Source organism: Tenrec ecaudatus, chromosome X (genome assembly GCF_050624435.1).
Source record: "Tenrec ecaudatus isolate mTenEca1 chromosome X, mTenEca1.hap1, whole genome shotgun sequence".
Taxonomy (NCBI): Eukaryota; Metazoa; Chordata; class Mammalia; order Afrosoricida; family Tenrecidae; genus Tenrec; species Tenrec ecaudatus.
Window position 1 is genome coordinate 95,251,891 of NC_134548.1, and position 144,179 is coordinate 95,396,069.

The 144,179-nt window shown below is 37.5% G+C and overlaps 1 non-coding gene and 3 pseudogenes across 1 annotated transcript; 3 read left to right on the forward strand and 1 right to left on the reverse strand.

Annotated features, from left to right (window-relative positions):
• The first annotated feature begins 22,879 nt into the window (after positions 1-22,879).
• Positions 22,880-23,293, forward strand: LOC142433540 (adenosine 5'-monophosphoramidase HINT1 pseudogene; annotated as a pseudogene).
• Positions 23,294-40,871: 17,578 nt separating this feature from the next.
• Positions 40,872-114,297, forward strand: LOC142433541 (transcription factor Spi-C-like; annotated as a pseudogene).
• On the forward strand, positions 81,390-81,531 carry LOC142435367 (small nucleolar RNA SNORA4). Its single transcript, XR_012781435.1, has one exon. It is a non-coding gene; the product is annotated as a small nucleolar RNA SNORA4 (small nucleolar RNA).
• Positions 114,298-133,020: 18,723 nt separating the features above from the next.
• LOC142433927 (electrogenic aspartate/glutamate antiporter SLC25A13, mitochondrial-like) lies at positions 133,021-135,430 on the reverse strand (annotated as a pseudogene).
• Positions 135,431-144,179: the final 8,749 nt, after the last annotated feature.

The following is a 144,179-nucleotide window of genomic DNA, read 5'->3' on the forward strand; positions in this document are numbered from 1 at the left end:
CATAGATCAATTGCTTGTACCTCTTGGACATGTGTGAACACACTAAGGCAAATGGTTTGCTTCAGTTCTTTAGGCAGCTTCTATCCAGGTTTGAGCAGAAAAGCAAAATAAAATCTGCTCTGTTTTATCATTGTATTTGGGGCTCATACAGCTCTTATCACAATCCATACATACATCCAATGTGTCAAGTACATTTATACATATGTTGCTATCATCATTTTCTTTAAAAAATTTTTTTTACTTTCTTTTTTTTAAATAAATCATTTTACTGGGGCTCATACAACTCTTAGCACAATCCATACGTACATCAATTGAGTAAAGCAACCTTATACCTTCGTTGCCCTCATCATTCTCAAAATTCGCCTTCCACTTGGTTTCCTGGAATCAGCTCATTTTCCTTTTTTTTCCCTCCTCTTCCCTCCCAGGTCCCCCCTCATCATGAACCATTAATAATTTATAAATTAGTATTCTATCTTATCTTACACTGCCTGGCATCTCCCTTCACCCACTTTCCTGTTGTCCATCCCCCAGAGAGGAGGTTATATGTAGATCCCCGAGATCAGTTCCCCCTTTCTACACCCCCTTTCCTCCGGGTATCACCACTCCCACTGCTGGTCCTGAGGGGACCATCTGTCCTAGATTCCCTGTGTTTCCAGATCCCATCTGCACTGCTGTGCATCCTCCAGTCTAACCAGGTTTGCAAGGTAAAATTGGGATCATGATAATTGGGTAGGAGGAAGCCATCATAATTTTCAAAACATTTTTTTTCTACTTGAGCCCTTGGTATCAGCTCCTTATGTTTATTCACTCCCTACTCCAGCGTCCATCCCTCATGAACCCATGATAACTTATACTTTTTTTTTCATGACTTACACTGACCAATATCTCCCTTCACCTAGTTTTCTGTTGTCTGTCCCCTTGGGAGGGGTTATATGTAAATCAGTGTGATGGGGTCTCCCTTTCTCTCCCCAACTTCCCCTTCCCCTCCTAGTATTGCTACTCTCTTTATTGGTCCTGAGGAGTTCTTATCTGTACCAGTGCACATACTCTGGTCTATCCAAATTTGTAAAGGTAGAATTGGGTTCATGATAGTGGGAGGAGAGGAAGTATTAAAGAACTAGAGGAAAGTTGTGTGTTTCATCAGTGCTACACTGCACCCTGACTGGCTCATCTCTTTTTTGAGACTCTTCTGTAAGGGAGCTTCCAATTGTCTACAGATGGGCTTTAGGTCTCCACTCCACACCTGCCCTCCCTCATTCACATTGATATGATTTTTTTTCTGGGTCTTTGATGCCTGATACCTGATTCCAGCGACACCTCATGATCACACAAGCTGGTGTGCTTCCTCCATGTGGATTTTGTTACCTCTCAGTTAGATAGCTGCTTGTTCATCTTCAAGCCTTTAAAACCCCGATCTCCGGTGGGGGAGTTAGAATGACTGAAAATGCTTTCAGGGACTATAGGTGGGATGTGTCTTTGGTGGTATGTCCCAAAGGAACTACATTCTGGGTGGATCCTGGGGATCGAGGATGGGAGCTGTGGAACTCTGCTGCATTGGATCTTGTATATTCAAGGACAGGGTATTCTCCAGAGGCTGCATCAGTGGGATCTGATGTGAAAGATTTACTGGGTGAACTGGGCTCTACCTCAGACACACTTGTAACATGAGGACTTAAGATAGATAATGCATGGTATCTGAGGAAGCTGAATAGAGCTGTACCATGATTGTGGAACAGTTGACAGGCAGACAAACATAGTCTTGCTACATCAGTGCCCTAGATTCCATATTAAGATATGTATTACTCTGAAAAACCTATGACTAACATTCTCAGTGAATATTAGTGTAAATAGCTAGGGATATACCTGACTAAAAAAAAAAACAATAGATTTGCACGAGGAAAACTACACAACACTATTACAAGAAACCAAAAGTGACCTCATCAAATGGAAGAATATCCCATGCTTGTGAATTGGAAGACTCAATATAGTAAAGATGCCAGTTCTGCCCAAGCACTATATAAATTTGATGCTATCCAGATATAAATACCATCATCCTTCTTCAATGAATTGGGAAAACTGATTTGCAACTTCATGTGGAGAAGGAAGATGCCCCGAATTGGCAGAGAACTCCCCAAGAAGAAGGAAAAAGTGGGAGGGCTTGCCCTACCTGACTTTAGCACCTATTATACAACTACAGTGTTCATAACAGTGTGGTACTTGTATAATGACGGATATTCAGACCAGGGGGAAAGAGCTGAAAACCCAGAAATAAAAACATCAACATACAGACAACGGATTTTTGATAAGGACCCCCAATATATCATTTGGGAAGTGGATGCCCTCTTCAATAAGTGAACCTGGAAAAATGGATATCTACCTGGAGAAAAATGAAGAAAGATCTCTACTTCAGTCTATGCACAGGAATAAACTCAAGGTGGATCACAGACCTCGAGGTTAAACCCCAAACTATTAGGGTCATAAATGAGGTCATGGGACACAGTTGAGAACCTTGGCACAGGGAATACATAGGCTATTGGAAATAGGGAAGAACACAAATACAGAGGAGTCACAAATTGACAAGTGGGATATACTGAAGATAAAACACCTGTGTACATCGAAAAAATTCACCAAGAGAGTAATAAGAGAGGTCACAGACTGGGAAAACATATTTAGCAGTGACAAAACGGGCAAGGCCTTATTAATAAAATCTATAATACTTTGCAAGCTTTAATAAGAAAAAAAAACTAATTGCCCCGTAAGGAGGTGGCCAAAAACCTGAAAATAATTTTCCCGAAGGCAGAAATCTGAATTGCCAATAAACATATGAGAAAATGTTCCTGATCTTTATCCATAAGAGAAATACAAATTAAAACAACTATGCGATACCACCTAACACCCTCAAAGAAAGCCCAATTAAAAAAAAACAGAAAGTAACAAGTGTTGGAGGGGCTGTGGTGAGATAGGAACTCTCATCCACTGCTGGAGGACTGGTAGGTATGTACATTAATAATGTAAATAAATTTGGCAGTATCTAAAACAGATGCAAATTGAGCTACCATACGACCCAGCAATCTCCATACTGGGCATATACCCAAAGAGTCAAGAAAAAAACTATGGCCAGACATCTGTGCTCCAATGTTCCTCGTGGCACAGTTCACAATGGCAAGGTGTTGGAAACAACCCAAATTTCCATCAATAGATGAACAGATCAAGACCTGTGGTGCATACATACAATGGAGTACTACGCATCCCTGAAAAGCAGTGATGAATGCATGAAGCACATTTCCTCATGGGAAGAACTGGAGGAAATCACGCTAAGGGAAGTAAGCCCAGCACAAAAGAACAAGTACAACACGAGTCCACTGATGCAAGTTTAATAAATGGTGCATAGGGGAAAAGCTATTGTATACATACATTACTGGGGTGAGGTGCAGGTACTATGGCAGAAACCAAATCCAATACAGGGATCCATACAGCAGCCAACTACATAGGAGCAGGGAAGAAAGACGAAAAAAATACATGTGTGGGTGGGAGCAGGGCACTAACCTGCCGAAGTGAAGGGTATTTTTTATATCTCCACAGGAGAGGGAGAGAGGGACCAGGTTTCAACTTGGTATGCCAAGACATGAATGCAACACACCGGCATGTACCCAGGAACCAATAGAGAGGTCTGCAGGCTTGAACCGAATCCTAACTATGTGGACAATTCTCAGCTCTGCCACCACCTAAGAACGTACTTCAAAGGACAGCATTGAAATTACAGCTTGGACAGAGGGGCATGTCTAATTAGAGCGCACAGGAGAGGGATGTAGTGTGAGGGTAACATCCTGATCCACCAAGCCCCGAGGTTGATATTCCTACTGAGAGCAGACAATGCACAGAGAGGACCAACGGGCTGGCCACACCATTAGACACCACGTTCCTTATAGAACCATAGCACTAAGAGGGACAATGCTGGAGACACAGTGTAGAAATTGAGCCCAATCTGACCCCATCACACTGGGGGAAACACTAAGTGCATGCAACATAGCAAAAAGAGGAACAAAATCCTGAGGGAATACCAAAAATAGACTTTGAAGACAGAGTGTGGGACCCCATCAGACTCGACTGGAAACACTCCTAAAGGTCAAAAAACAGACCTGAAACTATTTATAGGTTTTTCTTTTTTTTTTCATTGGCTTTTATGTTGTTGTTGTTGGTGGTGGTTTGTTGATTTTTACTTCCTTTGTTGTTGTGCTTGGCTTTGCCTGGTTTTTGCACTTATTAATGTCTCTTCATGTTTATCTAGATAAGCTAGGCAGTATAAATAATTCGTAGATGAAAACAATGTAACTGACAGTTCCAGAGGGTTATGGGAGAAGGCGAGGTGGAAGAAAGGAAGGAGGGGACAACCAACCCAGGGACAAGGGAACAACAAATGAACTAAATCACTGGAAAGAAGGGCATATTATGCCTTCTGGGGCTTAATCAAGGGCAAAGTAGCAGTTAGGAATTACCAAACCTGAATAAAGGTTGACCATGAGGATGGGACAAGACGAAAATAAAAGGAAATAGAGGAAAGAAGTAGGAGGTAAAGGACATTTATAGAGACCTAAATACAGGCATGTATATATGGAAATATATTTTTATATAACTAGAGGGAAATAGATCTATATATTTATATCAAAATATTATGAATTAAGGTAGCAAGTGGGCATTGGGCTTCAACTCAACTTCTCCCTCAACACAAGACCAGTTTGTTCTAATAATCCAGCATTCAGTGATGCTAATCTTCCAGACACAATCGTTGAAGACAAAATGAGTGCATAACCAAATATGATGAAGAAAGTTGATGGTACCCGGATAGCAAAAGATATAAAATCTGGGGTCTTAAAGGCTTGAAGATAAACATGCGGCCATCTAGCTGAGAAGCAACAAAACACACATGGAAAAAGAACAACACTCTGTGTGATCATGAGGTGTCAATGGGATAAGATATCAGACATCTAAGACCCAGAACAAAATCATACCAATGTGAATTGGATTGGGGATGGGGGATGAGGAAGGGAGACCCAAAGTCTGTCTGTAGACAACTGGACACCCCTCTCTGAAGCGTCACAAGGAAGAGACCAGTGAGTCAGGGTGCAGTATAGCACATGAAACACAACTGTCCTCAAGTTCTTTAATGCTTCCTCTCCACCACTATCATGACGTCAATTCTACTTTAAAGATCGGATTAGACCAGAGCATGCACATGCCTACAGATAAGGGCCTGCAGCACAGGGACTCCAGGACATTTAAAACCCTCAGGGCTAACAATGAAAATAGAGGTACCAGGAGAATAAGGGGAAGGTGGGGGGAGAATGGGGAATCAATCACAATGATCAGCATATAACCCACTTCCCAGGGGGAAATGAACCACAGAAAAGTGGGTGAAGGATGACAGAGGACAATGTAAGATATGAAAATAATAATCTATAACTTATCAAGGATTCATGAGGGAGGGAAGGTGGGGGAAGGAGGGGGATAAATAAGGAGGTGAAAAATAAGGGCTCAAGTAGAAAGTAAATGCTTTCAAAATGATGATGGCAGAATATGTACAAATGTGCTTGACCCAGTGGATAAATGTATGGATTGTGATAAGAGATGTAAGAGCCCTCAATAAAAGTATTTAATAATAATTAAAAAGAAAGCCTTCCATGTAAGTGAAATTTCTAGGCACCCATTCTTGTGGGTCATGTCAAAATATTCTTACTAAGGTGAAGTGAAACTTATTGTATCTGGCTCACAACTAAATAGTGAGCATTAAGCCTGGTGAGCCTCTTTGGATTTGGGGGCAACATATACCTCATTTGAGTGTGGTTCTCCGACCTATTTTTCAGGTGACTTGAAAAACCACCAGCTTTGAGTGGGCCCCTGAAAAAGAAAAGGTTCTGTAATATGTTCAGACTACTGGGAAAGCCAGTCAGCCACTTGGACCATATGATACAGCTGATCAAATGGTGTTTGAGGTGTCACTGGCAGATAAAGATGCATTTTAGAGTCTTTGGCAGGCCTTTATTGGTGAATCACAAAACAGACTTTTAAAGTTTTGTAGCTAAACTCTGCTATCTTAAAAAAAGAAAAACCTGTTCTTTTGAAAAACAGCCTTTGGCCTGTCACAAGGCCTTCGTGGAAACTGAACACTTCTCGATGAGCCACCAAGTCAAATTGCAGCCTGAACTGTCCATCCTGAGTTTGATGTTGTCTGCCTCACAGAGTCAAATCTTTGGACTTGCATAAGAGCATTCAATCATTAAATGGAAGTGATATATCAGAGTTCAGATTAGAGCAGAATCTGAAAGTCCAAGTAAGAAGCATGAATAAGTGACTCAAATTTCTATGGTCTCCACTCCTGTCATCGTATTGTCTTTCTCCAAGACGTCCTGTTACTTGAGATCTGTTGACAGAGGAAGAGTCAACTTCACTTGGTTTATTGGTGTTTCTTTATGATAGGCACATACCATTGGACAGTAGATAAGAGTAGTACTTCAGCTTTCTGGTTCGTCCCTGAATGAGAGTGGTCAAGGAAAATCCTCCCAAAGGACAGAATCTCATGCTGCACAGGGACTCATTTAGTTTGCATGGCAAGCAAATATCCAGCTGTCTAATTGTATTTTGATTCATGGCCTGAGGCCTATGCTTTGCCTGGATGGTCAGAGACTTGGAAGGAGCATGGTTGAAAAATTGGTGACATGATCGTGCATAGATAGTGCTCAGAATGGAGCAAAAGAGTGAAGATTTTTGTATCTTATGTGAATGCTGACCAAAGGGTTACTTCTGCAGACAAATATTTTTACAGTCAAGTGTATAGGATGACACATTTTGTGGAAACCAGTTGTCCTCTTTCCATTGCCAATCCTGTGCTTGCCTAATTGGGCAAATGAACAAAGTGACCATTGTGACAGAATGGTGATTATGCACTGGTTCAGCAACATGGACTTCTGCACACCAAGGTTGCCTTGGCTAGTGCAACTACTGATTGCCAAATCTGCCAGGAGCAGAGGCCAACTCTGAGTCTAAGATATGTGACCATTCCTCGAACAGAACATTTAGCAACCTGGTGCAGATTGATTACATAGGACTATTACCATATTGGAAAGGGAAGCTCTTTTTTTCTTACTCGATTAGACACTTCAGATATAGATTTCTCTTTCCTGCAACTTCTTCATAGATGTAATGAATGTCTTATCCACCATCCCAATATCTTGCACAGCATCAACTTGGATTAAATGACCCAATTGTTGCATATTTGCTTGCTGACCCAGCAACCCTATTCTCTTCATATCTGAAGTTCTTAGACATAAAGGGAGTCATCCTCTGTTCTGGAGACAAGGACTTATTTCATTGAAAGTTAAGAATGCCTCCTGGGCATTTTAGAATCCTCATACCTCTTGATCAATAAGCAAAGTGTTACTGTATTGAGTGGTGTGAGTGATCCTGATTTCCAACGTGAAATTGGATTAGTATTGCATAATGGAGTTAAAGAGGAATATGTCTGGCATCCAAGAGATTTCTAAAGATGTCTCTTAGTATTGTCATGCTCTCTGATTAACATCAACATTAAGTACAGCAACCCAATTCTGACACAACTATTAATGGCAAAGACTCTCCAGACATAAAAGTTTGGGTAACCTCAAATAACAAAGTAGTATGACGGAGGTACTTGCTGGGGGCACAGGAAATATAGAATGGGTAGTAGAAGAAGGCAATTCTATGTTTCGACTAGAACCACGTGACAAGCTGTAGAAATGAGGACTGTAACTGTTATGAATATTCCCTCGTTGTATATATGCATCAGGTATTTGTGTTTTGTTCACTTATAAAATTTTAAATGTAAATGGGATTAGTGCATTTTCAGTTGTACTCATTAATTGCGTGATATTAGTGACAATCAAGACTATATTAATATCATTTTTGAGACTATGTCTGACTTAAGGAGATGGGTACAAGGAACGGATGATTTGCTCTATAACTTTCACCCAATCCAAAATAAGAATAAAATAAAAACCTTGCCACTTCCTTTTTGTAAATCTCCTGGCAGACCATATAATGTCTATTTACTTAGGTTTCATAGACTCTGAAATGAAAAGTAATCTCCCTTGCCTACTTTATAAGAAAGTTGTAAACATTAAGGGATTACAAGAGAGAATTATATTTGCTCAGTGCTATTGAGAATATGATGATACATGCAAACTAGATATTATATCAGCCACTTCTGTTTCAATAACATTCTAATAGATAAACAATTTTAATTATCAAGATAATTCATATTATATTATTAAAATGAAGGAAAAAGTAATTCTTCATTAAATTTTCCAACAACAATATTCCTATTTTAGTTAAATTATCTGAAAATTTCATACATTGGACAATCTATTACATATTTGAATTCAGATGCTGTGCAATATTTCTGAATTTGTCATAGTACAGAAATGAATGAAAGGTTTAATAAACTTATAAGCACTACTAGATCCTAGGTAATTATCTTTTTACATTTGGACACATGCATGCATATATTGTTGGAAAATCCTTTCAGGTATTTTTCAGAGCACATGATAAGTACATAAATTGATTTTAGTATATAAAATTAATTTTTCCCATATGATTTTAAATAAAGAATTATTTCCAAAGATTTATTATAGTTTATACTTACATTGCAATGTTACCTACTTGGTAGTTTTCAGCAAACTTTGTTAAATCTGGAGCACTGAATTATAGGAACAACTGATGTCTTCAGTATACACTGTAGCTTTCTTATACATGTTAATCTAGTTTACTGGATAATCAGAAAGTAAATAAAAATAAGTATTATAATATCATAAAAGTGTTTTAAACAAAAATATAAAAGTGTGAAGCAATTATTTCTGAACATGTCTTTCATCTATGACCATATATTTCTAAAGGCATGGTTTCAAAATAGCTAACCTTTTCCCACAGAATCCTGTGCTCTCAGACTTACACAATGTCAAGTGGAAGTTTTCACACCTTTAAGGAACTCAAATTGGGTTTATTTAAAATGTTCTTGGAGATGCGTGAAGGTTTCTGATGGTTGTTCTCATGCACATTGTACATCTCTGTGAATGAGAACATTTTTCAATTACCTATTGAAGAAATAGTTTTCGGAAAACTTGTAACCAATCAAAACCTTTTAGGTAAGTGGACATTAGACAGTAAAGCAAGATCTACATATGAAAAAGACATGACCCTGATTGTTCAGGGCACAATTGCATGATGAAGCATGGTATCCCTATGAATCAGATTACCAAAGAAGATGTTGCCACATTTGATAATGGATATATGTAAAAAAGCAATCTGAAAGATATGACTAGAAAAGGTAAGCAAGTTAAAAACTGCAAAACTAAAATGGAACTAATTAGACGATAACTATGATCCACAAAATAACATTGTTGAAATTCCTATTATGGGTACGACTCTGACTTTGAGACTGTGTACTCTCAGTCTTAGGTGCTGTGAGGCCAGTTAAAGCACGCAAGAAGGCAAGCTAAAACTAAAACTTCATCTATTCACTGCTGCTAAAGGCCGGCTGGGATGAGTACTTTTCCTATGATGTTCTACATTGTCAGTCGACAGACACGTTAAAGCGTAGTAATGTTAGAACCATAGCTCAATATCATAGCTACTTCTTCTTCTTACCTGGAAAATAATTATAGATGGAAATCAGCTGTGATTTATAGAAGAAAAATTAAAATATCATTGAATTGCGACAGTTCATGGGGTACATTAAATCTTCTCAAATTTGGTGAACCTCCCAGTTTACCCTTATTATAAGCTATGTATTAAAAGAACAAAATAGAAAATTTTGTGCGTGTATTGGAGCGGGGACATTTTCTGGCATTTGGCAAGTAAAACTCTAAGAATGGCCTTCACTTGGAAATGTTTAATTATGATGATAATAATTAAATGAAACATAACTTTAAGGTCCAGGTGAACAATCAGATCAATTGAGACTTTTAAATATCGACCTCTCCAATAAGTTACATGGGAATGCTCATGAAAGGTAAGTATCCTCTACTTACCTATAAAATACCTCTCTTTATTTTTTTTTACCTACCTGGTCACCATCTTGCCCCTCCTCCTGTTTTCTTGGTGTATATCCACTCAGAGATAGTGGGTTAAAGTGTATGGGATTGGAGTCTTTGGAATATTTATTTGCTTACAAGGTACAACTCAAAGTAAGAAGAAACCTCTGCAAAAATCTGATCTAATCATCAGCACTTGTAATGTGCAATGCATGAATCTAGGAAATTTGGTCGTGGTCAAAATGAAATGGAGCAATGTAAAGATCAATATCTTTATTGATCTAATTTAGCCATAGTGAGCTGAAATTGGTATTGGCCATTATGAGTCAGAAAATCATATGGCTTACTATGCTAGAAATAACAGAATCAAGAGGAATGGCATTGAATCCATTGTCAAAAATTCATTGCAAAATCAATCTTGAAGTACAATGCTATCTATGATCGATTTAAATCCATAGACCTTACAGGGAATACAATTAATACAACTATATTCAAAATTATGTACTAACCACAAACGATAGTAATGAACAGAGTGAAGAATTATACTAACATCTGCAGTCAGAAAATGATCACACTTACATCAAGATGCATTAATTGCTATTGGTATCTGGAGTGCAAGAGCTAGAAACAACAACGAAAGGGACAGTAGTTGAAAAATATGGTCTTGGTTATAGAAACAAAGCTGGTGCTCCCATGGTAGAATTTTATAAGACCAAATGTATGTTCATAGCAAATAACTTTTTTCAACACACAGAAATGATATTGACCATATCTGTAGAGAGACAGTGCAGAAAGCATGATCAGAAGCTAAAAACGGGCCAGGGGCTGACTGGAGAATAGACCGTCAATTCTTCATATGTAAGTGCAGGTTAAAGCTGAAGAAAATTAAAATAAGACCACAAAAGCCAAAAAACAACAACCTGAGTCTATCCTAACTGAATTTCAAGAACATCTCAAGAACAGATTTGACTCATGGAACACTAATGACAGGAGGTCTGATGATCAATGGGAGGACATCAAGAATATCATTCATGAAGAAAGCTAAAGGTTATTCAAAAGACAGGATAGAAAGAGAAGATCAAAATGGATGTCAAAAGAGACGCTGAAACTTTCTCATATCTTACAGTAGCTCAGACATTAAAGAACTGAATTGAAAATTTCAAAGGGCAGCTCAGAAAGACACAGTCAAATATTCTAATGAAATGTAAAAAGACCCAGAGTTTGAAAACCAAAATAGAAGAACATGCACCGCATATATTAAACTGAAAGAACTCAAGAAAAAATTCAAGCCTCGAGTTGCAATATTTAAACATTCTAGTAAAGCATTCCACCATTTCAGGAGGTAGCATATGAGCAAGAACCAATGGTGCTGAAGGAAGAAGTTCAAGCTGCACTGAAAGAATTAATTGAAAACAAGGCTCCAGGAAAGTATGGAATATCAATTAAAAGGTTACAACAAGCTTACGAAGCACTGAAAGCACTTACTGCTTGTCATGGCAGGGAATTTGGAAGATAGTTACTTGGACAAATGATTGGAAGGTATCCATACTTTTACCCATTCCAAAGAAAGGTGACTTAACAAGATGACATTAAACCAACCAAAGTTGCAGCAGTACATTGACAGGGACCTTTTGCATCAAATCTCCAGCTGTGAGTCGCGACCCCTTTGGTGATCAAGCGACCCTTTCACAGAGGTTGCCTGATTCATAACAGTAGCAAAATTACAGTTATGAAGTAGGAATGGAAACAGTTTTATGGTTGGGAGGGTCACCAACACATGAACAACTGTATTAAAGGGTCACAGCGTTAGGAAGTTTGAGAACCACTGTTCTAGAGGTTCAGGCTGAATTCAAATGAGGACGTGGAACCAGGGATAGATATCATTGCTCATGTCAGATGGATCTTGCCTGAAAGCAGCGAATACCAGGATGATGTTGGTTTATGTTTTATTTAATATGCCAAGCTAATTGACTGTGTGAACTATAACAGTGGATAGCCATAAAATAATGGGAACTACAGAACACTTCATTATACATTGTGCATGGATCATGAGGCAGTTGTGCAAACAGAGCAGGGGAATGTATACTGCATGGTTTAAAATCAAGGAAGTTGTGACTCAGGGTTGTATCCCGTCCTATTTATTCATCCGTAGGTTGAGAAAAGCATCACAAAATCTTCATTCTATGAAGGGGAATGTGGCATCAGGATCGGAGGAAGGTTTATTAACAATCTGTGACATGCGGATGACATGACCTTGTTTGTTTAAAGTGAGAACTTGCGGCACTTGCTGATGAAGCCCAAGGATTTCAGCCGTAAGGATGGATTTCAATTCAATGTAAAGAAGATCAATGTACTCACAATTGGACCAAGAAGTAACATCATGATAAATGTAAAATTAGAATGTGTCAGGGATATTTGTCTTGCTTGGATCCACAATCAATGCTCATGAAAGCAGCCACTCGAGAGCACAAAAGGCACGTCGTATTAGGTAAATCTGCTGTGCAAGACCTCTTTAGAATTTGGAAAAGCAAGGGTGTTGATATGAGAGCTAACATGCTCCAGACCTAAGCCATGATATTTCCAACTGCCTCACATGCATGTAAAAGTTGGACATTGAGTAAGGAAGGTAAAAGAAAAAATGATACATTTGAATAGTGGTGCTGGATAGGGATTTCGAAAGCACCATGGACTGAAACAAGGACAAACCAATCTGTCTTGGAAGAAGTCTGGCAGGAGTGTTCCTTTGAGGCAAGAATGGCAAGACTTCGCCTTACATACTTTGAATATGTTATCAGGAGAGACGAGACCAGTGCCTGGAGTGGGACATAATGCTTGCTAAAGTGGAGGGGCATTGAAAAGTAGGAAGAACCCCAAGGAGATTAATTTATAGTGGCTGCAACCATGGGATCAAAGATAACAGTCATTGTGAGGATGGTGCAGGACAGGGCAGTGTTTCCTTCTGTTGTGCATAGTGTCACTTTGGGTTTAGAACAACTCAATGACACCTAACAACAACAACAACAACGTTCACCAGTATAATTTAGTGATTAATTACTTTGTCACTGTTTTTCCTTAGAAGTCAGTATTTCATGCAATGATTATTGAAAAGGTTCCCAAACAACAAGTTAACTGGATTTACAGCAAAGTTTATAAAGAATGGATTAAAGTCATTTAAATGTTTATGATTTTAATATGATTTGTATTGGTTTCTGAGGTGTTTGTAGGTAATGTAGATATGTAATTTGTTACTCTGGGCTAAGAATTAGGCGTGCTTGTCGAAAATGCCTAGACTAAAGCTTATTCTTTAGAGTGCTGAGAAAGGGTAAAATAAGTCACCTCATTATGTTGTCAATTTCTGGAGCTCTGAGAACTGGAACCATGAGGGCACAGAGAAGAGAATGTGATATGTGTTATCTGATGCCCCGTGGCAAACTTATGATGTTGTTGATAATCTTTTCCCCTGGTTCGTCCTCTTTTAAATGCATAAATATGCCTTTTTTATTTGTTCATGGAGTTTGAAAAAATTAAGTCCTATCTCCTCTATTTCATCAGTGAAGCAAAGAGGACTGACTCTTTGTAAAAGCTTGTCTCTAAGTAATTTGGTCACTGCAGTGGCAGACAGAGACCTGTATTTTAGGATAACATAATTTAAAGTAAAGGATTTCCTAGTCTTTTCTCCTGCAGAGTCACTGGTGAGTTTGGTTAGAAGATATATTACACATTATCTCATCAGGAGTCTTTGTGGGTAGAAGACTTTGGTTCCCCATGTAGCATCATTTTATTGCTTTGGGTGTAGTGTCTCATACACACTAAATTGATGTGTAATTTAGTCAAATCTGTCGGTGAGTAAATTGGTCTTAACTGGCTTGACTTTGTAGAGATTTTGGCTTCTATTAACACTGCTTTCACATGTTTACCTTCCTCTGAGAGTCCTGTTGGCATAGTGGCTTAGCATTGGGCGGCTAACTGTAAGGCCAGCAGCTCAAACTATGTGTCTCTGAAGGAGAGATGGTACTTTGGTAAAGAGTTACAATCTTGGGAACCCTCGGGGGCAATTCTACCCTGTGCTATGGGGTCACTATGAATCACCATCAATTCAATGGCAGTGAATATCTGCTATGAGTCAGAATTGACTTTATGGCCATGAGTTTTGAGTTATCTCCTATATCACTCTTATAGCAAGGTTTTCAGCACTTTTCAATAACCACCATAACAGGTGTATTCGGTAATAGATGAATGTACATAAAACTTTTTTTAACCTCTCATCTTTTTTGAAAACTATTGCCTGCAGGAAATGCTTGAATAACACTGTGATTATGGAGAATTCTAGATATATTCATCATCCCATTACCAATGCTGAAGAAAGTGAACATTAGCTCTCATAAGCTTAGATTAAGCTTTGGCTATCGCTGGATTTCTTCAGTTCTCTTTTGGCTTTCCACATTTACACCAGAAAGGATTACTACTGCTGGTAAGTGCCAGGGAGTCACTTACAACTCATAAATACCCTATGCAATGCAGAACAAAACATTGCCTAGTCTTCCACCATCTTCAGAATGTTTAAGTGTGTCCCCATTATTGCAGTCACTGGATCCATCAATTTCCTCAATGCTCTTCCTATTTTCCACTGACCCTCTAATTGAACAAACATGAGGTCATTTTCTAGGGATGAGTCTTTCATTTGATAATATGTCCAATGAACATGAGATGTTTGACAATCCTTTATTCTAAGGAGTATTCTTTTTATTATATCATCGATGAAAAATAAGAGAAGTAATTGGGTATGTTCTTCTCCTGTCGGTATTTCTTATATGCGCGAAAGAGCTGCAAGCAACATAGGGTGCATCAACATATATTGTCACTAGGATTCTATTTCACACACAGCTGGGTTTATTCCAAATCAAAGGTCTTACGTCTCTGCAATTAGTGGATAACTGCAGACAAATTATGTCAATGATGCACTTGCCTTCATGTTTTTAGTGTGCCTTCAAAAATGAGATCCTATCAAAGAGTGGCTTCCAATGGTATCTGCTATACTAACTACATTCAAAGCTCAAATAATTATGTGAAATCTCTTTTACTATTCCAAAAATATTAGGCAGGATTGAGACTGTTATGTCAAATATTAGCTATATGCTTAACTGTTTTTCAGGAAATGCCAAACTGTTCCCCAAAGCAACTGTCCAAGTGACATTCCCATCAACAATGGATGAGGATTTTAATTTCTCCATAACCGTACCATCACTTGTTCTTTTTTGATTTGGCCATAGACATTCAAATAGGGTTAAGTAGTATTTTAGTGACGATTCCTGGTGGTGCAGTGGGTTACACATTGGGCTGCTAACTGCAAGTTGAGCAGTTTGACAAGACCAGTTTCATCGTAGGAGACAGATGAGCTTTTCTACTTATATCATGACTTACAGTCTTGCTAGAATCTCAGAGAACCATAGCGGCCAGTTCTACGTCGTCCTACAGGGTTGTTCTGAGTCAAAATTGACTTGATGGCAATGAGCGTTTGTGTATGTAATATTCTACTGTGGTTTGTTTCCATTCTGTTAATGACTAGTGATATTGAGCAACTTTTACAAAGCTTGTTGGCCATTTTTATTTAATTTTTGTAAAATGTCTATTAAAGGCTTTGTTTTCTTGTTAAGTTGGAGGCATTCATATTCTGGATATTAAACCCTAACCAATATATTTTTTTCAAAAAATGTTCTCTTAAACTGTAATTTGTCTATTCACTTTGTTGACATTCCAAGGTTTGTTTTGGGTATGCAAATAAAGATAAACTAACATCAAAATATATTATCCTCTATGCAAGCCTTTCTTTCTAGATCACTGTAGCTGTCTTGTTTACAATTAAAAAAACACATTCAGGTTAGGTTGGAGACGATGCTGAGCAATGGTTTTATTATTTTGAAAATTTATCTGCTTTCACCCAGAAACATCAGCCACATTTATGCGATGGCTGGATAATCACATACCAAGATCGTTCCCAAAATATATATTTAAAATAAAATTAAGTATCCCAGAAATATATGCGCAGATGAACGAATGTATGCACTATATTAAATTGGAAAATTTGTCCCGCATTTAAATGTAGAGTTGGTCAAAATTTTATCCTTAAAATCTAGTTATGTTAATATTGACAAATACATATTTCTTGTAAAAAGTTATTTCAATTCAATGGCAATAGTTATAAATGAGACTTAAAACTTTATTCTGTAAATTGAAAGTTCATATTTTGATAGACTAGAGCAGAGGGTCCTAAACTTATTGGTCGTACCGCTGCCTTTTCAGAAAAAGAAATTACTCAGAGCCCCACTGGAAATTAAAAACGTTTGTATTATAACCCACAATCCAAGATAATGTTTAGCTAACTTCTTTTGCCACCACTCTGGATCATATTAGGGCTCCTCGGGGGGCTATATGGTCCACTTTGGAAAACACTGCTTAAAGTGAATGTGTGGGGGAACAAAAAACACGTCTTAGAGACAAATACCTAAGTATTTTATATATATGCTTTGCAAATTTACCTCTCAGAAAAAACACTCAAAATAATCATGGTAATAAAGAAGCCAAAAAAGGTCTATAAATTGTTTTAGTCAGTGATTCAGTACAATAACCTTTTGCACTGTCACTAGTGATCTGTAAAAGTGAAGATGTTATTTGTTCTGTCTGGAATTATCATGAATTATCATGTGTCCCTTGGACATATCCACTCTTCCCTTAACTGTGATTTCTTTCTGTTCATCAGTGCTACACTTAAACAACATTACCTGAGAATATCTCCTGATTATTCTGTGCTAAAATTGTATCCTCCTTCCTATAATTCAACGTGATATTTTCTATTATTATTGTTAATATATGATTTTTAGTTTTTATGTTCCATTGTTTGCATATCCCTATCCGACTAATATTCCATAAAGGTAAAAATGATGCTGTATTCATACTCATGCCCCATCATTTAGCACATTGTTTGATTTCATAAATGCCTGCTGAATGAAAATAAATAGACATAATATGGAAAGAACTACTAGTGAATATAAGGATGAAGTTTGTCTTTGACCTAAGAAAACTCGTGCTAGATAATTGCACAAATTTCAAGGAATTCATATTTTAATTGGTTCTATTCTTCTCCAGGTTGATTCCTTGTAAATGATCAGAACAAATTTACTGCCTTTAAGCATAAAATTCATTATGAATTTCCCACTTAAGCATTGTAATAAATCTAATTAAATCCTGGAATAGTGCTAAGTTGCATACATGCTTGCATTCACTTTATATTTTGTGTCCTTTTATCAAGAAGCCAATAAAACAAAACATAATTTAAATTTAAAATTCATTATATATGCTTCATTAGGGACTATATAAGCACCATACAGGTTATATAACATTATTCTGCCAAGTTCAGTGTTATCTTAGAAGCAGTACCATTTATTTCATACTTGATAATACAATGATTGAAGGAAAATATATTCATGAAGAAAAAATCATATGAAATGTATTATAGAGTTCACACATTATTTACCCTGAATGACAAATCATTTTAAGTATAGTTTAAGAAAATAAACATCACAATCCAAACATCAATTATATCAAGCATATTTGTACATATGTTGCCATCATGTCAAAGCCCTCAATAAAATGATATTTTAATGTAAAAAAAGAAAAGAAACATCTATTCTAATTAAAATGTATGTGCAAATATGAACCTTATATTTGCATATTTGTACAATCATGTGTATAAACAATTTAGTTTTAACAAACGCAATAAATAATAGTATTTACTATTAATGATCTTATTATTTACTAATGTTTAGTATTTATTATTAATTTACTACTATTAATTAACTATCATAACATAGAGTTTTAAAATTATATTCTAACTTTAATAAAAATATTAAACTTCATTAAAAGTAAAACAAGCAAACTCATATACCATTTATTCTTCCCTCCTGATTTAAGTTTCCTAGCCGAAGGAAAAGGCATTAATAGTTCAATAAGGATAGATTAGTGACTACACTCTCCCTCTTGAAGTTCAGAACTATTTGCTGGTTTAAGAAATTTAACATTTTTTGCAAGATACTTTAAAAGATTTCAAAGAATCTGCACATGCATACTGCCAAAATCTGATGACAGCAATATACGTTAGAAGCATGATTATTAAAAATGGCAGATTAATCTCAGACTGCCACCTTTACTCAGTTCATTTTGATATAATTTGTTATCTAACACTCTCCTGAATGAAAGTTTGCATTATTGTAGCACTGTATTTGAAGTATAGCAATTACTTACAAATTTCTTTAGTATTATTCTTGTTTATGAATGCCATATGATTAAAGCATCATTATAAATGACAAAGTAATTGCCATGTGGGAAATTGAAGTCCTTTTGGTTATACCTTAAGAGATTTTCAATTACAAAAAAGCTTCCTTGTTTTGCTAGTTTGTTCTTAATTGCATTAGACATGGTAAATCTACTGGTTAATATTTATGATTAGAATATTATACATAGATGACAAGTACTCCCACTAAGAAAAGGCAAGCTTTTATTTTAAATATAACTGTTGAGATAATTTTCACTCATTGTTTCAGAACTCTGTTCTGAACTAAAGACACATGTCATGTATGATTATAATGATCATTTCATGGTATACTACTTTTAGTCGTTGCTTTCATGTCGGCCCACAATACCTAGAATATAATACATTCCAGCTATGCATGCATGAGTTGTTATAGTATTATTGGTTGCCCCAATCCTAGAATCTCTTTCTAACTATTTCTGTTATCTATCCATTAACTGTAATGGGTTTCCTAGCTCTGAATATTTACACTTCACACATTCTTTTTTTTTTTTTTAACAATTTATTGGGGCTGATACAATTCTTTTCACAGTTCATACATATACATACATCAATTGTATAAAGCACATCTGTACAGTCTTTGCCCTAATCATTTTTTTCTCTTTTCTTCTTTTACATTTTATTAGGGTCTCAAACAACTCTTACCACAATCCATACATATACATACATCAATTGTATAAAGCACATCCATACATTCCCTGCCCCAATCATTCTCAAGGCATTTGCTCTCCACTTAAGCCCCTTGCATCAGGTCCTCTTTTTTTTCCCCACCTCCCTCCCCATTCCCCCCTCCCTCATATGCCCTTGGTAATTTATACATCGTTATTTTGTCATATCTTGCCCTATCCGGAGTCTCCCTTCCCCCCTACTCTGCTGTCCCTCTCCCAGGGAAGAGGTCACATGTGGATCCTTGTAATCAGTTCCCCCTTTCCAACCCACTCACCCTCCACTCTCCCAGCATCGTCCCTCACACCCTTGGTCCTGAAGGTATCATCCACCCTGGATTCCCTGTACCTCCAACCCTCATATGTACCAGTGTACAGCCTCTGTCCTATCCAGCCCTGCAAGGTAGAATTCGGATCATGGTAGTTGGGGGGAGGAGGCATCCAGGATCTGGGGGAAAGCTGTGTTCGTCATCGGTACTACCTCACACCCTAATTAACCCATCTCCTCTCCTAAACCCCTCTATGAGGGGAACTCTATTGGCCGACACTTGGGCCTTGGGTCTCCACTCTGCACTTCCCCCTTCATTTAATATGATATATATATACATATATACACATACATATATACATATACACATATATACACATACATACACACACTTATATCTTTTTTTTTTTGCATGATGCCTTATACCTGGTCCCTTGGGCACCTCGTGATCGCACTGGCCGGTGTGCTTCTTCCATGTGGGCTTATTTTCTTCTGAGCTAGATGGCCGCTTATTCACCTTCAAGCCTTTAAGACCCCAGACACTATCTCTTTTGATAGCCGGGCACCATCAGCTTTCTTCACCACATTTGCTTATGCACCCATTTGTCTTCAGCGATCCTATCATGGAGGTGTGCAGTCAATGATATGATTTTTTGTTCTTTGATGCCTGGTAACTGATCCCTTTGGGACCACTCGATCACACAGGCTGGTGTGTTCTTCCATGTGGACTTTGTTGCTTCTGAGCTAGATGGCCGCTTGTTTATCTTCAAGCCTTTAAGACCCCAGTCACTATCTCTTTTGATAGGCGGGCACCATCAGCTTTCTTCACCACATTTACTTGTTCACCCACTTTGGCTCCAGCCGTTGTCACACATTCATTTGTGATGGAAATTATATATGAGTCAGGACAGTAATACAGGTTTTTTTGTTTTTGTTTAATTGAAAACTTTGGATATAGGAAAGCATTTGCAATACCATATCTAGGGACATACTCAAAAGAACTAAAAATGCATGCCCAGACAAGACTGGTACACAAATATTCATAGAAACTTTATTATTGAGAGTAGTAGAAATCAGAAAGCAACTAATCAGCAGGTAAATAGATAAGCAAACGGATACATGCATCGAAAGGAGTAGTGTACATCAATTAAAAGGTTCACACTACTCATTCATGCAACAGCCTAAATGATGCTCAAAAGCATAGCATCTAAGAGAGATACACACGTAACCCACACGATGTGATTCAATTCATATGAATTTCAGTAATACAATTTTGTGCTACAAATTAAAACAGTTCCAGTGATAGGTGGGAGTGACTGAATGAGGAGAGAAGGAACTTTCAAGATGATTGAAGGTGATCTGTATCTTGAATGAGATGTTGGCTACATGGTGCCCAAACTTGCCAATCTCATCAAATCATAAGTGCCAAATCTCTGCTTTATACTCTACATAAACTCATTTCAATATAAATAAAAATTTTATAATGCAGGAACAAACAGAATAATTCATGCAGATTCATCTCCAATCACCTTTTGTGCAGTTAAAGAAATCATTGGGGGAACTGCCGTAAGATCTGTCACTGATTGTATCTTATAAGGAGTCATTTTATCTATCAACAAATGCAGAGGAAATCCTTGACAACATCATGTTGCTTCTCTCAAAAGAACTGAAAACCCTTGCCAAGGTACAACGAGAATCTATGAAATGCACAGGAAGGAATTAGGCTAAGTAGTATGTATGGAGTTGCTTGTTTCATTCCTTCTCGTTATTTAGACGCCCATTCAGATTAGCTGGTCAGTGTGGAACACTTGCACAAAGTTGTAGAGATGTACTATTTCATGGAGATATGACTGTCTCAGATGTCATTATTTGAACAGTTTGCAAAAGATACAGAGTGACTAACACGAAATGCTTTAAATATGCTACTAAATAATCCACTAATATGTGACTCAAACCTATTACTTGAGTTTATCATTCTATTGTGCACAAGTGTATGCTATTTTGTGGATTTGGTAGTATTAACATGAACACTTTCAGTGTTCTGGTTTAAATCGTTCTATGGAAAAACAGAATTAAATTGCATAGCGAGAACCCTTTGACATTTTCGGACCTATTCCAACTGGGTGAGGGAAGGAATGCTGGTCTCACTTCTCTCTATTTAGCTACACAAAATAAGTCATTAAAAGAGAAACATCTTTCATCGTGCCCCCCCCCATATATGCCTACAACAGGTAACTGTAAAAAAGACTGTTGTTCTCTGTTTATTAAGCCATGCTGGGAAGAATCTACCTCCAATGTACCATTTTTATATATAAAGGAAAAACTTCTGTTCATCACACCATATTCTCAGTTGTGGCCATGTTTTCAAAAGGGAATGGAACCTTTAATTACGAACTTTTACAAAATAAACGTCCCTATCCAATGTCAATTTCCTTTTATTATAGTTAGAACAAAATGATTTCATTTGGAGAACATTTCTTTTTTACTCTCCGTTGATGTGAATGTGTTGAGCTAATTTCTTTACCTAGCTCTAGTGGTGAGAGTTTGGTGGGATCATGGTTTATCAGTGTGTTCTCAATAATATTTTAACTGGGGTGTGATGCAAATCAAGTGCCTTTAATTTTTTTCCTGACAATTACGATAAAAAAAAGGAGCTAGGAAAAAGAGCACATTCGTTGTATAAATGCATTGATCCAACTGTGCCAGAAACTAAGTAGATCATCTTCTGGACTTTCCTGTTACAGTGTTTTCCAATTTATGTTTGAGCAACAGAATTTGGGCTTTGTTATTTAACAGTCAAAGGGTGGTATTTTAAAGACAAACATTTAATCACATCATTATGACACTGATATCTTAAGTCATTTTATCCCTTCATTGTGAATGGTATTTCTACATAGTATAATCTCACTCTTTTGGCCTGAGGCAAATATGCCCAATGACTCTGTTATGTGAGGATAATACCCAATTAATATAATGATTCACCCCAAATAAAAAACCCCAAACTTACTGCCATGGAGCCAGTGCTGACTCATAGCGACCCCCTGTGGGTTTCCGAGACTGTACCTGTTTATTGGAGTTGAAAATTCAGTCTCTCTCCTAAGGAAATGCTGGTGGTTTCGAACTGTTGACTATGGGGATAGCAGTCCAATACAGTATTCACAGGTATGGAGAAATCATAAAAAAATTTTGCTGTTATTATTTTAAATACTTAAAAAAATCTATTTAGGATGTTATGCCTCGAATTAACTTTATAGATTTAGTCATATTATCTGTATATTTCCCATGTAAATGTTTATTCTATAAAAGTTAGTGAAATATCAATAGAAAAATAATATACAAAATAGAGTCAAAATTTTAAATGTGATAGATTGAAAATAATTACATTACTTTATTTTATTAATTCATATTGTATCTAAAAGTATTACTCCCTACTTTCCTCCATTATACTCAACTTCTTGTGTGCTTCCATTAAAGATACATTAAAGAACAGATCCTGTGGTGGCACAGTAGGGAAGCCGAGATGGCAGATGAGATAGCCAAGACTCAGGTCCTCCGACCTGGTGGGGACACAACCTTCAGAAAGATCATCCCCAAAGAAATACCAGCCAAAATAATTTTTGAGGATAACTGGTGTCTTGCTTTTCATGACAATTCCATGCAAGCACATTTTATGGTAATTCCTAAGAAATATATTTCCCAGATTTCTGTAGCAGAAGATGATGATGAAAACCTACTTGGACATCTAATAATTTTTGGCAAGAAATGTGCTGCCAATCTGGGCTTGAACAAGGGTTATTGAATTATAGTGACTGAAGATTTGGATCGGGGATAGTTTATCTCTCACGTCCATCTTCATGTTCTCAGTGGTCAGCAGATGTATTGCCTTCCGGTTAAACATGCTTTGAAAGATGCATATCCCTTTTTTAGGCAATGATCAGGTTGGCAAGTTCAAATGTATTATATATGCCATTGTATAGAGAGATTAGAGGAAATAATGGAGGGTAAAAAACCCATACATAATAAGACATTGTTGAACGATTAAAATAAATAAGGGACCTTGCTTGTCTTTTTTTTAAGTTTTTGCCTTAACCACAGAATCTAAAAAAGGCTTAGCTCTTAAAAAATGGTTATCAATAAAATATTTGTTGAATGAATTAATTTAACAGATTTTTAGTAGCATTAAATAAAACTATAAGGTGCTTCTCCCAATGAAGATCACAATTCAGTGAATTTCTATATGAAATATTTATTAAATAAAAATATGTGTACAATAAATATTGTAAAATTAAATTATTTTAAGGGTTATATGTGCTGAAAATAACAGACAGAGAGCCATGTGCAATAAGCTCCTGGATTACGAACTTCTGATTAAAGGATAATTTTTACTTGACTTTTAATGTTATGTAAAGTTGCTCTTCCTATAAAACATTTGAGGAGCCCTGGTGGCATACTGGGCTATGAATTAAGCTGCTAACTGCAAGGTCAGCAGTTTGAAACTACAAACCACTCCAAGGAAGGAAGACCAGACTTTTTTCTCCCATGAAGAGTTATGCAACTTTGAAATCATTGCAAGGTGTTTGAGGCTTTTCACGTGCAGAAGCAAGACTAAATAAGAACAGTATGCCCCTGTTTTGATTTAACTCAAATTCAATTTAATGACATAATTAGGAACAGATACATTTGTAACCTGAAGTCCATCTGTAATAGTTGCTCATGTTCTAAGTAAGTAGAAAGTGTTTGCTGAGTATGTGTATGCATAACACTATACTAAAATACATTTTTATTACTTCCTCTCATAATAAAGCCTTCAAAAACTATATCCACACCATCACTCCATCTTCTTCACATATAAATCTATCTACCTGGTCATGTACCAATAATAAAGGACTCCTCATTTTATTTTGAATATGCCATTTTTCCTCATACATTTTGCACGTGTGGGTATGGTGAAAATTGCCTTCTGCCATGTCTGTTAGCCCTTCAAGTTCCAGTTTAAATGTTATTTCCTAAATCAAATCACCCTTTAATATTGAAACTTATTTTGCTTCAGCTCATCCATTGTTTTCGGCACAATAATCACTTGATATGTGTCCATGCAGTGTTAAAGCTAATTGCAAGCTCGGTGATTAAAACCTGCAAACTGCTCCATGTGAGAAAGGGGTGATGGTCTGCTCAAACAGAGAGCACAGCCTCAGGAACCCTGGCTGTAGAATGCTGAGAATCAGCTTAATGATAACTTTTTTGTATTTTTGTTTATATAGGTATTAGTTTTGTATATGACTTTTTGGAAAATGTGAATTTGTAGTGCTGAGAGCCATGCAATAAGGATATTTACAACTTTAAGTAGCTTACATATTTACAGAGCAGGAACAAACACCCTGGTCCTGAGAAATAAGGGAAGACTGCCAGAGAGGTTAACATGAATGAGGACTTCCAGGGATGGTAGTCAATGTGTATATGAAGGGGTAACCAAGAACACCCAGATTTTTTTCAAAACTATGAATTTGATTTTTTTTACAAAGCCACCTTATAAAGTTCAAAGTACTCTCCATTACACTTAACACATTTGTCAAATCTGTGATTCTATTCTTGGAAACATTTTAAAAACTCATCTTTTTGGATGATGATGCTGACAGCCCCGCCCTCATTGTTCTCTTTACCTCTTCCACCTCATCAAATTGCTGTCCTTTAATGTCCCTTTACATTCACATTGAAAAAAAAAGTCGCATGAAGTGAAGTCAGGAGAGTAATGTGGGCGGGTCAAGAGAAGAATGCTGTTTTATTGCCTAAAAGTGGCACACAGAGCAGGTGCATTGATGTGGTGGCAAAACCAGTCCCCCATCTGCAACAAATTAGGCCTTTTTTGTTGCACACTGTAACACAATCTTTTCAGAACCTCTAAATAGAAAGTTTGATGGAATGACCTGGTGGAAAGGACTCCAAATGCACTATGTCAGTATTTCCATCCATTTGGGAAGCTGATAAACGTGAAGAATGAGGTTTGTCATCAATCAACATTTCACCTTTTTTTTGAAAAGAGAAAACCATTTGTACACTTGAGTTTTTCCCAAGAGCGCTGTCCTGGTAAGTTGTTCAACATCACAAGAGTTTTTGCAGCATTTTTCCTGAGCAGGAAACAAAATTTCACAGCTGCACGCTCTTCTCTTAAGCCAGCCATCACAAAAACACAAGATCCAGGGAAACTGCTTTTATGAAAAAAAAATCACTGTGACCAGAGAGAACCTTCCCAGGCAACTCCCAGGGGTGCACTAACTCAGAGTGAGTTGCTGGATGATCGCCTCATGGGGAAAGTGTGTACTATGAAAGCTCTACTCTGCCAAGCACAGTTCTGTTTTTGGAGGGTAACCCTTTGTATATGTCAGTATTTTAATTTATTTGTATGCCTTTTACCTTCACTACAATGTGAGTTCCTCGGCAGTAGCCATTATGTATTATTCAACATTGTATCTTTTGATACATTTTTAATAAATGTTTGTAGAATAATAAACTAAAATTTAAAAATCAGGCTCATGTTTACAGGATAAAGTACACTCCATTGTCTGATTGCTTGATCAACAGAACAGATTTCATAGTGGCCAAATTTAGGTAAACATTGTTATATTCATTTTATCTTTTCACTTTTTTTTAAACAATTTATTGGGGCTCATACAAAACTTTTCACAGTTCATACATATACATACATCAATTGTATAAAGCACATCTGTACAGTCTTTGCCTAATCATTTTTTCTCTTTTCTTCTTTTACATTTTATTAGGGACTCATACAACTCTTATCACCATCCATACATATACATACATCAATTGTATAAAGCACATCCATACATTCCCTGCCCCAATCATTCTCAAGGCATTTGCTCTCCACTTAAGCCCCTTGCATCAGGTCCTCTTTTTTCCCCCCTCCCTCCCCATTCCCTCCTCCCTCATGTGCCCTTGGTAATTTATACATCGTTATTTTGTCATATCTTGCCCTATCCGGAGTCTCCCTTCCCCCCTTCTCTGCTGTCCCTCTCCCAGGGAAGAGGTCATATGTGGATCCTTGTAATCAGTTCCCCCTTTCCAACCCACTCACCCTCCACTCTCCCAGCAACGTCCCTCACACCCTTGGTCCTGAAGGTATCATCCACCCTGGATTCCCTGTACCTCCAGCCCTCATATGTACCAGTGTACAGCCTCTGTTCTATCCAGCCCTGCAAGGTAGAATTTGGATCATGGTAGTTGGGGGGAGGAAGTATCCAGGATCTGGGGGAAAGCTGTGTTCTTCATCGATACTACCTCACACCCTAATTAACCCATCTCCTCTCCTAAACCCCTCTATGAGGGGATCTCCATTGGCCGACACTTGGGCCTTGGGTCTCCACTCTGCACTTCCCCCTTCATTTAATATGATATATATATATGCATATATACATATACATATATACATATACACATATATACACATACATAAACACACACTTATCTCTTTTTTTTTCCATGATGCCTTATACCTGGTCCCTTGGGCACCTCGTGATCGCACTGGCCGGTGTGCTTCTTCCATGTAGGCTTATTTTCTTCTGAGCTAGATGGCCGCTTGTTCACCTTCAAGCCTTTAAGACCCCAGACACTATCTCTTTTGATAGCCGGGCACCATCATCTTTCTTCACCACATTTGCTTATGCACCCATTTGTCTTCAGCGATCCTATCATGGAGGTGTGCAGCCAATGATATGATTTTTTGTTCTTTGATGCCTGGTAACTGATCCCTTTGGGACCACTCGATCACACAGGCTGGTGTGTTCTTCCATGTGGACTTTGTTGCTTCTGAGCTAGATGGCCGCTTGTTTATCTTCAAGCCTTTAAGACCCCAGTCACTATCTCTTTTGATAGCTGGGCACCATCAACTTTCTTCACCACATTTACTTGTTTACCCACTTTGGCTCCAGCCGTTGTGTCAGGATAGTGAGCATCATAGAGTTCCAATTTAATAAAAGAAGGTATTCATGCATTGAGGGAGTGTTTTAGTAGAGGCCCAAGGTCCTTCCGCCACATTAATACTTGACCTATAAATATAGACACATAGATCTATTTCCCCATCCTCCTATATATATTTGCATGTACATGTCTTCGTCTAGACCTCCATGAATGACCTTTGACTCCTAGCTCTTTCCTCCATCTCCCTTGACTTTCCTCCTGCCCTACTACCATGCTTCATCGCCACCTGGGCTAGAGTATACCTCTTCTCTAAGCAACCTTACCCTTGATCATTTCCCACCAGGCCTGCCACTCCCCCTTCTCTACCATTTGGGGTCCCATGTATTTTCCTTGTCCCTGGGTTTGTTAACACCACTTCCTTACCCCCCCTACCCCCCCACCCCAAGTCCCTCCGGAACTGTCGGTCCCGTTGTTTTTCCTCCAGATAGTTCATCCAGCCTGTCCTATTCAGACAGACCTGTGGAGTCACTAACATGCACGAAAACTAGACAGAGGAAAACAAAGCAACAGTATACAACCAGACAACAAAACAACAAAAACAAACCACTGACAAAGAACAGAACAAAACAGTTCACAAGAGAAAAGCTTGTAGTTAGTTCAGGGATCGTTTGCTGGCCCTTAGGAGCGTTTTCCAGTCCAGTCTGTTAGGGCACCACGCCCTGGCCCCAAAGTCCACTTTCAGCAATCCCTGGGGACCTTGCCACTCCATTCCCTTGCTGTTCCTCTGCACTCCCCCAGTGATTTGCCTCGGTGTGGTGGGATCAGGTCAGGTGCAATTCCCACATTGTGTCTCCGGTGCTGTCCCCTGTATCGCCCTTAGTCACTGAGGGGCATCATGTCTAATAGTAGGGCCAGCCATGTTGTTCTCTCTGTGGACTGGCTGCTCTACTCAGGAACATCATCATCACTGCCTGGTGGGCCAGGCTGTGCTCCACTCTCTCCTCCTGCCCCTTCATCTGCTCCCGTGTGCTCTGATCAAATATGTCCATCTCCCAGAGCTGCAGAGTCAATGTCGTCCTTTGGAACAAATTCTTTTCGGGGGAGGGGCAGGAATCCACTTAATTTATGGTGCTGGGGCCAGCCTCCCAGACTTATCTGTTTACTTTTGATTAAAACTACCACGTCATTAAAAATCACCATTACATACATACTGTGGAATTTTTATTATTCATTTATAGCCTGTCCACTTATTCCTTTGTAATACTAGAGCAAACATTGCATATTATTTAGTAAATCCTCAATGACAGACAGATACAATCAAATACAAATAAGTGCACAAAATGGCCCTCTGGCAAATATGTGGTTTAAAAATGAAAATTTAGATGCTCTAAGAAGCTATCAACATGTATGTTAAAAAGAGAAATCTAAAGAATCTTAAAAGGCAATAACATATATTTATAGTTCAAATATGTCTTTGATTTTCTCCTTTGTCAGTACTCATTATGTAAAATAAAATATCACAACCCAAAGTCAAATAATTATGATTATGAATACATTGTTATTCTTGGTAATGCATATGAATAACAATTATCAACTATTTTGGGGTGCTTTGTTATTGGAAATATGTTTGCCACTCAACCTCTATATGGTAAATCTCAGGTTCAATATGAAGCTGTTAAAAATAAATATAAAATAAAAACCATTTTTACATGCTAAATTTCTCAGAAAATATGTCATTAAACATAGAAATGAACTTTCAGATAGCATGAGTAAATAGTTACAAGTGAAACACTACAGTGTAGACAAAATCCATATGAAAATAAAATAACTGTCACTGGTTACATAACTTGGGAAAATAGAAAAGCACAAAACATGCATTTTGGAATCTTTAAACTATCAAGTTCTAAATGCCACAGTGTCTATTTGAAATGTTTACTCTCCAAAGCCAAAGTGTAGTCAAAAGTAATTCAAATGACATAGCACATTCTACTGCTAAAACATATTCAGTATTATTAAAGCGGAGGTAACATACTTTATATATATACATATACATATATACATATACACATACATCTTTTAGTGATATTTCTAGACTAACATGAATTAAAAGAAAAGAACTGACAAACTGTTATTGAAAATTATCAAATGAAACCTCAAAGCGCCACATCAGAATCTTGTCTGATACAGTGGTGGAAAGCACTTCATATACTATGGCTGCAAAAATAAACATGAATATGCAAACAACAATGAAAATGTTTCATGAACAATCAGCACTTCTTTCTTTGTTTAGAATGGGGCCAGCATGAGACCTATCAACAGTGAGATAAATCACAAAGAAAAGATGAACTGTTATTGAAAGGGTAATGCAGCTCATTACAGAAAAATGATCTTAAATTCTATGGAAGAAGTTAGTCAGAAGGAAGTTTTCTGTGTTCACTGTATGCCTTATTATTCAAAGAAGATGCATATGAAATCTGAAAAGGAAGCTAAAGACCCTGAAGTCACATTGTTCTATTAATATTTTCTTTGAAGAAATTGAACAAGAAAGGGAATTATGACCCTGTCTTTACATAGATCAGACAAATTTAATAATACAAGATAAAATAATAGAAAATATGAAATCACCAAAAGTGTGTATGTTCCAGTAATTCCATACCTAGGCATATAAATAAGAGATCTGAAAGCTGTTAACAGGAGTAGGAGTGAAGGGGAAAGGTAGGAGCATTACTTAGAAGGCAGTGTTTGTGTTTATGGTGATGGGAAATTTATCAGTGATTTTTGGCGACAGTTGCAGAACATAGTTAACGTAATTAACATCACTAAATTGTATACCAAAAATAGTGAATTGTTAAATATTTACATATCACAAACTATAAACCAGACACATTGATTTCCATGATCACATTAAAATTTGAAAATATATGCAGATCAATTAAACAATTGAAAATTAATGAACTCATAAACATTCCATTATAATTATTAATTTTGACTTTTAAAGTGGTGTCCTACATATGCTGCCATCAATTTAAATAATTTATATAATGGTCTACATTTCAGAGAGGACAATTTCAGTATTTAACTTACTTTTTGTAGCTTATGCACTCGTAGGTGTATCAAGACACAGATACTGAAAATACTGTTCATATGCATTTCTTCTGGGTCTCTGTGATAAAATACACATCTTTGGAGCAAGAAAAAAATAATATAAGAATAAAACAATAAATATAGCTAAGTAATAGGAGGACCAATTAAAAGGTAATAATGATTAGCAATAAGAGACCTACTCACGTAGTGAACTGCTAACCACAAGTCAACAATTAAAAACCACGAACCACTTTATAGGAGAAAGACAAAGTATTGTAGTTCTATAAAGAGGTGTTCTCAGAAACCAACAGTGTTAATTCTAGCATGTCCTATAAAGTCACTTTGAGTCAGAATAGATTCAATGACTGAGAGTCTTATTAGAGCAAGATGACCACAAAATATATTAGATGATGAATCAAATACCTATAAATGAATTATAAAAAACTAAAAAGAAATGATTTCACTATTTTAAACCTGCATTAGAAAAACAAATTTCTAGCAAACTTAACAAAGGAAAAGAAACAGAGGGGATTACAAGAGACCTTAATGAAATAAAAAGATTAATTATGTAGTGTTACAGAAGACTGTATTCCAACAAATACAATGATCTGGATGATATGAATAAATGCTGAGAAAGGTAGTCTCTTCTGAAATTAACACATAGGGCCACTAAGAACTTGAACAGAGCCATGAGAAAACAGGAAATAGACAAGATATTTAAGAAATCCCAACTGAAATATTCCCTGGTCCAGAGGGTTTCACATGAGAATTCTACCGAGCATTCCAAGAAGAGCTGACACCAATCCTACATAAACTCTTCAAAACATAGAAAGGGACAGCAAGCACCTAAACTCACACTCTGAAGCCAGTCTAAAAGAGTCTGATACAAAACCAGGCAAAGACCCCACAGGGATAGAAAAATACAGACCATTATCCCTCATGAGCAGAGAGGCAAAAATTCTCAATGAAACCATGGTCAATAGAAACCAAGAACATGTCAAAAACATAATACATCATGACCAAGTGGGATTCATACCAGGGATGCAAGGACTGTTCAACATTTGATAAACAATTAGCATAATCCACCACATTAACTAGAGAAAGGATAAAAACCATATGATCATATCACTTGATGCAGAGAAAATATTTGACAACATCCAACACCCATTCCTAATAAAATTTCTCAAGAAGATAGGATTAGAAGGGAAAAATCCTCAAAGCAATAAAGACCATATAGGGAAAATCAATAGCCAATATTACACTCAATGGAGAAAAGCTGAAAACATTTCCATTGAATAAGGGAACCTGGCAAAGATGTCCCTTAGCCTCATTTTTATTCAACACTATGCTGGAAGTCCTAGCCAGTACCATAAGACAACCCCAAGAAATCATGGAAGTTCAATTAGGTAAAGCAGAGGCTAAACTTTCACTATTTTCACACAATTTGATTTTATATATTGAGAATCTTAAAGGGTCCACAATAGGATTTCTGAAAACAATAGAGTTGAATAGAATAGAGTAGCAGGGTACAAGATTAACAAGCAGAAATCAATTGGATTCCTAAATACCAGTGATTAGAATGCCAAAAAAGACATAAAGAAAAAAATATCATTCCTAGGAGCCACACAAAACTGACATACCTAGGAATAAACCACTCAACAACAACAGACCTATGCAAAGAAAACTAAGGAATATTATTACAAGAAAACAAAAAAGTTACCTATAAAAATGGAAGCATATTCCAAGTTCATGGATTGGAAGATTCAATATTGTGAAAATGTCAATACCATCTAAAGCAATCTACAAATTCTATGTAATCCTGATCCACATTCCAGGATCATTCCTTAAAGAAATGAAAAAAACTTATTATCAAGTTCATATGGATAGGGAAGAAGCCCAGAACAGGCAAAGAACTCCTTAAAAAAATAAAGTAAAAAAAAAAAGTAATAAATTAAATAAATAAATAAATAAATAAATAAATAAATAAATAAAGTAGGTGGTCTTGCACTACCTGATTTCAAAACATAGTGTACTGCCACAGTTGGCAAAACAGCCTGGTCTTGGTATAATGATAGATACAAGGAACAGTGTATCAGGAAAGAAAACCCAGAAATAAAAAAAAATCCACATACAGACAACTGATTTTTTACAAAAGTCCAATAAGCATTAATGGGAGGCAGATGCCCTCTTCAATAAATGGTGATGGAAAAAATGGCTATCCAAATGAAGAATAATGAAACAAGATCCATGTCTCACCCCATGCACAAACACAAACTCAAGGTGAATCAAAGACCTCAATATAAAACATATAAATTTCAGAATCATCTATGAGAAAACTGGGACAAATCAAAGCCCCTTAGTGCAGGTAATACATGGGCTATCAAGATAATAAAGAAAGCACACTCTATGGAAGAAAAAAAATAGCTGAGTGGGATTTATTAAAAAACACTATGTACACTAAAATACTTTATTAAGAGAGTAAAGAGAGCCCACATGTTTGGAAAAGATAATAATGACATAACAAACAAAGGGCTAATTACTAAAATAGTATATTATAAGCCTACAACTAGAAAAAAAAATAACTACCCACTGAATAGATGTGCAAACAACCTGAACAGACGATTCCCAAAGGAATGCACTCCAATGGCAAATAAACACTAAGAAAATCCTCCTGTTCACTAGCCATCTGGGAAATGCAGGTCAAAACATCCATGAGATACCATCTAACATCCATAACTGTAGCCTATTTTAAAAAAAAGCTAAGCACAATAAAGGATGGAATGAGTACGGTGAGTTTGAAACACTCATTCACTGCTAGTGGGCTTGGAAATACGTATAGCCAACTGTGGAAGGTGATTTGGTGATTCTTAAAACAAAAGGCAATTGAAATATCATATGACCCAGGAAGACCATCATTGGGCACATGCACAAAATTAATAGCAAAGAGATCACGACAGACCTATGCTACCCCATGTTCACTGCAGCAGAGTCCATAATAGAAAGAAGTTGGAAGCAGCCTAAATTCCCACTAGTAGAAAATTGGATACAAAACAAACAAACAAACAAACCAAAATCCCCTCTGGTATATACACACAATGGAAAACAATGCATCCCTAAAAAACAATGATGGAAATATAAAACACCTCAAGATGTGGAGGGATCTGGAAGACATTATGCTGAGTGAAGTTAGTCAATCACAAAAGGACAAATACTGTATGAGTTCATTGCTGTAGGAACAAGCAGCAGAATGTGCACAAGTTCAGGCTTGTAGGGCATCCAGGCTGCTATCCAGGGAGGCCAGACAGCGGGTATAGACCATGACTGGCATCAATGAACCATACACCATCTGCTCTAGGTAAATATTTTGAAGGTCAATTTGCTGGGGGGTGCCTCATGTCAGTTAGCATCAAATGGTCAAGACAGGGAAAGGGAATGTTATGTACTGAGTGGCTGCCATATAAATCTATGATGAGGTGCCCCCCGGCAAATAGATAGCCCTGTCAGAGGGATGATCAATACTGATGGGAAAAATAAGTCAGGTGAAGGGAAAGGGAGCATACACCTCTAAGGGATCCTGTGCAGAAACTCCACGGTGTGAACTAGGGCTTCAATTCTGAATTTTGCCTTGAAATCTATTATATTGGAAAGTAATATTGCCACTCTTGCTTTTTCTGATTGCCATTTGCTTGAAGACTAAAGAAATAATTGGTACATTTGAATTATGGTAGTGATGAAGAATATTGAGAATACTAAGTACTGCCAAAATAACAAACAAATCGGTCTTGGAAGAAGTTGAGTCAAAACGCTCCTAGAGATGATAATGCTTCTCACATACTTTGGACATGGTATCAGGACAGGCTAGATTCTGAAAATGGACATTGTGCTTGGTAAAATAGATGAGCAACAGAAAGAGGAAAGCTCTGAAAACTATGGATTGACACAGTGGCTGCAGCAATGGGCTCCAACACAAGAACAATTGTGAGGATGGCGCAGCACTAGGCTGTGCTTTATTCTGTTGTACACAGGGTCACTATGAGTCAGAACTGGCTCGACGGCAACTAACAAAAAAACAATATTTTTTCTATACTTTGAATTTCAGTTTAATTTTGTTTTTGTGTTTAAGGTGTGTTTCTTGTAAATAGAATATTGATAGGGCTTATGTTATCGTCCGTTCTGCTTTCCTTGCCTCTTTAATGGCATTTAATCCACTTATCCTCAGTGTAAATTTTTCAAGCATAAATTTGTAACCTTCATCTTGCTGTCCCTGTGTGTTCTAATGCTGACGTTGGCTTCCTTTTTCCTCCTAACTTCCTTTTGATTGTGTTTTCCTTATTGTTTCCTTTGTTGTTTATTGTTTACTAAGTCCTTATGATATTTCCCAAGTTTTAAACAGTTTGTTCTCTCCTGGAATCTACTTAATTTCTTCTACATTTTGATGTTTGTGTCCCCCTGAGACAAGGCTGTGACCAATCAGAAGACCCTCCACAGGAATGAGAAGAGAAACTGACTGGAAAAATCCAGTTAAGACCAGAGAACGGGGAGCTTTTACATTCCAAAGGAGGAAGTGATATTTCTGTTGGTGGGTATGGTGGAGATGAAGAATCTCACATCAAGAAACAGCGCTGAACAATAACTGCAGGGAACCTAAGGGGAGAATAAAACCAGTTCTGTGTTCCTTGGTAGGCACTTTAGAATAAGTGTCTACCCAACCTTTGACGAAGCACAGCATGGACTAAGTATTATAATGATCTCAGATGCTGACCTTACAGGGAATATGGCAACCCCCAAGGGCCACAAAAGAAAGACAATGTGATAGCCAACTGAGCTAACTGGGTCCTACCTCAAAACCTGTAACCCTTGGCTGTAGCAATGAAATTCCCTGATGGGAGAAGAAGCAAATGATGGCCACCCCAGACTGTGGAAATGAGTCACTGGACTGCGCGGAATCCCTGGTTCGGTGGGTGTCCAATGAAAGGAAGCCAGAACAACCATAAATTTAGTGTTTTAATGCTTCCCTTGCATTCGTATGTGGGGTATTAATCTGAGAGGCAAGGATCTGCCCTTGCAAGGAATGTTACAGGAAAATTTCCCCTAGCACCAACCCCTGTGCTCAATGTAAACAGAACTCAATTATTAAAGTATTCAATCTGTACAAAGTCACAGCTCATGTATTGCAGTTCACAGCTGTATTGTTTTCCCATAAACTCCTCTCCTCACAGTACCTTAAATTCTATATCATTGGATAAATCATTAATGTTATCAATGCAATCGCCTGATACCCTGGTACCTGACAATGTTTTTCTTTCATTTTGTTTGTTTTGTTTTTGTTGTTGCGTTTGTTCTGTTTTCATTTTTTGTTTGTTTGTTTGTTTGTTTTGTCAAAAATGATAATATGGCCACTAAAGTGAAACAGCTGTTCATAACCCATGGACCAGCAGACAGATTCTGGGCTTTTACTGATTTGAGCTTCATTCCAAAACAATTGTTTCTTATGTCATGGAAGCTCTCCTTCATGAAGAGATCACTAAAGATAAGGATAATACAGAAAAAATGTGTTGAAGAAAACAGATGGTGCCAGGCTGCCTGCCAACTGGAATAGTGCCTGGGGTCTTAAAGGATTGTATCCAAACAAGCAGCCATCTAAGCAAGGCATCTATTAAGTCCACATCAAAGAAGCACACCAGCCTGCATAATCCAAATATGACAATAAAAAATCCAAATAATATAATGAAGGGAAAAGTATCATAGCTTAAATTGTGAACACCCAAGCCTATGGAAAACGGTGGGAACCCAAAATCAATCTGCTCAATAGCTCAATATTAAGACTCTGACAGATCCCCTCTCATCACAGGAGAGGAACTGGCACAAATTTGCTATTAGACAGAAATGTCTGGGTGAACTAGAACCTCTAACTTTCCTCTTCAATTTTCTATTAGAAGTTGCACATGTGAACAATTTTTTCTTTAACATTTTATTAGGGGCGCATACAACTCGTATCACAACCCATACATATACATACATTAATTGTATAAAGCACATCTGTACATTCTTTGCCCTAATCATTTTCGAAGCATTTGCTCTCCACTTAAGCCCTTTGCATCAGGTCCTCTATTCTCCCCTCCCTCCCCGCTCCCATCTCCCTCATGAGCCCTTGATAATTTTTAAATTATGATTTTGTCATATCTTGCCCTATCCGGTGTCTCCCTTCACCCCCTTTTCTGTTGTCTGTCCCCCAGGGAGGAGGTCACATGTAGATCCCTGTAATCAGTTCCCCCTTTCCAACCCACACACCCTCTACTCTCCCAGTATCGCCCCTCACACCCCTGGTCCTGAAGGTATCGTCCACCCTGGATTTCCTGTGCCTCCAGCTCCCATATGCACCAGTGTACAACCACTGCCCTATCCAGTCCTGCAAGGTAGAATTCGGATCATGGTAGTTGCGGGGAGGCAGCTCTTTAGGTCCAGTCATCCCATTTTCACAGACTACTTGTTTCATGTTTTCTCTTTTGCCTCTGGTGTTTCAGCATTACCAAACCACCATGCCAGCCCATAAACCTGTATTACACTTTCTGTAAGAGATTCACAGTACAAATTGCCATGTCCAAAGGACCTAGTGCCCTCCTTGCTTTTGTAGATCAAGACGCTCCACTAAGAAAGTGTTAGGTAGTCTAGCAGAGGTCCCAGCTACAGAAACAAAGCTACAGCACACTGCACATTCTCAGAGGTACAGGTTTCCCGCCATGTATGCATGGGTGGGTGCTGCGCCTGGATGGGCTGACCTAGGCCAGTTGAATTCGATTCAGCCAGTGGGGTGGACCAGGGGTCGTCCACCACGCCTTCCCATGGAATAATTGAAAAGGCAGGAGCCTGGAGTCGACCGCGTGACTCTTTGAGCAGTTTCTAGGCAGGCTGCACGTTCGGGAGGAGCCCTGTGGGTACCTGTGTAAACCTGAAACTACTTATAACGCTCATAAAACTCACTTGGATCACAAACCAGGCTTCAGCGTGAATCCTTTCTCGTGCAGAGCCAAGGACCGAGGTATATCTCTCCTCTGAGAGCTCTAACATAAGTGGCGCTGTTAACTCGAATATATAAGGAGATAGGAGGGAGCTTAGCTGGAAAGGAAGCCAGGCTGAACTCCTTCTGCAACACTGTGGAGTTGGATGGCTCCCCGAACCGACTCATGGGGACACTCATAATGTATTGCCGGAGCCCCATCCTATTGTGTCCGTCTTTTTGCCTATTCTTGCTGGTGTTTGGGATTTTACGTCTGCCTTTCTGTGCCTGCCTTCCTGGGAGCTTGCCTGCCTTCCCCATGCTGGATTTCTGGGAGAGGCTCGGATGCTGTTGCCTGCAGGGTGGGAGGATTGTGACCCCCAAAGCCTGTTCCAGTCTCAGTGGTCTGTTTTGTGCTTGGGCCAGCTAGATAGCTGGGTGTGCCCACGTAAACCCTGTTGGTTTCTGCAGGACTCTGGCTCTGGTGGCTGGCCCCATGCTGACTATTGTCTAGGCTGCAAGCTGTGGTCACCATTTTCCCAGCCATGTGTGTCTCCGTTCCCTGGCTGCATGCTGCCACCAGTGGGCCACCAATTTGGCTTCAGGACAACGGAGCACGTGACCCTGTCAAGATGGCGCCCACTGCTCCAAACACATGGAGGGGCAGTGCCTAGGTAGCTGGTTGCTTAGAGGCCGGAAGTTAATCTTCCCTAGTCCTGGGAGCCAAATGTTTCCCTTTTCCCCCCTATTCCCTTTAGCTTTCCTCCTGGCTTTTCAAACAGGCTGTTTAGTGTTCTACCAGTGTGTGTTTGTTCCTTGCTACCGGCTGGTCTTCCGTTGCTCAAACCTTAGCCAAAGGCATTCGGAAGGCCAGTCCGAGTAACTGTTAACTTTTGCCTTTCAGTGATGCTGCCTCCAACACTTTTTTGGGACAGCTCTTAATACAGCTTTGCTGCCACGATGTTCCAGCCAGAAATTCCAATTTCCCTAAAGGTTCTCTGAGCTGCCGGATAGACATCGCTTCCCTTCAGAGATTTGAGAGTCTTCTCTTGCCAGCAGGCATATTTGAAGACCCTGGGCCACACCAAGCAATGGCACTCCTAGCTTGTGGTCTAGAAAACGGTCGGACCTAATGGCGGCTGCAGCGACTGGTCTTTGACCCCTTTCCTCGGGCAAGGGCACCTGCTTGAGGCCTAAGATTCACGGCACTCCAGCTGTGTGCGCTGAAGCTGCGCTAATTGACCTTGAGGCATCAAGCTCTCAATAGCCTTCTTGTTTTGTATTTTCTAGATGGAACTTCCAGCACCTCACCCCAGCCTCTGACTTAACCTGGAAAGATGTAATTGTCATACTGGGACAAACTATGACAGACTTTGAGAAAGAATGAGTTCACAAAGGTGCTAGGAAGTTTGCAGAGGAGTTACATGTGATGAATGAAAAGTACCCTGTAGGGGAAACTGCTGTATCTTTAACTGACCCTGCTTGGAATCAAAGTGAGCCTCAGGACAAGTGGGCATGAGAACATTTCCTGGTGTGCATCACAAATGGACTGAAGTCAGGTAGGCAAAAACCATTAATTATGCCAAAGTGACAGCGATTCACCAGGGACCTATGGAGTCTCCTATAAGTCTTTTAGAGCAGCTAAAGAGGTCCTGAAGAATCATACTGCTATAGAATCTTATGAGGGGCAAGTCTTAATCAGGGGCATGTTTCTCACACAGTATGTTCCAATCATTCTCAAGAAAGTCCAAAAACTAGTGGAGAAACCTGAAGGAGCTACCTTAGAGGAGATGGTTGCTTGTGCTAATACGGCCTTTTTCAATAGGTAGAAGGAAGGGGAGGCTAGAGTCTGAGAGAAGAGAAGGAAGGACATCCGGCATGCCCAATTATTGGCTGCACTTAATAATTGATGCCTGTCAAATGCCTCTCAGGTTTCTCAGACCTTTGAACCAGATATCAAGTGCTACATTTGCCAGCGACTGGGTCATTGGTCTAGGAACTGCCCTAACTGAAACAAGCCTCCTTAGACACCATGTTTCCATTGCAAGCAGACTGGCCACTGGACTGGCCTCTGTCCTAAGGCCAAAAACCTGGAGGAGAGGCTCCCATGGGACAATGTGCAGCTGATAACAGAGGAGGAAGATTGAAGGCGCCCGGTCCGGACAGCCCAGCAGCAAGTGATAGCTGTTAGCAGTCCGGAGAGCCTAGGGTGAACATGAACATCGACATGGCAGGAAGGTCAGTGAATTTCCTTTTAGATACTGGGGCCACCTTTTCTGTCCTTATTTCCTTCCCTGGACTCCTGGCATCCCGCACATGCTCCATCCTGGGAGTGTCAGGAAAACCTGTAGCTAAACATTTGACTGAACCTTCAGATGTCTATGGGATAACTTCTATTTTTCTCATAGCTTCCTAGTAATCCCTGGATGTCTAGCTCCTCTCCTAGGCCGAGATATACTGTCTACGCTACACACCTACATAGTCACCGGCCCTCATCCTTGTCCCTCTACAAATTTCCAAATGTTCTTCACAGTAGAGGAGCCTCATATACCCCCACAGGAACCGTGGGAACAAGCCAGAACTCCTGAATTTTGGGACACAAGAGTCCCTGACAAATCTAAGTATGCTACCCCTGTAAAGATTTTCCGAAAAGATCCTACCCAGTTTTCCCATCAGCAACAGTTTCCTTTGAAACCTGAAGTCATCAAAGCGTTATCACCCCTTATTAGTAAGTTCCTTCAACATGGACTTTTGGTCCCTGTTAACTCCTCCTGTAAGACCACCATATTACCAGTTAAAAAGAAAGATCGTCTTGTCGGCTGGTCCAAGACCTCAGGATAATAAATGAAGCAGTGGTCCCACTGCACCCAGTAGTGCCAAACCCCTATACCCTCCTAGAGGAAATCCCCAGCTTCACACAGAGGTATAGCGTCCTGGACTTGAAGGATGCCTTTTTCTTTATTCTGTTGGATAAACAGCGCCATTTCTTTTTGTCTTTGAATGGAAGTTAGAAAAAGGACAGTCACAGCATTTCAGTTGGACCGTCTTGCCAATGGGCTTCAGAAACAGCACCCATTTGTTTGGACAAGTCCTAAGCCAGAACCTAGCTGGCCTTACTCTAGAGGGGGGCCCAGTCCTACAGTATGTAGATGACCTCCTCATCTGCTCAGCCACTTGGGAAAAGTCCATTGCCCATACAGTATAAGCTCTAAACTGCTTGGGAGAAAGAGGTTACAAAGTCTCCAGGGCCAAGGCCTAGCTAGTGCAACAGGAGGTAACGTACCTGGGACTAGTTTCATCAAAAGGAAAGAAAGGGCTCTCCTCAGAGCGAGTAAGAGCAATTGTGGAGCTGCCTGAGCCAGAAATGCGGAAATAACTACGGGTGTTTCTAGGCCTCACAGGGTTTTGTAGAATCTGGATCCCTAACTACGTACTCCTAGCAAGACCCCTATGTGAAAGCCTGAAAGGGAAGAGTGATCTAGAACCCATACTGTGGGGTATGGAGAATAAGGAAGCAGTAAACCAGCTTAAGACTCTTCTGCTTCAAACTCCAGCGCTGGGTCTCCCAGACCCTGCAAAGAAGTTTTTCCTGTATGCTCATGAGAGAAAGGGGGTGGCTCTGGGGGTGCTGGTTCAGAAGCTAGGACCTCAGCCTCAGTCAGTGGCCTGTCAAAGAGGTTAGATCCTACCTCAGCAGGCTGGCCACCTTGTCTATGAGTAATAGCTGCCATGGCCCTCTTGGTCCAAGAGGAAGTAAGATTACCATAGGAGGAACTGTAGAGGTCCTGACTAATCATAGGATCTCCGAAGTGCTACAAGCTAAAGGCTATAACTGGCTTCTGATAGCCACCTCTTTAAGTACCAGGTTCTTCTTATAGAAAAGCCTGATGTTACTATCCAGACTTGTAGCACACTCAATCCAGCCACATTGCTCCCTGATCCAGGGGAAGACACTATAACCCTTCATTCCTGCTTTGAGCTGCAGTCTACTAATAACCTGCCACAACCAGACCTCAGAAACTAACCGCTGGCGGTTGCAGACTGTGTGGGGTTCTCAGATGGAAGCAGCTTTGAGATTGAGGGAGAGCGCAAGGCGGGTTATGCCACTGTCTCCCTTGATCAAGTCATTCAAGCTAATCCCCTGCCCCCGGGAAAATTCAGCCCAGCTGACTGAACTCATAGCCTTAACCTGGGGCCTTGAATTAGCAGAGGGTAAAAACTAACTTTATTTTCTGACTCCAAATATGGGTTTCTGGTTCTCCACACTCACTCTTCTATCTGACAAGAAAGAGGACATCTCACCACTCAGGGAAGCCCATTAAGTATGGGAGCCAGATCAAGGCACTCTTGGAAGCTGTCCAGGAAATAATTCTTCAGAGTGATATTGGACCTGCTTTCATCTCCCAAATCACTCAGGCAGTCTCCCAACACTTGGGAATAACTTATAGTCTCTACTGAGCCAGGAGGCCTCAGTCTTTGAGGCAGGTAGAGAGAATTAGCCAACACCTGAAGTTAACCCTTAGAAAGCTGACACAAGAAACTCAGATGAGCTGGAAAGACGCACTACCCATAGCTCTGCTGCGTCTTAGGATTGCCCCACGGCAGCCTACATGTTTGAGCCCCTAGGAAGTTTTATACAGGTGGCCTTTTCTTATAACAGAGCCAGCTATAGACTCTGAGGTAGCCTTAATACAGAAATATGCCACCCAAGTAGCACAATGTCAGGAGTCATTCCATCAGTTTGGGCTCACTCAGACACAAGGGGAGGAAAAGCTACCATCCTTGTGCCAGCCAGGAGATCTAGTTCTTATAGAAATTTGGAAGGATGGGTCTCCTAATTCCCAGCTCCAGCCAGTCTGGAAAGGATCTTTGCCAGTAATTCTCTATACGCCCACTGCAGTCAAAGTTCCAGGGCAGAGTGCTTGGATCCACCATACATGAGTGAAACCCTGGAAACCCTCAACATCTGACCCCTCCGAGGCAGAGGCTGCAGACGAATACTCCTGGGAGCCACTGGACAGTCTTAGGATGTTATTTCATCGCCACCCCAGGACAGATGAGGGCTATACAGACGACTCTACTTCAGACCCATCACAGCCTTTAGGCCAGTAAATGCCTTTACCCGGACTATGCTATGATTGATAGTCCTACGATTTCTATTGATTTCCCGTGACACTAACCTAACTTCTAGGGCACTGCCACCTCACAATCTTAATATTGTCTTACTTAAACTTTTCACCTGTATGTCCGTTTGTTTGTTTTTCCAGAAGTTCTCAGGTTACCAAGGCCTCTGAACCAAGGGTGCCAGCTCCAGAACCACCATATCCTGGACCACCTCGACCTTATCCATCCTGGTCCCTGAATGTACAACCCCTTCTAATAGAGTAGGAAGGGTATAGACCCAAAATCCCACTTTGCCCCTTTTGTCAGAGGAAGTAGCTAGAGATTTCGTCACCCAGTACCCCAAATATTTGGGTCCATATCTCTTCAGGGGGGAATGTTGGTAGTCTAGTGAAGGACTGGGACGTCCATTCGCATGCCCAGAGGTCCCAGTTACAGAAATAAAGCTGTAGCACACTGCACATGCTCAGAGGTACAGGTTTCCCGCCAGGTACATGTGGGTGCGTGCTGCAGCTGGATTGGCCCACCTAGGCCAGGTGAATTCAAGTCAGCTAATGGGGTTGACCAGGGGTCATCCACCACGCCTCCCCATGGAATAATTGAAAAGGCAGGAGCTCGGAGTCGACCATGTGACTCTTTGAGCAGTTTTTAGGCGGGCTGCACGATCTGGAGGAGCCCTGTGGGTGCCTGTGTATACCTGAAACGTCTTCTAACTCTCATAAAACTCACTTGGATCACAACCAGGCTTCAGCGTTAATTCTTTCTCATGCGGAGCCAAGGACAGCGTATATCTCTCCTCTGAGAGATCTAACAAAAGGTATATATTTTCTAAGTTGGTTTGTTTCATCAATTATTGAGTAACATATTAACCAATTCTGGGAAAGATCAGACAGAAAGATAGCATCCTAACCTAGTAAATTTCAACAACTGAGATGGCACATAAAGTCAATCTGCATAAAGGTGGATCACAAATCCAAAAATCACTTGCAAGGTAATTAAGTTGTTAGCAATTTGACCAATTCTTCAGCAGATTGTGGACCTAAAGATTATTTGGGAATAATTACAAACTCAGGATTAGAAGGGACTCATGCATAAATGAGAACAAAATTACATTTACAAATATAAAAATGATTGCATAGGAACAATATGGATAATTTTATACCACAGATAAGTTAGAATTCATGGGAAAAATTCTAGAAAGAACCACATTACCAAAACTGACTCAAAAGAAAAATAGAAACAAGTAAATCAACAAAAACTCTGGACCAAATATCTTCATGGATAAATTACTAAACAAATATTATTCCTTTATTAACTTAAAAAATTAATAAAATGATAGAATAATTCACAACTCATTTAAAGAGGTCAGAATTACCATCATACCCAAAATAAAGACAACAAAAGAATAGAAAAATATAGGTCAATATATCTTCATATAGATACAAGAACCTGCACCTTAGATATTATTGTAAGTTTTGCCTGACCACCAACTCCCATTGTTTGTGCAAATAGTGACCAGTCATGTAAGATTTACTTAATATAAGTGAAAAATCCAGGTATTTAGCTATGTAGTTACCCTGCACTTGTACAAACTCCCTTTCTCAATAGTGTTTTAAAAATTAGTATAATGAGCTAATCAATGACACTATAAAAAGAAGGTCTTTATGCTCCAGGGAGATGATCAATAAGAATCCCTACCATAATTAAATAAGCATGTCTCTAAAGTGAGCCAGAGGGAGCTAAAATAAAACACAGACTCATCAATATATTTTAAGCATGCCCTTAATCCTAACTCCAATATAAGAACAATTAGTTCTTAAGGCATGGCCTCCTTGATACTCATACTCATGAAATAAGCACAGAACATATGGGTACTATAGCAAAGTGTGGTGAAGAAATTACATTGTGTCCAGCTATCAGATAGAATAGTCTCTGTGGTCTTTAAGGCTTGTTTCCAAACATTCAACTAAATGAGCTGTCAAATTAGTCTACATGAACAAAGCACACCTATATATGTGATCCAAGGATTTTAAATTATGTAATCCAAATTCAAAGGAAGGAATAGTATCAGATCTTAAATTGTGAGATCCTATATTGCAGAAGGGTATGGATTAAAGTGGCATCACAAAATACATTTTCAGGATCTACATGGTGTATAAGCCTCTGTTCATTTCCCTCTGATCATAATTGAGGGATGGGAATAACTTGCTTATCAAACAGAGAGTATTGGAGAGATGACTATAGTAGATTAAAATGCTACTCTAATCTGACTTTAAAGGTTAAAACCTTGTCAATTGTTCTCCCCTCTAATATACTTTGGACATTGTTTATTAATATTTTCTCTGAGTTTTTTATATCTATCTATCTATCTAACTAACTATTGGAATTGATCTCCATTGTACTTTGTCATTGTGGATACCCTTCTTGAATCTTTGTTATGCATTTTTCTATGTTTTTCAGTATATGAAACCCAAGATAGATGAAACTAAAAAGACAACAGCTAGAATAAGAGTCCTTGGTGGGTACGCTGGGGGTGGAGTTAAGGAGTAGCTTATATCAAGGAGTACAATAAGAAAGAAAAAAGTTTTGAAACTGATTTTGGTAGCAACTGTACAACACTGCTTGATGGAATTGAACCATGGAATGATATGCTGTCTGGATTAGCTCCTAATAAAATGTTTTGAGGAAATAAAAGAAATAAGTAAAGCAGTATTTTTTGCTTATGGCACCAATTTTTAAGGGTTCTAAATAATAAATGAGTATAGCCAGGTTGTAGAATATGAGATGAATATGTGAAATATGTTTTATTTATGTACAAGTGAACAATTAGAAAGAGAAATTAAGAATATATTTAAATTAACAATATCTAAAACAATAAAATACTTAAAGCTAGATTAATAAATATTAGAGACATATAGAGAACAATTAAAATATCATAAAAATAGAAAAAGTAGGTAAATGTAAAGATATCTCATATTCCTGAATATATTTGATGTTTAAATGATTTTACATAGGAAAATACACAAGGATAACCTTTATCAACACTCTTACTCAATATTATGCTATTTATCTAGAAAACAAATCAGCAACGAAGAAGTAAAATTCCCACTTTTAAGATGAAATAATTCCCCAAAAAGATGAAATAATTCTGTACATGGAAAATCCCTAAGACTTGACAAGTAAATTGTTGAAAATAATTGAAATATCCAGCAGCATGGCAGGGTACAACATCAACACACAAAAACCAATTGGACTTCCATACATCAAGGAAGAGAACTCTGAAAAGAAAATCAAGAAATTCTTATGAATAAACCTAACCAGAGAAACAAAAGACCTGTACAAAGTAAACTAAAAAACACTTGTATAAGAAACCAAAAGAGAACTTCTTAAAGGGAAGAATGTTCATTGTACATAGATAAGAAGACTTATCATCGTGAAAATGTCAATACTATCCTAAGTAGTCAAAAATATAATGTACCCAAATCCAGATCCTGAGATCATTTTTTTAAAAAATGAGGGGGGAAACTAGTCATCAACTTTATTCGGAAAAGTAAGAGACCCAAAATATGCAAAGCAGTTCTTGAGAAAAGCATAGTAGGAGCTCTCTATCCACATGACTTCAAAACACAGTCACAGTAGTCCATACAGTATATTACTAATACAGTGACAGATACATAGATCAATGGAACAGAATCCAGAACTCTGAAATAATAGCATACACTTCCAGACATCTGATATTCAACAAAGGGCTAAAATGCATTAAAAAGGGGGAAGAGATAGTCTTTTCAACAAATGATGTTGGCTGTGTTGGATTGTCATTTGAAGAATGAAATAGGATCAATAGCTCATTCCATATACCAAAATGAACTCAACATGGATTAAAGAACTAAAAAAAAAATCCTTGGACTATTGGGATCATCAGTGAGAAAATAGGGACAAGCTTAAGGGCTCATTATAAGCCCTAAGAACACCACCAAACATAATGTAAAGAACCATAAAACAGAAAACAATCACTGTGACAATCCATCTCCTTGTGGTCCTTCCTGTTTTGCACTACCCCACCCCTTTACTAAGCATGATGTCCTTCTTCAGGGACTCCTCTCTAATGACAAAAATGTTCCAAATATGCATGATGACATTCCGCCATCCTTAACTCTAAGGATCAGTCCGGCCTTACTTATTCTAAGATAAATTTGGTTGTCCTTTGGGCAGTCCATGGTGTCTTCAATAATTTTCACCACAATTCAGACACATTGATTCTTCTTTGGTCTTCTTACTCAAAACCCAACTTTCATAGGCATACGAGGCAATTGAAAATACCTTGACTTGGATGAGATAGACATTCGTTCTCAAAGTAATATCTTTAAGTCTCAACATTCTAATAAGTTTTAATGCAACAGATTTATCCACTGTAATTTATCATTTCTTCTCCTGACTGATATTTCCATGTGCATCGATCATAAATCCAAGAAAGACAAAATTCTTTACATGTGTGTTAGTCCAGGTAGACTGCAAAAACAAATCCATTAAAACTCATATGTGTTTAAGAGAGAGTTTTACATAAAGGGTAATTGTACATTAAGAAAGCATACAAACCCAGTCCAGTCCAAGCCCATAAGTCCGATATTAACCCATATGTCTGACACCAATCTATTAAGTCCTGTTCAGACTCATGAAACACATGCAATGATGCCAAGTGCAGGATGATCACAGGCCAATGGGTAGAAAGCTTTGTGGATCCAGTGGCAGTAGAAGCATCTCAGCGCTGGCAGGGGTCTCCATGTGTCTCCTACAGTTCCCAGGACACAGGGTCTATCAGAATAGTGGCGTTTGTCTTGTCAGTAGACCACCACCAAGTGAGTGAGTCAAGAGAGAGAGTCTCTCCAGTCTCCAAGGAGGAAAATCAGGATTTCCCAGAATCCTCAGGAGAAGGCCATGCCCACCCAGAGGTCTCATTGGTTATATCCCGGCTAGACTAGACTCCACTCCTTCACTCTTAATCCTATCAAGTCCCAAACTGACACTGGATTGTGTAACTCTCACAGCATTGATAGCAAAGTTTTAAAAAAGAAGAAAATGCTTTTTAAAGGATTTTTAAAAAGAAAGTAATAAATGCTGAAGGCGGTATGCAGAGATTAGATCCCTCATACATTGCTGGTGGGGCTGTAAAACAGTGCAACCTGTAGAAAGAAGTACAGTGCTTCTTTAAGTAACTAGGAATAGAAATGCTCATGAGCCAGTAATCCTGTTACAAGGTATGTACCCTAAAGAAGTCAGAGCCATAGCATCAACAAAAACATGTACACCCATGTTCACTGTAGTACTACTCACAATAGAAAGAAGATGGACCCAACCTAAGTGCCCATCGATAGAAGAATGGATAAAGTTTTGTTCATACACATACTGCAATCGCTGAAGAACAATGATGACGTTGAAATACCTCATGATGTAGATTTGTAGAACATTATACTGAATGAATTTTGTCTATCACAGAAGGACAAATATTGTATGTGACAACTGTTATGAAAAGAAAAAATAAGATGACAGTTTTCATACCAAGATATGCAGACTTTGATAGTTACCAGTGGTGGGAGGGGAAGGCGGCTGATGGAGGAAAGTGTACATGAGAGAGTAAAGAGATCTTAACTTGGGTGAAGGGAAGGATAGTATTTTATAAGAGAATGACGGGAAAATAAAAGGGGGGTTAGGGCAAACTTTTGGGAGATTTGATAAGTAACTTACTTATTTGAGTATAAAAAAATTATTATCTGAAAAAAGATGATCTGAAGTGCAAACCCTCACATGATTCATAATAAAGTTTCTTTCCTTCTGTTTTTAAATGACTTGTTCTTAGTCAGTCCTGGCCAAGTCAGTTCTGACTCATGTTCCTTCCTTTATAATTGCCATGTGCTCTTGGGTTGCTTCTGACTCATAGTACTACTGACTCATAGTGCTGCTGACCTTCTCTGGGTACATAAGAGGAAAAAGAATCCAACTCAACATTTGCTCAAGGCTAATCCACACAAAATATGTCAGACGTGCTTCCGTAAACATCCATTCTATCACTCTCTATTTTTCTGTTTGGTTCTATAATCTGTGTAATACTCACACAGAACTCACAAACAATACTATAATGAGGCTTATAAAGGACATTTATAGTTTATAACACATTAGACACATTTCTTTTGTCTACGACATCTTTTTTTCAGCCACGCTGGCAGGCATGACCCTTTGTATCTTGTCCTTAGCATTTCCCAAGCATGGTCCTGTAGACTCTGCCATGCTTGGGTAAGTGTTACAATTCCTTTAGTATAGTGATGTCCCAAACTCTCAGGTTCCTTGCTCCTTGAGCAAGGAAATCCACTTCTCAGCTCTGTGTTAAGCTGTGCCCTCAGTGCCTCTGCCGTGGGCATCCTCCACTAAGTAACTCTTCTTCCTTGAGGATCATGGAATTCTCTCCTCCTGTTTCTGAGATGGCTCACTTTTTACCCACTACAATGAAAAAACTGACCAATTCCCTCTGATTAGTGTCACACACTCAATTTTCATGTTCCTATCCATTCACCTAGGGCCTAGATGAATAAAAAATGAATGAATCTAGGAAGAATCAAAAACACTATGGATAGAGGAGCCATACCAAGTAATTTCAATTTACTACAGTAACTTTATTTATAATAGGTTAAAACAAAACAAACCAAAACACTACTCTATCTGGATATACAGAGCTCAAAGAAATGAGTTTTGATGGACAAATAGTTGTGTCTGATATGATACAAAAGTGTTCTATTTTTATTCGGTTTATTAACAAATTATGGAATCTGGGAATCAAATCTATAGAATCCAGAAGTTAGTGAGAAGTGTTTTACACATGATCATAGAATAAAAATAAAACAATAAAAAACATCACTGCTATTGCATTAATGCCAACTTATAGCAAGCCTATAGCCTAGTATAGAACTGCACCTGTGAGTTTCTGATACTGTAACTCTTTAGAGGAGCGAAAAGCCCCATCCTTCTCCATTGAACAGATTTCTCATATTTGAATAACAACTGTCCTGCCCAGAATACACCATGACGCTACATTGAGTTCTCTATGACTTCTACTAAATCTTTCAAAAGGCATGCCAGCAGCAATACTTCCACCAGCACACCTATATTCCCACCACTTGCGATATAGAAAAAAACTTATCTAGCTTCATTAGCATGTTCCTTGGACTATATCCTACTCTTTTTATCCTTCAAACATTTGCAGATTAGAAAATCAAACTAATACCCCTGATCGTTAGCAAAGCATTTTGAGTGGTTTGGGGATTTTGCCAATAAAATATTGTGTACATCTACTTTGAAGATATTTGAATTGGAGAGAAGGGCACTCAAAAAATCAAGCAATTAGTATAAGACAATTTCTTTTTTATTCCATTTGCTATAAAGTCTTTGAAGGCTTTCACTTTTGTCTTTCACAGTAAGTTAGAAAGTCATTCTCTGATGACTATTTTAAATGAACATAAAAGAAAACTTTCATATGGTTTAATTAAGAGTATATTCAAAATACAAGTTACTATTTTAGATAATGCAGTGTTACAAAATATTTGACTGCTAACCTCACTTACAATTACCACTGACAGATGTCTGAAAACATATTGACCCCTAAGAAACTATTTTATAATTTAAGTGTGATTGATAATTTCAATATTTTATTTGACTAAAATTTCTTTTACATATATTGAGAATTGATTGATGGTAAAATTAAGGGATAATGTGAAAAAAACTTCAAGTAATAAATTGGGTGCAGATTTGGGTAAAACATGCAATAAACTCCGTAAGCAGCATAATTTCTAAATATCTAACAATATACTAAACATATTTGACTATGAAGGAGAAAGGACCCTGAATATATATACATATATATCTATATCTATCTCTATCTCTCTCTATCTCTCTATATCTATATCCATATCATATCCATATCCATATCTATATCTATATCTATATATGTATCTACATCTATACACACACACAATCCCACAATAGTTATAGCAGCAATAATACTTGTGGAATAATTTCAATACATATTTCCAACATATGGAGACTATATTGACTTATTACATCTTTTGAATTCAGGCAAGTCATCTTTTTGCAAACAGAGATTTCAGCCTCAATTAAATTTAGATTCAGTTGTAACTTAGGTACTACAGGTCTATTTCTAAAGAAGACTTCTCTATCAAGCTACCATTGCACATGCTTTCTTTTTTGGAGAAACAAAAACTACTCTACTCACAAGTTTTTTCTTTGTGGGAGGTGGCGGTAGCGAGTGCCATCCCCAGAACAAAGATCCCTGATGGCATATTGAGTTACACAATGGGCTGCTAACCAAGATGTCAGCACTTGGAATCCACCAGCCACTCAGTGGTGAGAGAAAGACGACGTTCTACTCTTGGCAAGCTTTACAATCTCAGAAACGACGGGGGCAGTTAGTTCTAGTCTGTAGAATGGACTCCACAACAATGAACTTGGTTTGAGATCCCCCAGAACATCTATTAGCAATGTGACTTTCCATGTCTAAAGCGTTATTTAGCAATAAGGCTGCTCTACTGTGTATTTCAAATCACGTTATAAACACTATCATTGTTAAGTTGAAAATAATTAACACACACACAAATAAACCCCTACACTGAAATTATACCATCTTTCTTAGAATAAATATATAATGCCTGCCCAGATAAATTTCTTTTGATAGAAACAGAATCAGGTTTCTCTCTCTCTCTCTCTCTCTCTCTCTCTCTCTCTCTCTCTCTCTCTCAGCTTATCTCTTACTCATTTTTGTTCTCATATTATACAATATATATTTGGCAGAATATATTAGCTTAATTCTAGTTTAAATGGAAACAAAATGCAAATGGCGTTACAGTGCAATGGTTGGTGCAATATACTTGAATAGTAGTGGATTTTAAAGTGCAACATATAAGGCAACATGAACAACATTTAAGGAAGAGATTGATGTAACCAATATAAGCACATAGTTTTAAGGTATTGTATAATCAGATTAACAATCTTGGTAAAATCTTCTTCAGCAGCAAACTTTCTTATGTAGTCAACAGGGAATTCATGACAGAGAGAAGACAGAAGTATGTTGATGTGCCTATCACACATACCAAACCAAACTAGATGAATTATAAAATCCACAAAGGTTATGGAAATTCCCAAACAACAAATTCCTCTTCTGTATAGAACTTGAAAGGAGGGAAAAGAAAAAAATAAAGGAATAAAAAGAAGTCAACATTTTTGTTGATTTTTTGTGTGTGACATAAATGTATTGTTCAAAATGGCAGCTGCAGTTTAATGTATTCTCTAACAGCAATACTCTTCTCATGAATTGCTCTACGCTAACAAATTACATTTGAGTGATAGGTTATGTATGTACTGAGCTCAGTAATGAATTTCTGTGAGACGTGAATGTGCTATTTCTTTTTAAAATGAAGCAAAAATTAAGTCTTAGATAAAACACACAAAAGGAAAATAAATATATGCAAAAATTAATAGCTACATTTGCCAGCATAAAATCATAGACTAGTGCCTCAACAAAAACACTACATAAAGTAGCTATGACATTCAAAATAGTTTACTTTGTACGTAATCATTTTGAAGCATATTCTTATCTATAAAAAGCATTAAAGCAAAAGGTAGATTTGATGTTAAATATGAAAAGACACTTCAAAATAATAATCTGAAAATATACTTCAAGAATATTGTTTTGTTCAGCAAGCATACTTTCAATCATGTTGTTAAATATGTTCAAGTATATTGTTTGGCAATATTTCTATTTATTGTGTCAATTGATTTTTAAATGAATTAACCTTTTCTTAACCATTTCCTCCCAATTATCTTATTCATCAGTATTTGTCTTCTTGAAAATAGACATTTTATATTTCAATGTTATGCTGAAAAATCCTATGTAATAGTGAATAAAATATATTATGGGATAAAATTCCAACTTCAAAGTCATTGTGTGAAGTAGTAAGTCATGTCCTTACTGCATACCAGGAGTAATGAAAAAACCTCCCAGATATTTGTCAAACTATTCACTGTGATTTGGTTGAAAAGCTAAGGGGTTTGTGGACTAAATAGATTTATGATCAAATCATGTCCTACACTATGTACTACATTGATAACTCTGGAGAAATATTTTTAATCATTTATAGAATTCCCTCCACTTTGTAAAATGATGCACTTCTCCCCATATTTTACAGTTCTTGTCACATACCAGACTCTTTATAAATCTTTGTTTTTAACATTTCATTTTACCATTTTTACATTCTTTTCCCCTCAAAAACAGTTTATGGGAGTTGATACAGATATCAGATGATTCCATAGTTCAATCATATCAAGCAGTACTGTACAATTGGCACCACAGTCAGTTTCAAAACATTCTTTTTCTTCCTAAAACCCTTGATATCCGTTCCCTTTTACCCCGCGAAAACTATACCCTCTGGAAGTTGTTATTCTACATGCTGTGCCAATAGTTTAATCAATACTGGGTTTCATATATTGAAAAACAAAAAACATATAAAATTTCACGAGGGTGACCCCCAAGGAGATAATATATCTGAAATAAAACCCAACATGAACAAACAAAACAAAATTCAGAAAATTTTGAAAACCAGAGCAGGCCTAATGTGCATCAGAGTGGGGATCAACTGACAAGGCCAACATTCCTGGACTTATGATGAAAACAACCCCATATTATAAGGACTTCAGTTTTATCACTTAAATTAATATATGTACTCCGGTTCATGTTTATTTATTTTTGGTGTAAATGTCCATAGAGCCAAACCTACTCCCCTTACACTTTCTAGCCATAATGATTAATTACATTGGTTATATTCTTCATATTTTGTAAATAACCTCAATATTTCCTTTCAGTTGTTTCACTTCCATTTACTTAATATCTCTGCTCCCCAACATTTTCAACTTTGCCTTAAAAATAATTGCTAAGTTTGAAATGAGAAGAGAGTCACCAGATAGCAAGCTCTGTCATCACATCTGCATGGCCTGGAGATAATTCATCACATAGAGATTATTGCTGTAGAAAATCAGACACCTAACCTGAAATGCATGTGCTTCAAAATTATTTTTGTCCCACTTCCATATATGTTTACTTTTCTTTTGTTTAAAATTCCTTTCCTCTGTCGGACTCCTGGTCCCTGTGACCAGCCACCACTAGTACACACTTAGAAGCCCTATCCTGCCGGAGTCCAGCTCCAGGAGGGTTGAACTGGATACCTGAAGGAGGTTTGGAGTCGGTGAACACAGATGAGACAGACATGAGAGATGTTATGGTGGAAGCAATCTCTGCTTTCCTCCCAACAGCTTTATTTATACCATAAAAGTTTTGCAAAGCACGACATAAAAACAATGCCTTTTGATGAACAAATGTACTTTTTTCTGTCACTTTCTGTTCTCGTCGTGGTTCTTTCTTTCTGTACTGTCACATGCTATTCTTGATTGAGCTGTTCAGAGAATTTGGTTAGACTCATGTCCTACTCACTGACCTATATTTTTGCTCACAATGATTCCTTTCTGGTTGAGTAACTTAACATAATGAAACTACCTCATGTGCTACTTCAAAGCCTACCTTATTCTAAAATTATCTACAAACAGAGTTAAATGCTTCTCAAATATTTTCCTTTATAAGCTCTCTTATGGTAACTGTTCCATAGTCTGCCTATGTCTCTTTTACTTTTTATACTCCTGAGATACTATGGGGGACCAAACCATCTGATTCTTTGTCCAAGACTTAATGTTTCCCATTTTGTGTGTTTTCTATTAATGTTAACCATTCTCTCTCCTTCTATGTAAGCCTCTGTCCAAGGTATAGAAGCATCAGTTGGGGGAGGCAGTCTATAAGGTCCTCTGTATCAGGGAGGCCAAAAGAGTCTCCCACAACTTAATCTGGATGGAATCCAGTGTCTTTTTGGTGAGTTTTATTTACTCCTCTGACCTCAACTTTTTTATTCCTCACTCAATTCCCACATATCCTTCTCAAAATTCCCAAAGATGTCTTGATGTCTATGCCTCTCCAATGCCTCAGTTAACGAAAGCCCCATCATATTGAAGCAAGTTTTAGATCTGGTTTCATTCGTACTTCTCATGACTGCCCTCAAATCCACTGCAGGTGTGCATCCACTCCAGGTCCATCCACTCCAGGTCACAATGCACAAAATTCCCAAGAATGACTTAACAACAGTAAATATTTGAGGGATGTTGGAAACCTTCTCTGGAAAGCTCTGCTCTGCAGATGCTCCTTTCACCAGGCTGGACTTTGCTAGACAGCATGGTTGGGATGGCTCCCAACACTGTCCCAACTCAAGCACCCATTTTCCCTAACTCTCAAAAACCTGGGACCCCTGTGTGGGAAATGGATGACTTGGCTGGTTTGGCATGAAATCCCCTCACAGTACAAATAGTGTAACTTCCCACTTTTTAGGATCCTCATAACCACTTCTGCTCCTTTACTCTGGGAGACCCTCTCCCAATTCCTGCTAATCTAGCTCATTCACTTGATGGATAACTGATTGATTGCTCCTCCCTGCCAGCAGGGAAGATGATGACCACAAACCACGGACACGTATTTCTTTTTGGCTACTGCATTATCCCGCTATTATATATTGCATCCAATTAGTTACCCTTTAGACTCATCAGGACTCTCATCTTGAGATAGCAACTCTAATGGATCCTTGCCTGCCCACTCAGGCAGCCCTCTCCCACGCCAGGCAGACTCCTGTCTTTGGGTCACAATCTGCAAGTAACTCACATATTTGACACTGGGGGAACCAGGCTTCCCTCAAATCAGAGCAAGGTTCTTGGATGCTGGCTTCCACATCCCCTTCTTTTTCAGTGGGGTAATCTGTGTCCCACTCCAAAATAAAAAGCTCTCTCACACAGGCACATGGCTGTGGCCATCTCTCCTCTATCAGACAGGATCAAGTTGGTCAGACACTATGATTACATTCCATCCTCCAAGAGCACAATAGCGCACCAAGCCTTGATCATGAAGGAAGAAATCTGAGAACAAGTAGAGAGAGTTGCCCTAGGACAAAGAGAAAAAGATATTAGTACTCTGAGGTCCCAACCAAAAATATGCATGTATCTTTGGTTCTCTTCCCCTGATGCTGAGGCACACTTCTAGCATTTTGCCTTAAGCTGATCCCTGCATACTTTTGAACCTTAGGTTTCTAAGCATAATCTCATGGCTGTACTCATCTCCTAAACAGGAACAGATGGGACAGACCTTCCCACCATATGATTTTCTCAAGGTACTACCCTCTTCATCTGAGAGGCAAATCCATAGGGAAACTGAAAGAGTGGCCCTCAGTAAAGGGGCTAAGGTTTTTAAGCTCTAAGAACCACTCATCAAAAGACACCTCTTTATCTCTTTGGTCATCAACTTGATAAATCTTCTTTCACTTTACCATAACCTGATGTGTTTACTAACTTACAGTCTTTGCTTACCTCAACCACCAATTTGCTTACCTTACCTCACTGCCACTACCTCAAAACCTCAATTTCCCTTTCCTAGTGACTAACATTTACTAGGACCCCTCTTAAAATCCCTTATTTCAATATATAAAATATTATATTTACCCAGAAGACCACCTATTATTACTCCTATCACATCTCTATTATCATTTCCTCCTCATCTCCACACAAAACTAATTTCAGCTCCTACTAGTACTTTTTCTGTGAACCGAACAACCAACCCCTCATACATAACTCAGAAGCCTGCACACCCCTTACAGCTTGATCTCTATGCTTCCCAAATAATATCCAACAACAGTAACCACTAAAAATCAATAAAAAAAACAAAATCTAACTATTGAAAATCACCCAAACCCAATGGAATACACTGAAAAAGAAGCTCTGAAGGTACCAGGAAGAGAATATAGTAGAATGAGGATTAGTACTGTTAAAGGTATCTGGGGACTAATCCTGTAAATGAAGAAATTGAGATACTAATATCCTCACATCTTAAGGAAATCCAGCAGCTAAACAATGAAGTAACATAATTAAAAAGCACAGTGCACAAACTGAAGAACAGAATGGAAGAATTGAAAAATCAAATCAGTGAACTCAAATACAACTATTTAGTCTACAGCCAATGAGAGAACACTCAAACTAAAAAGAAAAAAGCAAGGAGAGAAACAATCAAATAAAGAAGCAAACTACACCATGAGGAGAAAGAACCTACATCTCATTGGAATATTGGAACAGGAATAAACAAACAAATCTACAGATAATATAAAGAATTCATGGTGAAAAATTTCCCCAATATCGCATAGGAGCAGATGATGATCCAAGAAGCACATAGAATATCAAGCAGGTTAGACTCCAGGGAAGAAAATAAATAAATAAACAAATAAATAAATACAGTAGTCAAATGATCCAACTTCCAGAAAAATGAGAGAATTTTTAAAGCAGTTATGGGAGTGGGGGTGGGGGTGGGCAAAAAATAGCTACAAAGGAAGGTGGATAAGGATAAGATTTCATGCAGGCAAGAAGACAATGTAGCAATATCTACTATACTTTGAATGAAAAGAAAACTGTCCAAAGTACATAAGGACTTGAGTGACCTGCCTGAAGCACGCCATCTTTGCATCTAAGGAGCATTCTGGCTGCATACTCCCAAGGCATCTAAAGTGGAACTTTCAAATAATACTAAACATTACCGAAAAGAATGGATGGTATCTATAAAATGAACCATTTGCTTATTTCAATCCTTATTATATTTTGGATTCTTTAAAAAGAAGTTTGGATGGTGATGAGATAATTTTCTCTTGTAATTACTCATTAAAGGAATATATTTTCTCTAAGGGCTCTAAACACTACGAAAATGACTGTCCAGCAGTATTTCATTTTAGAGCAATGACCTCAATTGGCTAGTTTATTGAACGTTTTTATTAGACATGGATCTGATATATTGCCAAATGCCTTGTCTGCATCCATTAATATGGCGTGGTCACCAATTATGTTGTTGAAAAAATGTATGTATGATTGTTCAATCATCACCACAACCAGTTTTAGAACATTTTCTTCATTCTTGTCTTTCTATTTTCTTTTTTTTTTAAATCATTTTTTGGGGTTCTATAACATTGCATACAGCATATTTGTACTTATTTTGCCATCATCATTTCCAAAACATTTTCTATCTGAGCCCTTGGTAGAAGCTGTCTGTTTTCTTTTTGAATGAGGTTTTCATCTATCTTGTTATTGTCATTGCTGTTGATTTGCTTTTGTTTGGTTGGTTCCTGCTTGTGTTTTGCATGTTTATCTGTATATGAAATCAAGGATTGGTAACTCTGTAGAGGCAGTAGCTGGTTTAATAAAAACTAAACAAAGAAAATAAAAGAAAACTGTCAACCAAGAATCCTATATCCAGCAATTCATTAAAATTGAAGGAGAAATAAAAGTATTTCCAAACAAAGACATATTTATAGAATTCATAAAAAAATGAGCATTACAAAAAATATTAACTGGATTGCTTTGGTCAAAAAATCAACAACACAGCTCACAAACATGAGACTGCCACAATGTTCAACACCACCCAGAAACCAACACACTGAAAACACCACCCAAAATAAAGGATAATGCTCCCCACACGTACATACACATACAAAAACAAGTACCAAACACAAATACTAGAAAGTGACAGAAACTAATCCGCATTTGAAAATATGAGCACGGGATGTTCATTGACAACAAATAAAAGGCAAAGAATAGCAGACTGGATTAGGAAACAAGACATCAATATGCTGCTTTCATGAGACAGACATCAAACTCACAGACAAAACTGAGAGTGAGGTGATTGTGAAGAATCTACCAAGCCAATGACAACCAAAAAAGAGGCAGGATTGGCAACATTAAGATAAAATTATAAAACATAATGAGAGACAAGAATGAACACTACATAATTGTCAAAAATGAATGTGAAATGAGCAATAGGAAGAACAAGAACATAATGGAAAACACAAGGAAACTCAGAAACACACTACTTAAGAAGACTGGTTATTAGCCAAAAGAAAAAAATCAATAATGATACAATAATATACCAAAATCAATGAGACACAGAAAAAGCAGTTATCAGAGGACAATTTATAGCAACCAGTACACACATAAACTAGAACAGAAAATAATTTTCATCACTTTACCACATTTTCAACAATTAGAACAAAAACACCAGCATAAACCCTATAACAACAGAAGGAAAAAAAAACCTTAAAATTAAACAGGAGAAAAAAATGAACTAGAAATCAGAAAGGCTATAGGAAAAATCAACAAGAAACGAAGTTGGCTGTTTGAACTGCTAGAAAACTTATCAAAGTAAAAAAAAGAGAAGATCCAAATATTGAGAATTAAAAATGAAAAGAGTGACATCACAATAGATCATAATTAAATAAAAAGAATAATAACAGTATTGTGAAAGATTTTATTTTAATAATTTATATAATCTAGAAGACATGGGGAAATACCTAGAAATACACCCTCTATCCAAATTAATGCAGATGAACATAAAAAAATACCTGAACTGAAACATGACAAAAGAAGAAATAGACAAGTTCATTAAGAAACTTCCAACCTCAAACAGCCCAGGACCAGATGGTTTGAGAAACACCTTCTAACAACTATTCAGAGAAGAGTTGTCACCAATTCTATAGGCTATTCCAGAGTATAGAAAGGGAGAGCAATCTCCTAAACTCAGTCTGTGAAGCCAGTATAAATCTAATCCCTAAACCAGGTATATTAGACAGGGTTCTCTAGAGAAACAAAACCAGGACACTTATGATTTATATATATTTATATAGATAGATAACAAAATATAAACAGCTAATTATAGAGCAGTACAAAATGGCTCAGTGCAACTCACTTCCATGACATAGCTAATTCACTGACAGTCCTTAAAGTCTTGAGCGCCGCTGGATGCAAGTCAAGGAAGTAGACAGCTGAGTCCTCTGGTGAGCAACTCAGGCTATCCGGCCACAGGCAGCAAACAGCAAGGCACATCATCAACAGTAAGCCAGATGAAAGGGTCTGACAGTGCTCAGCTGAAGCGACGTATACTCCAGTAGTGTGGCAAAGCAGGTCTTGAATGAACCTCAAATTACAGCGACACAGTCCTCGGGTTAGGTGTACCACAGGTAGTGTAGCTGGCAAATTGAGGCAGAGAACAATCTAAGGCAGCCACACACTGGTCTGATCATCAAAGAGCAAGAGACAAGAAAGTTGAGGCTCGAAGAGCCATTTATCTCTCTGCTCTTCAATTAATCCCACTTATGTTCATTGGACAGGTTGGCACAATAAACCTAACTATAGCACCAGGCAAATATGTCACTAAGACAGAAAACTGCAGACCTATATCCTTTATGAACATAGATGCAAAAAATTCTCAGCAAAATCCTGGCTAATAGAATTCCACAATGTATCAAAAAAATAAGTAATGTTGACCAAGTGGAATTCATACCAGATATGCAAGATGGTTCTACATTCAAAAAATGATTAATGTCGTGCAACACACAAGCACTTAAGAATATCTTAAAACCATTCCTAACCAAAGCACTAAATAGGATAGGAAGAGAAGGGAAATTACCCAACATAAAAAGGCCATATATGATAGAACTACTCCAAAGCCCACACTCAATGGGGAAAAACCTTACAGTGTTTTCCATGTAAAGGATGCTCGTTATCTCCACCCCTATTCAACATTCTTCTGGAAGTCTAAGAATCATTAGACAACAACAAAAAATTAAGGGAGTATGAATGGGCTAATGATCTTGGGAAAAATTGGATACCCATGTGCAGGGAGAATGAAATAGGACCCATACCACACTTCATGCACACAAATGAACTCACGATAGATCAGAAATTACCTCTATGCAAACCCCAAAGCTATCAGGATAATCGATGAGCAAATTGGGACAAATGTTAGGGTCCTACTGCAGGGCGTGTACAGGCTACCAGTTATAACAAAGGCAGCATACACAGTGGGATACAAAATAGATGACTGGGTGTATTAACAATAAAACTCATCAAAAGAGTTAAGTGAGAGCCCATGGAATGATATTTTGGACAAAGGACTAATCACTTAAACCTACAGAATTATGCAACACCTCAATAAGAAAAAAAAAAAGTAACTCACTTAAAGGACCTGAATAGACAATTAACAAAGAAGGATATTCAAATGGCTAAAAAGCACATGAGGAAATTCTCTTGTTTAGTAGTCATCCAGAAAATGTAAATCAAGGTAAAGAGGAGCTATAATCTTACACCCACAACCATCTACCAATTAAAAAACACCAGAGATTAGCAAATTCTGGAGAGGATTTGGAGAGCGTGGAAGTCTTACGCACTGCTGGTGGGTATGTAAATACATACAATCATTGTGAAAATCAATGTGGCAATAATTAAAGTAAGTGGTAATAGAAATAATAACATATGGCCCAGTAATATCATTGCTGGGAATATACCTGACACCCCCCCCTCCCCACCACCATAAGCGAGAGATCAAGACCTCCCAGGTTCATTACATCACAGTCCATAATAGCAAGAAACTGGAGACCGTTAAAATTCCTATCAGTAAAAGAAAGAATTAAAAAAATTGATACTTAGACACAATGGAGAACTACGCATCCCTGAGGAAAAAAAAAACAGAGCTGAAACCAGGAAACATCTCATGACATGAAGGGATCTGGAAACCATTATGCTAAGTGAAATTACCCAGTCACAAAAGGACAAATATTGTATGAGACCACTAGTATAAGGAAAAAAATACCAAGATGAGAGCAAACTCTTGACTCCAAATCATGTAATTTGCTAATCCAATTTGTCCAGTAACATGATAGATTACTTGACTACTGCCCAAGAAGCTTACAAGGCCCTCTCTATAATTATATCTTTAAAAAAAGAAAACACTTTGAAAGAGTATACCTCACAAAAGTTGTGGTAAGATTCAAAATCAGGGTAGAGGGAGCTGACCATTTATTTTCTACTATACAAAATGGTGGTAAGGTTACTCCTACCCCAAACCAACAGACACTTTTACTAGAACGATAAGCTCCCTTGATGGGAAATTCAAGTCAAGAGGGGAGGGGAATATGCATGTCTCAGAGAAGACCAAGTGCATTTCTGTTAGTAGAAAAATGGGAAGAACCAACTTCCTGCTGGGAAAATGTGCTTAACAACTCTCACTTAAAACCCAAGTGGAGAATATGCTTGGTATTATGTTCCTAACTGGCCACATAGAGCTAGGTTCCATTCAGCCCACGGGGACCCAGGCCATATGCTATAGACTAATGGGATTTTAGACTCTAATTTTGAGATGCACACTTTCCTTCATAGGCCACATCAGAAGAATTTCATATGGAAATTTCATAAGTGAATTGGACTATACCACAAACTCACTTTTATCCCTTGGATTTAAGGTCAAAAATAAATGGTGTGAGAAGAAATAGAAGATAGCTATAACAAAGATAAAGAACTGGTGGTCATCAGACCACATACTCACTATTTCAAATATCTTACTACTTTATTAAGATACATATTAAGTTGGTAGGTCTGGTTCTGCCACCCGGCCATACATATTATTGAAAGTTTTGCCTTACCACCAGCTCCCATTTTTTGTGTAAATGGTAATCTGTACAAGCAAATAATTTATGCATTGCAGTTTAAAACCAGTCTGGACTGCTCTAATGTCCTTTTCTCAACTGTGTTTTACATTCTATATACTTGGATAAATTAAGGCCACTATCAGCAGAATAAACATGCTCCAGGGAGATGTTTGCTAATGCTTTCTAATATAAAAGAACAATGACACCTCTAAGATGAAACCAAGGCATATATAAACCATAGATATACGAAAAGATTTGGGCCTCACACTTAATTCTAGCCACAATCTAAGAACAGCTGGTTGTTATGACATAACCCTGCTTGACACATATCCTCATGACAAGATCACTAAAGATATGAGTGCTATAGCAAAATGTAATGAATAAGCTACATGGCACCCACCTATCAGAAAGAAGAGCGCTTGGTGAAGATTTCATATATTCTTAATATATAACGTGAATAATTCTGGAGAAGAATATTGAAAGTACTATGGACTCCGAAAAGGAAAAAAAATGTTTGTCATGGAGGCAGGGGTGGCAAAATTTCATCTTACATGCTTTGGATATGCTGTCAGGAAAGACCAGTCTCTGGAAAAGGACATAATACTTGGTAATGTGGAGTGGTATCAAAAAGGGAATAGATTTCAATGAGATAGAATTACATTGAGACTGCAACAATGGGCTCAGGCATAGGAACAATGGCAAGGATTAGGGAGGATGTGCAGTATTTTGTTCTGTTGTCTACAACAATAAAAATTCTTAATATAAATACATAGCAAAAGTGCTTAATAAGATATACTAATAAAAGAGACAAATTAGGGTAATAATACATATTTTAAAGTGATTTCAGAAGATATTTCTTAAGTCAACAATAGAAAAGAAACTCAGGATTAAAGTCATGGGGGCTTCTCTAGCCTAAAAAGCACAAATAAATCTAGATTTCTTTAAAATTTGATGTTAGGTTGCATAATTTTATCCCTTTTGGCAGAAGTTCTTCATTATTTGGTTAGTCCGAGTAGACTAGAAAAACAAATCAATAGAAACGCATATATTTTTAAGAGAGAGTTTTATATAAAGGGTAATTGTACATTAAGAAATCATCCCAGCCCAGTCAAGTCCATGCCCATAGTCCAATATTAGCCCATATGTTAAACACCAGTCTATAAAGTCCTCTTCAGACTCACTAAACACATGCAGGAGTTTCCAGAATTATCCTGAGAAGGCCATGCCCACACAGAGGCCTCAGTGGCTATGACCCAATTGACAGACTAGACCCCATCCCTTCATTATTAATCCGTTCAAGTCCCAAATTGACACCGGATTATGTAACTACCAAAATTATGTTCCTTGGTCAGTATTTTAAATAGTCATAGTTACTTATAATCTAGGTCTTCTGGTCTCAAGGTATAGGAGGCAGTGATTCATGCAGAAAATTAGTCCTGCCATCCAATTTATTCATAATTCTTGGGTTTCCCTGGTTTCTATGTTGTTGTAAAAGAATAAAAGATGGCTACTTGGAATATTTTATGACCCCATACTCTACTCATTTCTCATTATACTGGGAGGTAGAAAATAAACCTTAATTTAATAGTATGTCTATTTATTGGGTTCTGTCAGGAGACCACTTAAGGCCTAAATCAAGAAAATAGAGTTCAAGAAGTGATTCGTTGTCCAATTAGTACAGTAGCTGTATTAGCTTCCCCTCTCTCTCTTTTTGGTGAGGCATGGGTGGTTGTTATTATTGCAAGGCCTAAGCTAACATTTGTCCATTTGCCTCTATTATTTAAAACAGATAATTGATTCTCATTACCTTGGTCATGTTGTGCAAACTCACCCATTTTGGGAGATATTTTTCCTCATTTCTATGAACAGAAGGTGACTACTAACCAGCCTCCCCAGGAACGACGAATATATATCTCTAATATGTCTCTATTTACCTACTCATGTGATTTCATACAGTGCAAACATGCAATAATTGTTCTTATATTCTAATTGACTATTTCAATCAATACACTACTCTTCTGGTTCATCTATTTTGTAAGATGTATTGGGAATTCACTTTTCTTCTTCACTGAGTAATTTTCCATCATTTTTAACCACATCTCATTTATTCATCCATCTTAATGGACACTTAGATTCTTTCTGTATGTTTACTATTGTCAATGGGGCTGTGATGAGCATAGGGGCATATATGTCTGCTTTTGCTCACTGTTCCTAGATCTCTAGGGTTCGTGTATAGGAGTGAAATTGCTGAATAAGATGATTTTAAAGATTTTTTTCATTCAAATTTTGTGCCAGAAGTCAGCAAGCTATTTTCTAATGTACAGTGCCACAGTGTTAATATTTTTGACCATGTAGGCAAATGGTCTCTCTTAATATGTCACTTAGCATGAAGAAAAACAATGACATTTCATACATTATTAGGTTTGGCTTTATAACAATAAAACTATATTTACAAAAAAATAGCTTGTAGACAATAGTTTGATTATCTCTGCTCTAGATATTTATGAAGTCATCAAATTAAAATTCATGTTATTTAAAAATACTATTTCAGTTTAATTACTAAGGCCTTTGCAACAATGGTACCTAAATTGAGATAACAGAATCAAGGGAGAAGATACCAAATTGTTATTATGCCTTTGCCTTATTTTGATTTTGTTTTAAAATCTTATGAGGCATTATTTATATTTTAAGAATCTCTAAGAACTGCATTGATACTTTGGAACTATAACTACTGATACTCTTATAACTAAGTTTGAAAGTGATAAGTATACAATTCCTAAAAAAAAATAAGAAAAAATGAAAGCACACGGAATAGGCAGTTGTGGTAGTTACAAAATTACATGACAACTTAATAAATAAGTGTATGTGATTTACAATAACTTGTAAATCAGGTCACAGCCTGATGATGCCTCTTTGTGGTCTAGGCCTTCTCATGAGGATTCTGGGAACTTCCTCTCTCTCACTGCTTCACTTTCCTGTTCATGAGCCATAAAGAAATTCTCTTCTCTAGGACTGAAAGTTAAAGAGAGCCTGTGGGCAGCCTGGATTGCTTACTAGATGATCACCTGGATCCACTTGTTGAGTTGAAGTGGAAGAAATGCAGCAATAAAAATGGATTGAGTCTGGTCAACCGGGGACCTTCTTCACAGGGACTAGAGGCGAAAATGAGAGCAGAATGACTGATGTGAAGCTTCAAGAGTTATATGGCACATGACCTAGCCCAATTGGGCTAGGGTTGTTGAGAATTTTTGACAGGGCCCGTGACCAAAAGGAAGGCCACTAATGGGCACTCTGGTGAGGTTAAGTGAGGCGGCTCACACTGAGTTGACCAGAAGTCGACCAGATGAAGATAAGATTTTTGAGCCTGTGAATGGATGCATATTGCTGCTGATTTTATTACTGGCATGTCCTGATTTGATATTGCTTATGAATGTGGAATTAAAAGTTTCCAATTGGAAACAAGATTTTTGGCGTCAAAGAAGGTGCTTGTCTGCTCAGAGCACTGGGTTGATGTAAGTGGACAGTATAGAAATTGGATAACCAAATTAGGGGTGGAGAAAGCATGATGTGGCTGGCTTATAAACTTTCATGGGTGGAGGAATACATTGATAGGATTATAGGAGTATGGTGTAAGTGTTCACATAACTGCAATTGTTAAGTATAGAATATTTTTATTTTGTTTCTTGATAGAATATACGAGGCTGGCACATTTTGAGTTTTGTGCATTTTAGTTTTATCCTGTGTGGCAGAGATATGATTTTATTACTTTTTTATTTGGTACAGACATGATCGTATTTTTTGTTTAAAAATTACATATAGCGAAAGAGTTGTGCACAGATGTCAAGTTGCCAAGGGGTTGTCTGTGGTAGTTACATAATTTCACGTCAACTTGATAAATAAATATAGAAGTTGATCCTATCCTGTCAATCAGGTTACAGTCTGATGATGCCTCCTTGTGGGAGTGGCCTTCTCAAGAGGATTCTGTGAATTCTGGGAACTTTCTATTTCTGCTTCACCTTTCTGCTGACGAGTCACTTCAAGTCACTCTGGTGGCAAACAGAGCCCTGAGATGTATCTACTGCCATCGGATCTACAAAAATTTATACCCACCTGCCTGTGATCTTGCATTCTGCATCGTTGCATGTGGCTGTGTGAGTCTGAAGAGGGTTTAATGGACTAGTGTCAGACTTATGGTCTAGTATTGGACTTATGGACTTGATCAGGTCTGGGCTGGAATATATTCTCAATATACAATTACTCTTTGACATACAGCTCTTTCTTTTCTTTTTTAAAGTACTTTTATTGGAGGCTCTTACATCCCTTATCCCACAGTCCACAAATTCATCCAATGTGTCAAGCACATTTGCACATATGTCGCCATCATCATTTTCAAAGCATTCTTTTCTCAATTGAGCCCCTGATATCACCGCCCCATTTTACCCCACCCTCCCCTGCCCACCCTCCCTCATGAACCCTTGATAAGTTATAGATAATTATTTTCATATCTTACATCATCCTCCATCACCCCTTACCCACTTTTCCATTATTTGTACCCAGGGGAAGGGGTTCTAGGTTGATCCAGGTGCTCGATTCCCCTTTCCCCCCTCCACCCTCTCCTAATCATCCTGTTATCTCTACTCTCCATGTTGGCCCTGAGGAGTTTATCTGTCCTGCATTCCTTGTGTTGCGGGCTCTTATCTGTAGCAGTGTGCATGCTCTGGTTTAATCCAATTTGTAAGGTAAACTTGAGGTCATGATATTGGGGTGAAGGAAGCACCAAAAAACAAGAAGACAATTGTGTGCTTTATCGATACTATACTGCACCCTGACTGGCCCATCTCTTCCCTGTGACCCCTCTGTGAGGAGATGTCCAATTGTCTACAGATGGGCATTGGGTCTCCACTCCATGCCCCACCCCCATACACCTTGTTTATGGTTTTGTTCTGGGTCTTAGATGCCTGATACCTGATCCTATCGATACCTCATGATCACACAGACTGGTATGCCTCTTCCATGTGGGCTTTGTTGCTTCTCAGCTAGATGGCTACTTGTGTATCTTTAAGCCTTTAAGACCCCAGATGCTATATCTTTTGATAGCCAGGCACCATGAACTTTCTTCACCACATTTGCTTATGTACCCATTTTGTCTTCAGCGATTGTGTAGGGAAGGTGAGCATCACAGAATACTGGATTGTTAGAATAAAGTGTTCTTGTGTTAAGGGAGTACTTGAGTTGAGGACCAATGTTGATCTGCAACTTTAATTCTTAATATATAGATATGAGTACATAGTTCTATTCCCCTCTTGTTATATATATGTACATATGTACATGCCTATATTTACGGTCTATAAATATTCTTTGCCTCCTGGTTCTTTCCTCTATTTCCTTTTAATTTCCTCTTGTCCCACCATCATGTTCAGCCTTCATTTGGGTTCAGTAAGCTCTTTCTTATACATATATGAGTGTCTCTGGATTTATTTCTCTAGTCAAGCTAGCCTAATACAGCAGTATTACTGTTTTTGCTATGAGACATGAATTTAATTCCAACTCATGGCTTCCCCAAGTCTCCAGAATGGAACGGCTATATATGTTTGTGTGGCTATTCAGTTTTGGAAGATAATTGCAAGCCCTGCTTTCCGAGTCAACCCTGGGATTTTTGCACCACCAACCTATCAAATAGGATTTGAACATTTAACTATTCCTGCAACAAAAATACTTACAGCTGGATCAATAGGTAAGATCATGTTAAACAAAGAAAAGATGAAAGTTATCAAAGATTTTTATCTTGCTTGGGTTCCCAACCAATGCTTAAGGAAACAGCAAGGGAGAAATGCAACCACTGGAAAATTTGCTGTACAAGAATGCTTTAAAGGGTTGAAGGAAATGGATGTTATTTTGAAGACTAAAGTGTACCTGACCAAGCCATGGTATTGTCAATAGCCTCATATACATATGTGAAAGTTGGACACTGAGTTAGGAACACTGAAGGAGAATCAATGCATTCAGATTGTGGTGCTAGTCAAGAGAATTGAAAGTATCATAGACTGGCAGAAAAACAAATGGATCTGACTTGGAAGTATAGTCAGAATATTTTTTAGAAAAAAAGATGATGAGACTTCATCTCACGACTTTGTACCTTTTACCAAGAAAGAAGAGACCCTGGAAAAGTCATTATGCTTGGTAAAAAAGAAGGGCAATGTTTAAGAGGAAGACCGCCGACAACATAGAATGACAGAGTAGCTGCAAAAATGGGATCAAATATATTAACAATTGTGAGGATGGTGCACAACTGATTGATGTTTCATTCTGTTGTTATGTCAATATGAGGCAGAAAGAACTTAATGGCACCTAACAACAAGAAGCCCTCCTAGGATCCAAAAACCAATATTAAAGATGCACATAATTCAAAATTACATATTACCAAAAAGGGTTGCTTACCATCTATACTAAGTTTTTATAGGATGTTGTTGTTAGGTTCCTTTGAGTCAGTTCCCACTCATCGCAACTCTATGCACAACAAAGTGAAACACCACCAATCTTGCCCCATCCTCACAGTTTGGGGCACGTTGAGTCCTGTGTTGTAGGCACTCTGACAATCCTTCTTCTGGAGTCTTCCTATTTGAGCCTGAACTTCTGTTTGACGAATGCAAGGACTGATTTCTCCGAATAACACACCAATAACACATGAGATGAAGTCTTGCCATTTTGGCTATCTGTATAGAAATGCAATTGATAATGGCTGGAAAATTCGACTGAATTTGTCAGATAAATATATTTTTCTTTTTTAAAGTAAGATTCAATTTACACATAATACGGTTTACACATTAAAAAATTTATCATTAAGTTATTACTTGTAATTCCATACATTTGTATACTTTCATTAAAGTTTGTTGTTGTTGTTATTGAAATTTTCCTTTTTCTCCATTTAGAATAGTGGTCTTATGCAATAATTATCTTTTTGTGATTGGCTACTTTCACCCAGCAGAATGCTCTTAAGGCTCATCCATGTCATGAGATGCTTCAGAGTTTCATCATCACTCTTTAGCAATGCATTGATTCAGTTGTGTGTATGTACCAAAGTTTTTTATTGGGTAATATTGGGACGATCTGAACTGTGCAGTATTTTGTTTCATATTACATATTGTTTCTATGAGTTGGAACTGACTCAAGGGAACCTAGCAATATAGTACATCTATGTTTAACCTTCACAGAAAAAAATATTTCTTGGTTTTTATAATACAGATGTTGCAGGATTTGGGGGATGCAGATTTGGGTTCATAGAAAATTTTCTCAGAAAGCATTGTTTCTAGATACAAGCATACCTTGAAGATAACATGTGTTTGATTCCATAGCATCACAATAAATATAGTATTGTAATAATAACCTGTTTGTTTCCCAGTGCACATAAAATACACTGTAAAATTTGTGTGAAATAGCATAATGAAAAAAATTGATATATTGTAAGAATTATGAAAATGTGACTGAGAAACACAAAAGGAGCACATGCTGTTGGAAATAACGGTGCCGATAGACTTGCTCAGGACAAGGTTACCACAAACCTTCAATTTGCAGAAAGTATAATGTATGGAAAGCACAGTAAAATAAGGCTCAATAAAATGAGGTATGCCTGTGCTCCCTTTGCTTCTTCAAGTAGCTTCTTTGAAGTATTAGCGTGGTACGTTTGTGGTTGCAAACTAATATTGGTGCATTGTTCTTAACTAATATTAATGCTGTACATTAGGATTAACGATGTTGGCCGTTCCTATGCATCATATAAATACATTTCACTGACAGATGACTGCTGGCTTTCCAAGAGGAACATTGGCTAGGAATCAAACCCCGTCTCCTGCATGGAAGGTGAGAATTCTACCACTAAAACTTCAACGCCTAATAAAATGTTAGGATGCTAACCAGGCTTTAGCAGAGCTTTCAGATTCATACAAACTGGATAAAAGTCCTTGTAGGAAATTGCTTATGAAAATCAGTCGATTAAAACCCTATCGATGACAACAGTCCAAATCGCAACCAATTTGAGTATGACATGGAACTAGGTAGTTTTTAATTTAGTAGTGCATGGGATTCCTATAAATTGATTGTAATGTCAATGAGTGCTAACATTTTTTCCCTACCAAATACATTCCAGAAAAAAAATATTTTTGCATTAGGAGAATTCTGAGTAAACTAAAGTAAGGCAACCTTGCCAATGAAGGCTCTCAGAGAATCTACAGGAAAGGCTAAATTATAGTTTTCTTGAAACGGGCCTTAGAAAACCTGTCATCCTGATCCCTGATACTTGTCGTGCTGTGAGTGTTCTCTGAGATTATGAGATGTATGTTTCCAATACTACCATGGATGGAAGTGAAGCAATGAGAAGAGCTAAGACCTCACAAAGTTTATTGTTTTTACAAAGATCCTTCTTTTTTGGATTTTTTGTTTGCTTGTTTCCTGAGTAAATGCTTCAGGGTAGTTGTTTATATGTGATTAATTTTTAAGAACTCTGTGAAAGATGGCTCTGAACATTTTTTACAGATTTTATTACATTTATAGAGGAGATAATTTTTCACAGTTCCTTATTTGGTAATTTTCACCGATGTCAACCTTCATCGCCAGTTAACCCCACTCCATTAACATGATTGACTTCAAATTGGATCAATGTGATCTATAAGATTTCCTTGGCTGCTTTTCAGAAGTAGATCACTAGGCATGCTTTTCTAGTCTTCCTTAGCCTAGAACCTCTGTTAAATCTTTACCGTTTCAGAGCAGTATGTAAGGCTCCATTAACAATGTCTTATGATTGAATTAATGTTTAAACACATGATTTATATATTTTATTTTCCTAAACGTAAAATGTAACCAGAGCCAATCTATTAAAATAAGCACTTCTGTCCATTAAAATAATTTAATATAAAGGCATATGATACCATATAATGTATCATTCAATATCTGGGCCCAAAGGAATCCTAACAAAACATAATATCATTCTATAAGTAGATATGAGGTTTAAGAAGTGGAGAACCTACCTGAAGTTCATATCAGTATGACATTTCAGTGAACTTATATATGCACATCTTATCAGCATCCACTAGGACAATCAATGCTATAGTAGTCAATTTGAGAGTAAAACTTTAGCAGCTTAATCTAACAAAAATCATTGACACAACAGCAGGTATTGCACATTATTCTACTTGCATTAATGACTCAGGGAATCAACTTTATGCATGTTGCTTTCTCAGGTGAAGTGTAAATTTGTCACAGGACCTCTAATATTGATCCAGAATAAAGAGAAACAAAGGCTACCTAATGGTCACTTAATGTCTGCATCAAAATCATGCAATTTACTTTTCTCTAAAGAGATATATCATAAAACTTTTAAAAATTATTTTATTGGTGGCTCATACAACTCTTATCACAATTCATACAAACATCCATGTGACAAGCATATTTGTACAGTTGTTGCCATCATCATTCTCAAAGCATTTGCTTTCTACTTGAGCCCTAGGTATCAGCTCCTCATTTTTCCTCCTCTGTCCACCCCCATGAACCCGTGATAATTTATAAATTATTACTATTTTGTCATGTCTGTCACTGCCTGACATCTCCCTTCACCAACATTTCTGTTGTCTGCTCCCCAGGGAGGAGGTTATATGTAGATCCTTGTAATCGGTTCCCCCTTTTTACATCACCTTCCCCTTATCCTCCTGGTACTACCACTCTCACCATTGGTTCTGAAGGGATCATCTACCCTGGATTCCCTGTGTTTCCTGTTCCTATCTGTACCAGTGTACATCCTCTGGTCCAGTCATATTTGTAAGGTAGAATTGGGATCATGATAGTAGGGGGGAGGAAGCATTTAAGAACTAGAGGAAAGTTGTATGGTTCATCGGTGCTACCCTTCACCCTGGCTCACTCATTTCCTGTCTGCAGTCCTTCTATAAGGTGATGTCCAGTTGCCTATAGATGGGTTTTGGGTCCCCACTCTTCACTTTCCCTCATTAACTATGATATGATGTTTTGTTTTTTGATGCCTGATCCCATTGACACCTTGTGATCATGTAGGCTGGTGTGATTCTTCCATGTGGGCTTCATTGCTTCTCAGATAGATGGCTGCTTGTTTATCTTCAAGCCTTTAAGACCCCAGGTGCTATATCTTTTGATAGCTGGGCACCATCAGTTTTCTTCTCAACATTTGCTTATGCACCCACTTTGTCTTCAGCGATCGTGTCAGGAAGGTGAGCATCATGGAATGCCCGTCTAATAGAACAAAATGTTCTTACATTGAGGAAGTGCTTGAGTTAAGGCCCAATGTCCATCTGTTACCTTAATACTTAACCTATAATTTTTTGCATATAAAACTTTTTTTCCTCACCTAGGAACACATGATATTTTGAGGAAGACCAACAGGTAAATAATCATCACATTATGGCAACTGCTATGCTAAGTGATGTCAAATGATACAGAAAAGAGCATTATTATATACTTCTTAGTGGTTGTAATTAGTTAATTAGGAAGTTTTTCAAGAGGAGGCAATATTTAAGAATATATTCACTTTTTAGATGATGGAGAAAAGACAAGTTCTAGACCAAGAAAAAAATGAAATATATATGATAAAACATGGAGAAATGTTTCTCAAGAAAAAAATTTAAACGATTCCTTGTAAAGGAAGCACTGGAGTCAGAATGACAAGATAAATAACTATTACCATACGTAAACATAGAACACCCTTTTCAGGTCTCCCATTAACATTTCAGATAATTTACCAAGGTTCTCCCCATTGATACTCGTGGGGTTTTACTTGATATACCCAGTCATTTGCAACTGTCAATAAAATATATGTCATGCTCAATGTGAGGTTCAGCCCTCTGGATTTGTGATATCTTACATATTTTGGCCCAGTGATGGTTTCCATTTCATTCAATTTCACTTTTTATGATCTTTAAAGCATATTTTCATATATTCTGAACTATTTAAAAACTGTTCCAAATCTGAAGGTTAATTAAAATTGATAGTCTACCATTGTGAAGAGAATTTTTACCATCAATTCCAATCTAGATTTCAGTCAATCATGTGAATTAACTCTTCTGGAGAAAAACAAGTAGCTTCTTTTCATTTTGTCTTCTTCTTCTCTCAAAATGAGCATGCATTCTCTACCTATTCAAAACCTTCCCAATTGTGAAGATTTACCCAATTTCTACCTCCTTTATGAAGCTCTATTTTCACACCCCAGCTGTAAGTAATTTCTCCTTCCATTTGTATTTTACTGCATTTGTCTGTATTTGTCATAATAGCTTAAATGTAAAAAACAAACAAGAAGCCCTTTGAAATAGGTTTTTCTTGAATCAAATAATTTTATTGAATTAAATTCAGAAACTTTCTTAATGTGTATCATAGATACAGACAATATTTAATAGTTTATCTTAAAATATTTAATTTAATTATAAGAAGCCCTCCTGGTGCAGGACTAAGCTTTGAGGAGTTAACAAAAAATGTCTTATGGCTTGAACCCACGAGCTTCTCTGTAGGAGAAAGATGAATCAGTCGGTTTCCAAAAATATTTACAACCTCAAAAACCCAATGGAACATTTCTATTTTGAACAACAGGGTCGGTATGAGTCATAATTTACACCGATTCAGTGGATTTGCTTAATATACTTATAATTCAACACCTATTTCACGTGTCAGTCTATGTCAATTTAATATTCATATCTTCAAAATAGTGACTGTCAGATGGAAAAGGGAATTTATTTAAAATAAATTCAAAAGCACAAGTTACATAAAATCGTTATAAAGAGTTTCTTTGAATAGCAGCAAAGATTAGGAGCAAAATAATTAGTTGACAAAATAGGAAGTGGAGGGGTGTATACTACATGACTATCAAACAAACTTTCCTGACAAATAGACTAGTAATTTGTCTTGGATTATACCATGCTACTGAGTTATAAAAAATAATTTTTAATTAAAAGAGCATTTTATTGGAGGCACTTACAACTCAACTCTTATTACATATATTGATCCATAAAAAAAGAGGTATTGGCTGATGTATATATATATCTATTTATAAGGCAATACGATGAGGCTGTGGACGGACCTTAGACCTCAGCTCATACCCTCCCTCAATACAAGAACACTTTGTTCTAACAAACTGGAATACAGTTGCTGAAGACAAAATGAGTGCATCAGCAAACATGGTGAAGAAAGTGGAAGATTATTAAAGCTGGGAGCATGAGGTGTCATCATTACTGGATAATAGGTATCAGAAAATTCATAACAAACAAAATCATGTTGTTGAGAACGATGGGAGTCGGAACAGATTCCCAAAGCTCACCTGTAGACGAACTATTGATCACCAACCCAGATATATAGGAAGATATCCCAAAGGAGGGTGTCCTTTAGGCCATTAGAGTTCATTCAAGGAGATAAGACTTGCCTTAGGATAATGCATAGGGTCTCCATGAGATTGAACTGACTAAATGGCACCTAACAGCAAGAACAACCACAGCAACATACTTTAACAAAGTCTTCCAGGCTTTTCTTTCAAAGAAAGAAGTCAAGCTGGCTAGTTGGAGACGTTTCCTTTCGCTTTTCTCAGAGCATGGAAAGGCATTTTTCTCTAATTCTCTATGAATTCTCACTTCAGGATTCACCTTTCAATATAACTGACATTTTAAACAAGAAATTCATTCTTCCTGAAACCAGTGTGTAGGCTCACATTTGTTTTCTGCCTTGTAAATGACAAAATTTGAAAATAAAATGCATCGACCATGCAATTATATGCTTTGACAACATGTGAAAAAAAGTTAAGAATATTCTTCCTGTTATTTTAACGGGCACACTTTTTGTTATTTGTTATGTACAATTGGTTCCCACCCTCACTCCCCGCAAAAACACCAAAAACCTAAAACAAAAAAAAACTCCGTGGGTGGAACTTTCATAGTACACATTTTTCCTCCTTGGTGAGGATTGAGCAACTGGCTCTGAGTTAATGGACGAAGTGGCATTGCCTGGGAAGGTGCTCTCTGGTCACAGTGAATTTTTTCATAAAAGCAGTTTCTTTCAAAACTAATTTTTGTTGGCTCATTTAAGAGAACAGGGTGTGGCTGTGAAATTTTGTGTCCTGCTCAAGAACAGATGAAAATGTTGACTCATAGTTCATTTGGAGTTCATTCCACCAGGTCAGACTGCTAATCGAGCTTTCTATTTAGAGGTTATGAAAAGATTTCATAACAGTGTGCAACAGAAAAGGCCTAATTTGTGGCAGATGGGGGACTGGTTTTGCCACCACTACAATGCACCTATTCATGCAGCCATCTCAGTGCACTAGTTTTGGGCAAAAAATCCCAGCATGCCTCTCTTGCCTCATGCACCTTGCTCACCTGACTTGACTCTGTGTGACTTCTTTTTGTTCTAGTGAATACAGAGGGACATGAAAGGACAGTCATTTGACCATGTAGAAGAGATGAAGACAAAAAATGAGGGAAGTGTTCTCAGCCATCCAAACAGATGAGTTTGAAAAATGTTTCCAAGAATGGAATCACAGATTTGGCAAATGTATTACGAGTAATTGAGAGTACTTCAAAGGTGATAAGGTTGTTTTGTAAAAATATTTACATACATAGTTTTGAAAATAATCCCCCTTTTTTGATGAGGGGGAGGTAGTAACCGATCATATCACAGCAGAAAAATTGAACCTCTGCTTCTGATTATAAAGTAGAAAAAAGGGATGGAAAGTTTCTTCCCAATAGTTTCTTACTCCCATAGAGAATTCCAGCCTCAGAAACCCACGGTGGCAGTTTTACTTTGTCCTGTAGAGTCGTTATGAATAGGCTCGGACTTGATGGCAGTGAGTTTCGACAATAAAAGCAACTATAACATATGTGTTACCTGTTTTCCTGCATTGATGATAAAACATTGCTAATTTGCTATAATTCACAGAAGGAGGGGAAGTTCCTTATTTTTCCCAAGAGTTTTTTTCTTCTTTTTGGCATATAATTTTCATATCATATAAGTGAGTAGTTCAGGAGAATTTTAAAATGACCACCACATCTATCTTAGAGAATTCCACCCCCACCCCAGTACACACACCCCAGGATTACACAGGGTTTAAAACAGTGGTTCTTAACTTGTGGGTTGTGGCCCCTTTAGGCGTTGAACAACCCTTCACAGGGGTCACCTAAGACCATTGGAAAACACATAAATATTTCAAAATATATAATTACATACTGTTTTGTGATTACTCATCATGCTTTAATTATGTTCAATTTGTAACAATGAAAATACATCTTGCATATCAGATATTTACATTATGATTCTTAACAGTAGTAAAGTTACAATTATGAAGTAGCAATGAAAATAATGTTATGGTTGGGTGGTCACCACAACACGAGGAACTGTATGAAAGGGTCGCAGCATTAGGAAGGTTGAGAACCCCTGCTCTGAAATGACTTGTGCAATCAAGGTCAGTTCCAGTGCTCTCTCCCTCCAGGAGGAGAAACTCTTGAGTATTGCCATCCTCTTAGTGCTCTCTTGTTATGCCTGTGTGATTTCAGGACCAAGAAAGGATACAACCACTTGGCAGATAATGAGGCTGACTGGGTGAGTTGAGAAGAGAGAGATTAGAATTCAGAGTTCTAATGGGGAAGTTATCTCCAAACTCAGTGCCATCAAGTTATTACTGACTTATAGGGAACCTATAGGACAGAGTAGAATTGCCCGCATGAGTTTCGAAGACGAACTCTTAGAGCAGCGATTCTCAACCTGTGAGACACAACCAAATGACCCTTTCACAGGGGTCGTCCGATTCATAATCGTACCAAAATTACATTATGTAGTAACAACGAAAATAATTGTATGGTTGGGGGGTCATCACAACATGAGGAACTGTATTAAAGGTTTGCGACATTAGGAATGTTGAGAACCACTGCTTTAGTGGAATAGAAAGGCCTGTATTTCTCCTACTATGCCACCAGGGCTTCTTAATGTGGACATTATAAGAAGAAATTTTAAAATGAAAAATGGGGTAGGGTAATCTTAATGTCAGTATAGTTGCCCCATTTAGGTTTTCTAACAAATAAGATATGTGCATATACAGTGAAAAATCAAGAGGTTGGGCAAATAGTGACCAAAGATTTATGAGAAGAATGTATCCTAGGGTTTATACAGAACTGAGGAATAGTCACAATCACTGTGAGAAATCTTTGTTAATTATTCATGGATTTTGGTAGGAACCATAAAATGGCTAACATTTTTAGTAGGGCTAAAGTACCCTGGAGTGAAGGCTACTGTAGGAAAATACTATCACATTTAATAACAAGTATGGAAAGGGTAATTTAATTTAAATTAATTTAACTTCCTGCCAAAACAAAATTATTCACTCTATATAGGAAGGACATAAAACCTAGGACACATAACAACCTAAAATCAGAATGTTTAGGATCCACTAAAATGTTGTCACACATGTCAAGAAGCAGGAAAAATTACTCATGTCAAGGAGTAACATCAGACCTAGCACTGATTTTGAAATGATGATGATGATTAAAGTGAATTTAGCAGTCAAAGATCATAATTTAGCTGTTTTAACTATGTTCAAATATTTACAGCAACACAAATATAGAGAAGAGAGAAACAGAGGATGTGAAATTGAAGCAAACATAAAATTTATAGCCAAAGAAAACATAATAGTTTACGTTAAAACTTTATCTGATGAGTTCAACAGTGTATTGGATAATGCAGAAAATATAGAAGGGAACTTGAAGGTTACTGAAAATGAAGAATAAATTAAAATGTTTTCCAAGAAGAAATCACATTGTTTCGAGATAGAATTCTTTAAAATATGTATGGAAGTGTTAAATTAGTTTTAAGCAAGTACATCTTAAAATGTCATTAAAGTGCCAGAGTTAGATCTGGCTCATCATGCCTCTATTTACAACAGCACATATATAAAAAGGTGAACTATTCTTGGGTTTATTTATGAGGCAATTCTTACTTTATTGTCAAACCAGTGTAATACAGAGAAAAGCTAATGATCAATAATGCAAATAAATATAGACTAAAACTCCTTCTCAAAATGTCAACATATTTAAGTATGTTTTAAAATGACAATAGATCATGATGGAGTGGGATGTATTCACACATGTTGCGCTTATTTAACCAGTGCTGCTGATTTGATCTTGTGGCTATAGCATGTGTTGCAGAGTAGAACTCTGCTCCATAGATTATTTCTTGTGATTTTCATCTTTGGAAAACAGATCGGCAGGTCATTCTTCCAAACAGCATCTGGATGGATTAGAATACGCAAATTTTTAGTTAGTAGCCATCTTCTTAGTGGTTTTTGCCACTCAGGGACTCCAAAGTCACCATACTAATTGATCAAAAAGTAACAAAAAACTAATCTATAGATGAAAATAAAACATTTGAAAATATTTAGCGCACAATCAGGGTAAGAATCTCCACCCCTGACAAAAGAAAGGTAACTTTCTAAGAACATCTATGAAACACCTATAGCTAACAGAATATTTAATGATGAAAACAAGATGATTGTCATGCCTCTGAAAATGTATGAGAAATTATATTAAACATTGTAGCAGAAATCTTGAATTATACGATAACGAAATGAATAAATATAATCCATACAGATAGCACACAGAAAAATTAATTATCTTCACTCAAATATAAAAATAAATTCCTTAGAAACCATTCAAAATATACCAGTGTTTTTAATTGATTTGAAATATTGAATTCAGTATATAAAATCAATATATAAAGTGTTGATTTTGATCATGTAACCCAAAATGAAAAATATGACATAACATAAAATATATTTCCATATGCAATGGACATGAAATATTTTAATGCAATTTAAAATGTGGAAATTTTAAGTTATTTTTTAAATCGTAGAAAACAAAACTAAGTGAAAAGTAAAATCATGTGCTAAATTAGATGACTTAAAATTTTTAGTATGTCAATTCTTCCTAACTTGTACCACAGATTCCAAGTAATTTCATGCAAAATCCCAGCAGCAGGCTGTTTTTTATAAATTAGTGCGGTGATTATATATTTTATATGGAAAACAAAAGATGTCAAAATAATACATTTTTCCACCAAGGCCAAGGTGGGTGTTTATTGCTACCCAAGGTTTATATCTCTTTGGGGGCATGCAAGCCAACTACCTACAGGTAAAGACATACATACATCACAGGAAGGGGTTGTACTATAACTTATACATCAATGAGAGGTGGACAGTCTAGGGATATACATGCAATAGGAAGAGGAGGGATTGGGGATCCACATGTGACAAGAAGGGCAGATCCTGGATTCCAGATGGCAGCCTAAATTTGGATGTCACTGAGCAGGTTTGACCTGTTCTCTGGATTTCCATAGACATCATTATCAGTAGGGTGTAAATCCCACCTACAGGGACCACACTAATGGTCACAAGCCTTTAGGGAGAAGTAGTCCATTGTCCACAGCAGTAGGGAGTGGGCCCTACCTGTGGTGGCCCAGACAATTGTCTGGCAACTGACTTCCTTCACGGAGGATGTCTCTATGCATTTGACCTCCCACTATATGCTGGAAAATAGCCTCTAATGATTGGCATGTCTTTGGGGGAGACAAAGCTGGGGAAAAGTCTCTTTATAATCCCACAATTAAACCTTTTGTTTTATATAAAATTTAAAGAGCTACATGGGAGACATGGTTAATTTTTATACATTGAAAGCTGGCAAGGCAAAACTTAATGATCCAATTAAAATAGACAAAAATTCAGGCTTATGGAAAACATTTTGAATTCAGGCACATGGGATAAAGTCCCCCTACTACGCCCACCTGCTATTGAAGGAAGGTATGAGAGGAATTGGATGCCATGGCGGGTAGAGATAGAGCCAATAGGAATTTCTGCTTCTATAGGGAGATAGAATCAACCATTTTCATACTTTAAGGCAGCACAATTTATGGGGAGAAACTGTGGAAATGGATAGATTACCGCAGGAAAATGTACTCACTCAGACTATATCTCCAACCACCAGAGTGGTGGGCTTCCTACCGTGGAACACTGACCTTCCAGATTCCTTCTGTAGCAGTCAGGGAATGAGGTCCAGTTTTATTTCCCTCAGTGCTAGCATCCCACATTGCCCCCTTCTGCTTTACATTGAAAATTTTAATAGTGTCACAGAGGCAATAGGGTCTCTCATCATATCTCTTAGCTTCCGATAGAAGCGACACAAGACTGTGAGCATCAAAATTATGATGATAAGCAACACGGTCAGACTGGAACTTACACTATGTGAAATACTTTTAACCCAAACAATCTAACACGGAGGGAATGAGTGAAGTTAACCAAGACAGACTATTGGAAGAGGGTAAAAGCATACAGTGTAAAGAGCCTGTAACCTTATTAGTAGACTTAGAGAAAAAAAATGTGTTTGGTAAGTTACTTCAAGAACAGTTTCACAAATTTATTAAGAATATTTTCAGTCTTTCATATCATCCTGAGTGTGGTAAGAAGTTCTCACAATTGGTTAACTCTCTCAACTCTCTGAAAGCTGGGAGCCGATATTTGCATAACAATGAACTTTAAGTAGTTAAACTGGTTTAAAACATAACAATTTAACTGATATTTCCAGCAGGGCTTTGGTATTTGCAAAATCTTGTGTAACAAATTTCATTTAGTCATTTTAATTAAAAAATTCTCTTTACTAAATGCTTGTAACAAAATTAGGGCAGATAAACACATTTTCACTTCTACAGAGAAAGCTGGTCCCAAGTAGTCACAGTAATATGGAAATCGTGTTTCAGATCCAGGAAAATGTATTTATGTTTTTGCAGAATATAGCTGATGGATGCCCTTTAGAAGGATGCAATCATATTTGGAGAAAGATGAAGAGCACAAAGGAACCACAAAATCTTAAGCATAATTATTTTTCCAGATTGATGACACCCCAAAGGGAGGGACTGTTATTTATACTTTTGAAATAATACATTTATTCTTAAAATAAAGGCCAAAGTCAAAGATCATACTTTATTTGATTTTTCTGAATTATTAAAAGCTACTAGATAAAGAAGTATCGTATCATATTGACAATGGGATAAGTCTATAGATGAAGACCAAAAACTGATGAATTGTGAAATACATTTGCATACATATGGCCAATTGATTTTAGACAAAATGACAAAATATTATAAGAAGTAAAAGGATATATTTTCAACAATTTTTCTTAGAACCATTATCTAGCTATAAAATGAACATTTATCTATCAAAAGTTGATTTTTGAAGGCAAGGGTTTTTAAATAACCTTTACTAGTTTGGGCCGTTTGGGAGAATAAAGAGAAGACCACCCTCCACAGTGGGCTCTACCGCTTAGTATAGTTCGCTACTATTTTGTGGTTTATATTTAAAAAAAATAAAATGAACATTTATTTATGTAAAGCATAATTATGAAATGGATACTACAGCTTTGTAAAAATGTAAGTCATTTAGTAAAACACATAGGGGAATTATGATATCTTTTTTTCAAAAAGAACATTTTATTGGGAGCTAATACACATAGCATGTCATTCCATCGTTCAGTCACATCAAGCAGTATTATGCAATTGGTAACCCAGTCAGATCCAAAACGTCCTGTTCCTTCTTGAGATCCATGCGGTCAGCTCCCCTTTACAACACTTCCCCATTGTTCCCCTACCGTACCCCCCAGAATCCCTTATTCTACTTGCATTCTCTATAGGTTCATGAATCCTGAGTTTCCTATACTGAAAAGCAGAAAAATATATAACCAAAATTTCAAGAGGATTGCCCCCAATACATCTGAGATAAAATGCAATATGAAAAAAGAAAATGTTGAAAACCATGTCAAGCCCAATGTGCTTAGGAGGTGCGGGGGAGAGGTACACTGAAAAGGTTTTAACCGTTCACATCAGCTTTATCATTTTGATTTCCTATAGCCATTTCTCTAATGCACTCTGTTTGCTAACCAGTTTCTCCCTATCCTCTATTATGGATAGAGGGAAATCACAGGAGGCTTATTTTTTGTGTAGATGTCAAATATGCATCTTGGGCTTCTATTGTCATCCACGGCCTTCTGCAAACCAGATTCTTACATTTTACATTATGATACTAGTCCCTCCTTCGGCATTGGATTATATGACTCACAATCTTTCAGTCACAGATGTTAGTGTGCTTCTTCCATGTGGACTTAGTTGACATCTCACTTAGATGGATGCTTGTTTAGAAATAAGACTTTAAGAACCCAGATGTTATTTTATCTGACAGCCAGGCACCGTCTAATTTCTTTACCACATTTGCGGCTGCAGCCATATCATCTGTTTTCCCTGAGTATCATCTTTGATGGTGAGTACCAAGCAGGCCTGTTATATAAGAACTAATTGTAACCCCCAGGTAAAACCAAAAATAGACTTTGGAGACAGAGTGTGGCACCCCCTCAGGCTCGACTGGAAAAGACTCATAAAGGGCAGCAAACAGACCGTGAACTATTTATTCCAGGCTTCTCCATTTTTGTCAGTGGCTTTCTTTTTGGTTATTGTTATTTGGTTCTTGCTTTCTGCTGCTGTTGTTATGGTTTTGTTGTTTTATTTGGCTTTGACTGTTTTTTGCACTTATTCATGTAGCTGTATATCTATCAAGATAAGATAGGTGGGGTAAATAATTCAGAGATGAAAAGAATAGGACCAATAGTTCCTGGCGTATATGGGAGAAGAGGAGTTGGGAGGAAGGAAATGGGGGAGGGGGGACAAGGGACCAACCCAGGCACAAGGGAATAAGTGATCCAAAATCAGTGGCGAAGAGGGTGTAAGAGGCCTGGTAGGACTTGATCAAGGGCAATGTAACCGGGAAGAATTACTGGAACCCAAATGAAGGCTGAGCATGATAGTGGGACAAGAGGTAAATAAAAGGAAATAGAGGGAAGAGCTAGGAGGCAAAGGGCATTTATAGAGGTCTAATTACAAGCATACACATATGTAAGTATATATATATATATATATATATATGATGGGGAAATAGATCTATGTGAATATATTTATAGGTTTAGTATTAAGGTCACAGATCAACATTGAACCTCCACTCAAGTAGTCCCTCAATGCAAGAACACATTGTTCTATTAGATTGGCATTCCATAATGCACACCTTTCCAACACATTCACTGAAGATAAAGTGAGTGCATAAGCAAAGGTGGTGAAGAAAGCTGATGGTGCCTGGCTATCAAAAGATATAGCATCTGGGGTCTTAAAGGCTTGAAGGTAAACAAGCAGCCATCTAGCTCAGAAGCAACAAAACCCACATGGAAGCACAGCAGCCTGTGTGGTCATGAGGTGTCAATGGGTTCAGGTATTAGGCATCAATGAACAACAACAAAAAACCCTATCATTGAGAATGAGGGAAAGTGTAGAGTGGGGACACAAAACCTATCTCTAGACAACTGGACCCATTACAGAAGGGTCGCAGGGAGGAGACGAGCCAGTCAGGGTGCAGTGTAGCAATGATGAAACATACAACTTTCCTCTAGTTCTTAAATGCACCCCCCCCCCACTATCATGATCCCAATTCTACCTTACAAATCTGGCTAGACCAGAAGATGTACAGTGGTACAGATAGGAACTGGAAACACAGGGAATCCAGGACAGATAAACCCTTCAGGACCAGTGGTGAGAGTGACAATACCTGAAGGGTGGTGGGAAGGTGGGATAGAAAGGGGGAACTGATTACAAAGATCTACATATAATCTCCTCCCTGGGGCATGGAAAACAGAAAACTGGGTGAAGGGAGACATTGGACAGTGTAAGACATGCCCAAATAATAATAATTTATTAATTATCAAGGCTTCAAGAAAGAGGAGTTAGTGGGGAGGGAGGGGAAAAATGAGGAGCAGATAGCAAGGGCCCAAGTAGAAATCAGATGTTTTGAGAATGATGATGGCAACAAATGTGCTTGACACAATGGATGTATGTATGGACTATGATAAGAGTTGTATGAGGCCCCAATAAAATGATCTTTTTAAAAAAAGAACTAATTGTTCTGAAACTGGAGCTAGAATTTAGTGGTAGACCAAAACCCAAACCTGGACCTATGTTTTATTATCTGCCTTTTGATCCATTTAGAGACATATATGTAAAACCCAATGCTATCAGGATTATCACTGAGAAAATTTGGACCCTAGTACAGGCATACATGAGCTACCAGACAATAACAGAGGAAACACACACTGTGGAAAACAAAATAGATGAATAGGACTTTTAAGAATAAAACTCTTGTATACATCAAAAGACTACATTAAAAGGCTAAAAAGAGAGTTCACAGATTGGGAAAAGATATTAGCAAAGACACAACAGACAAAGGACTAATGAATGAAATCTTAAGTGTACTACAAGCCTAGAACGAATAAAAAAACAAAACTGAAAACTCAAATAGCACTCTGAGAAAGTGGGCAAAGGACCTGAACAGACAATTCAAAAGGATAACACCTGAATGACTTAAAAACAGAAAGGGAAATTCTCGTACTCACTAGCCATCAGGGAAATGCAAGTCAATACAATCATGAGATAATATCTAACTCTCACAACCAAGGCCCAATTAAAAGAAATCAAGAACAGAACAACAAATGCTGGTGTGGAGAGGTTGGAACTCTTATACTTTGCTAGTGGGCTTGCAAATGTAAAAGTTTGATAAGATCATGAGTTGAAAAGAATATGGAGGAATTTGAAGCTTCATACACTGCTGATGTAAACAACATAAAAGAACATAATAGTATAACCACACTAGAACATAACTGTGTTGAGCCAGGTTGTTTAACGAAACAAATTCATTGACACTCATATATGTTTAAGAATCTTACATCAGCAATGATTTCCATTGTTCCACATCCTCTTCTGAATCCAGCCTGAACCGCTGACACCTCCCTGTCGTAGTGCTGCAAATGTTGGATGATCTTCAGCCAAATTTTATTTGTATGTGATATCCATGATACTGTTCTATAGTTTGAGCATTTTGTTGGGACACCTGTATTTGGAGTGGCTGCAAATATGGACCTCTTCCCATCAATTGACAAAGGAACTCTTCAAATTTCCTGGCATAGATTAGTGAGTGCTTACAGTGCTTCATCAGCTATTGAACAATTTTGACTGATATTCCATCAATTCCTCAAACTTTGTTTTTGGCCAATACTCTTAGTGTAGCTTGACATTCTTCCTTCAGTATAATTGGTTCTTGCTCGTATGCTATCTCCTGAAATGGTTGAATGTCTACTAGTCCTTTTGGAACAGTGACTCTATATTCTTCTTATCTTCTTTGGATGCTTCCTGCATTGTTCAATGGTTTCACCATAGAACTTTTCAATATTACAACTTGAGGCTTGATTTTTTTCCTAATTTCTTTGAGTTTAAGATATGCTGAGCATGTTCATCCTTTTAGGATAAAGGATATATAGACGTTGAATATGGAAAAATCAATACTCAACAAATGGGAGATAATGGGCGGGAGGGATGACACATGGAAAAACAATGGGAGATTTAATGAGTTGTAAGTGTAACAATGATGATCTTCTCTGTAAATCTTCACATAATTCACAGTCAAAAGATTTTTTAAGAGCATACTTTGAGTCCTTTGAGTTTATTAATACTGATGTTTTCACGTGGTGTGAAGTGAAGAGTAGAAACAAACCACAGGTAAATTAAATGCTGACTCCTAGTGTCGGGGTTTTGGAGATTGTAACTCTTTATGGGAGTAGAAAGCCCAGTCTTTCTCCTGAGCAGCGACTGGTGCTTTTCTACTGCCCACTATGTGGATCACAGCCCTATTGGTAACCACGACCCCACCAGGACTCCTTTGTTTCTCAAGAGTACCCAAAGCAATGGAGATAGGCAAAAATAAACCAAATGGCTGAGGAAATATTTGGGCTGTATATATATATATATATATATATATATATATATATATATATATATATATATATATATATATATATATATATACATAGTATATATATATATACATAATATATATATATATAGTATTATTTGCAATTTCTGGACTATGCCTCCTGTATAAGAGCAAAATTTATAGTAAATATACAAAGATGCATATGAGTTTTCACTTCATGTTATGTTATTCATCACTGACCAGCACAGCACTGACTGAATACCTCATGTGAGATCAATAACATTTAAAATCATAGCAAGATGGTTATTGAATATAAGGGGTAGGTGGGCAGATGTCTTGAAGAACAATGAGATAGTTTAAATGTTATTGGTGTCTCAATGACAAATGGGTATAAAATGACAAATGAAATGAAGTAGAAATAAGGAGTAAACATCTGTTTTAGCAGCAAAATATACTACCATTGAATGAGCCAAATAAAAATCTGAAGTAGGTCATTCTTGTGGGTATTCGTTTCACCTAATTGTTATTTGGGAGATATTTTGAAAATGAAATAGTGGGATAGGAAAAGTTCAAGGTAGATGGCATACTTATTGTGTGTTAATATGTGAATATATGAAACTGAAAAATTAAGTGAGACCATGTTTCAAGTGTTTTCTGAGTCCTGAAATGAGCTTTGTCATTGAAATTTTTCAAAAACAGGAATGTGAAGAGGTATGTAAATAAATTGTTATAAAGTTTCTAAAATATTTAGAATGAATAGCACAATGAGATTTCTATTATTTGATGTGTGTTTTTCATTGCACACAGTGATCCAGTCTATGGAATATCTATCTATCTCTCTATATACTAGGCAGATCAGAAATATAAAATCACACTGTACAGAAACTTGAAAGTAAAATAAATTATTTTTTCTCTTAAAACCAGTTCCATTTTTAAACTTCTCACAGGATATCACTCTAGCTTTTATATTCTACACTCATTCATTATGTGCCATAGTAGTATTCTATGTACATGCTTACTTTGAAAATATTTTCAAAATTTTTCAAATTTGTAAGAATCATGTGACTTCATGATATTTATAATAAAGGGTATTTTATATCTTGATTGTTATTTGTCAATATAATTTTACATAAATACTTACTCATTAATTGTCTGAATTTATTTTGGGTGACAGACACTTGATGAAGTACAGTTATTTGGTTGATAAAAGTTTTACATAGTTCTATATATTACTCCATGTAAACCCATGCTTTAAATTCATTAATCCTTCTGATTTCTGTCATGTTTATATTTTATTCCATTTGTAATCCTCTGCAGTCCCCTGTTGAAATGTTGACCTAGTACATGTTTTGGGCTTTCCAGTTCCCAAAGAGGAGTCTATATTCAGATCAAACACCAGGAAAATTCTCTTAATTTAGTATATCATGATTTTTCTTCAATTCTTGGTGTTCCAGATTAAACAGGGAACCCACAGCAACTGCAACATAGCATCCCACACTCCCTTTAAAGACCTCACCAGAATAGTTAAAACTTCAAAGGTAACAATACCATGAAATTTTGATGCAAAGAAATAATAAATAAACTTCATACATTTTTTGTATGTGTGAGTGTAGTAACCCTAAAACCTCCCACAAGCATTAAATAAATTAAAGAGAGTTTAGACCTTGTCAAACTATCCAACTTTCTGGAGAAGATGGTTAAATAATCTTCACCTAAAAATATTGAATCTCTTAATTCATCTCTTCCAAAGAGAGAGACAGAGAGGAATTAGGAATTGAGGAATGGAATCCAGCCTATATTACGTGTCAAGAACATTTGGTGACAGAAATGTCTACTTGCTTCTATTGTGATACTCAGTGTAACTAATTTCTATGTTAATTTTGAGAGATTTGGGTGAAAAAAGAGTCTCATCCTCTAGAGAATGAGGCAGAGCCCATTTCAAGTCTATAGACAAATAAGTTATGTTTGATTGCTCCTGATTTTTCTTAGGGAAAAAAATGAACAGAAAAACAGGATGCAACATGATTTTTGCAAATCACTTAAATGTTAATACACAATGGGGCAGGTTAGAGACTAGGGATGAATTCCAGGTGCCCAGTGCTTAAGCACTTGGCTATTACCCACGGTGACCAGTGTTTCCAATTCACCAACTACTCTGAGGCACCCTTTGTGACTATTACAGCCTAGGAAACCTAATAGTACAACATGAGGCTTGAATTTTTTTCTTTAGTTCTTTCAGTCCAAGCTAAGCTGTGCATACTCTTCCGTGTTATATTTATAACTGTAGGGCTTTGCACATTTCATAATAATATTAACTTTGTCCTTTTGAGCTGCTTTTTGTAATTTGTGTTCAGTTTTTTTTACTTTGTTATTGCTTCCATTCAATTGTGAGGATTTTTATTTTATTTACATTGAGTTGTGATCCACACGGAAAGAATATATTCTTTGATTTTCAGAACATTCAAGTCCTCTTCACTCAACAAGTATGTCGAGAGAAACAAAACAAATGACAATATATAATTATATATGTATATATATTGAAGTTATTTTAAATCAAGAGGGGGTCCAACTCAATTTTATAAATCCCATGCAATCTGTGATCCTCTTCAGACTCATGGCTGCAGGTTGATGATGCAGAAAGGTGAAGTGAGATACATAAAAATTGGAGGACAGTGGTGCAAAGTCTTATGGATTCAAAGTCCTTGAAAATATGGTGGGGTTTTGACAGCTCTCAGGTACGGATGGTTTACTTGCGCCACCCCATTGAGGTAAAAAGAATCCCCACAAACAAGTAGGCTAGGGGTAGAGAGAGATAGATGTTCCCATTTTATCCTGTATAAAAAGACTACAACACTAAGGTGGCATAATCACGCTGTGACCTGATTGGATCACATCCATACACTTTCATCCAAATTCAAATTGATATACATTCAAATTTTCACAGACTACCACTTGTCAAGTTGGCATCGGGACACAACTTTTTTACATTTTGTCTTTCTCCATGCATCATATATTTAATTCCCATAATTATTTTGTTTTTTTACATAGATACATTGGAATTTCATCCACATATCATAAAATTCAATAATTCAATCATATCAAGAAGAGCTTTACAATCTTTATCAAAAGCAATTTCAGAACATTTTGTTCTACCTTGTACTCATGTAATATATATTTTTTAGTTTTTTCAAAAATACATGACCAAATATTCTCCAATTCAACAACTTCTACATGTATAACTCAGTGCCATTGATTATAATCTTAGGTTGTATGAACATTATTGATATCTTCTCTAAATTACTCCACCACCATTAAAATCAACTCAATGCCCCCAAACAAAAGCTTTTCTTCCTTCACCCATGGTAACAATAGTCCAAGGTTTTTTAAAGTAGTTTTCTTGATATAGTATTCACATATCATACACTTCTATAGTTAAATTACTTTAAAAAAGAGTTGCATATACATTATAACAATCTATTATAATGCTCATTCTCGTGCCCACATTCATTGATTGAGCCCCAATTCCACTCACACCACCATTCCTGAAAAACCATTGTATTAGTTACTGTCTCTATGCATCCATTTTTCTGTACAGACCTACAGAAGCAATAAAATACAAAAATGAAATTAAAAACAAAGAATAAAATTACTACTATTAACAAAAAATAGTGTAAGATAGAAAAGACCACCAACAATATTTTAAAAGCCACAGAAGAAATTTATGTCATGGAACAATTGAGAAATATTTGAGCATGAAGTAAATTGAAGTTGGGCCAAGAGAAAGGTCAACTGACCAAGTATTTATACAATAGTTTGAGCCACCATAATCAAGTTTAAAACAACCTCTGCCTGATAGTAAAGCTTGTCTATGACTAGAGGGGATCTGCCAGAGGCTTAACATGACTAGATACTCTAGAGATGGATTTTGGATTCCCACCATTCTCCATAGCCTTCTACAAATTGGGTGGTCACAATTTAAACTCTGCTATTTCACTCATCATCGCTTTGAATTTTCATCAGGATGGTGTACTTCTTCCATGACCATCCAGCTGCCCTTCATCTCTCCTGTGGTCCACAGATAGCAGTGGCCAGACTCAATTTGTCTCTCCATTGATGCATCCCCCTCACTTCTGCTCCACAAGTGGACCCAGGTGGTCACCTAGTAAGCATTTCAGGTTCCCTTTAGTGGTCAGTCCTAGATTGGAGAATTATCTCAAAGGCACAGATTTTTCCAGTCCAGGTGAAAACCACTTGCCAAATTTAAAAAGCCAATGTCGTCTTTCTTCCCCCCCCCCCCTTTATTCTGTTTCCCAACAGTTCTTGTTGCATGTCTTTTCAAAAGCAAATATCTTGGCACTCATAGCACTGAGAGTCTTACCTTCTCTAAGCCTTCTATCTTGGTTTCAAATAGAAAGCCTTTCCTTGCAGCCAATTCCTAATGTCCCTTTAACAGACCCAAATGTAAAAGACTGAAGGCTTGCAGACTTACAAACTCTCTAAAAATAATATCCCAATTCAATTTCTGTCACACATTTTGTCAATAATAGTAGGTAGGATCAATCAACAAACTCTTAGTACAGCCATATCCTAAACACAATTATTTTTTAAAACACTCAAATTCAACCCGTTCTTATATTGACTATCATTTTCATATGAAAATGACCTTAGGCCATAGGCAGAATAAAACTAGGGCCCAGGCTACTATCAGCCATTTTAACTCAGCAAAGTCCAAAAGGTACTTTTCTTCCCTGAGAATCGACCTAACACCTATTACATTGTTGTTCTCCATTTCACCAAAAAGAGCTTCTAAGAATCAAAAGTTTCACTTCTTTTTCCCTTTCTAGATAATAACCAAGTAAACCCAAGGCCATATCTGACCTCCTATGGCTATCTAGAAACAAACAAATAAAACAACAAGAGCAAATAAACAAAATAAGTTCCAATTGAGTCAATTCTGGCTCATAGTGACACTATAGGATAGGGTAGAACTTCTTCCTCTATGAGCTTCTGAGAATGTAATTCTTTATAGGTTAGAATGGAATAGGGGAGAGTTTTCCAGTTTCTTCCCTACAAATAAACCACACGCACAAAGAAACGTCATCTAACGTATAAAGTCTTACAGCAATAGAAAGTCTTTTCTTTATCTCACAAAGTGGATGGTGGTATTGAGCTGCTGATATTGTTGGCAGCCCAACTCTTAACCACTATGCCACTAGGGCTCTTTGGATATCCAAAGAACAAGGAAAATCTAACTTTTCCCAATTGCCAGGAGATAGAGGTTATACAAACCTATATTCGCCATCTTGTTATTTTTTTTCCCTAGAACTTCACTCCTATACAACACTATGCTACATTTGGGTGTTTAGAGAAACAAATACAGTGACGATCATTTATGTATAGGAAATGGTGTTATAACAAAAAGTAATTTTATAGCAAGAAGTCATCCTAGCCCGGTTCAACTTGAGTCTGTAAGCCCTATGCAATTGAGGCACTTTTCAGAGTCATGTAGCTTCAGGCCAATGATATAGAAAGGTTAAGAGGAGTGCAGGAAGGTCAGAGGCAGGAGGGTGTAGAGTCACATAGATCCAAAATGGGTGCAAGCATGTCAAAGGTCCAACAGCTCTCAGGGTCACATAGCCTATGTGGAGCCATCCTTTCCAGCAAGAAGGAAGGTGAAGGGGGAGAGAGAGAGAGAGCGAGAGAGAGAGTTTTCCCGTTTCTTCCTTACAAATATACCGCACCCCCAAAGAGGCATCATCAGGATGCAACTTGATTGGCAGATTGGATTCTACTTCTAATCGTTCATACAAATTCAACTTATCGTATATACTTGTGTATAAGCTAAGTTTTTTAGCACAAAAAAAAGTGCTGAAAAACTGGTGTTCAGTTTATACACTGGTCAGTGGTTCGTGGGTGATTGCCGTTCCTCCGCTGTTCATTCAAAGCCCCGCAGACACTGCAGGGCTTTGAATGTTTGTTTACTCACATCCAACCAATCAGAGCCGTCCTATGACATGGACTGGATGCTTCCAATTCACAGAAGCTCCCATAGTGATTCACTGACACCGGCAGCTGAATTGGTAAGGATATGTCTGTGGCTGCGCTCTGTCTCTCCCCTCTGGTCTCTGTGTTAATTCACATCCTGCATTTCCAACCCTAGGCTTATACTCAAGTCAATCAGTTTTTCTGGTTTCCCAGGTAATAATTATGTACCTAGGCTTATATACGGTAACTTAAATCTAACTCCCACAGCAAGCAAGATAGTGTCATCTGAATAGCTCCATGCTGATGCTTCTCTTTTCTTCACATAGTCCAGCTTCTCAGATGATTTGCTCAAAATATGGATTAAATAATTATGGTGGCAGTCTACAACCCTGGGGCACACCTTTCTTGGTTTTAAATCATGCAGTATTCCCCTGTTCTAATAACTGAACTTGATCTATTAGATTCAGCAGGCATGAGCAAAATGAACTGTTCTGAAATTCCAATCCTTGCCAATGTTGTCCAGTTTGTGATGGTCCACCTAATCAAATACATTTACATGGTCAATAAAGACAAGTTAACATTTTTTCTGCTATTCTATGCTTTCAACCAAGATTCATCTAAAATCAGTAATGTTATTCATAATTGTACCTCCTTATCTGATCTGAATCTGACTTTGACAGCTCTCTGTTGATGAACTATTACAGACATTTTAAAATTATCTTCATAATTCACCTTCCACTTGGGTTCCTGGAATGAGAGTGACGAGTGCAACGAATGTATAAAGGTGCTTTGCTCAATTGATGTATGTACAGATTGTGATAAGAGCCTTATGAGCCCCAATAAAAAGATTTTAAAAAATTATCTTCAGCAAAATTTTACTGGCATGTGATATTAATAATATTTCAATAATTTCCACATTATATAGAATCACCTTTTTTAGGATGAGCACAAATATTGATCTCTTCCATTTGGTTGGCAAGGTGACTGCCTTGTAAATGTCTTTGTATAGGTGAATGAATGCTTCCAATGCTTCATCAGCTTGTTGAGTCATTTCAGTGAGTAGTCTACCAATTCCCCTAATTAGTTTTTCACTAATGCCTTCAATACAGCTTGGGCTCTTTCAGTACCATCAGTGAATGCTTTGTTTTGAAACAGTTGAACTCTGAAGAGTTCTTTTTGATACTGTGAGTCTGCATGTTCCTTGTATCTTCTTTGGATACTTCCTGAATCATTCAATATTTTGCCCATGGAATCCTTCATTATTGTGAAACAAGGCTTGAATTTTTCTTCAGCTTTTACAGCTTGAGATGAGCTGAATATGTTAATAATCATGTTTTCCATATTTGTATGTGTCTCTCATTTATAAAGTTTGTTCACTATAGAGTTACATTTTCATCGTGAGAATGCTGTGTAGACTATTGAGATTTTTAATTAGAAAAACCTGATATCTCCTTTAAATCATCTTGCTACTGTTTCTCCCTTGAGTCTTCCATGAAATACATGTAAATTAATACTGAATGATCTGATCCACAGGAAATATAGTTAGGAATAACATTTATTGGGGGGGGGGCTTAAGGGGAATCCATCATAATAAACGTGTTTAAGATGACTTTGCAAGTCTCTCTTTCTTCAACTCACTCTTGTTAAGTCAATGTTGACTCATAGTGACTCTATAGAACACATTAGATTTCTGAGACTGTGATTGTCACTGTGGGTTCCTGAGACTGTTAACTATTGGAATAGAAAGCTCTGTCTTACTCTCATAGTGGCTGGTGGTATGGAATGCTGACCTTGAGGATCAAAACCCAAAGCATAACCACTATGTCACTGCGCTCCTCCCTCATATTGATCACTAAACCTCAGAAAAACTATCTACAGTTAACTAGTGATCAAACACCATTTCTAAATATGGTCATATGAAAGAACGTGATTTTTTTAGGTTGACTCTCCATTGGACACTAGTAATTTTATTATTCAATAATATAAATGTTGAGATGTAGGCCATTTCAATTTAATACAAAATGTGCAGTCTTATTAAAAAGAATATTACAGTCAAATCATGTGTACCAAGGCAATTAATTAAATCTGGTTAACTTAAGTGTATACTGAGAATCTATATTGTCCCTAGTAGTATTAGAGACACTTTAAATCTATCACAAGTATACAATTATGATTGTTTTGCAAATTTTAATATATTGGCTTTCACAAAGAAAACAATTTACTCACTTCCTTTCTTGATGACATGTAGTTTTCAAAAAAGGAATCTGATTTTATTTAATCTTTTAATACTTTATTCTTTTGAGATCTCAAGATTAAGCTGTATTCCACCCTTTCTTTCTAACTTTAACTTTTGACAGTCAGTTGATTTATTGTGCATATTTTTTTATCTATTACCTAGTAAACAAGCTTCTGTGTGGCTCAGGATATGAGTGAAGAGATTTCTGCCATATTTGCAACACCTGTCATCCCTTCTCAATGCATTTCACATTTGAAAACTCTCTGGGGAAAAAATACTTTTATGAGAAGTTTAGTGTTTAGTCTCTATCACCCTAACTGAGGAGATGCAAGACAATTCATCTGCTTTCTTTGAACATTTCCCTCAGAATATTATTTGCAGTTAAACTTTCTATCATCACCTGATTTTCTTCGGTTATTTATCTGAAATTGTCCTGTACTGGAGAGAGCTTCAAAATAGATGTTTTGTTTAATCCTTAATGCTATATTTCTCTTCACAACCATTTACACTAATTTGTAAACCCCAAACCAAACTCACTGCTATTGACTAAATGGTGACTCATAGTGTCTCTATAAATGGGGCAAAACTGTCCCAGTGTTTCTGAGACTATAACCCTTTACTAATTTAGAAAACCCCGTATTTCTCCTGCAAAGCAATTAGTGGTTTTGAACTGCTAACCTTGTGAATCACAGCCCATTACAGAACCGCTATGTCCCCAGGGCACCTCACTTATTTACAGAGTCTATTAAATAGGATTCTTATTGTTCATTTTAACTCAGTTCTTGTATATAATATAATAATTAATATAATATAATGTAATGTAATAGAATATAATGTAATATTATAAAGGTGAAAACTATTTGTCAAATGATAATCACAGTGCTCTTTTTTTAAAAAATAGGCTTATAAAGGAATGCACTATATAACCTAAATATACATACTGAATTGAGAACATAGTTAAAGGGAAATTATCTCAAATTTACTTCTAGTTTTTATTAGTTATCTTAAAAATAATAACAATTCTGTCAGTAACAATAAATTATATCTGGAATGTTGACTAGTTCAAATATCTACTAGTGTGTTTTATTACTATTATTGCAAAAATTGTATATTATAGCATTAAACAAAATTGTCCCTTATAGTTGCATACATTTTGATGCCATCCAAATGCTGGATGGATATTGGAGGACATATAAAAAAATGAAAGAATCATCGATGTGTTTAAATTTCAAATGTAACAGATTTTTAAAAATGAATAAAACAAACATCAAATACAACCCAATGATATTGAATTCATAATGACGCAACATAATGTTTATGAAACTAAATATTTAAAAATACAGAAAGCCTCATCTTTTTCCCACAGAGTGGATGGTGGATTTGAACCATTGATCTTGAAATCAGCAGTCCAAAGCTTCCATCACAGCGCTACCGGTAGCAACATGAGAAATCAAAAGCTTATTTAGTTGTTTTGTTTTCGTACTTTCCCTGGCTGATTCAACGAATGTATTTTTGATGAATGTTGAGAAGAAAATGAGAAATATAAAACCAAAACAAAACAACCCACCTGTCAGAGCATTGTAATACTGAGTACAAACTAAAACTATACACACTATTGGTTAAATTGTTAGTTTATACATAAACTATTTCCATCTTGCAAAATATATTTGGTTTTGATAATCTTAAATTTGGCCATCCTGCTCAATCTACCTACCTTAGTGCTTTTTATTTTTGATAGATTCAATGCATCTGGAATTGAAGGTCAAATATAACAATTTGCTGTGTCACTGATTATGTTTCCAGCACCACAGAACAAAATACTTTTGTTTGAAAAACTTTGAAAGAATTATTTTTCTTATTTAGGCAAATCAGTGAGAACTATATGTAAACAAAATGGTATTAAAAGAAATATTTCTATCCTTAAGTATAGTTGAATAAAATGATATTCTAATAGGTTCACTGCTGCTGTAATATGGAACTTAAAGTTGTTTCTGTGTGTTTATTAACTTATTCCATGTGTGTACTGAAAAACAACAAGTAAGATTAATAATACCAATTGCTCAGTTATTTAGTACCTACAATAAGCTATCAAGTACTTTAATATTTTGCAAATATTAATGAACTTAATTCTCACAGCAATCATATAAGATATGTGGGGCACAGACTAAACCATAATAGCTTGACTCTAGATTAGAGATAATTCTTTAACTTCAACATTATCAACTTTGTGGAGTAAAGGAAATGTGCAACACTTTTTCCTAGTCTTAGAACAACATGTCATCTTAAGACATTCAGAAAAATATTTAAATTCAGATTTCATAGTACATTTTAAGATCTTTCAATCATCTATCTATCTATCTATCTATCTATCTATCTATCTATCATCTATCCATTTCCTTTTAGGTGACAGTTTCCAAAAGAACTTAGGCTCCTTCTTAAGAATTTTTATTAAAAATGTTTTGTGGTACTTGCTATATTTTATACACCTTAACATTTCTATTATTTCCATTATATTTGCTCTGCTTCTACTAATCTATCTTTCTTGTCCAGTTTAAGTCTTCATCACTGATTTAGGATAAATGTTGACTGCTTGATTATTTAAGAGAACGCAGCAGTTATGGGTGATATTGCTTATTTTAAAAGTCAGTATTAAGGCGACTTCAGAGAGTAGCTTAAGTTCTAACTTAAACTGATATTTTAGGGTCATAAGCTCAAGGATTCCTCTAATCTCTCTTGGTATGGTAAATTTGGCATATTTTAGCAAATAGAATTTTGTTCTACCTTTGTCTCCTATTCTATCTAAAATGTCTATTATACCTCTAATCAGAGAGATTAGACAGTGATAGCCAGGTACCATCTAGTTCTCCTGCTCTCAATTAGATGAACCTGTATTTCATGTAGGTTATTAGTTCTGTGAGCTGTTTTTTTCTTTTATATTTTGATTTTCTTCACTCTTTTTGTTCCAAATTAATAGAGACAAATAATTGTATTTTAGATGGCTGTCCATAAACTTTCATGATCCCACATGCTGCTCACCAAAACAGGACATTAGAACATTAATCTTTATGAGCCATTTTACCAAGCTCTCTCAAGATATTACCGAACTTTTAATTCGTGAAGCAATTATGTGAGATGCTTGTATATTTTGTGAGTTTGATTACTTTAGAGAAACAAATTCACAGAAACTCATATATGTAAGAGATAGTTTTATAAAAAAGGGTAAATGCACATCAAGAAAACATCCAAATCCAGTGCTGCCCAAGCCCACAAGTCCAAAATTAACCCATATGTGCAACACCAATCCACAAAGGCTTCCTACATCTTACAAAAGACTAGCAATGATGCTGACTGCAGGAGGAAAGCCCAGTCAGTGAATGTGTAAGCATCTCAGCGCTGGCAAAGGTCTCCACATGGCTGTTCCAGCACCCAGGGCTGCATGGGGTAGATCTATGCAGCTTCTCCTTGGGCATGTCTTGCAGGAAGCGAGGCTTGCCAGCTGAAGCAGGGAGATGGCTAAGGCAGCTGCCCCCTGGTCTGACCATCACAAAACAAGAGACCCAAGAACTTGAAAGGCGAGTCACTGAGCTATTTATCCCTGCGCCCTTCAATTAACCCCACATGTGTTTAACAGCCATGTTGGCACAATAAACTAACTAATTCAATCCACCCCTTGCCAAATTGGCCCCTGTATATCATTCTTTAGCCTCACAATTGCAATTAAGTAACACCTACACCTTAATCCTATTATCCTGTGAATACATTCCCCAACCATGAAAGTATGTAAGCCAGCCACTTCATGCCTTTATCCCCCCAATTTTGGGTATCCAATTTAGATATGCTTAGGAAAACTCCATAACTGTGTCTCTATGTGCTTTATGCATAGTATAATATATTTTACAAATATATACAAGGTTATGCCTATAAATGCGCCTATGTATGCACATGCATGTACTTATATGTGCCTTCCTGTACACACATATATAAAGAGATTAAAAAAGCATGTGGAAAATTGAAACTAAAAGATAACAATTTTTAAATGAAATTTTTGAAGTGCCGTTGTCTCTACATATCTACTTATGTAACCATAGAATATTGTTGTGCCTTTATCAATATTATTACTAAATTGTATATTATAGAATTAAACAAAAGTATCCCTTATTCCTACATAAATTTTGGTGACTTCATTTACCTTGATCAAATTGTACCAATTTCACTCAAACTGGATATTGCCTTTCTCATCACCCCAAATAACAAGTGATACCATCCCATTGCCCTCCTCTCCCTGATACCCATCAAACAATCTAGCTTTCTGTATGTGTAGACTTTTCATAAAGATTAGATAATATAATTTTATCTTTTGTGAGTGGTTTATTCCACTCAGTATAATTTCCTCCTGATTAACCAATGTTATACCATTGCAAACTCATCATTATCCTCTATATGTTGCCATCTCATCATTACCCTTCATAATTGCATAGTATTCCTTTATGTAAACCACAATTTTGACATGCTTTCAGCCATTTATGCTCATTAGCTTGTTTCCTTCTTCTTCGTTTATTAATGCTACAATACAGATAGCTGTGCATATGTCTATTCGTGAGAATGCTGCTATATCGCTAGAGCAGCGATTCTCAACCTGTGCATGGAGGCCCCTTTGGGGGTCGAATGACCCAATCACAGGGGTCACCCAATTCATAACAGTGGAAAAATGACAGTTATGAAGTAGCAATGAAAATAATGTTATGGTTGGGGAGTCACTACAACATGAGGAACTGTGTGAAAGAGTCACGGCATGAGAAAGGTTGAGAACCACTGCTCTAGAGGATATATCCATGAGCAGGATTCATTTTTCAAGCTTTTTGAGGAAGTACCATGCCATCTTCCATAGTGAGTATACCATTTTGCAATCCCATCAACAGTGTATAGCGTTTCAGTTTGCTCAATACCTCACCAGCAATTGTTGCAATTTTCTATCTTTCTTTTTTATTAATGCCATATTTTTGCAAGGGCAAGGTGGTATCCCATTGTAATTTTGAGTTGCATCTATCTGGTTGCTACTGATTTAGAGCAGTGGTTCTCAACCTGTGGGTTGTGATCCCTTTGGGGGGTTCAAATGACACTTTCCCAGCGGTTGCCTAAGACCATTGGAAAACACATATTTCTGCTGGCCTTAGGAACAGAGACATAGCTCCTCTGTCTCCAGGCGGGTCCACTCACATGCAGATACACCCACAAAGGAGCACCTAGTGTGATGACATCATCGTGCCAACCCCATCACATACACCCCATACAAATACAGGTGTATGTGACGGTTTGGAACCATACTGTACTTATGCGGACCAGTCACACGTGTGTAGAGAGCAGCTACTGTGTAAAAAGTAGCTGCTGTATTGAAAGCAACTACTCAAAAAATTAAAGAAATAAAAAAAGAGAAAGCAACTACTCTGTTAAAAGCAGCTATTGTGTTGAAAGCAGCAGTATTGGAGGTAAAACGATACTTCATGAATTATAATTACTGGGTTAATGTAAAATCATGTACTGAAAAATCATCAACTACTGCTGCAAAAATATATATCTGTACCATGGGAACTTAATCTGGATGCTAATTGATCTTTGTATATTCAGCCAGGATTATGTTCAATTTGTAACAATGAAAATACATCCTGCATATCAGATATTTATTTTACAATTCATAACAGTAGCAAAATTACAGTTATGAAGTAGCAATGAAAATAATTTTATGGTTGGGGGTCACCACAACATGAGAAACTATATTAAAGGGTCGTGACATTAGGAAGGTTGAGAACCACTGATTTAGATAATCTTTTCATGTTATTTTATGCCACCTAAATGTCCTCCTTGATGAAGATTCTGTCCATTGCCCTTGCCCATTTTTCAAATTGGATGTTTGCTGTTATTGAATTTTGAAGTTTTCTATATGTTTTAGAGATAACATCCTTGGCAAACTTGTAATTGTAGATGATTTATTTTTTTACTCCAGCCTGTGTTGTTGTTAGATGATGTCATCAAAGTTCCTACTCATACCAAGCAATGAAACAAACTGATTGGTTCTGTGCCTACTTCATAATTGTTATATTTGAGTTCATTTTTTACAGCCACTAAGATCCTTGCTCTTCATTGCTTTAAAGAGGCCTTGTGCAGAATATTTGAACCATGGAATAATACATCATTTGATTTCTTGAATTCTGCTTCCATGAGCATTGAGAGTGAATCAGAAAAAAATGAAGTCCTTAACAATTTAGATCTATTTTGGATTCATAATGATGTGTATTGGTTAGGTTTCAATCATTTTTGTTTCTTTATGTGGAGATTTATTTCACACTGCTACTTGTAGTCTCTTATTTTCATCAGTATATGTTTTAAATAGTCCTTATTTTCAGCAAGCAAGGCTGTTCTACCTGGATATTGCAAGTTGTCAATAAGTCTTACTCAAGTTGTAATGCTTCATTCTTCATCATGCACTCTATGTTCTCCGATTATTTATGCAGAATACATACTAGATAAACATGGCAAAAATTGATGCACACTTTTCTAATTTAAAACCATATAATATTCCCTTTAAGGAGTTCTGGTGCTGTAGTGCTTTTGAATTGGGTTTGCTAACCATAAGGTCAACAGTTCAAAATCACAAGATGTTTTGTGGGAGAAAGAAGAGGCTTTCGACTCCTGTAAAGAGTTACAGTCTTGGAAACCCACAAGGGAAGTTCTATGCTGTCTTACAGAGTCACTATGAATCAGCATTGAGTTGATAGCACTGATGTCCTCCTTCATGTCATATTCTCTTCCGAAGCTGTTTTGAATTTTTGATGTACTGCTAGAGCCATTATTGAATTATCTTCTGTAAAATTTTATTCAAATGTAATATTCATGATATCATTTTCATATTCTTGTGAGTCGCATTTCATGGCAATTGGCACAATTCTCTTCCAATAATTGGTCAATTTTCTTGACATAGCTGAGTGTTTCCAGTGTTTCATCAGCTTGTTGAAACATTTCAATTAGTATTTTATCAATTTCAGGAGCCTTATTTTTCACTAAAGCCTCCAGTGCAGCCTGGATTTCTTCCTTTAGTAACATGAGTTCTTGATAATACACTATTCTTTGAAAGGATTAAATGATGACCAAGCATTTTTGGTATAATAATCTGTGTATTCCTTCTATCTTATTTTGAAGTTTGATTATAGAATCTAGTCTGTAGGTTTTCCTTTTACTCTTTTGATATGCATAAGTATTTAAGATTTAGGAAGTGCTAATTATAAAAATTTTCCTTTGTCATTTATCCATTTAGATTTGTATTTGATATAGCATATATACCAAAACATATGTTTTCAAATTTTGCTCTTATTTTATTTCCCATGAAGTGTATAGTTTTAGCTTTAACATGTAGGTCTTTGATATATTCCTTGTTAACCTTTGTGTACAGTGTGAGGTATGAATCCTGTTTCATTTTTATGTATACAGATATAAAATTTCGGCACCACAATTTTTTAAAGAGACAGGTTCTACACTATTAAAAGGATTTTAATCTTTTGTCAAAGATAGGCTGTCCATGAATGGATGGATTAATTTCTGGATTCCAAATCTATTCAATTGTTCTGTGTATCTGACATTGAACCAGTATCTGCCTTTTTAATTACAATTATGAGATCTCATAGTTGAGATTAGGAAATGTGATGCTCCGGCTATTCAATGTCTCTCTTATTTACATAAATGCCTGGTAGGACAGCGGGTTAAATACTGGTTTACTAACTGTAAGTTTTACAGGTTCAAAAAGGCAGTTGTTCTGTGAGTCAAAGATGAGGCTGTTTGCTCCTATAAAGATATACAGTCCTATAACAGTGATTCTCAACCTTACTAATGCTGTGACCCTTTAGTACAGTTCCTCATGTTGTGGGGACCCCAAGCCATAAAATTATTTTCCTTGCTACTTCACAACTGTAATTTTGGTACTGCCTGTGAAAGGGTTGTTCATCCACCAAAGGGGTCATGGCCCACAATTTGAGAACTTCTGGTCCTATAGGGTGGTGATGAATTGATAGGACTTACTGGCAGTTTTTATATGTTTGTCTTATTTTGTTTTGCTTTTTATCTCTTCCATATGAAGTTAATGAAAACATCCCCCCCTTTAATTAGAGAGTGTTTTTTTCATTTTGTATTGGGATTGCATTACATCTATTTACTGCTGTGGGAAATATTTCAAGTTAACAATATTATGCCTTCAGTCAATAAGCATGCTTCAAAAAAACAAATAAAAACAGTTTATTTTTCATTTTCTTCCAGTCGGTTGTATAGTTTCCTTTGCAAAAATATTTTACATGCGTAATTATTTATAATCATATCATTTTGGTTTATAGGAACTGGTACTATTTTCTTGATTTCAATTTATGTAATTATCTTTGTTAGAATGCAGCAATGCAACTGTTTGAGTCTCAATCTTGTATTCTACCACTTTGCTGAATCCTTCTATTAGCTTCCATAACTTCCTTGTGGAATTTCTATGAACTTTGTTGTATAGGATATCACCTGAAAATAGAAATAGCTTTATTTCTTCTTTCTTTATTTGGATTCCCCTTTTCTCTGTTTCTGTGGGTTTTTTTCTCTTACTGAAAATTGAAGTACAATATCAAATTAGAATAGTGATAACATGTATTTTTCATGTCTTTTAAAAATAGATTTACTGCTATACAATTCAGATAACATCAAATTCAATTGTTCAACAATTTTAAGCAAAGCTGTTAAATGAACACCACAATGAATTTTAGAACAATTTATTCTTTCTTGTAGTCATTGTTATTAGCTATATGCCAGGGTAGTCTCAGGACAAGGGTAGGCTACATTTTTCTAACAACCTTTTAATCAAACTGCACTCACAGACTTGTCTTTCCCTGGAGTACATTGTAAAGAAGATATGCCAATAATGCTGTGTTAAGAGCCTCTGAGCATACACTCAATGCATATACCTGACCGCAAAGAAAAGATTTCTTATAAAATATATAGGTAGATCAATAAAAAAGGTTAGAGAGGGTTCTGTTAGAAAATACAGCTTTACTATGCGATATATATGCAGACTCATTTCGCTACTTTCAGACTGTCCTATTTATACCTACTGACTTTTAACTCAAATACAATATCTCTACTTAGTTAAGGAATTACACAAAATTCTTAGTTCACACATAGGATGGTGTGCTTTCATCTGAATGGACTGCATTCCAATTTCCTTTTCAAGGTGCCATCACTTAGGACAAGCTTTTAAGGCTATGGGTGTAGTTTCCTCTGCATGGTGGGCACCATCTGCTGTTTTTCCTATGCCTAGATTTTGCACGCAGTTTTCAGTAATCTTTTTTTTTTTGAAAGGTTAAGTGTGGCCTAAGTCCACATTGGAGTGACTACTTAGTTACTATTCCATTGGCACATCTTTAGAGCAGGGGTAGGGAACTTTCAGATTGCAGGCTGTATAAGGTCCATGAAATGATCAATCGCATCTAAACTCACATGCCTTGTTAAAGAAAAGTCGTTGCACTCATCACATCAGGGATGAGTAAATTAAATGTTTGATCAGTATGGTCCAAGAATGATATTATAAATACCCGATTGGCAGAAAATATATCCCTACCCCTGCCTTAGAGTAAAGGCTAATGTTTATTTAAAAAGTCACTTAGTCACTGCCATTAAGTTTATTCCAACTAATAGCAACCCTATAGAACAGAGAATTTATATGCCCCTGTGGATTTCTGAGATGGTGCATTTTTACAAAGTAGAAATCCTCATCTTTCTCCCATGGAGTTGTTGTTGATTTTGAACTACTGAACTGGTGGTTAGTAACCCAAGAAGTAACCTACACATAACCATGATTCTTCTATTAACAAAATAGTTGATATTAATGTATTTTATTAGTAACATGTCACTTTCCTGGTTAAGGAATTGACAGTAACTATTACACAACATTTATTTGTTCCAATTAGAATGAAATAACTATAAGTATCATATGTCCTGTTAGCAAAATTGGTCTGATATTTAAGCTATGTCTTTAAATAATCAGTTGAAGATATCAAGGAAAAGGGATACTTTAGGGTGGGGATGCAACTGGCAGCTTTCTCATGAATAACTTTAATACCGGTTCCACCTCTCCATAGTGCTAGACTAAAAATAGAAGTCATTAACAAGGGCACATGCTCCCCTATACTATGTGCATAAAAATTTGGAGGAATCCTTTTTATTTTTTCACTGCAGGCCCAGAACCTGAAGGACTCATTGGAGGAGTCCTTTTCTATAAAACTAACAAGAGTTGAATAAAAGTTTCTTCTGAACTAATATAGGATCAGCAATATCACTAGGAATCTGTTCCATAGTGACAGATACAATCCAAATTGCACATTCTAAATCAGTGACTCCATCTAAATGGATACATGGGGTATCTTAACTCCAGGGTTCAAATCAGAACTGATTCAATATCAGTACAATTTAGCTTGGGGGCTTCAAATGTTTTTGTTTCATCAATCCCAATTATCTCTGGATTGCTGATATATCTTTCTCTCTAATAAAGTGAGGTAACTGATTCAAGGTATCTTTTCATTATAAGCGTGTATTTACAGGGAAACTCATAAATACACTAATGTGATTGGCCAGACAGGATAAAGTCCAGACATGAAATTTGGCATATGGCTTTGGATTGACAATGTTAGCATACCTCGATCTTACACATAAGTATACATATCTATAATGGCACATGTTATGCCATTTGCATTGTGTTTATATGGGGAAAAGATTGTTTATTTATTTAACCAATTATCTCTCAAGAAGTTGTTACAAATTAGCATCATTCCTAATATTAGCCAAGTCTACATTTGGATGTAAGAAAACTTGCCTGTATGCATACAGTTAAATCTCCTGTAAAAACTGCTCTCCAAAATGTAAGACTGGTTTTATATGAAATAAAGTGTTTTACTGTTAATAGTATGAAGGGTTCTAGTAATTTTATTTCAGAACCATTCTTAACTCTAATTTGAATAACATTGAGACATAAGATATGGAGTTGATCTAATAATCTGGGGAATTGCTACTGATTGACATGTATAGCTTTTGTAATTATACTGATGTTCCCTAGTAACAACAATATTTTATCGTGATATTTAAGTTGGTGTCAGGGGTAACAAAAGTATAATAAAGTATGGAAGAAGATACTAAATAAGATTTTGGAATTTGATAATAAATTCAGTGGTCAGACATGTTAGTGGCCTTGGACATTGCATGGGTGAGTCTAATGAAAGTGCTTTCAAATCGAACATCAGTGGATGGCAACAGGAGTAGATGAAAGAAAGACCTCAAAATGAAGGAATATGATATTAAAAAAAGCCAGAGCAACATGCATGAAAATTTTGCTACAATGAGCTAACTTTATTGGATTGACATATGAGATATGAGTAAAAACTGGAAAATTAGTGGAGATGATAAAGAAAATCAGATATAATAATATTTATGGGAAACATAAAGGTTTTTTATCAGTCAAGAAGACTAAATTGATAAAACAGCATTTTTAAAGCAATTAGTTATAAAGTAACAACTCTGAAAAATTTCACCCAAGGGCAGTGAAAATATTAGGGTCATGTTCAAATAAAATGGGAGATAATTGTGGAAAAAATCAAAACAGAAAAAGATAAGAATTTCTTGTTTGATAGACTGGTGAACCTCTGAGACTCTGGTCTTCAGACACCTTTCAAATCAAGCACTGAATCCGTTTCTAGGAATTCCCTTTCAGCCAAATAATAGGGCTACAAAGTGAAGAATAATACCAAAGAAGAAATTACTCCTCAGAAGGATCAATCACATGAAACCAATAGGAAAGCATTTGTCCAAAAACAAAATTTAGAAGGCAGGAAAGGACAAATGGAAATGGGGAAATCAGGATAGAAATTGGAAGAGTGCTGTAACATCAAGGGGATTACAAGTGACATCATTAAAAAGCATATAAATTATTAAATGGTGGACTAATGTACTCTGTAAACCTTCTCTCAAACCACAATACAATATTTAAGAGAAACAATGAAAGAGCCTGCACAATACAGGGTAATATGAAAGGAGGAGGAGAAAAAATGACATGTAGTAGGACTATGATAGCAAACATAAAGAAAAGTAATATACAGAAGTCCAAAGATTTATCAGTAATCATGTGATCACATTCCATGACCTTGGGGTGAGCTATCTATCACTTAGCATTCATCTGTTTCTGTCTATTGGCTAGGTGAACTTAAGTGGTTATAATGGTTATGAGTTGTTCTAGGCATGGTCAGGAGTTTAAAACCACCTCAGCTCTGTGGGAGAAGACTGGACTTTGTACTTCGATAAAGAGTTATAATCTCAGAAACCCACAGTGGTTCACTATGAGTCAGCATGGACTCAATGGCACAGAGTTCTGAGTTTAAATGGTCTGGACAGTCCACTCCAGACCACCTTTTCCTTAAGAATTTAGGTGACTCAAAGTCTCATCCCTGTATAACTTAGTGGCATCGTGATTCATTAAAGGAAGTCTTTTAGTTGATGTAATTTTTTTCAGTACACATAGTCTCCTGGTTATATTTGTAAGCTTGTATCACCAGCATTGATTGTGTCAAAGTTCATTCTGACTTATTATGTTGTTTTTCATAATTTGTCAAAATTTGACAGTATTTTTAAAGACTTTTTGGACTAAATTAGAGTTTACTTCCATTGAATCATAGGACTAAGGGTCATCTGGTGACAGTTTCATAAGCTATTAATTTGTATGATTCCAAGGGACTATTAAAAACTAGTATAAGGTGAGTATAAAGAGGTGGAAAGTTTGACTATTTCATGCTTTAATATCCCATTGGTACTTTTTATAAGGAAAGAAAACTTTGGGCGACAAGGAAAATGGAGACTCTGAAAAATAGAACAGTTCTTAAACACTGCTTTAGTGACTTTGGTAATGAAGTTGGTGTCTTTGTCACCACAACTGCTTATCTACTTCATGGAAGATCCCCTGATGATGTTTATGAAACTATGATAGATCATAGCATGGGGAAATCCTGGCCCATTTAAGTTACCATAAAACTTGTTTATCACAATCTACCCCCTGTCAACTTGGCACCTGCACATAGCTCCTTAAACCATACATACTCCAAATTGAAACTCACTGTCATGAAGCCAATGCCAACCCATAAGGACCCTATAGAACAGGGTAGAACAGCCACTCTAAGTTTCCAAGACTATAACACTTTACAGGAATAGAAAGCCCAGTCTTCCTCCTATGGAGCGGTTGGTAGTTTCAAACTGCTGACCTTAAATTTATTAGCCCAACTCATAACAACTACTCCACCAGGGCTCCTTAAACCACACCTACTCTTCAAAAAGATAAATTAATAAAGTTGCACTTTTTACTAACATGATAAAACTCTTAGGCGTGGAGCCCCCCAATGCACTAATCCCTTTACATTTTATATTTTATATGTGAACAAAACAGAGGAAACATTAACAACAATTGTAGTCCTCATTTCCGCAGCTGGTCAAGAGGCTGTTACTTAGAACTACATTCTTCTACTAACCATTCTGTATTCAATTTACCATCGGCAATACCTCCTCTGGTCATGTTTGTTTGCCTGGTGGGGTTACCCAAATATTCATTTCTGAAGAATCTGGGGCATTAATAATCATGTCAGAATGGGGTTACTGTAACTTTACATTTACATTAATGACAGGACATAGTAGCACTAAGAGATAATCCTACTAGTCTCCTGGCATCAATGTATTTTCTTCTGTACTTCCGTTATGCAATTCTAATCCAATTTCACCTTGATAATCAGGATCAATCACACCACCCAATACAATACACCCTTCTTTGTCTGTTCATCCAGAGGTACAAGGAGTCCAAAATAGCCAGGACACATGCTTAACTTCCAATTCAAAGGAATCAGTGCTGAGTCACCGGCGGGAATATTCCTCCGATTAGAACTAAACCATCAAGGCCTGAAGAGCACAGGTTTTCAGGGGCAGCATGCAAAAATTCTGTAAGTAGGTAATTAGGGGTAATAGTGAGGTCTCCTGCTCCCTTTTCCACCCCTCATTACCTGGACCTATGAATCCTGCATATTAGTGAAACATTTATAATATATTGGTCGTTGGTTTAAAGCATATACAGCTCCAAGTCTGCAAGGTGGTGCCACATCCATAACTGTAATGCTATGGACTTGTAACCTACCTAGATTAGAAATCACTTGCTTCTACAAATGTATCAGCCATTTTGACATGTAAATATATCTCTGTATATACAAGGAACCCTGATGGAGTAGTGGTTCTGCACTGGGGTGCAATCTGAAAGGTCGACAGTTCAGAACCACCAGCTAGTACAAAGAGAGAACTTTCTACTCCTGTAAACAGTTATCGTTTCAGAAACTCACAGGGGGCAGTTCTACCCTGTCCTATAGGGTGGCAATGAGTGGAAATCAACTCCAAAGCAGGGAGTGAGGTACATACATACTACATAAACTGAATTCTCTGTTAGTTTCTTGTACTGGGTGGCTTGTGGCAGAAAATTCTGAAGGACTTCTTGAGAAGGCAAAAAGTATTATAATGAGTTAGAAAATCAAAAAGGAAGAATATGCTTAGCATATCTTAATCTGAAAGACCTAAAGAAAAAAATCAGGCTGCGAATTACTATATTGAAAGATTCTATGAACAAAATATTCAACAATGCAGGAAGCACCAAAAAAATGGAATACATATGAAGTAGACTCACTGTACCAAAAGAACTAAGCATCACTGACTTTGTACTCTAGGCAATCCCGCCTTATGCATTAAAGAATTAGAACAGTGGTTCTGAACCTTCCTAATGTCACAACCCTTTAATACAGGTTATAGTGACCCCAACCAAAAAATTATTTTTGCTGCTGCTTCATAACTGTAATTTTGCTACTGTTAGGAATCGTAATGTAAATGTCTCATATGCAGGATGTATTTTCATTGTTACAAATTAAACATAATTAAAGCCGAGTGATTAATCACAAAACAGTATGTCATTGTATATTGTGAAATATTTATTCCTAATGACAAATAAATGATATTTTGTCTTGAAGCACGATGCAGCATGGGTAACAACACCCTTCACGCCGGGTACTCATATGTGGGCAGACCCACCTGGAGACAGATAGAGGAGTGGTGCCTAGGCTCCTAAGACCATTGGAAATATGTGTTTTCTGATCATTTTAGGCGACTCCTGTGAAAGGGTTGTCTGACCCCCAAGGGGGTCGTGACCCACAGCATGAGAACTGCTGAACTAGAAGAAAGATGTATGTTTTATTTTTGCTATATACTGCACCCTGACTGACTTGTCTCTTCCTTGTGACCCTTCTGTGAGGAGGTGTCCAATTGTGTACACATGGGCTTTGGTCCTCCTCTCTGCATTCACCCTCATTCATATTGAGATCACTTTTGTTCTGGGTCTTTGATGCCTTATACCAGATCTCATTGACACCTCATGATAACACAGGCTAGTGTGATTCTTCCATATGGACATTGTTGCTTCTCAGCTGGATGGTTGCTTTTTTATCTTCAAGCCATTAAGACCCCAGACTGAGAGGAATTACTGAAACCCGAAAAAAGGTCAAATATGATAGTGGGACAAGAGGAAAGTAAAAGGAAATAGAGGAAAGAACTAGGAGGCAAAGGACATTTATAGAGGTCTAAATACAGGCATGTACATATATAAATGCATTTATATATATAATAGGGAAAGTTCTTTATATATGTTTTTATATGTGAAGCATTAAGATAGCAGACATAAATTGGGTCTCCACTCAAGTACTCACCTAAGTATAAGAACACTTTGTTCTAATAACCCGGCATTTTGTGATGTTCACTTCCCCAACATGACCACTGAAAAGAAAATGGGTGTATAAGCAAATGTGGTGAAGAAAGCTGATGGTACCCAGTTATCAAAAGATATAGTGCCTGGAGTATGTGCAATTTTTGTCTCTCTTATTTCCTCTGTCAAGGAGAAACCAATAGTCACACCTAAGATGGCTTTTCGCAAGCTTTGAGACACCACTTGCTATACACTAAATTAGAATACAAAACATTGTCTTTGTAGACTATGTTATGTCAATTCAATTTTTAAGTCCAACAAGAACATGTTCCTGATCCCTACGTGACAGTGAATCATTCCTTAAAGATGTATGTTTTGACTAAGGAGGTTTTATAACTTTGCCTCTGGTAAGCTACACTGCATTCATGGATATAATTTCAACAAAGGTGAAAACACATATGTACAAATCTCCTCTGTGAAACCTGTATATAATCATAAGTCTCCTCCTATTCTCCCTCTCACATTCACTTAGCCTGCATATCTATTTATGCATCTACTCATAGAGAACCATTATTGCAGGATAGTTTATATAACAATATTTACTTCTATTGCCTTTGACTCTTGCATTCCTCAAAGTATCTTCCCTTGCTTCAATAATGTTTGCCAACATCCTTTAAAAACTAACAGTTTTATTGGGAAATAATCCACATATCATACAATTCAATAGTTTAATCATATCAAGAAACATTGTACAGTCATCACCACAATAAATTTTAGAACATTTTCTTCTTGTACTCCTTGTCATTCCCTCATTTCCTCCCATCCTCCTCTGTCATACCCCAAAGAAACCATTAATCCAGTTACTGTTTCTATAGATTCAATTGCTCTGGATTTCATATTTGTAAAAACATGCAAAAGCAAAGAAACAAAAACATTAACAAAAGCTTTAGAGAAAAATTTCAATGGAAAAGAAAGTAGAAAATATTAAAAGCTTAACAACTTTTAAATGGGTCTAAAAGAAGATCAAATGAGAAGATGTTAAATATTAACCTAACTACATCTGCCACAATCCACTTTCCAAGACACTGAATAATAATAGCAAGGCTATTCACAGCCCTGGTCTGTGTTGAGATGGGATTCACCAGAGACTTATTCCACATGTATTTCCACTTCACTTCTTTTTTTCTTTCAAACCATTTTGTTACCTTGACTTCCAACCTTCTAGTCAGAAACGTCCCATCACACTGTGGTAGCCATAAAACAAATTTTAATATTAAAATATTTTCTCATGTTTTCAATAGTTATCCCATACAATATTTGTTCTTTTGTTAGTGATTTGTTTCACTCAGCATAATTTCCAGATTATTCCATGTTATGAAGTGTTTCATAGATTTATCATTATTCTTTAATGTACTGTAGTATTCCATTGTGTATATATGCTATTTGTATCCATTTTTCCACTAATGGGCATTTAGGTTGTTTTGATCTTTCTACTGTCATGAACAAAGCTCCGATGGCCATGAGTGTGCATGTAGCTATGAATGCCATAGCTGTTCTTTCTTTAGAGTATGTACTAAGCAGGATTCCTATTATCATCTTTCTATTCCCAACTTTGTAACAAGTGTCATATCATTTATTATATTGGTTGTACCACTTTATAGTCCCACCAGTGCTTTAAGAGGATTGCAATCTGTTCATATCATAAGCAGTATATGTTGTTTTCTGTTATTTTGAATTTTTTTATTAATGCTGGAGTGAGATATCTCTTTGTTGTTTTTCTTTGCATCTCTTTAATGACTAATGATAGCTGCCTGAATTTTGCCTTTGATAAAATATCTCTCCATGTCCTCTGCACATTTTTATTGAATTACTTGTATTTTGACAATTCAATATCTTTTTGAGATTGAAGTTACTTGTTCCTTGTCTGAAATGACATTACCAAAAATGTTTTCCATTTTGTAGGTTCTCATTTACTCTCTTGGTGAGTATTTTGATGCATTTAAGTGCCCAATTTTTAGAAGTTTACAGATTGATGTCACCCCATTTTGTAATTTATGATGTCATATTCAGATTCATAGACCTTTTTCCCTACATAGTATGCAAAATCCCTATTCATGTTTATTATTAATGTTAATCATAGCACAAAATATGGTTTAGTTTCACATTTCTTAAATATAGTATTTATAAAATTACATGAATACTAACAAGAAAGTTATTTTTTAGATCTTTCTACATTGACATACATCATTAGTAACTGAGTGGAAGCCTTTTAATTTTTTTCTTCCTTTTCCTTTAATTAATGATATTCACAAAAGGTATTGATGTACATTCAAAAATGCTGATAACTACAATATTGTGTATAAAACATCAAATCAGTTGACAAATTAATGACTATAAAAACACTAGCAGCAATAAAAATAAAAGGATGTTCTTGTAGTGGTTGCAGAAGAAAGCATATGACTTGAAGTATCATTGTCATTGAGTAATAATGGCAGCTTTGACTGGGTTCACTAGGCGGTTCAAAATATAAATTAGCTTACAGATTTATTCTTGAAGGTATATCGATACATGTAAGTTGGACTTACAAATAATGCCTTCATTGTTTTAAGGAATAGCGGAGGTATTTTTATAAAAACTAATACATTTCTGCTGAAATATCACACACAAGGGTAATGGACTATCATTTTGGTGTCACTTTTCTGATGTTGTCACCTGGTATTATGTTCAGCATCTTTTTACTCCCTTGATGACAACATTGCTCCTTGCTACTGGGATGTAATTTATCCTCTTTTAGACACTGACTCAGTGGTAATCTGTTATAGGAACAAAAGAAAACAAACAAATCCATGATCACACATCGCATCCCTCAATATTTTTATTGAAATAATATATTTACAATATTTAAAGTCAAGCAATTATACACATCTTATGAAAATAGTATCCAACTTTATATCTCACCATTTCTAGTACCCAACATTATATCTCCCCATTTCTAGTGTCTGCTCACCAGAGGTAGACATTTTCCATTTTTGGAAGTATCGGTTAATCTATTTGCCTTCATTAAAAAAAGTAAATATTCATGCAAAATGTTTATATTTCTATATTATATTATAGTTTTGAATTTACAGTATAGATTCGTGATTATTTAACACTTCCACTCACTGCCGCCATACATACAAATATTTTTATTCTTCTATATTCATAATAGTTTTATTGTTACATCGAGATTTGGTTGTCAATAGTTATTATTGATTATTATAATTATGTAAATATTACCTAGGCTAAATACAAAGCTGTTTTAGTTTTTATATATGTATAAATATGGTCATTAGTTTGTCATAACAGCAAATTATCAGTTGAAACTCAATATATCTGTTTTTAGGAAATTTGTCAAACAATTTTTCACTTTAGCTTGAGAAAGGTTCAGTGAAATTTTTATTACCATTAGTTTTTATGATGGTTTTAAGATATTTCTTATTTTTCACTAAGATTCTAGAGTTTTCTGATCAAAGTGGATATTTTTGGGGAAGCATAGACGTGTGCTTCAGAGAACGGTAACATTCCTTCTACCTGGTGCCTGTGGATGCTAGGCAGCATTCTGATGGACAGATTCATCCAATTTATTAATGGAGTGTGGTCTGTATTGAACAAGACAAACCAGGGCAAGCACTTTGAGATACTTTTTACATATTGAGGCCACATTTAACTGGCAACCTTTAGTACACCTCAAACTACAAAAATTACAAACAACAGTAAAACATTCACTGCACTCATGTCAGAGGAAATTCCAGCTGCTATAGTGTATTTCCAGCAGAGGAACCTCGCAATAACTTTAGAAACATCATCAACAATGCTGGGGACTACTATTTTGAAGGAAACACCTATCCATTGCTGCAGAATATCAACCTGCTCTTCTCCATTAAAAAGACAAGAAGCAACTTCAACTGTTTGAATACCTCCATGAATCTCTGTGTAACCCAAAAATGAGTTTTTGTATTCAGTGGGTAGCTTAAAGCAAAGACACCTTTCACCTTGTATCCCCCCCCAAAAGAAAGGAAAGACTTGCAGAATATTGGAGGGACAAGAAAAGGCAACCAGACGTTCATGATTTACCAGAAAATGTCCAGCGCATTGAGGGATTATTGAAGAACTAGGGAAATCATCAAAATCTGGAGAAAACTAATTTACCACTTCAGTGAAGTCATTTTCTTGTAGGAGGCTTGCTGGTCACGGTATTTATTGATGGCTGAGTAATTAGTTCCCTCTGCTTTTGTTTACCTTGTAGTTAAAAGCATTGCACAGTAACTTAGCTTTTTATAACTTTGTAGCTAAAAGCAGTGTGAGATAATTCAGTTTTTTAAGACCTTGTCAAAAATTTTTTGAACCTTGCATGTCTTTGTGTTTATCTTAGAATATAGTGCTGTTAATATTCAAGTATTTAGAAAGTGTGCCTAGTTAAGTAACACCTGCATAGATAAGAGGTTCAGAATGTTTTTTTTAAAGCAAAATTTTTTATGTTTCTTTTGTAACCATTCCTTTGTGTAAGAAGAGTATAAAAACCAAGCTTTGAATATACTCGGTATTTCAGTCCATCCGACTGTCATCCTCCCAATCCCATACTTTGTATGTCTCTTTCTTTTCCTTTCATCCGCACGCCTCATTTCAGACGCAGCTTGATACGGGATAGCTGGTCTATTCACCTGCATTTTCTAAAGATTTTCACAATCTTATTTCTTGGTGAAAGAGATATTACTAACTGTGCATTCAACGTAATCAAGAGTATCTCATTTTAAATAACTGGAATGCAAGTTAAAATTACCCATGTACCCACTACCATGACTAAGTCACCCTGATTACTAACTATACCCTAATGGCTTCTTGGCCTTAGAAACCTGTACCAGATTTAGGATATTTCTCTATCAGCAAATACTGAAGAGATAAAAAAAATCAGTTGACTTGTTATTATTTTTTCTAGCCTACAATCTATGCTAACATTGGTGGGAATACCTGCCAGTGAACAACATTTAAATGACAACCTCCTATTTGGAAGTATAGACCAAATGCCCTTTGTATGACTCTTGAAACTACTTTCTTCTAGAGAGACAATGCCAAAAGGGATGATTCAAGTAATGGATTGATTTAAACAATATTTTTCTATTATATAATGTGGCAAAAATTACTGCAACATCTATCTTATGGCTTTATTAATCAAACAGAAAGAGGCTGCATATAATATACATATTTTCATCATTCAAGATAAGTTTTCATACCAACCTAGTTAATGGTGTTAATATTTTCAGTGGTGAATATTAGTTACAGTGCACAACATGATAAACAGGATCCATGTTGCTGAATTACAGATATAACAGTGTTGAAATGACAATTGTTTTGATTTTATTCTACTGCGTTTAAAATATGTAAATTAATTTTAAATAATGGAAAATTAAAAGTAAATTAAAACTTTCATAGATTAAAATATATTTTTAAAGTTTGACTTATTCAAATAATAATTATGGAGCTATCATGTAGTCAGGACAGTTTTAGATGTTGGAAATACAACATTGAACAAAACAGGCATTGCTCCTTCTTCCATAGTGGTCCATAATAGGAGAAAGATAATAAGTTACACGTTAATTAATTAAAAATACATTTTAAGTTTTACAAACAGCTACAAAAAATACAATATAGGATTATATGGTAGAAAGGTAGATTAGGATGCATGATTTAGTTATGGAGGTTTGGACAGGCTTCCTTGATAGTTTAGTTTTCTTTGTGTCTTAATTTATAAGAAGGCAGCATGCATGTAAATATTAAACATAAAGCTTCCAAAGCACAAAGAGCAAGCATAAAAACTTGTAAAGGGAATAACTTTGGCTTCTTAGAACTGGGAAAAAAAAGGGGGTTTAAGTATATTGAACCAAGAGTTAGGTGTTACAGAGACTGAGGTGAGATATACATTAATCACACTATATAGGCCTGATAAGCCATGGTAATGGGTGTAGTATTTCAGTTTCAGTGTAATAAGGCAATATGCACAGCGTAATAAGACATTATGTGTAGGGTAGTGGCATGATCAGGATTTTTGTTTTTAAATACTTATTATGGCTACTCTATGGAACATAGACCACATGATAGCAAGGCTGGTTTTAATAAAACAATTTTAGAGACTGTCCAGGTTAAACAGAGAAGAGACTGTCCTAGAGTTTTCTCGATAAGTATAGCAAGACATAATAAAGTTCACGATATATAATGGGTATGCTGCAGATAACACTGCTTGATAGAGTGATGGCAATAGAGAGACAAGACTTAGGAGATAGTTGGTGATGATATTTAAGTATACGGGCTGGAAGAGATCACATAAGATATAAATGTAAAGGGTGAAGGAAAAGGTCCTGGCACAATACATACTTCAGATGTTTTATATAAGAGGAAAATTAAGAAAATCTGATGGAAGAGGAGCACTTATTGAGGTAGACAGCCTTGGTGGCATGTAGTGCATGACACATTGGGCTGCTAACCGCATAAAGATGTTCAGCCTTGTAAACACTATGGAGCAGTTGTAGGGCCCTGTAGGGCTGCTATGAGTCTGAATAACCCCGGTACCAGTGGGTCTTCTTTTTATTTTTTTGTTTAAGTTGTGAGGTGAAAAGAAAATCAAGTGGAAAAGTTTCACAGACTATATGACTATAATGATTATGAAATAATAGAGAAGATTCATTTTAATTAATTTTAAGTTTGTAAAGTCATACAAACTGAGATGTTACACAAGATCATGGGAGCTATTTGATCATTGACTGACAAAATCTTGGTCTTCAGTGCCATTTTAAATGATGGGAACAAATGTCTACCGATTTAAAAACTGAACAAATGTCACATATAGTTGCAGCAGTAAAAAACATTCTAAAATTAAAACCAGGAGAAATTTTGAGGTACTGTGGACTTTGAAATAACTATAGGACACACTTATGTTCCAAGAAAATCATGATAGTGAGATTGGTAGTGTGAGGTCTATTTCTTTAGATTTATGCACTTTACAGACTCCCATCAGGCAGCTTCCTATTCTATACCTGGGGTAACAGTTTCCCTAGGAAGCTGAAAGTCTGAAAATATTGGTCAGTGATATATATACTATGGGTCATGAAAGGGGGAATGTACAATTTTAATGATGAAGTTATACGAGTCTTATGGAAAAATCTTGGTAAACAAAATAGCACTAAAATCAAGCCCTGTGACACTCATTTAATTAGAGTTCATTTATAAAGGGAATAACCAGCAAGAGAAAATAGAAAGTATGCAATCATGGAGTCAAATATAAGAAAATGTATCTAGAAGAAACCAATGGTTAATTAACTCTAGCGCTATTGAGAAAGAAATTAGGTTGAAATAAGGAAGTATCAATCCGGAAAAGATTACTAGCTACATAAAAAGAGCCAATTGGGGGGGAATATGAAGAAATATTGAAGGCTCATTTGACAGGGTTTAAAGAATAGGAAATGTTTTCTTTGAATGATAAGGTTTTAATTAGGTATGAGAACAGAGGTAGGGACTTGTAGTTGAATAAATATCCCATAGTTACAGCACAAATAAAATTAATAGTGATGAATAAACTTTATCATATTAGTATAGTACTATTAGTTAATATAGATAGTGAATATGGTGAAATAAGACCCCCACAGATGATCTTCTGAGCCTGTGCCATTGGGCTCTTCGAAGTCTCTGCTGTCAGCTTCCGTCCAATTGCATGTACCTACAGATCTTTCTTGCCACCATGGTGGCTGTGTCCCTGATGTCATTAGAGAGATGTGTGCAATCCTTGCAGAGGGCACACTCAGGTTTCTCTTGCACAGCAGAAACAAGATTTTCAACTCTTTTAGCTACTCTGGCAAGCCTTCTTCCCAGAAACATCCGTTTCCCCTGCTGTAAGACGCCCCCTGCACAGGATGTTGTAAGATAACATTTGAACAGGATGTGTTCAGACCTCTGCCCTGAATTAAAAAAAAAAGATTACAACTCCTTTAGCTTCACCAGCAAACCTCCTGCCTGGAGGCACTCAGATCTCACTGTGGAGGCTAATCAGGTTTACCGCCTCTGTCTCTTGTAGTTTTCAGAATTTGTTCATTCTTCAAGGTTGCACAGTTTCTCAGCTATGGAACCCCAAAAGGCATCCAAAAGACTCTTCTTGAAGTTGCTAAGGGACTCCTGATCCTCCTGTGATTAAGCCTTTTAGACCTACCAGAATACACAAGAGATCAATCTCCTTGGTAGGACACATTTATTTATTTGCTTAGTAATAATAAACTGTACCTTACTTGTATAGTGTAAACCAACAATTTTGTATGAATTTTAAGCCAAAACTAGAAAGGCCATATAAAAGCAATTAACTTCACTGCTTCCCATTTTGATAAGTACGTAAATATGTATTTTGATGAAATCAAATTTGTTAATTCATGGTGTGGGATGTTAACAAGTTTTATTTGAGTGTTTCTGTTTTGTTCATTCATTGGTGTCATCGATAATTGATGTGAGAAGGAAGGATATTTGCAACCTGAGAAGCAAGAAAAAAATATGAGGTTTGGGGAGCATGTGAAGGTAAACTTATTTGTGAAATGCAGTAGAGCTTCAATTAGTTGATAATCATTCTCTGAAGATTGTGTTCTATTAAGGAAAAACCAAAACCAAAAAACAAACTCACTGCCATTGAGTCAGTGCGGAATCACAGCAACCCCCGTGGGTTTCCAAAATTGTAACTATTTAAGGGACTAGAAAGCGCCATCTTTCTCTTTCAGCGCAGCTGGTGGTTTCGACCAGCAGACCGTGGGGACTACAACCAAATGCTTAACCACTACACCACCAGGGCGCCTATTAATAAAGTGTCTCTCAAATTATAATAATCCATTTGTTTACCCATTTATTGAATATATGAAAACTACCCTTTCAAAATACATCTCACCTCAGCTTGAGTCTGTTTTCCTTTTGGGGAAGTGGGAAAAAGATAAAATGGTTCTCCCAATATGGTTTTGCCTTGTAGCTATTCTAGTTTATCAAAGGAGGTGAGAGAGAGAGAGAGAGAGAGAGAGAGAGAGAGAGAGAGAGAGAGAGTGTGTACCCCCCACAAAATGGGAAAAAAGCTTTTCTGGGTGGAGCTTTTCTAGTATTAATTTTTCCTGCTGGTTGAGCATGAAGCAACTCGTTCTGAATCAGTGCTGTCAATGGCATCCCCTGGGAAGGTTCTCTCTGGTCATAGCGAAGTTTTCTTGCGATTTCTTTTAGCTCTAACCTAGTCTTATGTGATGGTCGATTTAAGAAAACAGCGTGTGGCTGTGAAATTGTGTTTCCTACTGCAGAAAAATGCTGCAGAAACTGCTATGATGTTGAACACAGCTTACAAGGACAGTACTATAGGAAAAACTGAAGTGTACGAGTGATTTTGTCATTGCAAAATAGGTGGGATGACAAATCTTGTTCTGTACATCTGTCAACTTCCCAATGTATGAAATTGTAGACTTGCGATGCATTTGGAGTTCATTCTACTATTTCATACTGTTAATCAAGCTTGGCATTTAGAGGTTCTGAAAAGACTGTGTAACAGTGTGTCAAAATAGACCAAATTTGTGGAAAACAGGAGACTGATTCTGCCACCAGGACAATGCACCTACCCACTCAGCTGTCTCAGTGTGCCAGTTTTTAGAAAAAATCAACATGTCTTTCTTGCCCCACACACCTGACTCACCTGACCTCACTCCATTCAAATTCATCGTGTTTCCATAAATTAAGAGGAACATGAAAGGCCAGAAATTTGATGATGTAGTAAGGTGGAAAAAAAAAAACACAAGGGAGGTACCATCCAAACAGATGTGTTTGAAAAACGCTTCCAAGAATAAAATTTCAGATTTTATAAATTTATTAAGTGTAATGGAGAGTACTTTGAAGGTAAGTGTTTTGTTAAAAAAAATAAATGCATAGCTTTGAAAAATCATTTTCTGGTATATATATATATATATATATATATATATGATAGAAACAGGTATAAAGAAGTTATATATGGGGATATACAAATGTCCCTTTATGTAATCCATGAACACATATATGTTGCTCTTAGAAGGTGATTTCACTTAGTTTCTGTTAGCAAATAAACTAATAGCGGCCATTTGCTCTTTTAGAAAAACAAAAATAATCTGAGCCAATCCGTGGATCACCTTGCTATGCATGCATCTCTAGAGTTTGAGGTTCCATCAAGACCTGTTCACCATGCTTCTTGTGGTTCCATCAGAACCGCTTCACTAAGCAACCAGGTATGGGCCTCTGCTACCTCTCAACTCCTTATCTTCCTGTTGTTGCTACCTCACACTGCTTATCTTGCCTAAGGGCAGATTACTCTGTCTGCTTCCTTGACCTTGGACCAGCAACCCATGTAAGTTGAAGGACATGCAGTATATTACCTGAAAGTGAGTTGAATTGAGCCCTCTATACTGTTGTGTGGACTCATTAGCTGCTATATTCATTCTCTCTATATAAACATTTTCATATATATATATATATATAACCATATATATAACCATATATATATATATATATAACCATAAGTGTCCTGGTTTTGTTTCTCTAGAGAATGCTGGTACCAGGAGTGGTTCTAGAGAAATAAGATTATAAATATGGGTTTCCTCAATTGGTTCTCCAGCTTGATTAGGCTTAATGTTACTGAGAATACTGCCTCTATCCCTAAAAGTATGGATAAATCTGCCACTATTAGTAGACAGGGTGGTGTTAATCCATGGTGTTAAGTGGCAAAATTAATATCTGCAATATCACCACCGATATATGAAGTGCTGTTAAGAAGAGAGACTTTGGGTAATCCTGTGTTTGATATTGTTCAGCAGTTTTGTTGGGCTTAGAAGTATGGAGAAGCTGGTTGAGTGGTTCACCATAAAATACTGTATATATTCGAATATAAGCCTACCCAAGTATAAGCTGAGGTACCTAATTATTACCTGGGAAACCAGAAAAACTGATTGCCTCAAGTATAAGGCTAGGGTGTGAAATGCAGGATGTGGATTAACACAGAGACCAGAGGGGGAGAGACAGAGCACAGCCACAGACACATCCTTACCAGTTCAGCTGCCGGGTGAATCGCTATGGGTGCTTCTGAGAATTGGAGCCGTCCACGTCATAGGAGTGCTCTGATTGGTTAAATGTGAGTGAACAAACATTCAAAGCCATGATCTGTCAGCGGGGCTTCGAATGAACAGCGGAGAAACGGCAATCACCCGCGAGATGTTACACCTCGCTGGGGTACCACTGACCCGTGTATAAGCCAAACCCCAGTTTTTCAGCACATTTTTTGTGTGCTTATACATGAGTATATATGGTAGGTACTGTGATCAAGGAAAGGAATGACCTCAGAACTTCCGAAGCACATCTCAATTGCCAAAGAAAAGACCTAAAATTTTCTGCAAGTGCCACAAAGGAGAGCCTTCTCTCCTCCAGTAACAGAGCTGATATTGCTGAAAACCAAATCCAGAGTCTTATCATATGCGTAGCTGAATTACAGTGTCTTCTGAATTGCATGTATAGAACAATATCTGATATTAATGTAAAAGCATCAATTGGAAAGAAATGGAACCGGAAACATGGGATAGGAACATAAGGCCTGATGATCCAGCAGAGGAGGATATTTACCCCCTAGGGTCTATTGAGCTACCCGTCAATAGATCCACCCTTTCTATCTGAAAGGGGTTGATTAATCCACTATCAGTAAAACAACTCAAACTTGAGCTGTCTAAGCAAACTGCACATGCTGAAATCCCACGTGGGCAGCATTTAGAGCATTGCCTAAGATATTGCTGAAAGCCCCTAGGAAACCCCCCACCAACTGTTATTTCCTCAAGAACTTTAACTAGAATTGTCTCAGAAATTTCCTAATGGTGAGGTACAGATTATGACTCAGGATGAAGTTCACCATACTCATAAAGACCTGCTTGAGTGTTCTAATACATGCAAAGAGAAGCCTGGGGAATATCCATGGGAATGGTTATTAAGGATTTGGGGCACTGGTGCAAGAAATGTAACATTAGACCAGTCTGTGTTCCTTGATAAGGGAACCCTAGGCACAGATACTACCTTCAATGTCTCAGCCAGGTGAGTTAAGAAGATCTAATAGTTTATTGGGTTGGTTGACTGTCAGATGTCCTAGATTAGACCAACTTGAGGTACCTGACCTACCTTGCTACACTGTAGATGAAGGCATCCAAAGGCTTAGGGAAATTGGTATGTTAGAGTGGCTCTATCAGAATAATCCCATAGACCTACAAAACAAGTGCCTGAGGACACACCTTTCACCAAAGGCATAAGGAACAAGTTTGCCAAGGGGCCCCCAGCATCTCTGAAGTGCCTGTACGTACACCCATGATTAACAGTGGGAACTGCCCTAAATTAACTATGACATTTGCCTACTATGGAGATAATTAGGGCCCATGGTGGTAGGGGGCAGATATCAGCACTCAATCTGCAGAGACAGGGTGGCTGTGGTTATCTTAATAGACAGCAAGTTTTCCATAGGAATCAGAGAAACCTGTCTCTTGTGGACTTATGGCATTGGCTAATTGGCCAAGGTGTCCCTAGGGGTGAAATATATGGGAAACATAGCAAATATTTACATGATCTACATAGGCAGAAGAATGCTAGATAAGGTGAACAGCAGTTGAACACAAATCACCAGACCAGGGAATCACAACCCCTCAATCAATTCCCTGACTTGAGCCAGTTTAGAGAACCACCACCTCTTGAATGAGGGGAAGGCTGAGTTCCTTTGAAGGAGGACCCTGCTACATCACCGCAGGGTTATATTGTTAGTCTTTCTTCTAGCCTTCCCCAAAGGGACCTGCAGCCTTTTGCAAGAATGACTGCTCATCAAGGGAAAGAAAATTATCAAACTTTTCAGGGATTATTGGACACTGGGTCTTATCTGACACTAATTCCTGGAGACCCCAATTTTTTTGCAGACCCACTAGTCAGCATAGGGCCATATGCAGCTCAAATTATTAATGGAGTTTTAGCTCAGTTATGACTCATAGTGAAATGAAGGATAAGCTATTGCATCTGCTCCCCCACCCCCCACCCACCCAAATGAATCAGGAGGCACAACACCTGGTGGGCCTCTTTGGATTTTGGTGGCAACCTATTTCGCATTTGGATGTGACCTATTTATCAAGTGACATGAAAGGTCGCCAATATTTGGGGGGGGGCAGAATAGGAAAAGACTCTGCAATAGGTTCAGGCTTCATGCAAGCGGCTTTGCCACTGGAACCATATGATCCAGCTGACCCAGTGGTGCTAGAGGTGTCGGTCACAGATAGAGATACAGTGTAGGGTCTTTTGCGGGCCCCTATTGGAAAATCACAACGCAGACATGGAATTTTGAAATAAAGTTCTGCCATCATCTGCAGACAAATGCAGCCCTTTTGAAAAACAGCTGTTGGTCTGTTACTGGGTCTTACTGGAGACTGAACGCCTCACCATGGGCCACCAAGTCACCATGAGGTCTGAGTTGCCTATCATGAACTGGGTATTGTCTGACCCACAGAGTCATAAAGTTGGATGTTGGATGTTGGACGTGCACAGCAACACTCCATTGTAAATGGAAGTGATATACCTGACATCAGGTGAGAGCAGGACCTGAAGGTACAAGTAAGCTGCTTGAAGAAGTGGCCCAAATGCCCACCATTACCACTCTTGTTACAGTACCTTCCTTCACCCATTCTGTACCTATGGCCTCCTTGGGCGTTCCTTATGCTAAGTTAACCGAAGAACAGAAAATTTGTGCTTTTTTACTGATGGCAATGCTTGATATGTAGGTGCCACTCATAAGTGGACAGCAACAGCACTACAATGCCTTTCTAGGTTCTCCCTGAAGGACAGTGGTGAAGGGAAATCCTCTCAATGGGTAGAATTTTGAGCAACGTACCTGACCGATCAGTTTGCTTGGAAGGAGAAATGGCCAAATATAAGGCTTTATATTGATGGGCTGTGTCTAATGGTTTGCCTTGATGCTCAGGGAATTGGAAAGGACATGACTGGCAAATTGGTAACAGGGAAGTATGGGGAAGATGTATGTGGATAGACCTCTCTGAATAGGCCAAGAAAGTAGATATTCATGTCTCATGAACATGCTTACCACACGGTTACCTCTGATTGGAAGGATTTTCACAATCAAGTGGATGGGATGTCATGCACTGTGGAGACTAGTTCTCTTTTTTCCTCTGCCACTCCTGTCATTGCCCAATGGGTACATGAACAAAGTGACATGGTAGCAGGGATGGAGTTTATGTGTGGGAGCATCAACATGGACTTCTACTTACCAAGACTGACTTGGCCACTGCCACTGCTGAGTGCTCCATCTGCCAGCAGCAGAAGATAACATGGTGTCCAAGGTAAGGGACCATTAATCAAGGAGATCAACCAGCAACCTGATGAGAGGTGATTACATAGGACCACATCTGTTATGGAAAGGGTAGCATTATGTTCTTTCAAGGATGGACACCTACTCTGGATAAGGACTTGCCTCCCCTGCACGCAATGTTTCTTGGACTTACAGAATGACTTACAGAATGCCTTATCCACTGGCATGGCATCCCACACCGCACTGCTTCACTTGAAGGAACTCACTTCACAGCAAATGAAGTGCAGCAATGATTCAATGCTCATGAAATCCACTGGCTGTATCATATTCCTCATCAACCTGAATTAGTTGGCCTAATAGAACAATGGAATGGCCTCCTAAAGACACAATTATGGCACCAATTAAGTGGCAACAACTTCAGGGCTGGGGTAATATTCTCCAGGAGACTGTATATGCTCTAAATAAGTGGCCAATATACATTGCTGTGTTCCCAATAGTCAGGATTCATGGGTCCAGGACCAAAGGGTGGAAGTAGGAGTAGCATGACTCATTAACACTCCTAGTGATCCACTTGCAATGTTTTGGCTTCCTGCCCCAGAAAGTCTATGTTCTTCAGGCCTGCTGGTCTTAGTTCCAAAAGAAACAACCCTCCCACCTGGAAACACAGCACTGATTCCGCTAATCACGTTGGGCTTCTCATGCCTTTGGATCAACAGGTAAAGAAGGGTGTCACAGTTCTGAGTTGTGTAATAGATCCTGATTTCCAAGAGTAAATTGTACTAAATAGCTGTTATATTATTCCTCCTCCTCCTCCTCCTCCTTCTCTCTCTCTCTCTCTCTCTCTCTCTCTCTATATATATATATATATATATATATATATATATATATATATATATATATATATATATATATATATATATATTCAAAAGTATTCTGGATTTTGTTTTTCTAGAGACTCCTGCCTAACACAGTCAATATGGATTTTAGGGGGGAAAAGCTCTCCATTTACATTTATATATTTTCCTTTCTTACTAGTTTTTTAAATATATACTATTGGCTATACTAACAATGGTATTTTAATTGAAACTCTCAAATTTTCTATGTAGGTACTTATAATATGTTTTGGGAAGTTAATATAGTTCTAAAATAAACCATAGATGTATATATACGTAAATATATAAATGGACTTTAAGCTTGCATGTAGTGGCCTTAGTCTGAAAAAAATTTTCTTATAAAATGCTCCTGCTTGATATTGTAGATCACTGAGTATATTATATTATTAAGCAATATAGAGGTGAAGAAATCAGAAGACGCCTGCTTGTCAGACAAAATAGTGTCTCTGTTCTTAAAGGCTTGTGTTAAAGACAAGTTGCGATCTAAGAACAGTGTGAAGTGCCCATCTTAAAGAAGCAAGGTATTTTTAATAAAATAAATGACAAGAAGTAGGAACTGTGTTAGAGCTTAAATTTCTGAACAGTGCATTTCAAAAGGTTATTGCTTACAAAGGCAGCACTAAATCATTTTTTAAATCATTTTATTTGGGGCTCTTACAGCTCTTATCACAATCCATACATATATTCTTTTTGTCAGACACATCTGTATATATGTTGTCATCATCTTTTTCAAAACAGTTTCTTTCTACGTGCGCCCCTTGAATTAGCTCCTCCTTTCCCCCCTCTCTCCTCCACCCTCCCTTCCCCATGCCTCCTTGATAATTTATGAATTATTCTTTTATTTTTCATTTCTTACACCGACTGCTGTCTCATTTCACCCACTTTTCTGCTGTTCGTCCCCCTGTGATGGGGGACAAGCCCATCAGTAGTAAATTGGACACCTCTTGTCAGAATGGCCACAAGGAAGAGAAGAGTCTGTCAGGGTGCAGGATAGAACCGATGAAACATGAAACCTTCCTCTGGTTCTTTAAAGCTCTCCCCTCCCCCCACTACTGTGACCCCAATTCTATCATACAACTCTGGCTAGACCAGAACATGCATAGCAGTACAGATAATAGCTCACAATACAGGGAATCCAGAACAGATAAACTCTTCAGGACCAATAAGGGGAGCAGCGATACTAGGAGGGTAAGGGTTGGGGTGGGGAGTCAGGGGTAATTGAGCACTAAATCATTTTATGAGACTTCACAGACATTCAACATCCATTAGATTCCTTCTGGCCATTAACTGGCATCATGAATCGCTTTGGCCTCAAGTAGAGTACATGGGAGAGTGGATTATTATCACTGCCCTAGCCTACCCGGGGAGAAGCAGCCTAGCTCTTGATGAGGACTGGAGATAGGGCAAAACTTTCCATAATTATCGTTCATAAAAGTAGAACTGGATGAAACATGTCATAAAAAGGCAAAATGGGTATGGAAATAGCACACATACAGTAGACTGGGGTTTCCATTTATTGGACATCCTCAAGGCATGCATTTTGAACCCAAATTAATGACCTTATAGTCTTGCGATAATAGTCCTCTGTTGCCTCTCACTCTAGTATATTTCAGTCTTAGGCCAGTGAGAGTACTTCAGTTCCTTTAATGTGCTAAATATGGTAGCAATATGTTTAAAGTCCAGTTCACTTGTGGAAGTTCAAAATCAGATCCTTTTTGGAGCCATTAAAGGATGTTGTGTACCTTGAAAGAACAGAGTCCGAAGTCCTGGTTGTCTACAATACACAGCCTGAGTCACTAGCAGTATAATAAAAACTAGTCCACAAGTGCCCAATTAGGGACATGATACATAGATTATTCTCCCATTGGTGGTCTATATAAATAATGTTAGCATTTTCCCCAATATCAGGCTATTTTCCACACCGACTGAAGTGTAAATTCCTTCTCTGTTCCAGACATTCCCTCCAGCCCACCACTTTTGGGCTTGGGTTTCCAGTGATGTTCACTAATCACTAGTGTAAGAGTGCCTAGTACTTTGCAGTGACCAATCGCATAATTTTATGTAGTAGGAACTGGTTAGTCATCCGACTCTCCCCACAGCATAGAAAATCAACCTAGTTGATTTGAGGCCTCCTCTGTGAAAGTGGATCTGAGCACTAAGCAGGCATACTGCCTCATTACCTGGAAAACCAGGAAAGAAGTTTAGATGACCTGAGAACAGAAGCCTGCCTTTGTCTTGGTATTTATTATATTAGTAGTCTCATAAAATGTTTGTTCTTTTGTGATTAATGAATATCACTCAGAATAATAATTCTTTGGCATGGGCATACATCAGCCATACATGGAAAGGGGAGTGTGGAGGGTGGAAGGGCACCAGAGAAGGAAGAAAAGAAGAGGGGGGGGAAGAAAAATGTTACTTGGAGGGGTTTCCTACACTGTGAAGTGAGCCTGTTTAAATCAAGTTGCCCATGTAATCTGCTATTCATGCAGTGCCCCAGGGGCTACATATGTAAGAAGTTTGACTAGGTGGGTGGGAACAGGGGCAAAAGAAGATCCCTTTGTGCTGAGGAGAGGGAGTACACAGAAGTGACCTGGGGTATTGGTCAATGGTAAAGAGGAGTCAGTTACAGTCAGCAGGTGTTGCTGATCTCCAACTTTAAGAAATTTCATTGTGCTTAGATTTCAGATTGTTTTTATGGTTTTCAAGGAGCACAGGACATCCCTCTCGGTACAATTTCTGCGTAGTTGTTGAGGACAACTTCCTGGGTTTATCTGGTGGAATCGATTCCTCAAGCCATTTAGTAGCTCCTTTTTCTGAAGTTACTCTATTGAGAACAGGTGGTGAAGTAGGTAAATCTAGTCTGGTTCAAGTCCTTAGGTCAGATGAAAGCTGGAGGCCTCTCCTGATTTGCTTAGCTGTGGGAGCAGATGAACAGTGCAGTAGTTACATAGTCTCATGTCAATTTGAGAGGATTACAAGTGAAGGGGTGGAGTCTGGCCTGTCAATCAAGCTTAAGGTGACCAGACATCCCGCTTTGGGCGGGACAGTCCAGATTTTTAACAATTTTTCCCACATCCTTTGGCGTTTCAAAAATCCCGATTTTTGGAAAGAATACATGACAACCTAGGGTATACTGTTTTCGGCTGCCATGTGGCTATTTCGCCAGGATATGAGTTTCATCAATGGTGTCCTGCTGGTGTCCCAATGAGGCCTCTGTGTGTATATGGCCTTCTCCTGAGAATTTCTGTATTTCCTCTTTGGAGTCGGGAGAGACTCTCTTGCTCTTCTCATTCCCTGCGAGACATCCCTGAGGAGAAACCACATGGACCTACCCTGATGCAGCCCTGGGAACTGGAGGAGCCATGTGGAGACCCGGCCAGAGCTGCGATGTTTACAACACCACTGGATCCAAAGATTTTCTATCCACTGGCCTGTGATCATCCTGCATTCTGCATCAGTGCATGAGTTTTGTGAATCTGAAAAGGACTTTATAGATTGATATTAGACATGTGGGCTAATATTGAACTTAATGGACTTGGACTGGACGTGGTTAGGATACTTTCTTAATGCACTTTTACCCTTTATAGAAAACTCTCTCTTACACACATATGTGTGCTTATGAGTTTGTTTCTCTAGTCTACACAAAGTGAAATCAGAAAAATGAAACAAAAAGTGCCACAGCTGGTGGATGGAGAGGTGAGTGAATCCAAAGTTAATGACATGCTTCCACAGTCTGCAGTCAGCTGATGGCTCCTGTGAATTGGCAGGAGCTGTAATAAGAGCTTGAGAACCAGATATGGAATCCATCTCTAAAGGAAGATAAAGGGGAAGGGGTGCTATAACAAATGTATCATACAAAACAAGTTTCTTTGTTTATTACATATAAGTAATCTAATTGCTTTTCCAATTCAGTTACATAATCTATTGTAATGTAAATATATAATCCATGTACATAGGTATTTATTATTGCTATGGTTTATGTTACACTTATTCTTTTGTTAATTTTGTTCTGTTTCAACATTTCTGCATTATTTATTATTCTATTCCTCCTTTATCACCTTTGTTAAATTAAACATATATTTTATGCTGCAGTATTTTAATTTCTTTTGAGTTATATTTTAATTATTATAAATGTAAACTTAATTAAAAGTAAATATATAAATTTACTTCAACATTGCCCTATTTTTTATTCTTTCACCGATTATTGTCACATATACATAATATAAAGCATTCCTATTTGGACATATTATAATACTTAATTATGTTGTTGCTTTTCTATACTTAATGAATCATTATTTTCATAGGTTTCTTTAGTTCTTTAAAATAATCTATTTTATGTTTTTATCATATTAATAATAGCTGATTTGAAATTATCTGCTAAATCCAATATATGGACTTCATGAGTAAGAATTGATATTGATAGTTTTTATTTTGTTAATGTTTGTTCTTTCCCCTGGATATAGGTATTATATTCCTGTTTAATTGGCTGTCATATATATATTTATGGAAATCACATTTTAAACAATATGAAATCAAAATCCTATCTCTGATAGCGTCTCAGGAGTAGTAATTGAAGTATGAGTTTAGTTAGCAAGCTGAGTGGTTGTGTGAATGCATCTCAGAGACCAGTAGCACTTTCAGCATAGCTGACCAACTGACTCAAGAACAGATTGCAAAATTCAAAGAACTTTTTCATATTTGACAAGGAAGGTGATGGAACTAAAACAGCAAAGGAAATGGACACTGTAATGAAGTTTCTTGGGCATAATTTCACAGAAGCTGGATTACAAACCATGAATAATGAAGCAGAGGCTGCTTCCTTAAGCATTTGTGCTGATGGCACAATTGACACACTGATGGCACAATTGACTTCCCAAAATTTCTGATAATGATTACAATAAACAAAGAAGGCCCCAGACAGTGCAGGAGAAATTAGAGACGCAGTCTATATGTTCCATAAGGATAATAATGACTATATCTTAGTGAGGCAGAACTTCATCACGTGATGGTAAACTTTAGAGGGCCGTTAACAGATGAAAGTATTGATGAAGTGATCAGGCTATGGCCTCAAAGACTTCTCCAGACTCAATAGGTCCAGAAAGTCTGGATTATTTAAGAATTTGAAGCCGTGTTCCACATTTTCCTCCCAATTTGTGAGGATTTCTCTATTATATTACTGATCAGAACATTTCCTAGTGGCAGTTGGCACCATTATGCATTGTTCTCATTAGCAATCAGTACTATTTATATGAGGAGCCCTAGTTATACTTGAGGTGCAAAGCACAAGGTTAGTGGTTCAAAACTACCAGTCACTCTGTGGGCTAAAGATGGAGTTTTCCACCGCTGTAAAGAATTAGTCTCAGAAACTCACAAGAGTAGTTCTACTCTCTCCTATATGGTCGTTCACTATCCAACACTGAGTCAGCATCCACTCGGTGGCATAAGATAAGTACTTAACCTTTTATATTAATTTGTGAATATAATGCTTCCATTTTCTTTGAATTATTTCGACATTTTATATTATTCCAATAATTATATTTTATCATAAGTAGTTGTTACTTTTAGGTGTTATCGAAGTTTTTCCATCCCATAGCAATCCTATGTACCACAAAACAAAACACTGTATGGTCGTGTGCCAGCCTCAACATTGTTCTTATGCCTCACTCTGTTCTTGCATCCAGTGTGTCAATCATCTCGTTGAGGGATGTCTGCTTGTTCACTGCTCCTCAACTTTACTGAGCATTGTGCTCTTCTCCATGGACTGGTATCTCTGAACAACATATCCAAAGTACATGGGAAAATGTCTCACTTTCCATGCCTCTAAGTAGCACTGTGGCTGTACTTTTAAAAGATGGGTTTGTTTGTCCTTTTAGCAGACCATGGTACTTTCAATATTTTTTTGTCAGCATAAAAATTTAAATGCACCAAATTTTCTTCTGTCTTCATAATTCAATGTCCAACTTTCAACTGACATAGATTGTTATCATTACAATGTTATATTTAATTATTTTCCAGGATTTAGATGAGATTTTTGGATTTGTTACACTACAGTTTTATAATCAAATTTGGAAACTATTAGAAAAATATTTCATGTATTTTATTTCTGGCCCATTTTTACTTATAGCTGACATTCCTATTATAGTTTGGCATAGCATTTGATACTTTTATTCAAGTCACAAAGTTATAATTTGTTTTTATTCATATTTTCTCTATTCTTAAGATCTGATCATTTCTTCTGCTCTTCATTAATTCTCATTTACTTAATCTTTTATTTTATAGTATCTTGTGAGTTTTGAAATTTTTAATTATATTTTTTATAATTTTGGTATTAAATTTCCATTTTATTCTTTTTATAATTTCCCTTTTCTGCTTGAGACTCTTTATCTATTGGCTCTTCCTACCTGTTCATTCATTAAGATCATATTTAATTTAGATCCTTATACATATTTATAATAGTAACATAAAACTACTTGGTAAATTAAACATCAGAGCCACCTAACTTTGGGTTTTATCGATTTTTTTTAAACTATGGATCACATACTTCTGTATTCTATATTTAATATTGGACATAAATGATAAATATGTTTAGACACTCTAGATTTTGCTATTTTTTAAAAAAAAAACCTTAGTTTACTTTCTTGCTGATAATTTAAGTGTGCAGGCTCTGTTTTCTTCTTTTTCTACAATGGATAAGTGAAAATCTAAAGCTGGAACTCAAAATTGGAAGTCTACCTTTCCTGCATATTTTTTCAAAGCTTGATGTTGGAACAGGACAACTCTTGTATGTCTATTTTTCCAACATTTAACTTTCTTTTTTTTTACTTTAAAAATAGTTTATTGCTAATTTCACAAACACATATACCTCTGAGCATTCTGCAAGGCACCACAAATTAAATAAAAGCTCACATTAAAATATAGTTGCGTCTTACATGATTTAAGGTAGCAAATGGGTGCTAGGAGGGAGGGAGGATTGGGGCAGCCAAGGGCTGTCGGGTGCATGCGTCTAGTCTCCAGTAACTATTGACGTAGGTCATAATCAACATCTGTCCGTCATACAGATAGTGACCCAACTTTCACAAACACCTCCACGAGGGCCCATCCATGGTTTCTGTGTCGATAGGATGAAATGCCCAACGCATGTTTCTGAAGCTCCACGGCTTTCCCGGAGTAGCCGGTGACAGAATGTGATTCCTAAACATCTTCAATGTGGTTTTCATTACGCACCCCCCACCAAAAAAAACAAAACTTGTTTCACCTAAAAGCTTCATAATGTAATCCAGAGACTGAATTTGTGTATGTTTAGCATTTGAAGCCAGGCTGTTTTTTCTTTCTTTCTTTTTTTTTTCATTTATCCTAGTGTTTTCTACTTTTATAAAGTTGTGCCCAGTTTACTACCCGTTTAAAACTGACCGGATCCTTGCCTCTGAGCCCCGTCACTGCCATGCAGGAGCCTCTGTGGGACGCACACCCCACCCCAAGGACAGGAGTCCCTTTTTGTGCCCTACTCCCTCCTCTCCTCAAATGATGGCGTGTGGATGAAACCCGATGCAGGTCAGATCCAAAGCTGAGGCTCAAAGAATAATGCTTAACGATTTCACAATGATCCAGTTAAGAAAAACACACAGACACTTTCTAAAAAGCCTCGGCTGGCATTTCCACAGGGGCTGGAAGGGAAAAGGATGAGATGTTGCTTCCATGCGTGGTGAGTCTTTTCCCCACTCTTGTCACAACGCTACCGCTGCATCCTGGGGCTGCTCCTACTATGGGCTTCCGCTGGCCGCTTTTGAGGTAGACACCGAGGGCTTGTAGAGAGGTAGATAAAGTCCAAATTTGTTTTCTATCCCTGCAAATGTCGCCACTGCCAATCTGTAGCCCCGACGTGATCCGGATTGGGAGCAGGCAGTGTGATCCTTGATTTAGGCGCTGGCTCCGTTCGCATGGGTTTTACTCCTCCAAAATCAATGTAAAACCGCTGCTGTAACAATTCATAAGTCAGCAAAGTTACACCAAACTGGGGCGAAGATCGAAATACCCGGGCAGCAGCTCCTTTCCACAAAGCTTTGGGGTCTTCCTCCCGCAGGATCTTCCTGAAGCAGTCCATAACACCTCGGTCAGTGGTCTGGCCAGCCGGGGCAGCCACCTGCAATCTCTTGATAACATAAGCAGGGGTCACTAAAGATGCCGCCGGCATACCAGCTATTGCGCCTGCCAAGAGCAGGCTTCCCGGGCCAACGTGCCCATCCTCATTCGCAAAGAAAGTCTTCACATGGGCATAGCATGGGAAGTAGATGGCCGAGAAAGGAATGTCCCGTAGAAAACATGCCTTGGCACTCTTGTAGATCCCAAAAAACCCCAGGTCCCGCAGGACAGACAGAGCGCTGACCCGAGGACCCATGGTGATTTCTCCAGCCACCTGCAAACGGATCTTGACGATTTCTAAAGGATTGGTGAAAATCACCTGGGAGCCTCCTGCACAGCCTCCAGCAAGGATTTCTGCTGCAAGTGGGACCGAACCATCCTTGCGCATGTACTTATCTCTCACAAAATCATTCACTGTAAGTTTTATGGCCTTCTCTGGGGCGACTCCCAATAACTGTGGCAACAGACCTCTGTACAGCCCAAAGAAGCCTTCCTAGCGTAGCACCTTCTTAAAGCAGTCAAAGCTGATTTTTTTTTAACATTTTATTAGGGGCTCATACAACTCTTATCACAATCCATACATATACATACATCAATTGTATAAAGCACATCTGTACATTCTTTGCCCTAATCACTCTCAAAGCATTTGATCAAGGGTAAGGTTGCGTAGAGAAGAGGTATAGCTGTAGCCCAGGTGGGGACGGAGCATGGTAGTGGGGCAGGAGGAAAGCTGTTTTTATACATAAGCTCTCCCACGAAGGAGCCAGTCGACCGCTGGTTCTGCATTCGAGTCTTGACCAGATCGATGGGATACACGGCAGTGGCTCCAACAGCTCTGGCCACAGAGCCCAGGCCAAACCTGTACTCAGACTCTGCGATCTGCAGCAGGGCTGGTCGAGCCGGGTCTCTGGAGGCTTTCTGCCTCTGGGTCTCGGCCAAGTGGAAGGGCAGAGTTCCCTCTTCCAGGGGAGCAATCCGTTCAATGTCTGTTAAGGTCAGTCGCCCCCGTGGCTCATATAAATCTGCTAACTGAAACAAGATGTCAACTTCCATGGGTGTAACCAAATTTCTGGGCCGCCAGAACAAACTCCTCTTTTGTCACTTCTACATCTTTCCGGCTGCCAGCCAAAGTACTGTAGATCTTTCGGATCAGCTCCATGTTGTTCAGAAGTGAATTAAATCCATTAAAATAGGAGAAGCTGACTTGATGGCTTGTGGTACCTCCGGCAGCAGCTACTAGACATTCTTCTACAAAACGTGTCAGGACATGGGGACGGATGGTGACCATGATGTCTCAGAAGTCCATGGCTGTGACTCCTCTGGCCCTGGTGTTGTCTCGTTACACAAATGCTTGCTTTGCATGTTCCAACTGCATTTCCAGTAAAAACTGAGTGAATTCCGCATATGTCAGGTGTTGTTTTCGTTCTTTTCCAAAATGTAGCTGCACAAATTCTGAATCCCAGTTAAATGGAATATGCTGATGAATTGTGGTCTGTCCAAAAACTTGTTTAACATCCTCAAAAGTGACTTCTCCTTGGCCTGCTTTGTCAAACAACTGAAAGGCCACCATGAACAAAGCATCGGGAGCACACAGGACAGACTCAAATGCCACAAATTCCTGGAAAAAGATTAACCCATCTTTAGGTTGATCCACCATGCCACTCAGAAGTTCCACAGTCTTTGGATTCGGTTGGCTCTCTCCAAAACTGTTCAAATACCGAGTGACAAAGTCATTGGGAGACATGAAAAAGTCCCCATTCTTTTCAATGCTTGCATACTTCAAAAATATTGTTCTTAGCTCAGCTGGATCTACCCTCTTGGTTAAAGCCACCTTGGCGGCCGCCATGCTTGGCCCCTGGCACGGAGAGCACCGGGACCTGCTCGCTGGCTGGCTGGCTCCTACCTGGGACCCTGGCGGTTCACCTCCCGTCCAGGCAGCGGCAGGAGCGGCGAGAGGACCCTGCCTGCTCACGCCCTCCCGCAGGCGCAGGTCATGCGGGCACCGCCCGCCCATTGGCTGCCAACATTTAACTTTCTGATACATCAGTTGGGTACAGCAACAATCCATTGCTAACCAGTCCATGTGTCTCATAGCAACTATATACAGTATTATCTGTTCCTATAGATTTTGTGGAGCTAAGCCTCCTCATCTTTCTCCTGCAGAGCCCTGGTGGGCTTGCATCAACAACCTTGTGGTTGACAGTGCAGAGCCTACCTGACAGCTGAATATACATCATGTTAATGAGATATCTACAAGTAAGGATATGTGTTCTAGCTGATCTGGACATATATCATCAATAAGAATTTTTAGGACTATATGTATGGATTGTGATATGAGTTGTATGAGTCCCTAATAAAATGTTTTTTTAAAAAAGAATTTTTAGGACTTTAATACCTTTAAGTCTACAGCATTACATATGTTATATGAGAAATAATTTGTCTAGATTTGTGACTCAATTTTTTTAATGTACTCTCTCATCAAAATGGGTGTCCTATGGTGAATGGAACTTTGGTAAATATGAGACCTACCTCTCAACCCCATTTGAATTTGCTCTAGGTTTAAATATTTCTTGCTTGTTCCATGGCAGAATTTTGCTTTGGGGCTTACTTTAATATTTATGGTGCCCTTTTCTTAATAACACTTAATTAAAAATTTTTTTTGGATTATTTTTTCTCTGTGGTTTTTGTTTTGTTTTATTTTATATTGTTTCCATTAGGCCTCCCAGTTTATGAAGCAGAAAAAGAGTGGAGGCATAGAGATAACAACTGATAGAATGGTTTATAGGGGATGGTGGTGGGGAGGGTGAAGGGAATTGGAGAGCAAACAATGAATGGAGAGAGGACACTAGAATTGATTATGATGATATATATATATATCTTTTAAAAGTGACTTACCACTCCAGGTAAGTATTTTGTAGCTCAATTGGCCTGTAGTGGGGGTGGAGGGGGGCTCACGTCAGCTGGGATTAAGGGACCAAGGAAGGGTAAGGGGTGTTATCTGTTGAGAGGCTTCCAAGAAAGTCAGTGTCAAGGTCCCCCTGGAGAGGGAGCTGGAGAAGGAGATGGCCCTATTAGAAGGATGAGGGTTATTAGTGGAATAAACAGCACAGGAGAGGGTAAAAGGAGTAGGTGTTTCTGGAGGAACACAGATGCATGTCTATTTTTAGGGAAAGAGGTAGGTGTGATAAGTTTATTTTGACAACTAGACCAATAGGAACATGTGGTCCGTTTAATAAGGGTTGGAGCTTGATTAAAGGGCAACCAAGATAAATAAAGACAGTCATCATACCATTTTCCTCTTCCTCCCTGATGACTGGTCTAGCGGGCTGCTGCTTCAGCTAGTGTGCTGCACTACTTGTGGGCAAACCAGGTGCATCATGTAACTAGAGCCTGAGGCTCCTTCGAGACCTGCTTCCCCATGCTGCTGGTGTACATTGCTTGAACTTGAGGTGGTGGATCCTGTCACCGTGCATCACTTGAGTTTGAGATCCCATTGGGACCTGCTTCAGTAAGCTCCTCTGCTATTGACTATAGCTGACCCACCCTGCTGTTTGCTTCCTGCTGGCAGACTCTGCCAGTCTTGCCTGAGAGAACACTCTGCTGTCTGCTTCCTTGACCTTGAACCAGCAGCCCATGTAAGTTGAAGGTCTTCCAGTATATTAACTGTTCCCTGAAAGCAAGTTGAACTAAAGCCCTCTGTACTGCTATGTGGACGAATTAGCTGTTATGTTTTTAAAATCATTTTACTGGGGGCTCATACAACTCATCGCACTCCATCCATCCAAATGTGTCAAACATATTTGTACATTTGTCTCCTTCATCATTCTCAAAGCATTTTCTCTGTACTTGAGCCTGTGCTATCAGCTCCTCATTTTTCCCCTCCCCCTCCTTCCCTCACAAACTGTTGACAATTTATAAATCACTATTAATTTTTCATTTCTTACACTGTCAAATGTCTCCCTTCACCCAGTGTTCTGTTGCCTGTCCCCAAGGGAGGGGTTATATGTAGATCATTGTGACCCATTTCCCCTTTCTCACCTACCTTCCCCTTATCCTCTTGGTATTGCTAATCTCATTATTGGTCCCCAGGGGTTTATCTGTCCTGAATTCCTGTTACCAGCTCTTATTTGTACCAGGGTACATCCTCTGGTCCAGCTGGATTTGTAAGGTAGAATTGGGATCATTATAGTCAGTGGGAGGGGAGGAGGATGTATTAAAGAACTAGAGGGATGTTACATCTTTCATTGGTGCTATACTGCACCCTGACTGGCTTGTCTCCTCCCCAAAACACTTTTGTAAGGAGATGTCCAGTTGCCTATAGATGGCCTTTGGGTCTCCACTCCACAATCCCCCTCATTCACAATTATCTATCTATCTATCTATCTATCTATCTATCTATACATCTATCTAAAACCTATCTATAAAATCATAAGTGTCCTAGTTTTGTTTCTCTAAAGAACCCTGCCTAACACAGGAGGACTGACCTCCAGAGGGGGACACTCTAGTGACCTTCTGAGGACACTAGACAAGGAAATGTCTTCTGTGGCATGCAACAAATGGGCCACATTGAACTTGAGCATCTGGGGCTATCCCAGGGGCCCAGGCCAGGTACTGTGGAATGCTGGGACACTGAGCTCTGGATCGTTGAGGGTGTGCAGCATGCTCCAGAGGCTGCATCAGTTTTGATTTGCACACACCCCCTAATGACTAATAACACCAGTCCTCGGTGTGTCATATAATGGTGGCTTGCCTATTGCTATGATGTTAGAATCTATGCCATAAGTATTTCATGGTCACCCAGGATGGACAGATTTCAGTAGTTTCCTGAATACAAACAGACAGGGGAAAAGGAATAGCTGGAGTAGTTCTGTGGGATTAGACATTGAAAAACTTATGAACAGTAGCACAATAGTGTCTGATAAAAAGCAAGAAAATGAGTCCCTCATAATTTAAGACAATTAAAGTACAACTGTGGGAGAGTTGCCTCCTCAGGATAGAACGGACCTTAATGACTAGAGTGTAGCAAAACTTTCAGGACTTTCATTTGCTGATGGGGCATGACTCAAAACGAAAAGAAACCGTTTTAATTATCCATTAATAATCAAATTATAAAATGTGCGAAGTATGAATCTTGGAAACAGGAAGTAGTCAAAAATGAAATGGAACACATAGAACTCAATGTTGTAGGCATTCATGGACTAAAATGGGCTACTACTGACCATTTTAAACAATAAATTAATACGGTTTAACAGATTAAAGAATAACAACAAGTTAAAGAAAAATGGAATAGCATTCAGTATAAAAATGAACATTTCAAGCTCTATCTTAAAGTAGAATTCCAAATGTGAGAGGATAATACCTGGACATATGCAAGGAAGATCAGCAAATAAAACTCTTAATCAAATTTATGCAGCAGGCCAGTGATGAAGCAATTACAGAATTTGTATCAACTTCTTCAGTCTGAACACAATACAACATGCAATAAATTCCTTTTACCTTTCTCCTGCACGACCACCCTTCCTCTGACTCTTAGTAATGTTTCTCAGCTAGATTGCTGTTGCTCCAACACCACCAGGATTTTTACATCTTCCTGGTTATTGATATTAATTCCCTAGTTGTCCCCCTGTCTATGGTTGTGGTAGTTACATAAGCTGGTGTCAATTTGAGCAGTAAGACTGTAGAATGGAATCTAGCTTGACAATCAGGATATAGCCAATGAGGCCTCTTTGTGGGCATTTCCTGATCCTGAGGATTCTGGGAACTCCTTTATTTCCTTCTTGGAGATAGGTCTCTCTCTCTCTCTCTCTCTCTCTCTCTCTCTCTCTCTCTCTCTCTCTCTTTCAGCTCACTGCAAGAACTTTCTGAGGCGAAGCCACATGAAGCTACCCTGAAGCAGTCAAAGTTTTGAAGCTGAAGGAACCCCGTGGAAACCCCTGCCAACACTGAGATGCTTACAATTCCACTAGCTTCACCAGACTTCCTACCCACTGACCTGTGATCTCCCTGCATTCGGTGTCATTGCATGTGTATCGTGAGTCTGAAGAGGACTTTATAGATTGATATCAGATGTATGGACTAATATTGGACTTATGGACTTGATCTGGACTGGGCTGGCATGTTTGCTCAATATTTAATTGCTCTTTTGTATAAACCTTTCTTATACACATATGAGTGTCTACAAATTTGATTCTCTAGTCAACCCAGACTAATTCAATGGTATTGTTTGCTCATCGCAGCCTTCCCCTGCCTCCTCCCCCCCTCAGGGTAAAAGGAAATAGGGGAAAGATCTAGGAAGGAAAGCTATGGCTAGAGATATAAATATAGGTGTGTGCATATGTAAATATATTAATTAATAAATATAGAGGTATTGGCCTATGTATGTGTATTTATATGGCAATGCATTGAGAAAGTGCACATACTTTGGGCCTCTGCTAAAGTTCTCCTCAATGAAAGAACACTTCCTTCTAATAACTTGGAATTCTATTATGCTCACCTACCCTACATTGTCGCTGAAGACAAAATTAGTGCATAAACAAATGTGGTGAAGAAAGCTGATCATTCCCAGCCATCAAAATATCTAGTGTCTGGGGTCTTAAAGACCCGAAGTCAAGCAAGTAACTATCTAGCAGAGAAGCAACAAGACCATATGGAAAAAGCATACCAGCCAGTGTGATCATGAGGTGTCGACGCGATCAGGTAACAGCCATCAGAAGACCCCAAACAAAAAAACATATTATTGAGGATGAGTGGGTTGGACCAGCGAACGGTCTATAATAGGAAATTCCCTCCCAGAAGGGTCACAAGGAAAAGATGAGTCAACCAGGCCACAGTAAAGCACCAATGAAACACACAATAATCCACTGGTTATTTAAGGCTTCCTCACCCCCCCCCACTATTGTGACCCCAGTCCTACCTTTCAGTTCTGGCTAGACAGAAGTGTGTACACAGGATACACTGAATCCAGGTCAGATAAACTCCTCAGAAACATAAATGGGAATAGCTATACCAGGATGGTAAGGAGAAAATTGGGGTAGAAGGGGAGAAAGGGGGAACCAATCACAGTGATCAATGCACAGAAACCACTACCACCCCTGAGGGGGACAAACAACAGAAACGTTGGTGAATGGAGTGGTCAATTTTTTTAGAATGGATCCTAATCCATAATATTTTCTATATTCTTTATAATTTTTATAAATTATAAAAAATAATTTATCAAGGGTTTATGAGGGTGGGGGAAGGAGGGGGGAAAGAGGAGCTGATACCAAGGGCTCAAATAGAAAGTAAATGTTTAGAAAATGATGATAGCAACATATGTAAAAATATGTTTGATACAATTGATGTATATTTTTTTAAAAGGCTGTAAGGGCACCCAATAAATTGTTCTTAAAACAAAACAAAATCGTGCAATCGAGATGCATTGAAAAGTATTGGTGATTGAAATTCAAAAATTGGAAACAAAGGATAGTTGTTTTTATTGTTGTTAGAGGTCATGTAGTTGCTTCTGGCTAGTAGAGATTCCATTCACAACAGAAGGAAACACTGCCAGTCCTCCAGCATCCTCAAAATTGTTGTTAAACTTGAGCCTATCATTGCAGCCACTGTGTCAGCCCATCTTGTCAAGAATCTCTCTTTCTTGCTGCTCCTCTACCAAGTGTGATGTCCTTTTCCAGGGACCAATATCTCTCTCCTGATAACATGTGTAAAGTACTTGAGAAGATACAAAAATTCTAGAGTCTAAGGAATATTCTGACAATATTTTCCCTAGAGATATTTTTTGTTCTTTGATCATGATATTTTCTATATTTTTGCCAGCACTATCTTTTGAATGCATCAATTCTAATTTGATCATCTTTATTTAATGTCCAACTTTCACTTGCATGTAAAGCAATTGAAAATACCATGGCTTGGGTTAGGTGCACCTTATTTCTCAAACTGACATCCTCCCTCTTCAAAACTTTAAAGAGACCTTGGGCAGAAGATTTACCCGTATAATTTGTTGTTTGATTTCTTGATTGTTGCTTGCATGCACATTGATTGTAGAACAAAGGAAGATGAAATCCTTGACAATTTCAATCAGGTTTCAGTTATCATGATGTTACCTAAGGGTCTAGTTGTGAGGATTTTTGTTTCTGTACAATGCATCCTAATCCATATTGAAAGTTGTAATCCTAGATTTTCATCAGCAAATTTGTCAAGTCATTCTCACTTTTAGCAAGCAACTGCATATCACAGGTAGTTAACCATCCTTTCTCCAAACATAATGCCACATTCTTCTTCATCTAGTCCATCTTCTCTAATTATCCATTCGGCATACAGATGGAATAAATTTGGTGAAAATATACAACCCTGATTCACACCTTTCCTGTTTATAAACCATATAGTATTTCCTTGTGTTCACACAAACAACTTAAGACCTATGTACAGCTGCTGAAAGAGCACAAGAAATTGTCGTGGAATTTGTGTTCTTCTCAAAGCTAACCGTTCTTTGTTATGCCCGACAGTCTCAGGAATCTGTAAAGTGAGTAAAACACAAGTAGCATTTTTCTTATAATCCTTATTTTGAGTCAATATCCATCTGACATCAGCAATGTTACACATCTCAATCTGAATTTGATCTGAATTTCTTGAAGTTCCTTGTCAATGTACTGCTCGAACCATTGTTGAACGATTCTCAGAAAAATTTTACTTGAATTTGCTATTCAATAAATCATTTGATTGAGCTCACCTTTCTTTGGAATGAGTTCACATACGAGTATCTTCCAGTAGCTTGGCCTGGTAGTTGTATTCCAAATGTATTGGCATAGAGAGTGCCTCCAGTGCTTCACCAGCTTCTTGAATCTTTTCCATGAACATTCCATCAATTTCAGGAACCTTGTTTTGGCTAATGCTTTCAGTGAAGCTTGGACTTCTTCCTAAAATACCATTTGTTCTTGATCATATGCTATTTAGTGAAATGTACAAATGATTGAGTGGGATCGTTCCAATAGAATGAATGAAACACCAATGGAAAGAATTAGTCAGTTTTACCATTGCCGTGGGTATAACCGTGCCATCTCAAAAGTGAAAAACAAACAAAAATTAACTGCCATTGAGTTCATTCCATCATAGTGATCCTATATCACAAGGTAGAAGTTCTGAGTTTCTTAGACTGTAACTCTTTATGAAGAAAAAAAGCCTTATCTTTGTCCCATAAAGTTATTGGTAGCTTTGAACTGACAGCCTTTTCGTTAGCAGCCCAATACATAGCCATTATGCCACAGGGTTCCTCCAGCTCAAAAGTAGGAAGGGGACTTCCACTGGCGACAACCGAGGAAAGCAATGAGATGAGCATGTGAAATATCCCTGCCTGCATGGTTGAGGCACAGTATGCACCAGAGGCCATGCTATCCGAACCATGATACAGAGAAAAGGGGATACACTAATACTGTGATACATCGCAGAGACGTCACACTGAGATAATGAGACAGAGAACACTGAGATAATGAGACAGAGAAGAGAAGCAACACCAAAACCATTAAACGGAGTGACAGTTTTCCTGGTCCAGGAACAAGACCCAGACCACAGGGCCATGTGACCAAGAGACTGAGGACCAGACCGACATGTCTGCCCTGATGACTGAGAACAGAGGTTTGGGACAAAAGAATCTGTGTACTTAACATTTGGTAACATGTTAGTTTCTCTACTAAGACCCGTTATCATGAGTATTGTCTGTGATCAGTGCTTTTGCATTGTATTAAGTTTTCAAACCCAGCAGAGAAATACAGTGCCATGGGAGCAGTGGTTGGTGAGTAGGGTAAATAAGGATATAGAGTCTTGACTGACCTCTTCCTCATGGCAATTGATCTGGATCTGGAGCTGGTGTAGACTTGGATTCTCCTTATACCTACTGAAGGTGGGGGAGATCAAGTTTGTCCCCCAGAAAATTTTCTTTCTATCTGACAAGCAAACCTGGTCACTTTTATGATTTTGAAATTTTTTCTATTTATTATTTACTATAGCTGGGACCTTCTAATATAATCTTTTCAGAGCAGTTGGTAAGGGTGGTTTAACACCATTTTGCTCTTGTAGTTATGTTCTTAAGGGCTATGCATAACTAATACATAATCCATTCTTAATTCACCACTAGAATATTATGTAAGCAAATTTTATGCAAAGGAAATGAATTTAAGTGCCAAAAAATCTTGATTTTATCTTCTCATGCTAAAATGCATTGCTGAATTCAGTGTATCGCTGTTAATCTCTCTTTCAGTATTTATAGCACATGTTGAAGTAGTAGATGTTTATTAACATTCAATACTACTTAATGAGTAATTTTAAATGCTCATGCCATCATTACTGTAATTTATTTATTTGACCTGTGGTGTAGTCCTGGTGGTGTAATTTTTACACATTGGGCTGCAACTTCAAGGTCAGCAGTTTGAAATTACCAACACTCTGAGTGTGAACAATGGGGCTTTCTACTCCTGTAAAATATTACAACATCAGAAACTCATAGACACAGTTCTACCCTGTCCTATAGGGTCACTATGAGTCAGCATTGACTCAATGGGAGTTTGGTTTTGCTGGAAAAAAGAAATCCTACCTTTTTGAAACTGAAGTATAAAGATCAATATAATCAATTCAATCCAGCTCTGCTCCCAACTGTTCTGATATCAGCCACACACACAGTA